Below are 144,179 nucleotides of genomic sequence, written 5' to 3' on the forward strand. Positions count from 1 at the left end.
TAGAATCCTGGCCACCAGTGAAGACCGAGGTGAAGTACTCATTCAGCACCTCAGCTTTCTCTTCATCTGTTGAAGCCATTTCTCCTTTTAAATTTACCAGAGTAGGTACGCCCATTTTGGCCTGTCTCTTCTGGCCAATGTACCTGTAGAAGGTTTTCTTATTGTTTTTCACGTCCCTCGCCAAGTTCAGTTCTGCCTGTGCCTTGGCTTTCCTGATCCCACGTCTGCAAGTTCGGACGGCATCCCTGTATTCTTCCCGGGTGACGCAGCCTTGTTTCCAGAGCTTGTACACCCCTTTCTTCACCCTCAGTTCTCTTAGCAGGTCCTTGCTGAGCCATGCCGGTTTTCTACCTCTCCTGCCCACTTTCTTAATCAGGGGAATGGAGACCTCTTGTGCTGCCAGGAGGGCATCCTTGAACAGTAGCCAACTCTCCTCAACGTCCTTATCTTTGAGGGCAGCGCGCCAGGGGATCTTGGCCAGCGTTCCATTGAGAAGCTTGAAGTCTGCTCTTCTAAAGTTCAGCATCCTGGTCCTGCTCTTTGCCAGGCCCACATCGCTTGAGATCACAAACTCAACCAGGGCATGATCGCTGGAGCCCAGGCAGCCTCCAACCTTGACGCCTTTGATGATCTCCTCAGCGTTGGTGAGCAGCAGGTCCAGCAACGCTTGACCTCTGGTCGGTCTGTCCAATACCTGAACCAGAAAGCTATCATCAATGGATTCCAAGAGCCTTCTGGAGCTCTTGCAGCTCGCCGTGTGGTTTTCCCAACAGATGTCCGGATGGTTGAAGTCCCCCACCAGGACAAGAGCCTGTGAGCTAGATGCCTCACGCATCTGGAGCAAGAAAGCCTCATCAGCAGCCACCCCTTGATCAGGTGGCCTGTAGTATATCCCTAATACCAGCTGTCCTTTATTAGTCCCATCTCTAATCCTAACCCACAGGCTCTCAACCTGTTCTTGACTGTTTCTCATGGGGAGCTCCTCACAGTTTATCCAATCTCTGACATAAAGAGCAACTCCCCCACCCTTCCTACCTCGCCTATCTCTCCTAAAGAGCCTATAGCCATCGATGGTAGTATCCCAATTGTGGGAGTCATCCCACCATGTTTCTGTGATAGCAACAATGTCATAATTTTCAGAGTGCATCACAGTTTCCAGTTCTTCCTGCTTGTTACTCAGGCTCCGTGCATTAGTATAAAGGCACTTCAGCCAGGCTGTCCGTCTCACCACCTTCATAAGTGATCTAGGATCCGCTAGAACAGCGGCATCCCCAGCATCCCCCTGCCCTACTCCCTCCTTTTGCACTCTGCAATCATTGCCCACAGAGTTTGGTACAATCCCTTGAATGCACCAACAACAATGTTTAACAAGACCAGACCCAGTACAGACCCCAGGGGGACACTGCTAGTTACACGCCTCCATCCAGACACCACACCGGCAATGACAACCCTCTGCACTCTGCCAGTCAGCCAATTCTCAACCCACTTCACTGTCCACTCATCTATCCCATACTTCCTCAGCTTTATAAGGATGTCATGGGGGACAGTATCAAAAGCCTTACTGAAATCAAGGTAGACTACATCTACCGCCCTCCCCCTGTCCACCCAGCTAGTGACATCTTCATAAAAGGCGACCAGGTTGGTCGAGCACGACCTCCCCTTGGTGAACCCATGCTGAGTACTCCTGATAGCCTCCATATCACCCAGTTGTCTGGAGATGGCATCCAGCACAAGCTGTTCCATCACCTTCCCTGGGACAGAGGTGAGGCTGACGTGCCTATAATTACCCGGGTCTTCCTTCTTGCCCTTTTTGAAGACTGGAGTGACATTGGCCATCCTCCAGTCTTCAGGCACCTCCCCAGTTCTCCAAGATCTCTGATAGATTACAGAGAGCAGCTCAGCAAAGACCTCTGCCAGCTCTCTCAGCACCCGCAGATGCACCCCATCAGGTCCCATGGATTTATCGACCTTAATGTTTCCTAGGCACTCATGGACCACCTCCTCCCTGACTAAAGGGAAATCTCCCATTCCCCGGACTCTCTCATCAACCTCCAGGGTCTGGGATTCCTGAGGGAGAGCCCTTTCACTAAAGACAGAAGCAAATGATCCTGTGGGGTTAGGAAAGGGCACAGCAGAGCAGTCAGTGAGGAGCACAAGGCAGTGAAGCGCAGCACGAGCCATTGATTGCCTGCACTGATGATGTTCTGCAGCCACCTCCATTGAGATCTGCGTCCTGAGTGCGGATGGAAAGTGAAGGGAAAGGAGGAGCGGGGGATGGAGGGGCAGGAAGCACTTGGTGCCGGCGGGAGCAGTTCCGGGCCATGGCAGCATGGTGGCGCCGGGAAGGTGATCGGAGCTGAAGGAAGGTGTGTAACATGTCCTTGCTCTGGCTGTCAGTGAGCGGGACGAGTCGGGGCTGCAGTTCTGTGCTGGTTTTTGTTGCTGGGACTGGCTGCCTGAGCAGAATGGGGGCAGCGAGAGGGAGGTTGGACAAGTGGCAGCATCAGGAGCACGGCCCGGTTCTGCTGTACTGATGGTGCTGTACGGCTGTGGGTCCCCACTGAGGGTTGGTGAGGCAGCGTGGCCCAGTGTGTGGACGTGGGATGTAATCAGAGTGAGTGGATGCAAATGGAGTCAGAGGTGTTACAAGGAGAGGCTCTGGATTGGAACATGGAGAGCAGAGCTGGTGTGTCCCAGCAGGCAGGTGTAGTCAGGTGCCCTTTGGAGCCTGCTGTTGTTGGCGCTGAGCTCAGGAGCCCCATCAGATCAACGTGGTGCTGCGTGCTGCGTATGGCAGCACCAAGAGATTCCCTTGTGGGAGGAGGGGGAGGATGAAGGAGGCCGAGGGCCCTTTGCTCAGGGCCAGCTCCTCTGTGGCCTCTTGCTGGCCGGAGAGAAGGGCTGCCCGCTGGGCACAGGCAGTGCCTTCTGGCTCCCGTGCCGTGCCCTGTCCTCCAGCCCCCTCCTCATACCATGTGGAACGCCAGTGCCAGCAGTGCCAGCAGTGCCGCCATGTTAGAACCCTGGCCATGTGACCTTGGTCACCTTGGTCACCGTTGCCCCACGCAACGCACTTGCCTCTGAGAGCTCTGGACGTTGACAGCCATGTCGGAAGCCAAGAGAGCAAGGCTGGAGGATTCCCACGATTTAGGTGGGAAGATGGAGCCGGGGACTGCAGGGTCGAAGAGGAGGAGGAGGGGGCCCACCATGACCATCAGGTGGCAGACAGGCAAGCGAGCCCGTTCCCATCGCACCTGGACCAGCTGCATGACCACCTCCGTGGAGCCCATGGAGGTGGATCCACCTCCAGATGAACCCATGGAGGTGGATCCACCTCCAGATGAACCCATGGAGGTGGATCCACCTCCAGATGAGCCCATGGAGGTGGATCCGCCCGTGGCTCAGCAGGCCTGGCACCACACCACCGTGCCAGGCCCCACATCCTTACCATCTCAGCTCCGCCATCACTGGTCCAGGCGCTGGGCTCCTTACCGTCTGCGCGGCCCCCGCCCCCGGCATTAGCCGGGTGGCTTCATTTAACATCAGCTCCTCCTTTGAGACCTCTGCGGGCCCCCGGTTCCATCTTAAACCTATTTCTATTGTGGATTTTAGTGTTAAGTTTAGTTGTAGTTTTAGGAGTAGGTTATTGTTTGCGTTTTTTAGTTAGGAGTAGGTTATTGTTCACGTTTTAGTGTTAGTAGATGTTTGTTCCTGTTTTAGAGCTAGTTGTAGGTTACTGTTCATGTTTTAGTGTTAGGTGTAGGTTTCTGTTCCTGTTTTAGAGTTAGGCATAGGTTACTGTTCGTACTTAGAGTTAGGTGGGGTCCTACCAGCAGATGGCAGCAAACAGCGCTCACTCGGTAAGCACAGGTCTGCTTTCTCACCCAATGACATGAGTGCTGCTTCATGAGTGCAGAGGTCTGTGACATCTCCGATGGATGGGATTTGCATCTTGTGACTTCTCTGTTGCAGATTGTCGAGGAGCAGAGCGTGAGTGGCTGTGAAATGCAATTGGGCTTCATGGAAACAGTCCGGAGCTGTGTCTGGAGCTTCCTGCGTGGCCATTGTAAGGTAGGTGTGCCTTACTGTAAGCGTGTGCTGAAGCAGTGTTGGTTAAGCACAGCTCACTCCTCTGTCTTCAACAGATCAGCTTTCTGCGCACTTTATTTCTGTGTCTGGCGTTGTAGAGCACAGCAGCAGCAAGACAGCAAACACGTCCACAACCAGGTACGTGAACATGGGAAACTTTAATTCTGTGAATAATACTGGTATTAATATTAATAAGGCAGTGGTCACGCATGTGTGATGGAGCTCAGGGATAGGTTTATTCTTGTTTGTTAAGCTCTTCCCTTATTTGACGTCCACCCGTCCTCTCTTGCTTCTCTTCCCCCCACCTGCAAGTGCAGCAGTACTGAAGGCTGAGGGCTCTTTTCCTAGGCAGGCGGGCAAAGGCAACTGAAATGCAAGTTTGCTGTCCCTCTTTGTTCTCGCATCAGTAGGCCCTGGATATCTTCCCAGCACCTCTCTAAGTCAGCCTGGAAGTGTTTGCTTGCAGGAAGTAACCCCATTGCAGTGCCTGAGACTAGTGATGCCTTTTTCCCCCCTTACAGCACGCAGCCTCTGTGAGAGCAGTGGAGCAGCAGCTGTCTGTGCTATGGCTGCTGAACTGCATTTCTCACCACCTGAGATCCCTGAGCCCACGATATTGGAGAACATGCTGCGCTACGGACTCTTGTTTGGAGCCCTTTTCCAGCTCCTGTGTGTGCTGGCCATCATCCTGCCAGCTTTCAAGTCCCCAAAGGCAGTAAGTAGCGCTGTGTGAGACTGATAGGAATGCTCAGGCAGTCGGCTGGGAGGGAACTGTCTGTAGCTGTTGCCTACGGCAGTGTGCCCCGGCACTGCTGAGAGTGCCGCACTTGGTTCTGTCCTTCCTTGCACACGCCAGCAGCCTTGAGCTGCCAGCTCATCCTATCCTGCAGCTGCTGCTGCACCCTATGAGCTGCCAGGCAGAGGGTCCACCCTCCCAGCATGGACCGCCTTGCTAGAGAGGACTTTAGGCTCTGGTTTGCATGGGATTTTTGGGAACTTGACAGATGTGGAGTTTCTAATGTGCCCTGAGGTCAGGAAGGCAATTTCCTGTGCTGGTCTCCCAAAGCTGCTCAGTCAGGTGACTTTTTCTCCCAAAGCAGCTGTCAGCCAGTTGTTAGAAAGTTCCCTGACTGTTTCCCAATTGCTTCTTGCAGGACTCAGAGGGTTTTGAGTCTAAGATGTGGGAGATGGTGAAGAAACCCAAGGCAAGTGCTGCTCAGCTGAGAAGCAAGAAGGAAAGCAAAAAGAAACAATAAGGGCTTGAGCAGGAAGGCACAAAGGACAGCAGAATCACCTGGAATGCTTCCTCAGAGGTGCACCAAAGGACACACACTGCATGGTCTGGTTTTCAGGCCTGGCCGTGCTTTCCCTTTCATGGACTGCGGAGAGGAACTAAGGAAGCTTTGTCTTTAGTCATTATCAGTATCCCGCCTATTTGATTTCATATTGAAATGTATTTTTGATGCATTTTGCATCTCTCTATTGCAAATAAAAGTGAAACAAACATTTGAATGGTGGTGCTGCCTCTTTCATTAGCTGCTCAAAATGTGCCTGGCTCAGGCTGGCAATCGCAGGGTCCTGATGTGGTCGGCTTCACGTCCCTCCTGGAAATGGAGCTGCTTGTCCCACGTTTCCATGTTGGTGTTCCCAACTGGTGGCCTTTCAGCCCATCTGGAACTGCTGGCGATGAACTGTGAGCATCCCTTGTTCTCTGAGGGCTGAGAGAAACAAAAGCAGCGTGGGAGGAAGAAAGGTGTCCCTGCGCCTTGAGCTTGTCTCTATTCTGTACTTCTGTAGATACTGTATATCTAGAGCTTGTTCTTTGAGAATGATGACTGCTTTGTTTGATGTGTAGTTTCTGGCCCTCATTCGTCCTATTAATGCGATAGAACTGACAAACTTGTTTGTGTTTAGGTTGTTTGTATGCTCTATTTCTTATTTTCTCCGTATATGCACTGTCCCCATGATTTCCTGTGCATGTGATTAATTCACATGACAATAAACAAAAGAGACACTCTCCATTTCTTAGGAATGATGCTTAGGTTCACGTACAGATGAGCTTCTTAGTTTTAGAGGCTTCAGGCTTTGGAGACTACCTTGGTTTGAACAGCAGAAGGCATCAGTGTTCACTTCTCAGCAGCACCAATCTACAAACCTGAGTAATAGCTGCTTGTTGCTCTGTTTCTGCAGAGCCTCGCAGCTCCCCATGCACTGATTACAGCCTTTGGAAAGGCAGCCAACTCACTTTCCTTGGGAAGCCACACAGATGTGAACCGTAATAGCCCATTGACTTTAGAGATGATTGAACAGGACTCTTTGATTAAAGGATACTGTCAGATGCGTGTCTGCCCCTCTATCATCTGGTGCTCTGTGTTGGAAGCTTGAAGCCAGCACATCTTGCTCTGCCATTTTCTGTGTGTCCTTTTCCAGTTGGCAAGCTCTGACTGCTAGAACCCAAGATGCTAAAGCAATATTTAGACTCAAATGCATTTAATGAAAGGAGGCAATCTGTGTGTGTGCGCTTTCTCCAATGAGACTGGCACTGTTCCCTCGTGTCTTTACCAGATAACTAGACTTTATTTCCCATGGCTGAAATATGATCTGTCATCTGCCCTGAAGGAAACAAGCTTTATAGCTTAGGATTCCTTGTTAGTCAGGTGAAGAAAGCTTTGCCTTCGGTGCCCTGCCTGGATTTTGGTCTTGGTGTAAAGGCTCTGACTGTGACATTCTGACTGCTGTTTTGAGGCTTACCTTTTGTCTCGCACGTGATAAGGATGAAAATTTAGCAGAAATACCTTTTCAGTGGTTCAATACATGCTGGTGATTCTGTGATATCTTTTTCTGGTGTGAGTAATTGTTGTTTAGTGTTGGTTTTTGTCCTGCTGTTAAAATGGGGGTGTTTTTTCTCTACAAAGCCTGATTTAGGCACTTAAGCTTATAACAACCTCTGTGGTAACAGGCTGTCATGGTTTTGTAATTTTGTAATTTTGCTATCAGTATTCCACATCATAACATCATGTCAAGTATGGATACTTCTGTTGAATGTGCAGTCCACAGAAGAAGACTACATATCCCAGAGAACAACAGGAGCAACAATAAGTCACGGGACCAGGACTCTATATAATCTCATTCCCAGGCTGGAGTGCCCTCCTTCTTCTCTCGAACTTCTCGGAGAGTGGGAAGCGTTCCAGCCGTGTCGCCTAGAGTTCACAGTAGGCCTCTCGGTTTTCGGAGACTCTCTCTCTCTGTTTCGTTCGATTTGTTAGCCTTAATTATATTATATTGTGTTATCTTGTATTTCGATATCATATTTAGTAAAATAAGTTTTTCCTCCTTAGATTGTCGCTGTTTTATCCCACTCCCCTTTTCCCCCTCCTTTCCGGGCCCCGGGGGGGGGGCCCGTGGGGTGGCTTCCCCTGTCACGGGCATAGGTAAATCTAAGTAACCCGTGACAGATTTTTTGGTGGAGAATGCGGGCATAGAGCTTTTTAGCTTTTAGAACGACTCTCTCTTTGCTCTTAAAAAGCTTCGTTACGGGAGTGTTGGGAGTGCTATCTTTCCGTAGCTGCTCACGGAGAATGTGACCTTGAAATACCAGACAAATTGTCAACATTAAGGGCTGCTGCACATTCTCAGCATTGCTATCTAACTTTTGTGTAGAAAACAAAGGGATTTCTTTCTCCCTTAGAGCAAAGCTAGCTAGCTCTGACTTTTACAGAGCCTGCCAGTTATGAATCCACTCTTCATCCCAGTTGCTCTGTTTAAGGGATTGAAAGCAATTATGATCTTCTTAAAGTATTGGTCAACTATTAACACCATAATTTGGTGTTGTGGAATTGTGCAGGTATATAACCTAATAAGGTGGATACTGATGGAGACACCTGCCTGGTACTTTTACGAGATGTGGTATGGTCAGAATTTTGGCATCTACACCCCAGATGGAATTGTGAATCTTAAAAACACTTGCATCCCAGATGGAACAGGCAATTTTACAAATACTTGCATCCCAGATGGAACAGGCAATTTTACAAACACCACCATGTTTAATTCATTGTACAGGCTAAATAAACCCTTTTTATTTAGGTTGTACTCTCAGATTTCCACACGCCTTTCAATAACTGAGATAGGGTTCATACTTGCATCCATGTTATCACTATCGATGCATGCATATATGTTCCTATGCATTCGTTCTATGCGGAAGTCTCCTCCAGAACCAGAGAATGATGACTGGCAGGGAATATGGAAAGGTTTAGGAAAAGTCTTAGAAGCATGGGGACCCGCAGTGTCATGGGATTTCACTCTTGAACACCTAAGGGACCCTAAGAAATTAAGTGAGTATTTGGGTCAGAGATCTAAGGAGGTAAACCTTATGTGGGGTTTGGCTTATGCATACCGTGCTTTGTATCATACTATTCTGGAGAGAGAGAGTTTCCGATCTGAGATTCAAGCCCAAGTTAATTCTGATCAGTCACAGGAGGCATCAGTAGCAATATCAGTTGCCCCTGTGGAAGGCAAGAAATGGAAACGGGTGTCCATGCGTCTAGAACAAAAAGAAGGAGAAGCACAGGGGGGGGCAGCAGAAGACCCAGGTGCCGGGCATGGAGCAGTACCGAAAAAAGCAAAGGCAAAAACCAAGAGGCATGAAGAAGAGACTGATGATGAGGAGGAAATCACCTATTGTCGACCTCTGAAGCTGACTGAAATCCAAGGCTCGAGAAAGGAGTTCACACGGCGTCAAGATGAAGGTATTCTTGCTTGGTTGCTTCGCTGCTGGGACAACGGGGCCAACAGCTTGTCTCTAGATGGTAATGAAGCTCGCCAACTAGGAAGCATTGCCCAAGATGCAGGTATCGACAGAGGGATTAGCAGATGTTCGGATGGAGCTGCCACTCTCTGGTTGCGGCTGTTAGAAGCCGTGAGAGAAAGGTACCCCTATAAGGATGCTTTGAAGCCTAAATTTGATAGTTGGAATACCGTCCAAAAAGGTATTCAGCGCCTGAGGGAATTGGCCATGGCGAAAATGTTGTACAGCCCTGATCCAAGCGAACTTGACCCTGAGAGAGTGAGGGCCGATCCTGACATGTGGCAGAAAATCACAAGCACAGCACCAGAGAGAATTGCGCAGTCATTGGTATCAGGATCTAAAGGATTTGTAGACAGATGGCCCCGAGTTGTTGAGCTGATTATAATGCTTCAAACCACCGATCAGCAGCTCCCTCAACTGCATGCCGCAGTTTCTGCCATCTCACGGCTAGAAAACTGAGTAGATGAAATGTGCAAGAAATTGTTTCCATCAACTAATTGTAATGATCCCGTAACAGTATCAGAAACAACTGATGAAGGTCAATCCTCGTACGGGCCACCAGGTCTAATGAAGGATCTGATCAAACTAGTCCAGTCCTACTCCCCACCTGCATCATCAAAAGTCTCAGCTGTTAAACGCACACGCTTCCCAGCTCGAGCAAAGAACAACAGTACGATTGCACCGCGTGTTTCCATGTGGCGCTACCTACGTGACCGTGGAGAAGACATGAGGAAGTGGCATGATCAGCCCACTTCTGCACTATGAGCACGGGTGAAAGAACTACTAGACATACCAACCACCAGTGGAGTTGCTCCAGTCATCACAGGTAACCAACAGAGGGGCCCTGCCCTCAGTCAGGGGAGGGAAAGGGATAATAGAGTTTATTGGACTGTGTGGATTCGATGGCCTGGCACATCAGAACCACAGGAATATAAGGCGCTGGTGGATACCGGTGCACAGTGCACCCTAATGCCCTCCAGTCATGAAGGGACAGAATCAATCCATATTTCTGGAGTGACTGGGGGCTCTCAAGAATTGACTGTGCTGGAGGCTGAAATAAGCCTCACTGGCAAAGACTGGCAAAAACATCCTATTGTAACTGGCCCAGGGGCTCCATGTATACTGGGTATTGATTACCTCAGAAGGGGGCATTTCAAGGATCCTAAGGGGTATCGATGGGCCTTTGGGATAGCTGCTGTAGACATGGACAACATTAAGCAGCTGTCTGTTTTGCCTGGCCTGTCAGAGGACCCGTCTGTTGTGGGGCTGCTACGAGTAAAAGAGCAGCAGGTACCGATTGCTACAAAGACAGTGCACAGACGGCAGTATCGCACCAACAGGGATTCCTTGCTCCCCATCCATGATTTGATTCGCCAGTTGGAGAATCAGGGAGTGATCCGTAAAACTCACTCACCTTTTAACAGTCCCATATGGCCAGTGCGTAAAGCCAGTGGAGAATGGAGGCTGACAGTAGACTACCGTGGCCTGAATGAGGTCACACCCCCATTGAGCGCTGCTGTGCCGGACATGTTGGAACTCCAGTACGAGCTGGAGTCAAAAGCAGCCAAATGGTATGCCACCATTGATATTGCCAATGCCTTCTTCTCTATTCCTTTGGCTGCAGAATGTAAGCCACAGTTTGCCTTCACCTGGAGGGGCATTCAGTATACTTGGAACCGTTTGCCCCAGGGGTGGAAACACAGCCCAACCATTTGCCATGGGTTAGTCCAAACTGTACTGGAACAGGGTGGTGCTCCTGAACACCTGCAGTACATTGATGACATTGTTGTGTGGGGCGATACAGCAGAAGAGGTTTTCACAAAAGGAGAGCAGATAATCCAGATTCTTCTACAAGCTGGCTTTGCTATTAAGCGAAGCAAAGTAAAAGGACCTGCCCAGGAAATTCAGTTCTTAGGTATAAAGTGGCAGGATGGACGTCGTCACATCCCAGCAGATGTGATCGACAGAATCACTGCCATGTCTCCACCAACTAGCAAGAAAGAGACACAATCTTTCCTGGGTGCAGTAGGCTTTTGGAGGATGCACATTCCAAACTACAGCCTCATTGTAAGCCCCCTTTATCAGGTAACGCGGAAGAAGAATGATTTTGCATGGGGCCCTGAGCAGCAGCAGGCTTTTGAACAGATTAAACAAGAGATAGCCCGTGCTGTAGCCCTGGGGCCAGTACGGACTGGACAGGATGTAAAGAACATCCTCTACACTGCTGCTGGAGAGAAAGGCCCCACTTGGAGTTTGTGGCAAAGAGCCTCAGGAGAGACCCGAGGCCGACCCCTGGGATTCTGGAGTCGATCATATAAGGGGTCTGAAGAGTGCTACACTCCAACTGAGAAGGAGATCTTAGCCGCATATGAGGGGGTTCGGGCTGCTTCTGAAGTAGTCGGGACTGAAACACAGCTCCTTTTGGCACCTCGACTGCCAGTGCTGAACTGGATGTTCAAAGGACAGGTTCCCTTCACCCATCATGCTATCGATGTCACCTGGAGCAAGTGGATTACGCTGATTACACAGCGAGCGCGAATGGGAAACCTCAATCGTCCAGGAATCCTAGAGGTAATCATGGACTGGCCTGAAGATAAAAAGTTTGGAACATCACCAGCAGAAGAGGTATCACGTGCTAAAGAGGCCCCACCATACAACGAATTACCAGAAAATGAAAAGAAATATGCCCTATTCACAGACGGATCATGTCGCATTGTAGGGAAGCATCGCAAATGGAAAGCTGCTGTGTGGAGCCCCACACGACAGGTTGCAGAGGCCACTGAAGGTAAGGGAGAATCAAGTCAGTTTGCAGAGGTAAAAGCTGTCCAGCTGGCCTTAGATGTTGCGGAACGGGAGAGGTGGCCAATGCTGTATCTTTATACTGACTCATGGATGGTGGCAAATGCCTTATGGGGGTGGTTACAGCGGTGGGAACAAAATAACTGGCAACGGAGGGGAAAATCTGTTTGGGCCGCTGAACTATGGAAGGACATTGCTGCCTGAACAAAGAATATGGTTGTAAAGGTGCGTCATGTGGATGCACATGTGCCCAAAAGTCGGGCTACTGAAGAACAACAAAACAACCATCAGGTAGATAAAGCTGCCAAAATTGAGGTGGCTCAAATTGACTTGGACTGGCAGAATAAGGGTGAATTATTTCTAGCTCGATGGGCTCATGAGACCTCAGGTCATCAAGGAAGAGACGCGACATATAAGTGGGCCAGAGACCGAGGGGTGGACTTAACCATGGACGCTATTGCGCAGATTATTCATGATTGTGAAACATGTGCCATAATTAAACAAGCCAAAAGGATGAAACCTCTCTGGGAGGAAGGGCGATGGCAAAAGTATAAATATGGGGAGGCGTGGCAGGTTGATTATATCACCTTGCCACGATCTCGCAGTGGTAAGTGTTATGTACTCACCATGGTAGAGGCAACCACTGGGTGGCTTGAAACATACGCAGTACCCCATGCAACTGCTCGAAACACCATATTAGGTCTTGAGAAACAAGTCCTGTGGCGACATGGCACCCCAGAAAGAATTGAATCAGATAATGGGACACATTTCAAAAATTCTCTTATAAATACTTGGGCCAAAGATCATGGCATTGAGTGGATTTATCATATTCCCTACCATGCACCAGCTTCTGGTAAAATTGAACGATATAATGGGTTGTTGAAAACTATGTTGAAAGCAATGGGTGGTGGAACATTTAAGCACTGGGAGAAGAATCTGGCAGAAGCCACTTGGTTGGTGAATACTAGAGGATCAGTCAATCGTGATGGTCCTAGTCAATCTAGCCCCCTACACACTGTAGAAGGAGATAAGGTCCCTGTTATACATGTAAAGAACATGTTGGGAAAAGCTGTTTGGGTCCTTCCAGCTTCTGGAAAGGGCAAACCTATCCGTGGAACTGTCTTTGCCCAGGGACCTGGGTGCACTTGGTGGGTAATGCAGAAGGGTGGGGATGTTCAATGTGTGCCACAAGGGAATTTGATGCTGGGGGAGTGCAGTCAATAATTTTATGTATTTATATATATATGTTTGCATGTGTAGTGTATTTTAGTTATTATAGTTGTACATTTAGTTATGTTACATGCAATTCTACTGTTTAGCTATCATAATTTTACATACGTGTATATATATGTATATATATATTTACCATGATGTAATAATGTAGAATAAGGGGTGGAATGTCATGGTTTTGTAATTTTGTAATTTTGCTATCAGTATTCCACATCATAACATCATGTAAAGTATGGATACTTCTATTGAATGTGCAGTCCACAGAAGAAGACTACATATCCCAGAGAACAACAGGGATAACGATAAGTCACGGGACCAGGACGCTGTATAATCTCGTTCCCAGGCTGGAGTGCCCTCCTCCTTCTCTCGGACTTCTCGGAGAGTGGGAAGCGTTCCAGCCGTATCGCATAGAGTTCACAGTAGGCCTCTCTGTTTTCGGGGACTCTCTCTCTGTTTGTTCGATTTGTTAGCCTCAATTATATTATATTGTGTTATCTTGTATTTCGATATCATATCCGCAGGCACCGAACCCCAAGGGGCTGCACACGCTCCGCCTCACTGCTCCGGCAGCCCAACTCTAACTTGGTCCGGTCCTGGGCTTGGCACAGCTGCTAGTCCGATGGCAATGGAAATTATAATAATTGATCACAGACCGTTACAGATTTCTTTGTTCTTTCTCCACACCCACTGCTGCATTTGACTAGTCTTTAAAAAATCTGTCATGGGTTACTTAGATTTACCTATGCCCGTGACAGGGGAAGCCACCCCGTGGGCCCCCCCCGGGGCCCAGAAAGGAGGGGGAAAAAGGGGAATGGGATAAAAACAGCGGCAATCTAAGGAGGAAAAACTTATTTTACTAAATATGATATCGAAATACAAGACTCCTCACAAATTGAGGATTTCCCCTGCAGTTTCCTTAAATGACAGCATTCCCTGTCCCTTCTCTATCACAAGGAACTATCCACTCCCTGCACTGAATCTAGTTTAAAGTGCTGGTAATCAATCCAACCAGCTTGCTCCCCAGCATGCTTTTGCCCCACCTGCTCTGTCACATTCTGTCTGATGTCCACATACCTGGTCTCTCAAAGGCCTGCCCAAGATCACAGTAACCAAAACCTTGATCTGACACCATTACCTGAGCCAGTAATTTACCTGGCCCATTCTCCCTCTTCATTTCTCAGCCCCCAGTCAGCAGTACAGAGAAGACTACTTGTGTTCCTGCTCCCTTTAACATCTTACCAAGGGATTCAAAGTCCCTTTTAATGTTCTGTAATTTCCATTTTGCAGCCTCCTGGGACCCTACTTGAATGAGACCTTGAGTGGGTAGTAGCCTTCTATTTTATCAGAGGCAGTAGAGTCTTCTTAACATCTGTGACATGTGCCCCCAGATAACAGCAAACTGCTCTGGAGAGGTTATTTTTGGTGGCAAATTCGGGGCCTCAGTGCCTCCCAGCAAGGAGTCCCAATTACCAAGGCTCGTCAGCTGTTTCTGGTGGCACTAGTTTTAATAGGACTCCTTGGTTGGCCCTGCCCTGCATGCTTTTTGTATGCAGTGGAAGCAGGGACAGGTAGCTGGGAAGGGGCCAGGGATGCCGTCTGGACATGCATGGGATCAGGAAGGCTGAGGCACAGATGGAACTGAACTTGGCGAGGGATGTAAAAATAACCAGAAGGGAGCCTACAGGTGCACTGGGCAGAAGTGACAGACCTGGGAGAGTGCACTCCCTCTGATAAATGAGGAGGGAGAACTGGCTTTAACCAACATGGAGAAGCGCAAGGTACTCTATGAGTGCTTTGCTTTCTGGATTCTGCTGGAGATATTCTTCCACCTGGCTCCTGGCTTGTACCAGCTGGAGAGAGCACAAACGGCCACCAGAAGTTATCTCATAAAGGAATGGCCAACCTGCAGAAAAGGCTCCAAAGATCCCCCTCCCAAGCATGGCCAGGTTTACAACAGAGACTTTACCCTCGGCTTCCTGTTAATGAATCACCACCGAAGACCTGAAAGTGGTTCAGCACACCCATTAAAATCACAACCCTCCACACTTGTTTCAAGCATATACCCCTTAATTTCTATGATGACAAACCTTATGACATATAGTAGCTGTTTGCCCCACTGCTTCAAGTACCCAGGAGGAAAAGAACACAAATGCATGCTGGCCACTTGTCTGATCTCAGGGCAGACTGAAGGCACCAGAAGGAGAGATGGAAGTGAGCAGAGGAGGACTGTAGCAAGTCATAGAGGCAAGGAATGAGGTGGAAAGCAAGTCAAGAAGGCCAACAGAATAAAACAAAGATGTACCAGATATGAAAGTTTATTAAATACCAAGTTGGAACATAAATATCTGGAATTAAATATAGCATATTAGTGTCATAAAATACATTCATATAAAAAGGTGCAGTAGCAATTGGACAGAAGGTTGAAACATTAATTTTCCTTCTTCCCACTATGAACCGCTTCAGGTTCATCATGTGTTCATCTACCAACTGTGAATGTCTTAAGATGAGTCAAATTCTAATGCAAAATCCAACAAGGATATCAAGTCAGAAATATCAAAAAGGTCACATTAAAGCTTTCTTGGCACTGCTACACACGCACAGTATTTTTAAACCCTAGGTGCGTGAAAGTGACAGCAATGTAAAGTGCATTCTTCTCCAGCTTAATCACTGCTAAAACTTCCACTTAACCAGCAGAAATATTCACAGCATCAGGACGGAAACAGCTGGCAGGAATCCAATCAAAATCTCCTATGCGTTAAAATAACACTGGAGACTCTACCACAAACAGTGGAAGGGTTAAATAGAACCAAAGGAATGCTTCTGGTAAAACCTTTAACAAAAAACATGGAGCAAAATAATGTGTCAAAAACATTTTGACAGTTCCGTCAAGTTCAAGAACCAACCTTACTCAGTCTGACAGTAATTAAAAATAGATATGGTTCTTATCCTGAGTGCAAAATAAACTGACTACCCCTCGGTGACCAACAGGTAAGTGCAGAGTGTCAACCTATTTAATATATTTAAAATTTATATTCAAACCGCAGTAAAGATGTTTCCACACTAAGCTGCAGGATGGGAAGTCACAGACCTCCTATGTAAACAAATGATCTCCAGTACTTTTCCCTTTACATTTTAAATAAAAATATATTTAGATCAGGTAATTTTGGTTTAAAACATCCCGGTACTCCTGTACCGCTCTGCAAAGGGGATCCTGGTCAACATTGAGATTTTTTGAAGATCCATAAGTAGATTTCATTAGAGAAGCTCTAGCAGTTTCAAGCTCAGCAGTGGCTGGAAAGAAAAGAAACAAGATTGACGATGTTACTTTTACAGTAGATTGAGTCAAATCAGTCACTGTAAAAACATTACTGATAACTGATCAGGATACGCTCTACAGAGATATTTAAAAACTTCCAAGGAAAACACAAATCAAAAAGGACAGGCATAAAGGAAGAAACATTTTTTCACATTCAATGATCAGCCAATACAATTTTTAAAGCTAGTTAAAGAAATTCCAGGTTTTAGAAACACAGAATGGTTTGGGCTGGAAGGGACCTTTTAAGATCACCCAGTTCCAATCTCCCTTCTATAGGCAGGGACAGCTCCCTCTAGACCAGGTTCCTCAGAGCCCCATCCGGACTGGCTCTGAATGCCTGCAAGATGGGGGCTATGCACAACATCTCTAAGCAACCTGTTCCAGAGTCTCACCACCCTTACATTAGGAAGTAAAGAGTTTCTTCCTAATATCTAGTCTAAATCTACCTACTTTCAAGTTTACAGCCATTTCTCCGCATCCTGTTATTACATGCCCATATATATATATGAAAGTTTTAGCCTTAACTTTAACTGCCAGGGATGTCTTAACTTTCCCTGGCTAAACCCTCTTTCGTTCATGGAAACACATCTTCGATGGAAGCAGAAAAGGATTTTCAGTACTTCCATCCATCAGCCTTTTCCAGACAAGATCCCCAGACCAAGCAAATACTACGGCTCCTACTACACATGTAATTATGTTTGAATATGCAAATGAGCACATGGCAATGGGTTTCTGTCTATTCAGGGAAATTGGAAGAGCTGTGAAGCAACAGCTGGATTCTCAAGGGCTCCCTGCTTCAAAATAACTCTAGGAACAGCAGCAGTGACTCTGGCAGAATGCTAATTGTGAAACAGTATGAATTCTTCTCTGAAGACCTGGCCTTTTATTATAGAACAGGCTTTACACTGCATATTAAAAGCAATCAGTTCATGCTGTGTTTGCCTATATATTGCTGAATGATTTTTACCTAAAGAAAGGCTATCTTTTCCACTGATTCTTCTTTATCCAAAGACAAGTATGACAACATGTCAGGTACAAAAAAAAGCAATGAAAAAGAGCGAGCAAAAATTAAGAACACCAGAAAATGTATATGGTATATTTGAAGTGCTGAATGCAATGAATGTATGCAGAAAGAGAAGTAGTGACAGAAGTCCATAAAAATCTTATTTCTGGGCTTTTTTTTTTTTTTTTTACATTTGATGTTTGTGCCTGAGGATGAAAGGTGACTTGAACTTAAGCCAAGTGTATCTGTGCGGGGGAGATGGTTTGCTCTCCATGCTTTTTCTCAAAAGTAGCTGCAGAACATTCTGAAGAGTATATTGGTTAGCAGGAAGTTTTGCATTAAAACTCTCTAAGTTAGAGTTAAAAACAGCCCCACACTGTGCTTCAAACAGCACAAATCTTGACAACTTTTGAAAATAATTACATAGAAGTTACGAACAGTCATCATCTTCCTTAAAAACACTGATATCAGAGTAGCATATTACCTTGCTGAAGTTCCTTATTGATTTTTTCCTCCAATTCCTTCTGTACCTAGAATTATAAATAACACATGCATTATAAATAACACTGCACATTTTATTAAGTAACAGAAACCAGCTTGGATCGCTAGAAAGGAGCATTTGCCCCTCGCTCTCCCAGGAGATGTTTATTTACTGTCATTTACTCTGAATGCAAAGTTTTCATAAGGAGAAATTAGACCTTTTAAAGGGCCACAGTCCAAACACCGTATGCGATCATTTACATTTGAAGATATTTGCGACTCCTGTATTATTTTCCATCAGGTCTTTAACGCATAGAAGTAATTGTCAAAACAGACAGCATATAGCTTCCAGACTCATGTCATTAGCAAATACAGTTAAGTGCTTGGAGCATGTGGCTTACGCGGAGAGGCTGAGAGCATCAGGACTGTTAAGCCTGGAGAACAGAAGGCTTGTGGTCTCACCTACAGGTGTAATTATCTGACTGTGGGATGCAGCATAAAGAAGACAGAGCAAGAAATTTCTCGGTGGTGCCAAGTAAAAGAACAAGAGGAACAGGCAGAAGTCAAAAGAGTGGAAATTTATAAGACTGCTAAAAATCAGGAGTGCAGACAGGAAATAAAATCAGAAAGGAAACAGAAACTGAGAGACGGAATGGGAAGTAGGTGTTCCCTTTCTTATGCTACCAGTAGGAAAACTGGTTTCATGAATCCATGCACTCACGCTGGTTGCAGCTAGCAGAAGTCACTATTATTTCCTGCACCCACTTTTCAGAGCTGCATTTCTTTCTCTTGTTTGTAATCAGTGCAATTTGTTTCTTCAAACAGTTGCATGGACAAAGTAATTGATACCAGCATTTTGAATAACAGCGGCGTAAAGTATTTTCAGCTTCTTATCCTTGAAGCTTTATCAAAGCTTTTGCAAAATCAAAGCCAAAATCTACACGAGCTTCCTCATCCCAGGAGATGCTCACACTCTACTTCAGATAACCTCCCTTACTTTGAAAAACACCAAATGTGCACTGAGAGCTTTAAATAAAAACAAAAGTGCAAGATGACTACACGAGGCAAACTCCAATTTAAGTTCCTTAGTTTCCAGTTATTATGAACTTTACTGTCGGGAGAACTTGTAATCTCCTCCATCCAAGAAGGCAGCACTTAGTTTGAATTTAATGGCAATACAGAGGTGTTTTTTTTTGTTGTTTTTTTTTTTTTCCCAATAGAAGGAAACAGATTACTGGAAAAATCTGAGGTATAACTGAAGCAAAGACAAGGCTCAGAGTCAGGTAAACTCTTGTCTTTTTAAGTAGCCTGGTGAACAGGCCAAGTACTAAGCAGCACAACTGGCAAAGTACTTCAAAGCTATTGCAGAAGTTGCAATCATGTATAAATTGCTGCAAAATATTATAAAGCTGTCAAGACTTGAAGAGTAGGTTGTTGTTTTCTCAGGTAATAATACATAGCAGGAAGCACAAAAAGAAATGTTTACTAGGCACAGCATGCATCCCACAGCAGACTGTATAGGAAGAAGCAAAGCAATCATACTCACATCATCCTAGTTTTAAAGGATGTCTTTGTTAGTATTAATGTACTAAAAGAAACTAAAAATGAAGATCAGTAAGGAAAAAAACAACGTGGCTTGACCAGAGATGTCTGATGGGCTGAGCAAAGATGTCAAAGTTATCCATTTCAAGTATGTCATACACTTATGCACATTCTATACAGTAAAGTTTAATAAATAGCTTAGCTGGGAACTTCCAATGCCACAGCAGCTGCTGTCACGGTTTGAACTAAAAATCCACCTGCGTCCGTGACAGGGGGCCGTAGGCCCCGGAGGGGCCCTAGGCCGAAAGGAAAAAGTTAATTAGGAAAAGAAAACAGCGGCAACGATCTAAGGAGGCACACTTATTTACTAAATACTATATCGAAATACAGGATAACACAATATAATACAATATAATTGAAATTGAGCTAACGAATCAAGCAAAATAGGAGAGAGAATGAGTCCTGTAACCGAGAGGCCTACTGTGAATCTAGGCGAACGGCTGAAGGCTCCCACACACTCCCCTGAACGCCAGAACTCGAAAGACCTCAGTCTGTTCTGCGACAGAGTTAATATAGAGTCCAGGTCCCGTGACCTATCGTGTTGTTCCCTGGGAGATGTAGTCTTCTTCTGTAAGTTGCAGATTCAGTAAAATTATTCATGCTTTATATGATGTTATGATGTGGAATACTGATAGCAAAAAATACAAAATTATTAAACCATGACATTCCACCCCTTATTCTACATCATTACATTATGTTTATACATACATACACACTCATATGTATAATTGTGAATAATCAGCAACCTTATTTTTCTCAACAATTTATATTTATTCCATACAAATCCCTAAGTTGAGAACAAAACTCTATAACCTAACCTACTATTTATTAATTTTGAGAAAATGGCAAAACTGCCAGAAAAAGGAAAACATGTCAGCGGTAGAGGGGAAAGGCAGCGCTAGTAGGGCGTCCCCCACATCAAGGTGCACTCATCCTTTCCCAGCCACCACAGCAGATTTCCTTTTGACTTATACTTCTTTCCATGTGTGCTCTACACATGCATGGCCAGTGCAGGATATAGAGTCCAGATGGAAAACTTGCTTACAGAATGCCTAATTAAGGTATATAGAGAAAAAGTGTTTCCTTAACATTAATCCACTCTATCTTAAGTCCTATACCTAATTGAACTATTCTGTACCTAATTGAAATATTTTCTGAGACTCTACCTATATATTTACAGGAAAATCATTGGCTGCACTCCCCCAACATCAAATTCCCTTGTGGTACACATTGAACATTCCCATTTTTGTCCATCACCCACCATGTGCACCCAGGTCCCTGGGCAAAGACAGTACCCCGGAGAGGTTTGCCCTTTCCAGACGCTGGAAGGACCCAAACCGTCTTTCCCAACACGCTCTTTATGTGTACTACAGGAACCTTATCTCCCTCCACGGTACGTAGGGAGCTGGATTGGTTAGGACCATTGCGATTACTAGATCCTCGAGTGTTGACCAACCAGGTGGCTTCTGCTAAATGGTTCTCCCAATTTTTATACGTTCCGCCACCCATTGCTTTCAACATAGTTTTCAACAACCCATTGAATCGTTCAATCTTACCAGAAGCTGGTGCATGATAGGGAATATGGTAAATCCACTCAATGCCATGATTTTTGGCCCAAGTGGTTACAAGGGAATTTTTAAAATGGGTCCCATTATCTGATTCAATTCTTTCCGGAGTGCCATGCCGCCACAGGATTTGCTTTTCCAACCCTAATATGGTGTTTCGGGCGGTAGCATGGGGTACTGCGTATGTTTCGAGCCACCCAGTGGTTGCCTCCACCATGGTGAGTACATAACGCTTACCATTGCGAGATCGTGGCAAGGTGATATAATCAACCTGCCATGCCTCTCCATATTTATACTTTTGCCATCGCCCTTCCCCCCAAATAGGTTTCATCCTCTTGGCTTGTTTAATTATGGCGCATGTTTCACAATCATGAATAACTTGAGCAATAGCGTCCATAGTTAAGTCCACCCCTCGGTCTCTGGCCCACTTATATGTTGCATCCCTTCCTTGATGACCTGAAGTCTCATGGGCCCACCGAGCTAGGAATAATTCACCCTTGTTCTGCCAGTCCAAGTCTATTTGAGCCACCTCAATTTTGGCAGCTCGATCAACCTGATGGTTATTTTTATGTTCTTCAGTAGCCTTGCTTTTAGGCACATGAGCATCTACATGGCGCACCTTTACAACAATGTTCCTTATTCGGGCAGCAATGTCTTTCCATAGTTCAGCAGCCCAAACAGGTTTACCCTTTCGTTGCCAATTATCATTTTCCCACTGTTGCAACCACCCCCATAAGGCATTTGCCACCATCCATGAATCAGTATAAAGATGAAGCATTGGCCACCTCTCCCGTTCAGCCACATCTAAAGCCAGCTGAACAGCCTTTACCTCTGCAAATTGACTTGATTCTCCTTTACCTTCAGTGGCCTCTGCAACTTGTCGTGTGGGGCTCCATACAGCAGCTTTCCATCTGCGATGCTTCCCTACAATACGACATGATCCGTCTGTGAATAGGGCAAATTTCTTTTCGTTTTCTGGTAGCTCATTGTATGGTGGTGCCTCTTTAGCACGTGATACCTCTTCTGTAGGTGGTGTTTCAATTTTTTTACTCTCAGGCCAGTCCATGATCACTTCTAGAATTCCAGGACGGCTGAGTTTTCCCATTCGAGCTCGTTGAGTAATTAATGAAATCCACTTACTCCAAGTGGCATCAGTAGCATGATGGGTGGAGGGAACCTGTCCTTTAAACATCCAGTTTATTACTGGCAAGCGAGGTGCTAGAAGAAGCTGAACCTCTGTCCCAACTACTTCAGAAGCAGCCCGAACCCCCTCATACACGGCTAAGATCTCCTTCTCAGTTGGAGTGTAGCGCTCCTCAGACCCTTTATATGCTCGACTCCAAAATCCTAGGGGTCGGCCTCGGGTCTCTCCTGAGGCTCTTTGCCACAAACTCCAGGTGGGACCTTTCTCTCCAGCAGCAGTGTAGAGGATGTTCTTCACATCCTGTCCCGTCCGTACTGGCCCCAAGGCCACGGCACGGGCTATTTCTTGTTTTATCTGCTCAAAAGCCTGCTGCTGCTCAGGACCCCATGAGAAATTATTCTTCTTCCGTGTTACCTGATAGAGAGGGCTCACTATGTGGCTGTAGTTTGGGACATGCATTCTCCAAAAGCCCACTACTCCCAGAAAAGATTGGGTCTCTGTTTTATTTGTGGGCGGAGACATAGCAGTGATTTTGTCAATCACATCTGCTGGGATGTGACGACGTCCATCTTGCCATTTTATGCCTAAGAACTGGATTTCCTGGGCAGGCCCCTTCACCTTGCTGCGCTTAATGGCAAAACCAGCTTTCAAAAGAATTTGGATTATCTGTTTCCCTTTCTTGGAAACCTCTGCTGCTGTATGGCCCCACACTACAATGTCATCAATATACTGCAAGTGCTCAGGAGCATTACCCTGTTCCAAAACAGCTTGGATCAATCCATGGCAAATTGTTGGGCTGTGCTTCCACCCCTGGGGTAAACGGTTCCAGGTATACTGAATACCTCTCCAGGTAAAAGCAAACTGTGGCCTACATTTTGCAGCCAATGGGATGGAAAAGAAGGCATTAGCAATATCAATGGTGGCATACCACCTAGCTTCTTTTGACTCCAATTCATACTGGAGTTCTAGCATGTCTGGTACAGCAGCACTTAATGGAGGTGTGACTTCATTCAGGCCACGGTAATCTACCGTCAGCCTCCATTCCCCACTGGTTTTACGCACTGGCCATATGGGGCTGTTAAAAGGCGAGTGTGTTTTGCTAATCACTCCCTGATTTTCTAATTGGCGAATTAGCTTTTGAATGGGGAGCAATGAGTCCCTATTGGTGCGGTACTGCCGTCTGTGAACCACTTTGGTGGCAATTGGTACCTCTTGGTCTTTTACCTGGAGCAACCCCACAGCAGCAGGATCATCTGACAGACCAGGTAAAGTTGACAGCTGCTTAACACCATTTGTGTTTACAGCAGCTATCCCAAAGGCCCATCGATACCCCTTGGGATCCTTGAAATATCCCATCCTAAGGTAATCGATTCCCAGTATACATGGAGCCTCTGGACCAGTCACAATAGGGTGTCTCTGCCAGTTTTTACCAGTGAGGCTTATTTCGGCCTCCAACATAGTCAATTCTTGGGAACCCCCAGTCACTCCATGGATATATATTGGTTGTGTCCCTTGGTGACTTGAGGGCATTAGGGTGCATTGTGCACCAGTGTCCACCAAGGCTTTATATTTCTGTGGTCGAGATGTGCCAGGCCACTTAATCCACACAGTCCAGTATACTCTATTGTCCCTTTCCCCCCCCTGGCTGGGGGCAGGGCCCCTCTATTGTTTACCTCGGCGGCTTGCAGCAACTGGAACTTTCCCCCGTTTGGAAGAGTTCACCTTGGTGGTTGTTTTGGATTGTAATTCTTTCACTCGTGCCTGAAGTGCAGAAGTGGATGAGTTATACCACTTCTTTATATCCTCCCCATGATTACTCAAGAAATACAACAAAGCAAAACGTATGGTCTTATCATTGTCGTTTGCTTGAATACGAGGTGTCTTATCGTTGTCATTTGCTTGAATACGAGGACGTCTCTTTTTTATGGTTGAGATTTTCGATGATACAGGTCGAGAGGAACTCATGTTGTTTAGCTCTCTCAATAGGCGATCGTGGAAATCCTGGTTTCCATCATCTGGTACCACCGTGGATTCATCTACATCAGGCACATTAGCCAATTTGTCAATAATATCACTTTGTGTTTCCTCCACTTTGTCTAACCTTTCCACTATTTTTTTTCCCATTTGGACAATGGCTGAAGTATAAAGCTTAACTTCTGTAGCGCTTATAAATAATTCAAGCTCCTGAAGTCTGCTAATTAGCTCATTTACAGGGGGCTTTCTTTCCCCTTTGCCATATACCAATGCAAGTGCACTGGCATGCTTTTCTGGAGCTGCCTTTGTAAAGTCACGCCACATTTGTCGTGGAACGTGGACTGCTTCAGGATCATGTAATTGGTTTGGATTGTTACGATTGAACTGGGGGCTGTAGAGCATTTCCACCAGAGCCCTTTCTCTCAAAAATTGGATACCTTTCTCCATATCAGTCCATTTCTTTTTCTCAGGCTCCAAGTCCCGTTTAAAGGGGAATCTATCTCTTACCGCTATCAACATCCGCTTCCAGAGGGTGTAGGACCGATTTTGGCATGTGCCTATACCTCTGTCCACACGTGAGTCCCTGGAAATGCTACCCAGTTGGCGAGCTTCACTGCCATCGAGCCACGCACTGTTGGCACCATTGTCCCAGCAGCGAAGTAACCAAGTGACCATATTTTCTTTTGGCTGACGTGTGAAATCCTTTCTCAGATCTCGAATTTCACTCAGTTTAAAAGATCGATCAATAATGGTCGTAATACTTTGCTCACCTTTTGCTCTATCAAGAGTCCCAGGTGTTGATGTTGGCAGCTGTGTTGATGAGGCTGCCCCATCTATAAGTTTGGACTCGAGAAATTCTCGTAAAGAAAATTTAGCTTTTGGCTCCTCGTCTGACTCTGACCCTGACTCTGACGCTTGTGTTATTTCCTCCAGGCGACCTTCCTCCTTCTTCCTCTCTCCTAACTTTCTCTCTCCTAACTTTCTCTGCTCCTCTGACTTCTTCTCCTCCTCTAACATCTTCTTATACTGCTCTAACAACCTCTGCTCCGCCGACTTCCTCTGGTCTTCTGACTCCTCCTGCTCTCCTGAGTCCCCCTGACCTCCTGAGTCCCCCTGCTCTCCTGAGTCCCCCTGCTCTCCTGAGTCCTGCTCTCCTAACTCCCTCCGCTCTTCTAACTCCTTCTGCATTTTCTCTATCTGAGTTGAAACTCGTTTTGTTTTTCGCCCTCTTACAGGGGCAACCAACATTGTATCTGGTGCCCCCGGTGGTTGGTTAAGTTGGAGTACATACGGTTCAGACTTGAGGGTGTCGCATTCTGCCCTGAGGACGTTATAACTAGACTGGAGGGCGTCGTGCTCAGACTGGAGAGCGTTGTGCTTACACAGGAGGGCGCTGCGCGCTGCCCGGAGATTGTCGTACCTGGACTGGAGGTCTTTGTGTTTGGACTGGAGAGTGTCATACTCGGACCGGAGGGCGCTGTGCTCGGACTGGAGAGTGTCGTGCTCGGACCGGAGGGCATCGCGCTCAGTCTGGAGAGTGTCATGCTCGGACCGGAGGGCGCTGTACTCGGACTGGAGAGTGTCGTGCTCGGACCGGAGGGCATCGCGCTCAGTCTGGAGAGTGTCATGCTCGGACCGGAGGGCATCGCGCTCAGTCTGGAGAGTGTCATGCTCGGACCGGAGGGCGCCGTGCTCGGACTGGAGAGCGTCGTGCTCGGACCGGAGGGCGCCGTGCTCGGACTGGAGAGCGTCGTGCTCGGACCGGAGGGCATCGCGCTCAGTCTGGAGAGTGTCATGCTCGGACCGGAGGGCGCTGTACTCGGACTGGAGAGTGTCGTGCTCGGACCGGAGGGCGCCGTGCTCGGACTGGAGAGCGTCGTGCTCGGACCGGAGGGCGCCGTGCTCGGACTGGAGAGTGTCGTGCTCGGACCGGAGGGCGCTGTGCTCAGACTGGAGAGTGTTGAGTTGGGATTGCAGGGAGCTTTTCTCATCCCAAAGTTTTCCTGCGTCAGCTCTAAGACTCTCTTTCTCGTACCAGATTGAGTCTCGTTGGTACAGGAGATCTTTTCTCTCAGCTTCAAAAGCTTTTTCTCTCTCTACCTTCTCATCCCAAAGTTTTGCTGCGTCAGCTCTAAGACTCTCTTTCTCGTACCAGATTGAGTCTCGTTGGTACAGGAGATCTTTTCTCTCAGCTTCAAAAGCTTTTTCTCTCTCTACCTTCTCATCCCAAAGTTTTGCTGCGTCAGCTCTAAGACTCTCTTTCTCGTACCAGATTGAGTCTCGTTGGTACAGGAGATCTTTTCTCTCAGCTTCAAAAGCTTTTTCTCTCTCTACCTTCTCAGTCCAAAGTTTTTCTGCCTCAGCTCTAAGACTCTCCTTCTCGGCCCTGAGACTCTCTCTCTCAGCTTCTAAAACTTCCCTCTCAGGAATGGTATTGACTAAGGCCCGATAAGCATTAGCTAGGCCCAAAATCATTTGTGCCTCCTGAGATCTGCCTGAGCCACAACATTCCTGCCTCAAATATGCAATCAAACTCTCAGGATTCTTCAAGTGTTCAGGAGTGAAGCTCCATAACACTGAAGATGTCTGTCCTTTGAGAATCTCTTCAAAGCCTCTCCACACTCCCTGCCACTCAGTATTCTCTGGTTCTAGGGAAGACTTCCTCCGGATGTTATAAATCCAGATACTGAGTGAGATTATTACAATAATCAACAGTAAGATCAGGGAGATTAAGAGTGTGACCCACTGATCATTCAAAAACTGCATAAAGGATTCATAGAAAGAAAGAGGAGCACGCTTAAAAATCACCATTTCTGTATAATTAGTTGCATTAGTTGCTCCCTCTGGAGCTGTATACAGATACGAAGTGAGCATTGCTAACCATGCTTTCAATCCATTATACAATTGTATAGCTCCATAAGAAAAAGTGGCTAGCTTAAACATGGCCCAATATGTTCGGAGCGTCTCAAAAAAGGAACCAATGGCACACAGTCCCTGGTAAAACAAATTTAGTAGAGAAAACATTTTTTTTTTTCCTCCAATAGAGAGAGAAAAGTAAAAGAAAACAAAGCTCAGCAGTGTTTATAAAATATACCGGAGTATTGGCAGTCCGCCTGGACTTTCAAGGTCAAGCTCGCAGGTGCAGAATCGCAAACACGAGATAGCTCCTTAACAGGGAAAAAAACTCGTAGCTCTGTTAAAAGCTAAAAGAGCAACAGAAGAAAACACAGAAAAACAGCAACTCAATTTGCCCGCATTCTCCACCAAAATCTGTCACGGTTTGAACTAAAAATCCACCTGCGTCCGTGACAGGGGGCCGTAGGCCCCGGAGGGGCCCTAGGCCGAAAGGAAAAAGTTAATTAGGAAAAGAAAACAGCGGCAACGATCTAAGGAGGCACACTTATTTACTAAATACTATATCGAAATACAGGATAACACAATATAATACAATATAATTGAAATTGAGCTAACGAATCAAGCAAAATAGGAGAGAGAATGAGTCCTGTAACCGAGAGGCCTACTGTGAATCTAGGCGAACGGCTGAAGGCTCCCACACACTCCCCTGAACGCCAGAACTCGAAAGACCTCAGTCTGTTCTGCGACAGAGTTAATATAGAGTCCAGGTCCCGTGACCTATCGTGTTGTTCCCTGGGAGATGTAGTCTTCTTCTGTAAGTTGCAGATTCAGTAAAATTATTCATGCTTTATATGATGTTATGATGTGGAATACTGATAGCAAAAAATACAAAATTATTAAACCATGACAGCTGCTTATTAAATTTTCTCTAGTTGAAAAAAAAGAAAAAAAAAACAATACAAAAACCTTACATAAGTACATAGTTATGTGTATATACAGTTAGATAGTTCATCATTTAGATGTCAGTATTTTTGGTGTCTGAGCACTCTAGGAATTCTGTACAATCTTAATGACCTAAAGTCTTCATCACTGAAGAGTATTTCACAATGCTTACCTTATCCATGTACACTTCAACTTTTTTTCTTGCCAATAATGCAGTCCCAGCAGCATCTAGGAAGCATTCCCCTTGGCTGGAGCTTCTGTTCAGTGCGGAATTGTTTCTGAGATTTCCCAGTTCAGCTGAATATTTTCCTGGACTTGCAGTAGGACCTCCACTGACAGTGCTGCTCGCAATTAAAGATTTATTTCTTTGGCGTTCCTCAAAGAGCTTACAATTGGCTTCTGCAAGTCTCTTGGTTGTTCTGAAATATTTAAAAACACACAAAGAATTATCTTTGATAATATTTTTGCAGAGTCACTTCTTCCAGGTCTTTGACTACTATTCAGCTTTTGAAAAGAGAAGGCATTAGAAGTCCAAAATGAGAGGGGCCCAAAGGCCATGTGTTAAAATGCTATCAACTTCAAACATGGGCCAGTGATGCCATAACTAGTGGTGTGACTGCTAGAACACTGAAGTGAAATGATGGTGGTTCCAAAAATAAAGGAGAAAGGTTTTAGAGGGTTACGCTTACATCCATAGTGCTGACAAGACACAGAAAAAGGATTTTAGGAGGAAACAGTACAAGGTTTTTCATGCAAGCTACTGCTACTTCACGTCTTGTTACCACTCCAAAAAAGCACGCACTTACCTTTCCAGCTTATTTGCTAGCCTTATTCTCATTTTCATTTCTTCACGATGCAGCTCTTTGTATTTTCCCAGTTCCGCAAGCATAGATTCGTTTTGAAAAATATTGTCTTTGGTATTTTTTATTTTGTCCAACTCACATTCAACCTCTTTTATTCTGCACTTCAGCTGGTCTCTCAGCGAGGCATGATGATTTTCTCTGATTTGTTCTATCTTGTCTTGTGAGGCTGCCTGGACCTGAAGCAGATAATACAATTTCAACCATTGCAAAGAAAAAGTGAACTGCATCTCCCTATACGGTTGCCCATAACCAATTTAAAGGGCCCAGTTTTACTCAACTGAGTCAACTGGACCTTTTCACTACTATCAGCAATCAAGGCAAAACCCTGGAACCAACACGTTAAATAACTGTTTTCATCCAGACAGATCTGCTCTTAGCAATATTACTTATGGGAGCAGCTACTAAAAGAATGCTATGGCTGAAGGACAGGGCACACAAAAAGGATTCTACAAAGAAATTATGAGAATCCCATCCCCACTCTTTCTGCCCCACGGTAACTTCAGTGACTTCTTCCCTGAGCATTTTATCCTGTACAATGATAAAACATAACCTGTACGTATGGCCAAGCCATCTCTAAGTTATAGCATTCATGTGATGAACAGCAATAACAAGATGACCAAATGGCCATAGCTTCTTCTAAGAACTGCAAAACAGAAGTCTGTCAAGGGACGGCTATTAGCTTGGGGACCTGCAGGCAAATTACACACACAAAAGCACTTTCGCCAAACAATTTTCCATTCTTCCACTTCCCTTCAGGAAATATAGAAGTATGGCACTAACACAAAAAACCAAAGTACGAACAAGAAATGGCAAAAAGAAGTTACATAATAAAAACTATAGACATACACAACAAATTCACTTACCTGCAAAAACAAATTGACTTCTTGAAGTTTTTGATTTATTTCTTGTGCAGCTCGCTCTTCCACTTCTTTCTTGTATCGTTTGATTTGGTTGTAAGTCATCATGTGCACATTGTGGACAGCCTCCAGATGTTGTCTCAGGTTTGCCACCTCTTCTTTCAGCTGGCATCTGGTCTTCTCTAGTTTTTCATGTTTTTTCATGTTTAGAGCCAGCAGTTCTTGCAAATAATGGTTTTGTCCTTGTAGTTGGACGCATTTTTTACACTCTAAATCCAGCTGATGAGAAAGTTCAGTAACCTACAGACAGTAATAAAATGAACTTAGAGGGGTGTAAAATCATTCTCTGAAAATTTATGAAGGGGAAGACCATCAAGTCTGTAACTGTCATCTGCTGACTCAGTACCCGAGTCAAAGGAAAGACAAGATCATCTTTTAAGGGAAGAACAACTTTTAAGTTCTTGCCAATAGGGTTCCTTGACTTACAACCTTCCTCAGTTCTGCAGCAAGTAAAAGATCAACAAGTAGCAAACTAGCAGAATTTCACTTACGGGAGTGTGCTGAAAGGCACTAGGGCCATTCTTTTGTGCACTGCTCTACTGCTCGATGGAAATCAAACCACTCTACCCAGACAGCAGAAAGAATGCCTATCATGCTTCAGGGGGAATGTTCCAGTACAGAGTTAACTAGGCACAGGAAACAAGTACTCCTCCTGCCATTGCTCTTGAAAGCTTTGTAAACAGTGCTTCAAAAAGCAGCTTCCATAGCAGTGGTAAAGGAAGGTATTTTCTCTCTAGGTCAAATCCAGTGTCTGGTTGCAAGAATATGTACAAAATATGAGATGTTTCAGTAGTTTCCAAGGTCAACTGTGAAGCCAATTTTCTCTCCCAGAAATATAACTTTTCCATACCTACTGAAAAGAATATTACAAGTCTCTAGAAATTAACATGACCCAAACAAAACAACAACAACAACAACAAACAAACAAACAAACAACAACAACAAACAAACAAACAAAAACAAAACACCAAAAAACCCAAAAAGAAACAACAAGAACTTGCCTTTGTTCTTGATTTTTCAACTTCATTCACCATTTCAGAATACCTGTTCTTCATTTCTCCCTGGAAATTGAACTGGGAGTCTCTTTCTTTGGCTTCATGCATCTTTAGTTTTTTCACAGCTTTCTTCAAAAGGCTCTTGAACCTGCACAACAAATCAGTCAAGAAAATAAGCAAAGGAACTAGGTATCTATTTGTCACGCTTGTACAAGAAAAGCATAGCTATGGCTTGCTTCATTTTTAACATGCTCAACAGGCCAAAAGTTAATAAGAAAAACCAGCATTTCAATGCAATAGATCACCTGGAGGGTCCAAATTTCACCTCAACAGAGGAAAAAAAGACTTCCCTCCCAGAAGTGCAAGGCAGCCTACATTTGCTCTTCTTATGGCAGCTACAGAAAATCATAGGCTCATGTACCAGAACTGTCTTGCAAGAACTGATGTGAGATCTGAATTTGTTCAGAGTTAAACACACCTACTTTTACATTCAAGTTCCTTAAAGCCTGACTTCTAACCTACATGAGCTCTCTTTCAAGTACTAGTGAACCATACCTGTCACATTCCTTCTGCAGTTCAGTATTTCTTTCCCTTTCCTGGTCAAGACATGCTTCAAGTGGTCGTTTCAGTTCTATCGGCTTCTTCACATTCTTTCTTTCATTCTCACACTTTCAAAAAACAAACAAACAAAAATACATGATACACTCAGCACAGGACAGTACACATAGCAACTGCAGTAGCACATATCCATCCCTTTGCCACATTCAGCAGAACACTGAGGCACAGGATTCTTGTAAACATTTAAATCACTTCAGGCTTCACACAAGCGGGCCAAGACCTAGGGATACCAATTAACGCCCCTGCTGAAGCAAATGCTCCTCTGCCCCCTTACTGGGCTTCGTCCCAAAAAGCTGGAAAAAAGATGCTAGAGAACAGCTTCCGCAGTTCCTCTGCTAATAGGTCAGCTTGCACAGGTAGCCACAGCCCTGGAGAACACTGCACACTCTACAGCATTCATTCCAATGACCAGCAGGCTCTTGTGGAAGAGTCTGCTTTTCTGGAATTCACCAGTGTCTTCTCAGTCATTACTTCCATATCTTATTTGTGGGTGTTTACTAATTTAGTTGCTGTTCCTCATGGTGTTTTTTCAGACAAACTACAGGAGAACTGGCAACTAGTTCTGTAGTTTGCATTTGCACCTTATTTATTCTGCAAGGGTTTTAAGCTCCTGTTATTCTGAAAACACGCAGCAGTTCCTCCGTACACTGCACTGAAAATAAGGGGTGTTTTAATCCTGCTTGGAAATCAAGAGGTCAGACAATAACCAGAAGGAAATCAAATAAAGAACACAGGAACTGCTGCCTTGCTCCATGTGCTCAACTGGTATCAAACCACACCGTCTTTCTGACAGCACAACTCCGAGATATTCTCTTGGCTTTTATTCAATTCCTTCATGACACCCAAATCACAATAGTACTCAGGGCCTGAGAAGCAGGGAAATAAAATCAGAGTATGTAAGAGCTCAAGAAAATGTCAGCATTGCTCTGGGTATTGGCTAGGTGTTAGGGACTGTTTTCTGGGCTCACTTCTTCTAAAAGCTCAGCATTTTCCCTACTCAGTTTAGCAATATGGTCTTCAAGGTGGGCTCTCGACTTTCGATCTTCCTCGCACATCATGCATGAGCCTCTGGATGTCATAGCCAACATATTCTGATTTTGTATCTATGGAAACAACAATGACAAAGGGAATGCCAAGATAACCAGAGAGACAACACTGCACATGAACTGCATTATAAACTAGTAACTCAAATGGAGGCAGGGCTAAGCTCTCACCACTAAGGATCTATAGTGAATGTTACACTGAGTTTATAAAAGATGGCTTGAGAAGCACCGTCAAGAATAGCACTTAATGCTAGTGGAAAAAGTGAATGCTCTCTATGCGATAAAATGAGGTTACATCATTTGGAGATAAGAAGACACACATACAACATTAACTCACAGTTTTCTTCATAAAATTCTCCAGATTTCATAATGATACAAAAATGACTGCATTTATAATTGTGCCCACCACTTAAAATTCCCTACACTTACTGACTGTGAAATAACTGCAGATCTCCTCAGAGCAAGAAAATGTTTTCAGAACAGCAATGTTACTTATCCTTTTACACAAAGGAGCAAAGATTTGCATCACAGATGCATTTGTGTGTAAACAAGTTTGCTTATTCAGTTCCCTTTGTAAAGAATGAAAGTTGCCTACATGCTTTGAATAGCACATTTTAAGAAAAAGAGAGACATCCCTGACGTACAGAAGGACATAAAAACCTGATCTTAAAGGCTTATATGACAAACTCATAAAACTTCCTCATGTGTCTTTACAGGATATGTTAAATGTCGGTTCTCCCTATGTGACAATGTATGGGTAAAATACAGAAGTGTTAAAAAAGCTAAAAACCTTCTAATTGGTATATCACCAAAAGAAGATGACAGGAAAGGAACCTGGAAAAGAACTCAGACTTTTCTGGTGCAGATAATCAACAGCTTTTCCCTTCCACTAGATGCTTCTTATTCTCCCTATAGCAGCTTAATTTTCCAACAGCAAACTAATTAAAGAATATTCCAAGGTTACACAAGATGCTAAGCCATGCATGCGCACCAGCTACTTCCCAGCTGCCTGCCACTGACTGCACAGCATTACTTCACCTAGTTGTTCTTTCCTTACCTCAGCCCCCTGCGGGGCAGTAAAGTACCAACACATATTCACAAATGGAAAAAGAACCTAATGAGCTCAGGTGGAAACTATGACAAAGCTCTGAAGATAAAATAGATTTCTCACATCCAGGTTTCCCCTCCCAGATCTCAACCACACATCTCCCTCCTGCTGACACTGTCCGTCCTATCCATCAAAAGAATCATGCTGATTAACACAAACATTTTCATACTACTGCAAAGACAGAAATGGCAGCAGTGAAAGGTGGAGATTCACAACCTTTACCTTATGGGAAAACTCTCAAAACTGGACAATAGACCATCAGGATTTTCAGAGTACCCTACAGTCACACCACAGCTCAGATGACTCAGCTCCCCTATGATCCCCAGGAAAACCACATAACTTCCCCACGAAAAACATCTAAATAGGCTCAGAAGCTCACATAAAAAAATAAAAAATAAATAAATAAAAGGGAAGTTTATGACTGGCTTACTGAGGCTTCAGTTCTCTTGTCCTGGTGTTGCGCAGCAGCTTCCACTCTGGCATTTTCCATTTCAAGCCTTAAAGAGAAGCACAGATCTTATTAGACAAATCCATAATAGCGCACACTGCAAAAGAATGGTGTGAAAGAATGCTATTTAAAGCAAGAGCTTCTTTTAAAATCATGTTTTACCCTGATGATGCAACAAGGCAATTCTGACGTTTTCAGAGAATCCCAGAAAGCAAAACCTTGCTTCACTCTGTTATTTTCTTACCGTTGGACATGTTCTTCCAGCTGCTTTATTGTAGAACTGCTTCTGGAAGCTGCTAACAGAAGGTCTTTCATTTTTTGGTTAGAAGCTGATATTTGTCTTTCCTTATTATCTAGGTCAGTCTTCAAATCTTGAATGCAACGCTCATATTGAATACGCTGTTGTTCAGAGTCATGTAACTGTAAAGTAGCAATGAGAATCCTCAGCAGCCAGGTTAGGTTCAGTATAGAGAGCTCATTGAGCACTGAAGAATTTGGATATTGCATGTATCTACATACACCCCCTACCCAAAGTACTGGAATCGTTTCCAATTCATTCAAGCCTTCATTTCTCTTAGCAAATGAACAATAACAGATGATATTTCATCATCTGTGACACTGGCCTCTCCCATCTGTACAAAGGATTTTCTATAACACCATTATGAGCATTGACACTGCCAATCCTACCTTCTCAGTGACTTGTGACATCCTGAAATTACTTGTTTGCTATTCTATCGAAAATATTAACCAAAAAACCTCATCCTTTTCCTAAAGTGATTTCACAGCTCATTAGTACGTTATGATGGTAGATGTTTCAGAAAAAACCCACAACTCTCACAGAGAGCAAAAAAGAAAAACTCAAATTCAGCTGTCCAGTATTTCTACTTTTTCTCAGAAATCAGACACCAAACTTGGCCAAACCAAAAGCGATAACCTGCTGAGACACCAGGTCATTTTGCAAAGCAGCTTATCAAATACAGATCTTCTCCAGTTAAAGACATAATGACTTCGTGTCGAAGACCACCCAGTCATGGACACCAAGTGAAACTATGAAACTATGAAGTGCACAGAACAATGCAGTTCATATACTTGTCTTTAAATCTATACCCCTGAATTTATTTCTAGGATAGGAGGACATTCGCTTATACTTTGAACTCTCTGCTCTGATTTGGCACAGGCATGACTGTGATCACAGATGACAAGGGGCAAGTTGAGAAGACTAAGGGGATAAAGACCACCTTATAGTGTTTACAACCAACCTTATAAGACACAGAAAAACAATTTGTAAATTCAGAGCACCTGTGTAATGTTGCTTCAGATAGTTGGTAGTTTGTACACATCCCATCCACAAATAAATTCTTAATTGTGTTTGACACCAGGAGAGGGAAGTAAGTTGGGAAAAGAAAGAACACTGCTACAACACCCTGGAGCCACAAGAAGAACTTTAGCTGTGGGGCTGAAGAACGGCTCCTACTTGCAAAAGAAACTAGTTGGCTTTTTGATGATTCTAGTAACACTTATCTTTCACTACAGAGGAGGAGGCCAGCTGGCAAAGATTTCACCAGCTTCGTGAATTATGACAGGGTATCACTGCTAACCTCCTTAGCTCTCTCTGGTACTTGCTCTCAGAACATTATTTTTCTCTTCTTCACCAGAAACAGGGAAAAATCACCCTCAGATTTTATGTGTAAGTTACAGCCTCTCTGTACCTTAGCTTTAATCCTGTCCAGTTCCTTCTGCAAGTGCAATTTGTCTTCCTCAAGGTCACTGCGGTAGCATGTAGTAACTACAAGGGAAGCTTCTGACATAGACCGCTTTTTAAGAGCATCAGCAAGCTCCTGCTGCAGCTGTCTGACCAAACCCTAAGGAAACAGATAAACATGAGGAAAAACATGAAACTTGACTTTACTCCTTTAAACTGACTATATTATACAGTTCAGTCATTTACCGGTCCTCCTTAATTCTAAGAGAAAAAACAATGAACCACAACAAAACAACACAATTTGGTCCTATGTGTAAAACTTACACCTGATGCATTTTAGAAATACAAAATCATTTTATGAATTGAAACATTTTAATTTATTCTAATTGTATAGCTTACCTCTCTTTCTACTTTGTCAGTCTCATATTTAAAGACTTGTTCCTTTAAATCAGTACACTTGGTATTTAATTCCTTGTTTCTCTCTTCCATGAGGTAAACCTGCTTTTCACTGTCAGCTCTGAGTTTGTTGAACATATCATGAAATCTGTCCTGGACATCATTCACAACCTTTTCTTTGATGATCTCCTTGTTCTGCAAATCTTCCAGCTGCTGACGGAGTAAAAGGTTTTCACTTTGGAGCTGGGCCAATCGTTCCTGCATAGATTCATGTTTTATCATAAATTTACTGACTTGATCTTTCTCAAGTTGCCACGCATGCTCATTTTCTTTTGCTTGACACTGGGCTTGATTTAAGTCTTTTTGTGTCATTTCTAAAAGCAGTGTTTTTTCTCGAAGTGTTTGTTCCAACTGGTGAAGCTCGTTTTCTAGACTATTAACTTTGCTTTCCATTTTACTCAGCTGCTGAGACAAGCTCTTGTTGCTCTCTTGCACCTCAGAGAGCTCATGATGGAGCTTGTCTTGTAAACGAAGCCATTCATCACGTTCTCTCTGAAATGTTCGTTCGGCATCACTTTTCAATGACTGATGATGTTTGAGATCTTGAACCACTGCATTCAAGCGGGAACAGAATGATTCAATCTCTGTTTCCAGTCTGTCTTTGCTTTCTTTTTTCTGTTCAAGCTTGGAAGTTAGCATTGCAGATTCCGTCTTGAGTAAATTCAGCTGTCCATTGTACTGAAATACTGTCTGTGTTAAGGTTTCCTCACTCAGTTTAAGTTCCTTCTGAAGAGAATCATTCTTTTCTTTCAAAGACTCATTTTCCTCTAAGTATTTTCCTTCATCCTCCTGGTGCTTAAGTTTAACTTGATTGAGTTCTAGTCTTAGCATAGCAATCTCTTCTTGCAGTAACTGATTTCTGTGTAGCAAATCCTTTTCTCTGTCATTAGTGTCAGATTTCTGTGTGATAAAGGACAATAATGAATAGTTAGTTGGGAAATAAATTCAGGTTTAACCCATCAGGCAGCTAGGCACCACACTCTCATCACTAAGTGGGATGAGGGAGAGAACAGGAAACAAAACAGAACTCATGGGCTGTGATAAAAATAATTTATTAAGCAAAAAGATGAAGGACATGGAAACAAGAAAGTGATGACAGTATAATAACGAATTCAAAAGCCAAGTAATAGGATCACAAACAGCCTCAGCCAGCTTCTTTCCTAGTTAATCTCCAGATATCTGGACATTTCATGGGTAGAAACCTTAGAAATGATTGTAACAACTATACAGTGAAGAACAGCAGGCAGTTTAAGAGACTGGGAACACAATGTCTTATTTTCCAGTGGCTTCCTACTTCCACATGCAATTCAGGTCTATGTGGGATTGATGATGCTCTTCAGAGTTTTTAGACAACAGTAACAAAATTTGGTTATATTGATAAACTGTAGATAATCCACGAAAAGGCACAAAAGGTTATTTTTCTTAAGGTTTTAGAATGAGCACAGTGAAGTATAACCAAATTAATCAGGAATGGAACTGCTTACCTCTGAATTTTTCCCAATAGTTTTTCTTGTCTCTTCTTCCAGCTCCTTCTGTCTCCACAGGTGGTTACTCAAAATTCCTTCTTGCAGAGCTCTAGCACTCCTTTCATTAGAGAGCTGTCTCTGTGTTTCATCACGCTCTTCTTCAACCTACAGTAATATAGCTGAACTTGTGAATCTTGAACAAAATCAGAATTAGCAATACCTTCCTATTTCATTCTTTTTATTCTTACATTCTATTAATTCTATTAAGAGTCATTTATCATAAAATCATAGAATGACCTGCATATCAATTTTCCATGTTTGCAAACAAACATCTTTAGATTTATCTGAATTGAAAGTTATAAGGATAGTGTGAGTCCTTTGCACAAATCAGCATCATAGAAGTTTTATACTTAATGAATCTCCCTCTATAACACAAGAAAAAAACAAACAAACTAGAACTACTATTCTTGGAAACATACAGAGTTTAAGTAGAAACCCAAGTTATCTTTCTAACAAACTATATATACATACTAAAACCAGAGATGGACACTCATATGCTTACAGTCAAAGATTTAAAAACATCTATTCATCAATATGAGCACTAACACTAAGAACTGCACAAAACAAATGACTAAGATTTCCAAAAGCACAATAACTACACTTACTTTACCCCACTGCAAGGTCTTAAGTCTACATCTCTTCTACTAATATTTAGAAATGCTTCAGAAAATGTGCCAATCCATTTTCAGTTTACCAAAATCTAGCAATACTGCTGGATAAATTGAGTTGTATGAGATTTCCAAAGGCTATTAATGAAGTGAGACACAGAAGAGGACTGACCAGCTGAACAGCAAACCAGGAGGTGAACTAATGCCAATGATGTCCCTGTTAAATCCAGGCAGACTGAAAGAGGTGATGCTAACTACTTACTGCTTCTGCCAGAGCAACGTGGCCACTGAGGATCCTTAATGACCACTTTCACATGTTCTTAATATGTTTGCAAATACAAGTTCTGAAAATTTGAGGCTTACTATTTATGGGGAAAAATACAACACAACAGACCGAATTTCCGAGGTATATTTCAAACTGCGTAGAACCATGACAGGAATGCTGAAAAGTAGGTAAAGGCCAGTGAAAAGACCCTCAAAACTGTATGTAAGAACTGAAGAATTCATGCAGGTTGTGTACAGTGAGAACATCATCATCTCAATTGCATTAAATAAGCCACTAAACTTGTAATAAAAATAAAGGTGAGAGTTTTTCTGGATTCAGTCTTGATTGTAAGCAACTGAGGCAATTTACAGATTATCACGTAAACAGTAACATTTAGGCCTAAATTTAAATTCATCTAAGTATAATTGAAAGAATACTACAAACAGTAACTGTAATTTCCTTCTGAAGAAAAAAAACAATAATAATAAAAACATTATATATATATATATATATATATATATACACATATAAAATATATATAGATATATAGATATAGACATACATATACACACACGCGCACAGAGTTCTGTAGTAATTAGGAAAAATAACTCAAAGAGAAGCTTTGCCTGAAGCACAAACCAAACTATAATTCTGAAAAATGTGAAAAGGTATCATGAACTTGTTTGTTCACGCTGGTTTCATGACAATGGTCCTCAAAATGCACCAAGATAATTACCTAATGTCTCTTTCACCAACAAGTTGAACATACTAGCATAAAATATCAGTTTGAAAGAAACAGAAAAACAGAAGATATATATTTAATATACCTGTTTCTTGAGCTGTTTCAGCGTTATTAACTCTGTTTCTAAATTCCTTACACGAAACTCAAGTTGTTGTTTTTCCTCTCTCTCTCTAGAATATTGATCCTTTTCCCTCTTTAGTTGCTTTCTTGTTTTTTCATATCGCATTTCAGCTCTATGTCTCTTTTCCTCTCCTTGTTTCACAGAAAATCTGGGATTTAAAAGAGAGTATTTGAGGAATTAAAGCACTGACAAAAAAGTAAATATGCCACATCATGAACCAGGAGAAACAACTTAAAACTGTAGAAATGTCACACCTTTTCAAATATAGAAGTTTTTCTGCAATTTTAAACTTTTAACATCACTCTAATTTCATTCCATTAGTGGTGGAAGACACCTTATACATGAGCTGCACAAGACTGACAAATAAGCCCTTAAGTGATGTACAAAATTCATCATGTATTTCCATGTCGACATAGGTAAACATGAACAGTAAACCATGAACTTTTACTAACAAAAATACACTGTTTTTAATAAGTTGATCATCACCTATATAGTACAGAATCATGATGACTGCAAGTAATACCGATAAAACATCACATCACTTATCTAAGACAATTCAAAAACTTTTAAGAAGCCTTCCCTAAGACTATAACAACTGCTTACCATGTGCGGATGAACCTTTTCATTTCTTTTAATAAATTAAAGGATAAGGATAGTGTTCAAAAAAAGATTTGAATATCAGCAACCACTAACAAGTAGTTCAAAACATTGGCTGTAACATCAGTATTGAAGCAGCTTATTCTAAAGGAGAAAGATTTACATGTAGTCTTTAGCTTCCCAAAAAGTACAGCTTTTACTCATGTATAGCTAATACTGTTTTGAGATTTTACATAGAAGAAAAAATTAATTCCTTCTATTTACAGATGTTTGGGAATTCTGAAAAATGTTTAGAATCAAATCCAGGCCAAATCAGGAACGGCTTTGTCTTACTTACACTCCCCTTCCACGTACTGGGAGACTGTTGGCACATCCTGAAGTTTATTTCCCTCAGCTTATTCTCACAGTTTCATGCTCTGTGATCAGCCTGGAAAGCCTCTACTGAACTCACACATGTTGACTACGATCTCTTGAAGGCCATAAAAAGAAATGCACACAAGTACTTGGAGGCCAAAAGTTGGACCCAGTGCTCCAGACACAGACCAACTAGATGCTAAGTAGGGATGGACTCCTCCCTTCAGCTTCTTGACTCTGCAACCCAGGATGCTGCTGGCCTTCTCAGCTGCAAGATCATTCTGACTCATGTTGCACTTAATCTCTGCCAAAGCCCCCAGAGGCTTCTCAGCGAATCAGCTCACCAGCCAGAGCATTTCACTGTGTACACAAGGGGTTCCTCCATCCCACGTGCAAGGGCTTTGAATTCGGTCTTGATTAATTTATTAGGCATAGGAGGTAAGATTCTAAAGACACGATTAGAGTCAGTGTTAAGGAAGAAATTCTCTGGGAAGCCTGGTCTGGTGGTTGGTGACCCTGCACATAGCAGGGGGGTTGAAACTAGATGATCATTGTGGTCCTTTTGAACCTGGGCCATTCTATGATTCTGTGATTAAGACCTCTATCACCTCCAGCAAAATTAATCTGAACCTCCACTGTGCATTTAGTTCTTTGAAAAATATACTTTTAAAACAGTTTGGGGAGCAGGGGACTACTCAGCATAGCTTTCAATACCGAGGAAAGTGCTTCAATTACAAGATTTAAAACAATCTAATTCTACAGATTATTTTATTAGCTTACCCTTTTACTGGCATTTCAAGTAATTTTGGTCTCTCCTCAGATGAAGAATTCTTTGTGTGTTTTTCTTCTATCATTTTTTCATTCTTCCTTAGAGCAAGCTTTTCTTTTACTGGTTGATGGATAATATTGCCCACTGGTGTATTTGATTTATCAAGACTTTCCTGTTTCTCCACTGCTTGCATTTTGAAATGTTTCTGCTTCCTTTTTTCCTTCTCAACCTATGAAGAGAAAATTAAGCTTCATATATTTTTCTGATTCTAAAGGAGATCCAAGACCAAATAATCTAAGCTTGACTTTTAAAATAATGTAAAATAAAAAAGATTTTCCCCCAAAATTACTCTACAAAATGTACCAAGTCAACAAATATACTCTGAATTCACTCTTGATTTGAAGTATAACAATCAAACAAAAACAAAAAAGCAAAGCAGCCCTAAGGAAACAAACAATAGAAGCATTACTGATGGATAAGAAATCAGATGGACTACACAACAGTAGTTGTAGAAACACAAAGTATGAGTGGATGTATGATGTCGTACTTCCTTAATGATGAGGAAAAAAGCAAACTGAACTCAAAAGCAGAAACAGCTTCACAGCAATCAGGAATTTTAGTGAGAGGCAATGAAGGCACACCATGCACAAACCACAGCAAATGAAGAGATAAATCAAGACCCTGTTCAGAAGCTATTTTCATTCCTTGATCGACAATCAAAACTGGTGTACTTGTATGAATTTCTTTTTATGGTAATGAGGTGATAACTACTTACACTGGAAATGACTGCCACCTACTGTCAAACTGAAACAATACATTTTGCTTTCTCAAAACCTTCTGATTACATTATGGGGAAAAGCACAGTTCTCCACTGCTTTCCTTATTTATGAGTAACGTTCTTCTCTTAAGACAAAAAAACCAATTTGCACAAAGCACCTTCTTTTAATGATCAATAGCTAACATGAACAGGACCACCGATACTGAGAAAGACTAAAGAATAAGGAAAAGCAGGTGAACTTCTACCTCTTTTTGTAGCTCTACCTTCTCTTTTTCCAAAGCCAGGAATACCATTTGCAGCATTCCTACCTTACTCTTAAATCTTTCCACATCTTCTTTTAGTTCTTCATCCAGATTCCTTTTCAGCATGCCACAAGGTTGCTGAGCATGCGGGAAAAGATTTTCGATTTCTGTTTCTCCTATTTCCTTGTTTTTGATAAGGCAGTCTCTGGGAACACTGTCACTAAGACAGATGTCCTTGCCAATTTTCTTCTCACTTATAAAGCCAAGTGTACTTTCACCATTTGTGGAAACAGGTCTTATATTAGGAAGATTATTAGAAATGTCATCCCAAATATTTGTTTTTAAACAATGTCTCAGGGAATACTCAGGACTTCCCTCTACATCTCTACTAATCCCATTCTCATTCTCTTCCATTTCCTCTGCTTTTGATAGATGTACTTTTGTATTATCTGTGTAATTAGTGCAGCCTTCTTCATCTGGTATTCTCCAGGTATTTTCCATGCTCGCATTTAAGTTATTGTGATCAGGAAGGACACAGAGACTCAGAATAACTATTTCAGGTTTGGGTTCTTTTAGGTCTACATTAAGCTTCACATCTCCAAATTCACCTTTACTTTCTAACTTATCACTTGATTCTGTCACACAAGACGAAACACAAAGACTCTTCAATTCTTCAATGAGGTCATCTTCTGACACTTCTGCCACAAGGGATGGAGCTTTCTCAGATTCATTAATTTCACCAAACAGCTGCTTCAGCTCTGCTGTAATGTTTGTAAAATTTCTTTTCAACTCCCTTTTCTCTTTTTCAATCCACATTTTTTGTATCTTTCTTCCCACAGCTTTAGACTTAACTGCTTGTCAGCACTGTGGGATTCCTCATTTTCTGCTAGGGCTTCCTGATGAGAAATTTCTGCTTTGTCAGTCTGCTTTTCATGTGCTGTATTTTCTATCAAGTTGGTAGTTTCTAAAACATATTTATCCTTAAGTAAGCAGGTAAAGACAGAAAAATTACCAAGAAAAATGAAATTACCGTTAAGCCATATAATTTACATTGCAAACTCATCCCATCATACAACAACAACAAAACAAAGTTACCTTATTTATTTTTTCCTCAAAACAGAAGGATCTAGTTTAGAAACATAAACCAATCAAACAGATCAAAACCAATCAGTAACAACAGAAAACACAACTGCCCAAATTTTCCCATACTCCATTACTTTCTACTGACTGTCCCTTTAAACCCCCTGCTGGTGAGCGTTCATAACAAGCGTGAGTGATCATAACAAGCTTTTTTACTAACCACCACAAGGGACTGGCTACATTACAATCACTTATGCTCCTCAGAGTCAGAATTATTAAATTCTATTCCAAGCTCCCAAGACAAATATTTACAAGGAATACCTGTTCATTCCTGCCCTCAGCCCAAAATCAAGAACTGAGACATCTATCCAAACGGTACCATGCCTCAAGCTCACTGACCAGCTCCTCTCTCCAGCCTTCTCACTATCTCTGACTTCACAGTCCCTGCAAAGTTGCCCTTGGTTTGTGTTCCCTTCTGAACAAGGTCTGCAGCCTTGGCATCCCAAGGAACCACAACTATTGTCCTTCTTACTCTGGTTATAGAGGCCCTTTTCTCCTTCCACATCGTAACTCCACAAAAATCTTTCACAATGGAGAGCATCTCAGTCACCACCTGTCTCAGCCACTTCATTTCCAAGCTCCATTCACTTTGCACATCCGCTACCACCTTCCAATACTTAAGTTCCGCTCTCTACCTGCTGAAATGAATCACATCCCTCTTCCACAGTGCCTTGGATGTATGATGATATTACTTCCTCCACTTCCCTTGAGGTATTACAGAAGACTCCAGACACTCAATGAAGATCCCTACCCAGTCCTGTATGCTCAATACAAACAGGACGCCTAGCCTATATTCCTCCATAATGACCTTCAAAAAATATTTTCGAACACTTACTAACTTGATCAGATAAGGAGATATTTTGCAGAGGCAGAGAAAGCACTGACAGATCATATTTCAGGTTTTTACTTAATCTTTCTAATACACAGAGGAAAATCTGGCGTGTTTTGTCAAAGAAATAATCACATGATATAAAATTTTGCTCCCAAATGAGTATGTATTTTGCATAGGAAAAAACAAAAAACCCACCACATGACTGCACTGTTTCTCAGAATTGCACGCAAGGAAAAACACAATATTTGGTTTCACATACCTGCCTCCCAAAGTTTTCAGTGGCATCCTTGACCATCTCTTTTTTAGCTGATGACGACACATGAACGGTAGATTCTGAGCGCTCACCTACAGTGAAAAAATTACATCTTTATAACGAACATGACTTATTACAAATTAATTATACCTAGAGTACATCCTGAATCATTGCATTTGTGAGAAAATAGCACAAACTAACACAGCCTCTCAAGCGTATGATTATTTACGATTTGAACATAATATTACAAAACAGTTTGAAGATGCCTCTGTGCGAACTAATCCCTCTCAGGGCATTTTCCCTTTCATTCCTAAGGGAAATTTGATGAAAATCAGTCAGAAATACACCTTTAAGAATCTCAAATGGTTTACATGTAGAACTATATTTATACATACATGACACACTGTATGGTAGACAGCAATCGGCTAGATTCCTCTAGCTACTTTCATTTCTCCTTGTTTTGTGCCACAAAGGGTCTCGTTTAACCCTTTTAGAGTTAGAAATACTTGTACCATAGGAATTATAACACTCTGCAGAAGAAATACAGCTTGCTGAAACCCAAACATAGGAGTTTGAGACAAACTTTCACATATATTTCTTAATACCTGATCTTTGAGCAAATACATGGATTATAGAAAAAAAACAGACACGAGGAAGGATGAACAGAAAATACATGAAATGATGACATAAAATGAGCTATGAAAAGACTGTTTTTCCTATCTAACTTTGCCACGTCCCACACCATCACTGGACTACATTTCACATGACTACATAAAACAGACAAAACAAGAACTCACAGAATCACAGAAACACAAAGGATGGAAAAGACCTCCAAGATCATGGGTAAATTAGGTTGCTAAGTCACTATCCACCATATTTAAAGAGTTGTGGCAGTCAGGTAAAACCCTTAGTGACAGGAGAAAGGGAAACATCACACTTGTTTTTAAAGAGTTTAAGAAAGGAGGTACTTTCCAAGGCCCAGACAACCTTCTATTATGGAGTGACTAGAGTGGAGGATAAAGAAATAGCAACTGATGTTAGCTACCTAGAGAGCTCATCTCTCTAAATTGGAGAAATATCATGGATGGATTCTTTGGTAGACAGGGAAGTGCTGCCAAGTGGTGTATCTGATATGTTAGTGAAAAGAGATCGCATTCAGACAGATACTGACAGCCTACAGAAGAAGGTCTTATGATGTTTAGCAAGGCCAAGCGCAAGATCCTGCACCTGGGTTGGGAAGTCATCAGCTTCAGCACAGGCTGGACAATGAACAGACTGAGAGCAGTCCTGTGGAAAAGGACTTGGGGATAATGCTGGATGAAGAATTACATATAAGCTGAGAATGCATGCTTGCAGTCCAAAAAGCCAATTGCACCCTGGGCCACAGAAAAAGAAGCACTGCATGGCCAGCAGGCCAAGAGAGGTGGTGTCCCCTTCTACTCCACTCTTTCAAAACCCTACCAGGAGCACCGAGTTCATCTCCGGGGCCCCCAGCACAAAAAATCTCTGGCTTGAGCAGGTCCAGGGAAGGGTCTCAAAAAACAATTTGAGGACTGGAACACTTTTCCTATGAGGAAAGCTGACAGAGTTGGGGAATATAAGAGTTTGCAGAGACCGTATGATGGCCTTTCAATAATTAATGGGGGCTTACACGAAAGACTTTTAACTATGGCCTGTAGTGACAGAGCAAAGGGTAACAGTTTTAAACTAAAAGATCGTTCGGATTAGATATAAGGAATAAATTCTTGATGAGGGTGATGAGGCACTGCAACAGGTTACCCACAGCTGGGAAGTTTCAATTAGGTGATTTTTAAAGGTCCTTTCCAGCCCAATTCTATAATTCAATGATTCTAACCACCTTTTGTGCATCTTACAGAAACAATATCACTGCAGTAGAGAATCTCCTTTTCTTTATGCAAACACACGTACATTTTTTTTCTAGAAAGAAGTTTAACCTCTATTGTCATCAAAAGAAACAGTACCTTTTTTCCCAAGACATGGATGTCAAACAGCTTGGAGCAATTTCCATTCCATACTTAGAAGTTGCAATAGTTTTCTGAACTCTTATCTAATCATCTACTTCATATGCTTGCTTATATAGGTTTTCACCTGATTTGTAATTTTCAGGGCTCGTTGTAGAAATTCTAAGACCTTAATAGGGAACTGTTTTGTATCTCGCTAACAAATACTTAAATTCACATATATCAGAATTAAGAAACTAAGAACCCATTGAGGTTAGATATACTCTCTCCCATGTATAACAAATGATCTAGCTGCTTCACTTTTATTTATCTTTCCCAACCAAAAGGAATACCTGCCAACATACTTCCACTCACTACCTCCCACCTACACTCTCCTTCCCATGTCCTTCGACTAGCTCTAAACTCAGTGGCCAGTTTAAACAAAACATGAGAGGATGGCTTTGGAAGAGCATATGTAATACATGTTTTCATACAACTGCCAGAGAGGCAAAGAAAAAGCCAGGTAAATAATCAATCATGCTAATGAAGCATAAGCCTGTGAATCACCCATTCTGTCCCACCTGCAGCTCCTGGACAGCTCCATCTGCAGACCCTAGCCAGGAATCAGACACAGGACATGACCCCTATTGCTCCTCTGCAGATTGGTATATTTGGCAATGAGAAGGAAATGAGTAAATGTGGACTGCCTAAAAAGGGGTGATGATAGCAGGTATGCTGGAGGAACCTTACACTGTAGAAGGATGTTTAGAAATGTTGAATGGAGCTGTAGTGGAGAAAACACCCAAAGATAGTGCCAAATTTCATTAAATCTGCTGCTGAAATAACATCTTGCTAGCAAAACATTAATTTAATATGAAGAATTTACAACTACAATGTATCTGCCCACAAAGGGACATGACAAAAAAAAAACAACAACTATTTATAAATACCTTCAATATCATCTACACTCAATTTCTCCTGTGGATCTGCAAAACAAATGAATCAAATGCTTAATTAAATATGCTTATCAGAAAGATTTTGAAGCTAAAATCAGAATATAAAAGACAACATTACCTGATTTTTGCTTTTCTGTTTTTGAAGATGTTTCATTCATCTCTAAAACTGCAGAAACCTTTAACTATGAAACACAAACCACTGAAAAATAAACACCCATACATTCAAAGTAACTACATATTCATTAATGAGCAGGACAAGTAGATTTCAGTGAAAAGCATTTACCTGCAAATTACTGGGTTTCTCTGAAAAGCCTGGAGATGAAAAATGAAAGCGTTATTTTATTTAATTGAAGATATCTTTTATTCTTTACAACATTAGTAGGCTCTGTAATTGTTTCTTGCACAAATTACTTCATTGAGAGTGAAATAGCTAATATCCAATTATCTTATCACACAGAACTTGTAGTAGTATATAAGAAATACAGAGTAATTCCCATCATCCAACTTTTATTAAAAAAAAAAAAAAGAATCAAATCACAGAATGACAACAATTCATGTGAAGCATTAAGTCATGTCTATTAAGAGAACAAGATTAAAATATTTTGTTCCTTTTGGAAGCTGAATTCTGCTTTCTGGAAAAATTAATTAGAGCAGATAGCTTTGGCTTCTTAATGACCAATCAAGGAAGAACCCAGCAGAACTATGACTACTTCTATTCTAGCAGTGCATAATGTTGAGGCTACTTTCTCATTAACAGCTTATGGAGAGCAAGGGTACAGACACAGCAACCTCATACAAACATCATTCAATGAGGTAAAAACAATCTGGTTCTCAGCTGACCTCTCTGGATCAGTTTGCAAGGAAATAAATGATACAAACATTGCTTGGTTGTAATGCACAACATGTGCGTTATTCCAAATCTTTTTCAAGTTTAGTGTCAAATCTTATTTCCTAAATCACACAACCTACTGCCCTGTGCTGCAGTCATCTTATACTTTACGACTCCATTCATGAAACAAGCATACAAAATGCTTCTACGAATTGTTCCACAAAATAATTTTTACATTTAAATAAATACTAAAAAGAAATCATCAAAACTTGATGTTCGAGCACTAGGTGGTCAAGTAACATGGAAATACATTAGAAAGACTACCACAGTCACCTCTTCCCCCCTCCCACACTGTTTTCAAGCTTAGCAGAATCATATGAAGCAGACATTAAAGACAATTGGTAAGTTGATCTATGGATTCCAGAAGCTTGCTAAGATTTGGTGTCTGCTTACAAAAATAAAATTGGACTTGCCTATTAGGCTATGTCATTGAATCCATATTATAAGCCATATTGCCAAAGCACTCTCAAAAAGATAAAAGATTTATTCCAATAGCAAAATTTTCCAGCACACTTATGATCAGTCAGGATGGCATTAAGGAACTGCCATGAGCTGCAGGTGGAAACCCGCAGAAACATAACAAGAATTTGCCCACATATTTTAGTTCTTAAAGAAAAACAGGAAACTAAAAAAAATTAAATAAACAAACAAAAAGATTAACCAAATGATATTTTTCTTCTGCTGATTATCCAGAAATATCCAAATCCTCAGACAGATAAATCTTAAACCAGATACCACTCCCACCACTTTAAGCAACCACTTAAAGCAAAGAAAAACACCCGAACAAATACATATCCAAAAAGTATACATAATGAACGCAAGAACCGCCTGGACTAATCAAGCAGGCCAGCAAGTTCAGTGTTCACTGCTGTTAATTAACATCAGCCAAGCACTTCATTGCTACAGCACATACTCACTGAACAACAGGACTAACAAGGAAAACAAAAGAAAAAGTTCACTTGTCTATAAACACAGACAAATCCAATCTATGAGATAGTTACCCTTGTTGTGCTCCCCTGAAACACTCTGCAAGCGTACTCCATGTTCAACTGCAGGTGGGAGAAACACAGGAGGAGATGCTTTCCTCGAACCTTCAGAACACGGCTGTACAATACAGTACATACGCGTAAGAATTTGTACAAAACAATTTTTTTAAAATAAAATCTAACAAAGGCTTTTGCATTTTAAATAAAAGGGCAAAAAAATCCTCACAATTCATCTAAACTATTCCATAATGTTGATTAAGGCTGGCAAATCACAGAGCCACACAAGAAATTAACACAGGAAATCAAGATGTTGATTGTGAACAAGAAGCTGCAGCTCTGTGTTGATTGAACATTGGCATCAAATTTGCACCTGGCATTCAAATATCAGCCCACATTGCTGGGGCACATGTCCCACAATGTTGAGTGAGTGCATCACTACGTTGCAAAAGCAAGATCTGATTTGCTTAAAGGCCAAAAAGGCAAAGCTGATAGCGATTAAGCTATCTAGAAAGTCTTGTATTTTTAAGAAAGGAGTGGGGAATTAGTTTTTTTCCCAACAACAAAGGCTAGAGGGGAAGTAGCTACAGACCCTGCTCACTCTCATCTTGAGAATTATCAGACAGAAAGGATAAACACAGCCAGCACACTTGGTGTCTGCTGAACATGATTTTCAAAATCGGATTAAGTCTATCTAGAGAAGACAGAGGTTCTATACAGAAAAATCTAAATGTCTGGGTTGCTCAATGTATTGGCATCCCTTAAACTCTGACTGGATCAGCAGAATAGATCTGAATAGTAGGAAAAAAAAAAATCCTCACAAAAATATGCCTGAGAAGTTCATAAGTTTAAAAGCAGCAATAAACTGCTGTATTAAAACTGTGCTAGAAAATCAACTCCAAAGCCTGCAGCCAGGAGGCCAACGTAAGTAGTCTGACATAACTTTGTCCCAGTACTATCTCAACAGAGAACCTACGCTACAGGTATTTCAATGACCCTCAGATACAGGACATCGAGCAGCAGCAACATGGGGTAAATAAGCCTCACCAGGGGCGGGGCTCAACTCAAAGGCAAGCTCTCACGTAGTTCTCATCTGGCTCTCCCACAGACCGGGAAGATGCACATATCACAGAAAGTACCTCAGAATCCCAGGGAGAATCAGACTCTTCCTTTTTCTCTGTTCCTACTGCTGGCAGAGCACCTACAAAAAAATGGACAAAGAGAGACACTGAGAATTTACTGCACTCCACTTTTATACCCCATCAGTCAAACAAAGGATCTGAAAGATGAGTAACAGTACTACAGCAAAGGACAAACCGAGAAATGAGTTACACTCAACGGTAGCTTTACACCCAGTCACATCACAGTATTCTGTTTTCTCCTCTTCATTTCTTTTCCAGCAAAAGATGCCTAAGAATGGTGGCTGACATGACAATGTCCCTCGTGTTGGGACAACGTTAAGGAAGAAACTCCAGCATGCTTCAGTCTCAGCATATGGACACCCTGAGTCATCTTCCCTCTTGCCTACACCTCCATCATCTGGCACTTACTATCACATTCCACTCTACAGGACATACCACAAAAGCATGATACAAAACAACCTCACACTAAGAGGAAGCTGCCAACACACACGGCTTCTTGCTTAGTGCTATCAAGGGATACCTCACCTGACCATGATTCATAATCCTGCAACTTCTGACCAGGTACATACATAAGAAACTGACATTTAGGAATGAAACAGAAGCTCACAGCTCCAATACAGTCCAGAACACTGCAAGCATTTTAAATCTTATCACTTCAAAGTCTAGTATCTTCTGACCACCAAACTCCCATCTAGAGCAGACCACAGTCAGTTCTCTCTTCTAAGCTACTCCATTATGTAAAACAAACTCAGGATTGACTCACACAGAAACGCAAGGAAAATTTACAGGAATGAGCCAGACAGGAGCAATGGCGTCCACTCTGGAAAACCATAACTGCTGATTCCAGCCTGAGTGCTGACTATTCACGCTTTTCCAAAATAAACTCTTTGCACATAAAATGCACTAAGAGAAAAGTGAATGCACCGTGAGTGCTGCTTCCACACCTTCTGAGCAGCAACTGACCAATAGCTACACGAGCTCTGAAAACATCTACAGCAACAAGATATCCTCTGGAGACGGACATACTATCTTCTGCTCTGAGACCCTGGGGTGAGTACCTAAGCACCCACCTCTCTCTGAGGTCATGCTCTCAAGCATACAAACGAGTAGCACAGGAGAGATCTCCTACATTTTACAACTGAACAAGGTGAGGCACTGGAAGAGTCTTCTCTGACTTTGAATCAGGTCAGCTCTTGGCTGAAGCCCTGAAAAACCACAGCTTTTCAATCTGATAGTACCCATTAGAAAGGGAATCAATAGTGTCACACACAAGGCACACTAGACTACCTACTTGTTTTGTGCAGATCAAGGAGAACACAGCAACAAAATTAATAAAGAAACTTGCATCATACATAAGCATTAGGAACGCAGCACCACCATTTGTGACCTTTAGGAAAGAATGAAAAGCAACAAAAGCTGCAGACCTTCTCCACCACAGCAGGCTAGGGTTCACAGCTAAATCTTAAACCAGATACACCTCCCACCACTTTAAGCAACCACTTAAAGCAAAGAAAAACACCCGAACAAATACATATCCAAAAAGTATACATAATGAACGCAAGAACCTCCTGGACTAATCAAGCAGGCCAGCAAGTTCAGTGTTCACTGCTGTTAATTAACATCAGCCAAGCACTTCATTGCTACAGCACATACTCACTGAACAACAGGACTAACAAGGAAAACAAAAGAAAAAGTTCACTTATCTATAAAAACAGACAAATCCAATCTATGAGATAGTTACCCTTGTTGTGCTCCCCTGAAACACTCTGCAAGCGTACTCCATGTTCAACTGCAGGTGGGAGAAACACAGGAGGAGATGCTTTCCTCGGACCTTCAGAACACGGCTGTACAATACAGTACATACACGTAAGAATTTGTACAAAACAATTTTTTTAAAATAAAATCTAACAAAGGCTTTTGCATTTTAAATAAAAGGGCAAAAAAATCCTCACAATTCATCTAAACTATTCCATAATGTTGATTAAGGCTGGCAAATCACAGAGCCACACAAGAAATTAACACAGGAAATCAAGATGTTGATTGTGAACAAGAAGCTGCAGCTCTGTGTTGATTGAACATTGGCATCAAATTTGCACCTGGCATTCAAATATCAGCCTACATTGCTGGGGCACATGTCCCACAATGTTGAGTGAGTGCATCACTACGTTGCAAAAGCAAGATCTGATTTGCTTAAAGGCCAAAAAGGCAAAGCTGATAGCGATTAAGCTATCTAGAAAGTCTCGTATTTTTAAGAAAGGAGTGGGGAATTAGTTTTTTTCCCAACAACAAAGGCTAGAGGGGAAGTAGTTATTCTGTTTCACTACTGTGCTAGAAAATCAACTCAAAAGCCTGCAACCAAAGGGCCGATAGAAGAAGCTTAACCTAACTTTGTCCCAGTACTATCTCCACACAGAACCTACACTACAAGTATTTCGTTGACCCTCAGATACAGGACATCGAGCAGCAGCAATATGGGGTAAATAAGCCTCACCAGGGGCAGGGCTCAACGCAAAGGCAAGCTCTCACGTAGTTCTCATCTGGCTCTCCCACAGACTGGGGAGATGCACATTTCACAGAAAGTACCTCAGAATCCCAGGGAGAATCAGACTCTTCCTTTTTCTCTGCTCCTACTGTGGGTTGGGCTTCTACAAAAAAAAAGGAGAAATACAGACACTGAGAAATATACTGCACTACACTTTTATACCCCTGTCATGGTTTTGTAATTTTGTAATTTTGCTATCAGTATTCCACATCATAACATCATGTCAAGTATGGATACTTCTGTTGAATGTGCAGTCCACAGAAGAAGACTACATATCCCAGAGAACAACAGGAGTAACAATAAGTCACGGGACCAGGACTCTATATAATCTCGTTCCCAGGCTGGAGTGCCCTCCTTCTTCTCTCGAACTTCTCGGAGGGTGGGAAGCGTTCCAGCCGTGTCGCCTAGAGTTCACAGTAGGCCTCTCGGTTTTCGGAGACTCTCTCTCTCTCTGTTTCGTTCGATTTTGTTAGCCTTAATTATATTATATTGTGTTATCTTGTATTTCGATATCATATTTAGTAAAATAAGTTTTTCCTCCTTAGATTGTCGCTGTTTTATCCCACTTCCCTTTTCCCCCTCCGTTCCAGGCCCCGGGGGGGGGCGTGGGGTGGCTTCCCCTGTCACGGGCATAGGTAAATCTAAGTAACCCGTGACAGATTTTTTGGTGGAGAATGCGGGCATAGAGCTTTTTAGCTTTTAGAACAACTCTCTCTTTGCTCTTAAAGAGCTTCGTTACGGGAGTGTTGGGAGTGTTATCTTTCCATAGCTGCTCACGGAGAACGTGACCTTGAAATACCAGACAAATTGTCAACATTAAGGGCTGCTGCACATTCTCAGCATTGCTATCTAACTTTTGTGTAGAAAACAAAGGGATTTCTTTCTCCCTTAGAGCAAAGCTAGCTAGCTCTGACTTTTACAGAGCCTGCCAGCTATGAATCCACTCTTCATCCCAGTTGCTCTGTTTAAGGGATTGAAAGCAATTATGATCTTCTTAAAGTATTGGTCAACTATTAACACCATAATTTGGTGTTGTGGAATTGTGCAGATATATAGCCTAATAAGGTGGATACTGATGGAGACACCTGCCTGGTACTTTTACGAGATGTGGTATGGTCAGAATTTTGGCATCTACACCTCAGATGGAATTGTGAATCTTACAAACACTTGCATCCCAGATGGAACAGGCAATTTTACAAATACTTGCATCCCAGATGGAACAGGCAATTTTACAAACACCACCATGTTTAATTCATTGTACAGGCTAAAAAAACCCTTTTTATTTAGGTTGTACTCTCAGATTTCCACACGCTTTTCAATAACTGAGATAGGGTTCATACTTGCATTCATGTTATCACTATCAATGCATGCATATATGTTCCTATGCATTCGTTCTATGTGGAAGTCTCCTCCAGAACCAGAGAATGATGACTGGCAGGGAATATGGAAAGGTTTAGGAAAAGTCTTAGAAGCATGGGGACCCGCAGTGTCATGGGATTTCACTCTTGAACACCTAAGGGACCCTAAGAAATTAAGTGAGTATTTGGGTCAGAGATCTAAGGAGGTAAACCTTATGTGGGGTTTGGCTTATGCATACCGTGCTTTGTATCACACTATTCTGGAGAGAGAGAGTTTCCGATCTGAGATTCAAGCCCAAGTTAATTCTGATCAGTCACAGGAGGCATCAGTAGCAATATCAGTTGCCCCTGTGGAAGGCAAGAAATGGAAACGGGTGTCCATGCGTCTAGAACGAAAAGAAGGAGAAGCACAGGGGGGGGCTGCAGAAGACCCAGGTGCCGGGCATGGAGCAGTACCGAAAAAAGCAAAGGCAAAAACCAAGAGGCATGAAGAAGAGACTGATGATGAGGAGGAAATCACCTATTGTCGACCTCTGAAGCTGACTGAAATCCAAGGCTCAAGAAAGGAGTTCACACGGCGTCAAGATGAAGGTATCCTTGCTTGGTTGCTTCGCTGCTGGGACAACGGGGCCAACAGCTTGTCTCTAGATGGTAATGAAGCTCGCCAACTAGGAAGCATTGCCCAAGATGCAGGTATCGACAGAGGGATTAGCAGATGTTCGGATGGAGCTGCCACTCTCTGGTTGCGGCTGTTAGAAGCCGTGAGAGAAAGGTACCCCTATAAGGATGCTTTGAAGCCTAAATTTGATAGTTGGAATACCGTCCAAAAAGGTATTCAGCGCCTGAGGGAATTGGCCATGGCGAAAATGTTGTACAGCCCTGATCCAAGTGAACTTGACCCTGAGAGAGTGAGGGCCGATCCTGACATGTGGCAGAAAATCACAAGTACAGCACCAGAGAGAATTGCACAGTCATTGGTATCAGGATCTAAAGGATTCGTGGACAGATGGCCCCGAGTTGTTGAGCTGATTATAATGCTTCAAACCATCGATCAGCAGCTCCCCCAACTGCATGCCGCAGTTTCTGCCATCTCACGGCTAGAAAACCGAGTAGATGAAATGTGCAAGAAATTGTTTCCATCAACTAATTGTAATGATCCCGTAATAGTATCAGAAACAACTGATGAAGGTCAATCCTCGTACGGGCCACCAGGTCTAATGAAGGATCTGATCAAACTAGTCCAGTCCTACTCCCCACCTGCATCATCAAAAGTCTCAGCTGTTAAACGCACACGCTTCCCAGCTCGAGCAAAGAACAACAGTACGATTGCACCGCGTGTTTCCATGTGGCACTACCTACGTGACCGTGGAGAAGACATGAGGAAGTGGCATGATCAGCCTACTTCTGCACTACGAGCACGGGTGAAAGAACTGCTAGACATACCAACCACCAGTGGAGTTGCTCCAGTCATCACAGGTAACCAATAGAGGGGCCCTGCCCTCAGTCAGGGGAGGGAAAGGGATAATAGAGTTTATTGGACTGTGTGGATTCGATGGCCTGGCACATCAGAACCACAGGAATATAAGGCGCTGGTGGATACCGGTGCACAGTGCACCCTAATGCCCTCCAGTCATGAAGGGACAGAATCAATCCATATTTCTGGAGTGACTGGGGGCTCTCAAGAATTGACTGTGCTGGAGGCTGAAATAAGCCTCACTGGCAAAGACTGGCAAAAACATCCTATTGTGACTGGCCCAGGGGCTCCATGTATACTGGGTATTGATTACCTCAGAAGGGGGCATTTCAAGGATCCTAAGGGGTATTGATGGGCCTTTGGGATAGCTGCTGTAGACATGGACAACATTAAGCAGCTGTCTGTTTTGCCTGGCCTGTCAGAGGACCCGTCTGTTGTGGGGCTGCTACGAGTAAAAGAGCAGCAGGTACCGATTGCTACAAAGACAGTGCACAGACGGCAGTATCGCACCAACAGGGATTCCTTGCTCCCCATTCGTGATTTGATTCGCCAGTTGGAGAATCAGGGAGTGATCAGTAAAACTCACTCACCTTTTAACAGTCCCATATGGCCAGTGCGTAAAGCCAGTGGAGAATGGAGGCTGACAGTAGACTACCGTGGCCTGAATGAGGTCACACCCCCATTGAGCGCTGCTGTGCCGGACATGTTGGAACTCCAGTACGAGCTGGAGTCAAAAGCAGCCAAATGGTATGCCACCATTGACATTGCCAATGCCTTCTTTTCTATTCCTTTGGCCGCAGAATGCAAGCCACAGTTTGCCTTCACCTGGAGGGGCATTCAGTATACTTGGAACCGTTTGCCCCAGGGGTGGAAACACAGCCCAACCATTTGCCATGGGTTGGTCCAAACTGTACTGGAACAGCGTGGTGCTCCTGAACACCTGCAGTACATTGATGACATTGTTGTGTGGGGCGATACAGCAGAAGAAGTTTTCTCAAAAGGAGAGCAGATAATCCGGATTCTTCTACAAGCTGGCTTTGCTATTAAGCGAAGCAAAGTAAAAGGACCTGCCCAGGAAATTCAGTTCTTAGGTATAAAGTGGCAGGATGGACGTCGTCACATCCCAGCAGATGTGATCGACAGAATCACTGCCATGTCTCCACCAACTAGCAAGAAAGAGACACAATCTTTCCTGGGTGCAGTAGGCTTTTGGAGGATGCACATTCCAAACTACAGCCTCATTGTAAGCCCCCTTTATCAGGTAACGCGGAAGAAGAATGATTTTGCATGGGGCCCTGAGCAGCAGCAGGCTTTTGAACAGATTAAACAAGAGATAGCCCGTGCTGTAGCCCTGGGGCCAGTACGGACTGGACAGGATGTAAAGAACATCCTCTACACTGCTGCTGGAGAGAAAGGCCCCACTTGGAGTTTGTGGCAAAGAGCCTCAGGAGAGACCCGAGGCCGACCCCTGGGATTCTGGAGTCGATCATAAAAGGGGTCTGAAGAGTGCTACACTCCAACTGAGAAGGAGATCTTAGCCGCGTATGAGGGGGTTCGGGCTGCTTCCGAAGTAGTCGGGACTGAAACACAGCTCCTTTTGGCACCTCGACTGCCAGTACTGAACTGGATGTTCAAAGGACAGGTTCCCTCCACCCATCATGCTACCGATGTCACCTGGAGCAAGTGGATTACGCTGATTACACAGCGAGCGCGAATGGGAAACCTCAATCGTCCAGGAATCCTAGAGGTAATCATGGACTGGCCTGAAGATAAAAAGTTTGGAACATCACCAGCAGAAGAGGTATCACGTGCTAAAGAGGCCCCACCATACAACGAATTACCAGAAAATGAAAAGAAATATGCCCTATTCACTGACGGATCATGTCGCATTGTAGGGAAGCATCGCAAATGGAAAGATGCTGTGTGGAGCCCCACACGACAGGTTGCAGAGGCCACTGAAGGTAAGGGAGAATCAAGTCAGTTTGCAGAGGTAAAAGCTGTCCAGCTGGCCTTAGATGTTGCTGAACGGGAGAGGTGGCCAATGCTGTATCTTTATACTGACTCATGGATGGTGGCAAATGCCTTATGGGGGTGGTTACAGCGGTGGGAACAAAATAACTGGCAACGGAGGGGAAAATCTGTTTGGGCCGCTGAACTATGGAAGGACATTGCTTCCCGAACAAAGAATATGGTTGTAAAGGTGCGTCATGTGGATGCACACGTGCCCAAAAGTCGGGCTACTGAAGAACAACAAAACAACCATCAGGTAGATAAAGCTGCTAGAATTGAGGTGGCTCAAATCGACTTGGATTGGCAGAATAAGGGTGAACTATTTCTAGCTCGATGGGCTCATGAGACCTCAGGCCATCAAGGAAGAGACGCAACATATAAGTGGGCCAGAGACCGAGGGGTGGACTTAACCATGGACGCTATTGCGCAGGTTATTCATGATTGTGAAACATGTGCCATAATTAAACAAGCCAGAAGGATGAAACCTCTCTGGGAGGAAGGGCGATGGCAAAAGTATAAATATGGGGAGGCGTGGCAGGTTGATTATATCACCTTGCCACGATCTCGCAGTGGTAAGTGTTATGTACTCACTATGGTAGAGGCAACCACTGGGTGGCTTGAAACATATGCAGTACCCCATGCAACTGCTCGAAACACCATATTAGGTCTTGAGAAACAAGTCCTGTGGCGACATGGCACCCCAGAAAGAATTGAATCTGATAATGGGACACATTTCAAAAATTCTCTTATAAATACTTGGGCCAAAGATCATGGCATTGAGTGGATTTATCATATTCCCTACCATGCACCAGCTTCTGGTAAAATTGAACGATATAATGGGTTGTTGAAAACTATGTTGAAAGCAATGGGTGGTGGAACATTTAAGCACTGGGAGAAGAATCTGGCAGAAGCCACTTGGCTGGTCAATACTAGAGGATCTGTCAATCGTGATGGTCCTAGTCAATCTAGCCCCCTACACACTGTAGAAGGAGATAAGGTCCCTGTTATACATGTAAAGAACATGTTGGGAAAAGCTGTTTGGGTCCTTCCAGCTTCTGGAAAGGGCAGACCTATCCGTGGAACTGTCTTTGCCCAGGGACCTGGGTGCACTTGGTGGGTAATGCAGAAGGATGGGGATGTTCAATGTGTGCCAGAAGGGAATTTGATGCTGGGGGAGTGCAGTCAATAATTTTATGTATTTATATATATATGTTTGCATGTGTAGTGTATTTTAGTTATTATAGTTGTACATTTAGTTATGTTACATGCAATTCTACTGTTTAGCTATCATAATTTTACATACGTGTATATATATGTATATATATATTACCATGATGTAATAATGTAGAATAAGGGGTGGAATGTCATGGTTTTGTAATTTTGTAATTTTGCTATCAGTATTCCACATCATAACATCATGTAAAGTATGGATACTTCTGTTGAATGTGCAGTCCACAGAAGAAGACTACATATCCCAGAGAACAACAGGAGTAACAATAAGTCACGGGACCAGGACTCTATATAATCTCGTTCCCAGGCTGGAGTGCCCTCCTTCTTCTCTCGAACTTCTCGGAGGGTGGGAAGCGTTCCAGCCGTGTCGCCTAGAGTTCACAGTAGGCCTCTCGGTTTTTGGAGACTCTCTCTCTCTCTGTTTTGTTCGATTTTGTTAGCCTTAATTATATTATATTGTGTTATCTTGTATTTCGATATCATATTTAGTAAAATAAGTTTTTCCTCCTTAGATTGTCGCTGTTTTATCCCACTCCCCTTTTCCCCCTCCGTTCCAGGCCCCGGGGGGGGGCGTGGGGTGGCTTCCCCTGTCACGGGCATAGGTAAATCTAAGTAACCCGTGACAACCCCATCAGTCAAATAAAGGATCTGAAAGACGAGCAGTAATTCTACAGCAAAGAACAAACCAAACAGTGAGTCCCACTCAAGGGTAACTTTACATCCAGTCACATCACAGTATTCTCTTCACTCCTCTTCATCTGTTTTCCAGCAGAAGATGCCCAAGCAGGACAGCTGACATGGCTACGTTCACCATGTTTGGACAATGTTCTGTGCAGCATCTGACCAATAGCTACACATGCTCTGAAGAAGTCTACTGCAACAAGCAGTGCTCTGGGGTCAGACAATGGAAATAGTATCTTCTGCTTTCACACCCTGGGGTCTATGCCAAATTACCCAACTCTCTCTGAGCTGGTCATGCTCTCAAGCCCACAAAGGTTTAGCAAAGGAGAGATCTCCTACATTCTACAACTGAACAAGTCGAGGTACTGGAAGAGTCTTCTCTGAGTTTGAATCAGGTCAGCTCTTGGCTGAAGCCCTGAAAAACCACAGCTTTTCAATCTGACAGTACCCATTCTAAAGGGAATCAGCAGTGCCACACACAAGACACACTAGACTACCTACTTGTTTTGTTCAGATATAGGAGAATACAGCAACAAAATTAATAAAGAAACTTGCATCATACGTAATCATTAGGAATCCAGCACCACCATTTGTGACCGTTAGGTAAGAACGAAAAAAAACAAAAGCTGCAGACCTTCTCTACCACAGCAGGCTAGGGTTCACAGGTAACAGGAAAGTTTATCATCTTTGAGGATAATCATCATTTTACTTTATTTACTGAACATTAATACTTATAGAGGAGCAATCAGGTTCATATTTAAACTCACTTCTCGCATAAGCTGTGTCTTCTGAAACTTTACGGACTTGATGTTTATTACTAGAAACAGAATGTTTCACATCCCCCAAAACTGTCGTTTGCAGCTTCCTTCTAGTATCTTCCTTCTCCTGTTCTTCTTTCCATTTAGGTGACTCCTTCTAAAACAGATTGACCAAAACAGCTGAAAAGCACAGAAATCAATATCTACTTCACCACCCATTAACAACTTGGAAAACGGTTTTCTTGGGTAAGACTTAAATGAAGCAAAGTGCAACATGGTTTCTAAAGGCCTACAATTTTTAGTGGGAATCTGCACAATTAAACTGCAGTGCCTCATGTTGTAAACTTCATCTCTGGCTATGCAAAACCTCTGAGAAGCACTTCCTTGTGTCAATCTAAATGCAGTTTCATTGATATTATTCAGAAAGTCTTCTTTCTGCCTACATATCTCACAATTTCACTAGTTTCCTGCCCTCAATTTCATTCAAAACTTCCTTTTGTTTCTTCATTTCCAGTCATTACCTCATGAATTCTACTAAATGGCTACAACTTCTAATGGATATTATCCATTCCCTCAGTTTTACATAACAGAAAGTGCACAGATTCCAGAAAGAATGAAGTTTCCTGTCTTTCTCCTTCCAAAACTCTCCAATCTCATAATAAAAATATTGAAAATAATGTCTGAGTTTGGCTATGAACAAGATGTTTTCAGTATCAAAATACAATGATTGAATACAAATACGTGATTGAGTATTAACAGGAAAATAGTTTACTGTCGCTTACCTGTATTACCCTTAACAAACTCTTCCAATTGAATCATCCCTGTACACTTACTTTTGTGCTTGAGGGAAATGCTGCCCATAGATTTTCCTCATATCTATTTAGGCCCAGGTTTTCACTTTCTTGTTTTAGTGTTTCATGGAATTTATTATGTACCTCTTTGCACTGCCCTTCTTCCTCTTCCACCAATTCATCTTCCTCAAGGTTGCCTGAATCTGAGACATCTTGTTTCAACAACTCTCCACATTCTCCTCTGCTCAGATTTGCACCTGTTGGTTTTTTTTGTTTGAGGCTTTTCTTCTGTGACTTAGGAATTTCAATTCTAGAACTATCACCACCACCTTAAAGCATGAGAAAGGGAAAGAGGAATATGAATCAAATGGGTTATATAAATAGCAGCAGGCATTTTACCCATTAAAAACACAGGAAAGTAGTCATCTGGGACTGTATGGAAAAGAAGCCAGGTAAGGGCAGGATGGGAGAAGGACACATCAGACACAAAGGCTTAGGAGGGGACTCAGTATGGTCATTTCCATTATCTTACTTATTTTATTCTGACATGACCATCTGTTCTGTTCTTATAACACTACTTTCCTCAATTACTACAGCCAAGTGAAAACAACAACAACAAAAACCGAAATGAAATTACTTAGTAAGTTTACTTTTGTATGTCATTGTATTATGAAGTACTTTCCAAATAACTTACCAGTATTTCTGAACTTTTGGGGAACATTCATTAACGATGTCAAGTTTGGCTTCTGTGGCTTCTGCAAATAAAAACACATTTTAAAAGAATTATTTGATCTGTTTTTGTTTGCTTTTTTGTTTTAAAGCAAATCCTTTACTTACATCAAATCTTGAACAGTAAATACAACCAGGCTGTCCCCTTTTGAAAGGACTCAGATACTTGCTAGATCCTTCAACTTTAATTACACAAACATTCCTCTCCTCTTGTGTACAAGTCAGTGACTATTCAAAACTATCTGTAAATGCGTAACAATTCTAAAAAGGTATTTTAATCCATTGGTAAAATACAACTACACTCGCGATTACTTACTTGTAAGTATGCACAACTCAAGTATCAATTAAAGTTCCTGAAGCTTGAAGAATAAATTAGTTAATATAACTCCACTTAGTGAAATATCTGTAAATTTCAAAATAATGCTAGAAATTTGAATCACTTCCCCTAAAATCAATGTAAGAAAATAGAAAAAATTTTAAAGTACACATGCTTACATCTCCAGCATTACAGAGTGTGCTGAACTAACAAACTAAAGTTCCTAATCACTGCAGAATCCCAGTGCAACAGACTAAATACTCCAGACGCCATTGAAAAAACTGGTAATCCTTTGGAACATTCATAAAAACAGCAGGATAAGCACATGGAGCTTATAAAGAGAAAAATCCAAATATTCAAAAAATGAAGATAGTCATGCAGTGTGAGATTATATACAAGCACGGAATGTCATCCCACAGAAGGAAAAAAGAAAGAATAATTATTTGAGCAACTCAAGTATCGAACACTTGAGGAACCTAGTGAGGAAGGAAAGAGAACCAGGTGATGAACAATTTCACTAGATTTTGATAAATAAATGTTCTTTTTCATTATCGTGTTCTTTTTCATTAATCATCCTATCATGTAAATTAGGGGAAACAATTGTGAAGTTTGAAAGAGAACAGAACAGGTTATTTATTAACTTATCAATTCCTAGGGTTGGCAAATCTCACTCAATGAACAACTAATACAATGTGGTAGTTTATCTTAATATCTACTCTTTTGCCTCAAACCACAAATCTACTGCATGTTCTGCCAAAGTAACAATTTTTAGGAAAAACTTACAGCAGAAGAAAGGTTGGCAGATGAGAGACTCTTCTTAAGGAGGAAAAAAAAAAAAAAAAAAAAGAATTGGCTGGAAAAAGAGTTTCCTTCTATCTCATAGGAAATTGCCTTCAAATCACTTATTTTACACAACTATTTTCCCATAAAGGCACCATACCTTGGCTGTAAAATCCAGTTCTTCTTCCTCAGAATTATTCCAGGTGCCATTACTGCCCTCTTTTTCAGAACTTCAAAAACAACGAAAAGTAAGTACTGGTCCTCTCAAATAATTCCTCAAATAAGCATTTGGTATTTTTATAAGACTCACCTTGTTGAGTATCCTTCGAAAAAGTCATCCATTGCTGTTCAAATATAAATCGACATGTTGAGATTAGATTTTGCATACTAAAAATTAACCAATACAGACATTTAACATGAAAACAGCTCATAAGAGTACAGAAGCTGAAGTGGCCAATTCAATAAGAACAGCATGAAGGAAAGTATTTACAAAACAAATGCTTTTTCAAATTATACTGAAAAACAAATCAGACATATCTACAATATCTACCATTTTTTGCTGCCGTACCTTGCTATGGATTATAAATAAATATAAAGTATATTTATAAATACTAAGAAAATCAAAAAGCATACTCAGGAGCTATAGGTTATCCCTAGCTAGAAGAATCACCAGCATTTCTCTACAGTGAATCAAAAAATGATATACTTGAGACAAAAGGAGCATTAGCAGGGCATGCTATACTACACCCCCAAGTTTTTATCAGTTCAGTGAAGGTAGTAACTCACACCTAAGACTATAGGATAGGTCAGGTCAAAAGGGATCTCTGGAAGTCTCTCAGCCAACTACTTAAAGCCAGCTCAGCTTTGAGGTCAGGAAAAGTTGGTCAGGGTTTTATTCAGTCTAGTCTTGAACACCTCCAAGAGAAGGTTCACAACTTCTCTATTTTGCCATCCTTATCATGGCAACACTTTTCATCTCCAGCTAGAAACCATCTTGCTTCCATTTATACCTCTTGCCATCTTCGCTTCCTGTCAAGTATCACAGGGAAGCATCTGGCTTTGTCTTCTCATCTGCATTGGACGCTGCAGTTAGGGCCCTTCAAAGCTGCCTCTTCTTCAGGCTGAGTAAGTCCACTTTCTCAGCCCTCTCTCACAGGGCAAATACTCCTTCACAAATATGATGGCTCCCTAGAGAATTAGCTTGCTATTGATCCATCGACCTCTCACGTAGAAGGAACTCAAAATTACAGCCAAGGCACAGTCAAGTGAGTGCTAAACAGGGGCTGACAATCGCTTCTCTCAGTCTCCTGGCTTTGCTACTCTTAGCACAGTGCAAGCTGCAGCCCTTAGCTGCCAGAGCACCCTGCTGCCTCATGCTCAGCTTGCCTTCTGACAGGTCTGTGTCCTTTCTCAGCAGAGCTGCTCCCCTGCCGTGCAGTCCCATCATGTTTTGTAGGAAGGGGCTTTTTCACCCCAAATGGGTCTTGGTATTTGCCCCCGATGGATTTCTTAAGATGCCTGCCAGTCTATTGCCCTGGCTCATTGAAGTCCCTCTGAATGCCAGCTCTGTGCTGAAGCATATCCAACAATCGCTCTTACTTCAGATCATTAGCAACCCTGATGAGAGCGCCCTGCAGTAAATCCTTCAGGTCACCGTTCTAATGAAAACTGCAGTCTAGGAACACAATTTTTGAAGCGCTAACACCTCTTAACAACTAAAACATAATAGAAGGACTTTCTGATTCCCAGCACAGAAGGGAAAACAGACATATCTGATCTCCACATAGAAATCATAATTCCTGAAGTTTCTGAACTGTTAAATATTATAACAAAAAGAAGGGTTACTACTAACAACCTACAAATGAGTGTACAAATTTTGCCTTTCCTAAACACAGTATGCGAGAATATTCCCTGATCTGAACACAGCTTTCTGAGATGCAGTACAGTATAAATGTTCAAAGAAATCTCATGGAGAAAAAAGCTAGAGGCTGAAACTTCCCATCTGAGGGCATCTTAAATGGTTCAAATGCTAACAATCTGATTTTTGATGTTTTCCACTACAGAAAACACAGAATATTCTTAAATGCTAATGGAATCCTGCTGTATGTAAAGCTAAATAACTAACTCAGTACTATGACTCTATCTGCTAACTTTCCACGCAGAACAGAAAATTGCTGGTGTGTGGAACAGTTAAACTCTGGACGAACGACTTCAGTTACATCTTCAATGAGTACCACTAGAAGTAAGGAAAACAGCTCATTAAATTACCTACACTTTTGCTTTCAACATATAAACACTGCCAATGATCCTGCTATCCTTTAAAAGGCGAGACAGGAATTTGATGAGATAGCTTTCAGCTAGACCAAAACCACAGCCATGATGCACTGACACAGAAATGAGATCTAGTCTCCAGGGACCCGTTTCCACTTTAACTGAAGCCTATATCACCATTTCTGAGCAAGAGGAGAACAGATTACAAAACAAACAACCCCAAAACCAACACTATCACAAGTGATAAAAGCAAATGCTGAATTCAGTAATAAGGGACTCATGCAAAACATGCAAAGAAACAAAAGCTGCCCCAAATCCACTCTAACTCATAGATCTTAAATCATCAAGATACAGATCTGCAAGATAATAAGCACCTATGATGAATAAGTATTTGTGTATCACAAGACATGTGTGGTATTTAAAATACTGCTGTGCAGAATGAATACCTTCACTCGATTCTCCTGTTCTCAGAGTCTGCTCAGGGGACCGTTGCATTTCTATATCCATTAAGGGAAAGGCATGGAAAGGACAGACAACAATGACATCAGAATAAATGCGGAATCTCACAAGTTTGGAAAATACAAAAAGCACACACACAAAGCTACAGCACTGGGAGAATGCGCTGTGACTATGACATGCATTTGTGTGCATGTGTACATCTGTGTGTCAAAAGAGAAACTGTGGAACACTACCTTGACATCAAATTCTTTCACAATAAATCTGTTACTTTTCTCTGGAGCAGAAGGTTGTCCTACTTACATGGATTTTATCACATACACATGCAGTGCTGTGGAAAAACAGCTACTATCAGAAACATACACTTAAGAGAAAGTTTAAAAGAATCATAGGATGGCTTGGGTTGAAAAGAACCTCAAGATGATTTCTCATCCCTTCTGGCTTTTCTCTGTTTCCTTAAGAGGGAATACAGGAAAAGTTTTATCTGACCTCAGGAGATAAAAATCACACAGAAGTGATAATTTACTTTTGTAAAGAGTTTTACAATGCTGAGACAATTCCTCTAATCATAGAAACACTAAGGTTGGAAAAGATTATCAAGTCCAATTGCAAATGACTCAGGGAAACACTGAACAATACACTAGTATGTGCTGCAGTGGCCAAACATACTGTCACTGCAAACATACTAGAAACAGAAATAGCACAACTACCGTTTTCCTCAAAAAGAAATTGTTACTTAAAATCTAAGAGATCGGTCATTCAATACGTTCTGGAAGCCAATCTGTACGTGATTAATAAAAGGGTTCATGTTCTGACATCCAAATAATCATGAGCAAACTTGTTGAAAAATGCTGACCTGTTCAACATTCTTCAGAATCTCCTCTTCTAATTAGAAAGTACAAAAGTAGCAGAAAGGATAAGGTCAAAATTTTAGATAGCAGAAAAATAAAACAGAAGAGCAAAAGACAATAAAAGAATTCCAAAGTGGGTATTTCTCTGGTCTCTCTCTCAACATCCCGGCTTCTCCTCTAAAGGACACTTTTAAGACTGTTACTGTGGCATATTAAAAGGACTCTCATGATTCAGGGTGTGGATGCAATCAGAGACTGCAGAATTAATTCCAATATTGTTTCTACTACGCTACTGAAATTTCTCTCTGCTCCCTCCTACTCCTCATGCTGGTGTCATCTTTAAGAGACTGAGCACAGGGAGAATCACAGAATGGTTTGAGTTGGAACAGACCTTTAATATCATCTAAATCCAACTCCCTGCTATAGGCAGGGACACCTCCCTCTAGACCAGGTTGCTCAAAGCCCCATCCACCTTTGGCTTTGAATGCTTGCAGGGAGGGAGCATTTACAACCTCTCTGGGCAACCTGTTCCAGTGTCTCATCCCCCTCACAGTAAAGAATTTCTTCCTGATATCTAGTCTAAATGTACCCTCTACTTGGAAGAAGAAACCCTCAAATCACATATTTTAAATTAACCCAGGCCTGTTAGTCCTTACAATGGGGTACCAGAGCAACTATCTACGTGCATGGAAGGTAGCAACTGAGTGGATTTGGATAAAAAAAAGTATTTCAATGATTAAACCAACTGTATCGAGCCCCACTGAAAAACAAGCAAACAAAACTTCAAAACCAAGCTACGAAGAAACTTTTTCAACCACTCTCTAGTTCAAAGTAACTGCTCCTAAGTCAAAGGCAACATCACTTGGGTCTGAAATCTATACTTCCATCTGGGATAAGTCCAGGAAGAAAAAATATGCCATGTATTCTTTGATCATATTTCTCAGTCTTTATAATAAAAAAGTAATGACTTGTGTTTGAACAGTCTGCTGCCCATCTGACACATGATTCTCACAAAACCCTTAAAAATAAGGAACAAATAAAACCTCGTACGTTGGGGCTTGAAACGTAAACTGCAAGGCAATCTCATTCATACTAAAATAGCAACTTTCTAAGATTCATTTAGGGCAATTTGAGCTTATAAACGCTGCCTGGATTTTACAAATTCATTGAAGGAATGTATTTCTTTTATTTACAAGGCAATGAGAAAATGTAACAGTTTTTCTGGATCACAAAGTCTTTCTCAATTGTTTTTTTTTTTTCTTTTTTAAATAAAAGTAATTGAAAAAAACATTATTTGATTATAAATCAAACCATGTCCAAAAAGATACGGTATATACAAACAATGTACTGTTGTTGCTTATGAAGTTATTTTTCCAAGACAATTTTTGTTACGTCTCCACAACACAAACAAAAGCAATTGTAATTGAAGGTGAGAAATTATGTCTCCCAAAAAAGGAGCTTTATGCAGGTGAAACTATTAAAATTAAAACAAAGTGACAGAAATCCAGTGGTATTCAACAAAAGATGCATCTTCTTGCAATTCATCTGCTGCTTCGCCGCTACAGAAGATAAAACTACTATTTGGGATGAAACTACAGCTTTTGCAATTGGATTTTCTGAACAACAATCTAAATGAGCATCTCTAAGAAAAATTGCACACCCATAAAACAAGGCTACTTTAACCTATTTTGTTTCTTCTCTTCCCTCCTCCCCCTTGCTAAAGGGACAATTTAAATAAATGGGCAACTTGATGTGCTGAAAGTGACAACTGTATGAGCAGATGGATGTAGTGCACACAAATCACAACTGTCCCCACAGCCTGTGGAGATGCAGTGTAAACTAGCAGCAAGCAAACACATTCATAACACTTCTTATTACAGTCCACCTGATGCTTCCACTGAAGTCCACACTGAGCACGGTGAATTTAAAAGATGCAAACCAACCTAAGGAAGGGGCCACCACGATTCTGCCCATTAGCTCTACCACAGTTAAGTATCCTACCTCCTCTGCTCGAAGCAGCTGCACCCAACGTAAAGCCAGCAGCTCTTGCCTGGTGAGGAGTCACTGGCACAGGGATGCCTCCTTTAGCACCTGCAGAAGCTTCCCCTGCGTTCTCATGGTCTGCATATTCTGCCAGTGTTTTACTAAGACTATGGAGAGCAAAAAAGGAAATGCATTTGGGAAAAATAATCCCATAGCTACATAAACACTTAATGGGATAATAAGAGCCTTATACTATCCATCCTAAACATAACCATAGCCAAAACAATTTTCATATTCAGTAAGTGTAACATACTCTACTTTTTGCAAACCGTAACATACTCAAATATAATGGACACATCTATTTTATAGATGCACATCCAGATCTATGAAGTTATTTACTTCTGCTCGGTACCCTTTGCAGTCCAGTTTTTACAAATACAACCACTCTTATGAATGAACACCCATGGGTTAAATACTTACGTGTAGGAGGAGTTAAACTGCTTAGTAATTTAACAAAAGAAATAACAGCTAGATCTCCTCTGAAACAAAACAGGTGGTTCCTGGTCAGTGGAACTGAAGACAGTAATAACAAGGGTTCTGTTTTGAGAAGAATTTACAAACATTTCAGTTTTTCAAGTTGAACTTCTGCGTCTGTGGGCTACAGACACATTTTAATAGTGTATAGCAGGCAGACATCAGCTTAGAAACAAACACTTGAAATCTTACAGAGAATTTTGAGCAGAAGCCCTTTTCTCAATTTTCAAATTAACACCAGACACATGAACAGTATACATGAGAAGATGTCAATGAACACATCTTCAAAATAGCACCGTTAAACTTGGTGCTGTTACCAAAAAGGTTCAAACTCAACACTGATAACTAAAAACCTAGCAATAAATTTTAAAGTTTACCTAGCATTTCCATGAATAATAGCATAGTCCTCAGCTGTCCATCCATTAACGTCTTTATGGAAAATTTCAGCACCATAGCGAAGAAGCATTTCTACCAACTTAAGCTCCCCACCGGCCGCTGCAGTCATAAGTGGGGTTCTACAGCATCCAAAATACAAGACAAACCATACAATTTAGTCAGACATTGTAATTATTTTAATCCCCATTTGCTCAATCTCAAAGAAAATCACTTTATGAACAGAAAAAAAAGCTTCTATATTAACAACACTTGCATACAAACTTGGCATCAATTTGAAAAACTCTCTCTGGCATAACAGCAATGTTGCTGGCACAATAGCAATTTTCCTGCCACAGCGGCTACCAGAAACAATGTTTTCTTGCAGTTCTCAATGCAGAAAACATGCAATAATGCATGTCACCTGCCAAGCTGAGACCTGCTTTCTCCAGTCACTCAACGAGCTCTTTCTCTGTGTCTTTCTACTTCAATGCTCATTCCCATCCCTCCCATCAGTCCAACCTGAAGACAACTAAGGTGACCTGCAGAGTTTAGACCATCTCCTCACCTTTCACACGGATCTCGAGTGTGAACATCAGCTCCTTTTTTAAGAAGGAGCTCTACCATTTCTTTGTGATTTTCAGAGATAGCAAGAGTAAGAGGAGTACATCCGTCCTGAAAGAACAGAAATAATTCAAGTTAAAAATCAAAAGAAACAAACAAAAAATCTACAATAAAAATATCAATGCAACTTTTTGAACTTCTCTATTGAATCTCGAAATGTACCTTATTCTGAGCATTGATACGGGCACTGTGCTCAATTAACATCCCTGCTAGAAATGTGTTAGGAGTTACAGCAGCCAAGTGAAGGGCAGTGTTGCCACCAGCATCTGCCAGGTTCGGATCAGCACCATGCTCTAGCAGGATCACTGCACATCTTTCTTTCTGGCATTGTACTGCCTGGAAACAACACACACACACACACAAAAAAAAAAAAAAGGTAAAATTTCCAGCAGTCATATTTCACTGTGTCACTACACTACTACAACTTCCCATTCCTGGAAAATAAAAGCATCTGCCAAGATTATCTAGCACATGCCAAAGCCACACTGATTACAGCATGCATGCTTCTACACAGACTTACTTAAAGAATCTGGAAAGACATCATTTAATACATAATCAATAATTCCTACTTGCAGCAACATAGTATGTTCTACTTACCTTCATCAGTGGAGATCTGTTATCACTGTCAAAAAGATTTAGCTTACACTTGTTTTCTACTAGAAACGTAACGACATCTTCACGTCCATTTGCACAAGCAAGATGCAGTGGTGTCCTAAAAGTGAAACGTGTAAATTGAAACAGACAGCTAAATAAATATTTTCACTCTGTGGTACATGAACAGGGCAAATTGCATTTCTTTATCCCAATTACCTCCCAAAATAAACAAAATAAAATAAAAACAAGCTTATTCCATTACCAGCGTGCACCAAACCATGTCCCTTAGTACAACATCTACATGTTTCTTGAACACCTCCAGGGACGGTGACTTTACCACCAACCTGGGCAGCCCATTCCAGTGCACAACCACTCTCTGGAGAGGCTTATCCTAGCATCCAACGTGAACCTCCCCTGGTGCAAGCTGAGGCTGTTCCCTCTTGTCCTAACAGCTCCCATCACGGGCAGGCTGATGAGTACCCTCCATAAGACCAGCGTCCTCCAAGGCAAAGAAGATGAGGACGAAATAACAGGCAGAACGTCAAATAACTCATCATGCCTTGTCACAGACATGGAACAACTCGAGGGTGACTGTCCCCACTGAGAAATTCCCAAATAAGTATACAAGATCCTTCACCTCCGAATAGAAGCCTGACAATATTGATCTGAGCACTGTATTTATTATTTATTTAGCACAGTGTACCGCAAAGAGCTCGAATGAGTAATTTAACTGTAACAAACACAACTTTGTGCAGGAGCCCCTCCTCACCCAAAAGCAGCCGTTACCAAGCACTGGGGAATATGACAACCTAAAGGAACCACCATCAGCTTCGCAAGCAAGAAAGCCTTCATGAAGCCAGCAGCCTTATCGCTGCCTTTTCTCACCAGCCCCCAACAGAGCTCCCAGCTCGGAGGAATGCCGAGCAGCCCTACGAGGGATCCAGGCCAGGAGGGCACATCGGAGCGGCCTCTACCGGCCGTCCCAGCCACGTGCGGCCCCCGTTAACAGCAGCCCTCTGTGCCCAGGTCATGCAGCGGGGATCCCGGCCCGGCCCGCCGCCCTTACCGCTGCGCCTTGTCGCGCTCGTCGATGTCGTGCTTCTTCAGTCCTTGCTGCACCAGGGCCAGGTCTCCGGCGGCGGCCCCTCGGTGCAGCTTGGTCAGCTCCTTCCGGCGGATCTCGTACGCACCGGCGGAGCACGCCGAGGCGGCGCTGCCGGGCGGCGGATCCCGTTTTTTCTTCTTTACGAAGCTGAGCATCTTCTTCATATTGTCTCAAAACTCTGCCGGGCCGAGCCCCGAGCAGGACGCGGAAACACGGCGCACGCTCAGGAAGTCGCGGCCCAACCCACAGGCTGCAGGGCAGCCTCAGGCTCCCAGCCGGAGCCGGGAGCCCCACGTATGCGTTATACGTGCGATATTAAGCGATACTAAGCGATATGAAGCGATATCAAGAGGATACACACCCGCGGAGAGCAGGAGTGTGCGCGTCTGTAGGCTCGGCTGCCTCAGAAAGCGGTTGGCAACGGTGTGTCCTGGGGCCGTTGCCTTTGGAATAGTCACGGGGATAACCGTCTGCAGGGTTATTTCTTGCCCTACTTGTGGGTATTATTTAATAGGGATCTCAAAGCACGCGTTTTTAACCTGTTACTAAACCAGTTGTCAGCTTTCTGTCTTCAGTTTTCCCATCTTCCCCTCCCCCCCTCCACCTTTGTTCATACTGTTTATTAAATCTTTAATATGGGTGATTTTGAATAATATTTTTAATTCATTCCTGTTAAAAACAAATAGTTCCATTTAATTTTTATTTTTCTTCAGAAATTGGTATTTCCTGTCACAGTTCCTCATATTCTCAGTGTGTTCTCTTTGGTAATCTGGAGCTTTCTCTAAGAACCATTGAGCAATTGCTATTCCTATTGCTGTCTGCGTGAGGTGATTCCTCTTCTTTTATCCAGTACTAGATCCACGTAGCACAGTAAGATTTTCAAGTAAGGGCTTAAGTGTGGCTTAAGTGTTGCGTAAGCATTGGCATTTGGGTTAGTCTGCTAAAGACTCACCTTTCCTTTGACATAACAATACGGCTGGATAATTTAGCTCACAATCCTTGCAGCTCTGAGGTACAAAATGGCAGTCTGAAGCTCTCTTTTTGCAGTCTTTATTTTTCCCCTATTAAATCACTGTGTGTATTTTGCTTATTGAAGAGTAACAATGGCAGTAAAGGCTTGTGTGCTGCGTGTTGTTTGGTCATAGAATCTTTTAATCATAGAATGGAATGGCCTGGATTGAAAAGGCCCACAATGACCATCTAGTTTCAACCCCCCTGGATATAGCCACATCCAGCCTGGCCTTGAATGTCTCCAGGGATGGGGCATCCTCAACCCCCTTGGGCAACCTGTTTCAGTGAGTTACCACCCTCTGTGTGAAAAACTTCCTCCTAATATCTAACCTAAACCTCCCCTGCCTTAGTTTCAAACCATTCCCCTTGTCCTATCAGTATCCACAGGTGATTTACTACGCCTGATTTGCAGCTGATGTGTTTACAAGCTGGGAAATCTGGCTGGGCAGATAGCATGTTTCTGCATTGCTTGCTCCAGGGCTTTGAAGAGAACTGGGCAGTTGCAGGTAGAGACTATAGCAGCTCCAGCTCTGTCTAGGTTGGAGAGCTGGAGCTGAGGTGGTGCTTTTGATGTTACACTCTTGCTTCCCTATGCAGCCAATGTGTATGCTTAAATACAGTTTTGCTTGTTCCTGGTCCAGTCTGAAGCTCTCACACTGTATCTCATGCACATGGTCTGTTAATCCTCAGCTGGATTAACAGCTAGTTTCTATTGATAATGCTGAAAGAATTCCTTTTGGCTTACTCTAAATGAAAAAGATGCAGCTATGCTTCCCATTTTAACAATGAAAATTAAGAATAGGTTTCAAGATTGAAAAAAAATATATATATCATTTATTTGCTTTCTTTATGACTCCATTTTCAGTTGACATAAATACATGACTTGCAGATTTTCAAATGGAATATATGGAGTTGCAACTAAAAGTTTGATCATGTCTCTCTACCAGACCTCTACAAGTCTCATTTTACCAGAGAGAAATATCCTCCTTCTTACTTGTGTCACCGCTTCTGGCAGTAAATACATTTGTGAGTGACTGTTATTCAAGGCTGAAGCACAGGAAGAGTAAAATTTCATCAAAACTGTGATCAAAACCTGGAGTTCTCACTGAGAATGGCAATCACTGCCATTAAAGCAGCCTCATGTGGTTGTTTCACAGAAACAAGATCACATATCCCACTAGTTTTGTGGGTTTTTTGGTCTCTTTTTTACATGCTTTAATAATAAAGACTAAAAATTAAGTTTTGTTATTTTGTATATGCAGTGTTTCTTCCTGAAGTTCACACCTTATTGCCACTCTTGCCAGTATCAGTACAGCACAGGGCCTGCAGTCACCTCCCTACCTCCCCAGACCAAATCCATGAATCATTTGCTTCTCATAGGCCTCAGATGAAAATACTATTTTATAACAACTCTAACCACGTTAAGGACAGTGAGACACTTCAAGTCAGTGCTGTGCAGTTCTACAAACTTGGCAAATACCTCTAATGCAGGAGGAATGTCTAACGTGCAGCCTGAGGTCTTCGATACCACAACTAAAGCAGATCTAAACCTGAAAATACTTACACCAGCATGTTAGTGTAAACCCTTACCTTCTCTAGTGTTAACTACGGCTTGCCATAGCATCGTGGCAAGTCTCAAAACCACAAACGTGGGGAAATAATGAATGGCAGGATTTTCAGAGTAGCCTATGGTCAGCACAGCTTGGGAATTCAGCTCTCCTAGGCCCTCCAGGAAAATGTCATCATGCATTTTCCTCACAGAATTACTTAACTAGTCTCAGGAGCTTGCAAAACCCACAGAGGTTTTTAACTAGCTTACTGAAGCAAAGGCTTGAAGGTTGTCCTGAGGGGCTTCATTCGTTTTGCTTTGTTGCTGAGCTGTGGTTTCCAGTCTGTCACTTCCAGCCTTGAGCCTGAAAGAGAGACAGGCCTTGCTGTGGACATTCACAAGAGCACAACTTCTGAAAGAGCAGTCTTTATGGAGGGAAACTGACAACTTCTACTTTCAAAAACTCACGTTACTTAATTGCATTCCCTTCTATTAGAATTCAAAAAATAGCTTTTGAAAGGAACATGCACACAATTTTCCCAGCATGGAAAAAGCAACTTCTTGATTGGCAGCCCTCCTAATTACAGGTTAGTAAAACAAGGCAACCAACTTTCATATCACTGAATCTACCCTGCTGAAACGATGCTCAGTGTGCTACAGCAACCTGAGCTCATGCCCCCACTGTAACCTTAAGCTGCTCATAGGAGCAGACACGGAATGCAGCAGCCCCATTCCTTCCCAGTCACTGTCATAGCTGAGTGCACGCTGAAGCATCCTGAGCTACAGAAATGTCCCAGAGAAGGAATCAGCTCTCCACTCTGGGTTGTTACAGCAAAGACCTGAGCACCACTCTCTGGGAACTACGTGGAAACTTAGGACGGACATGGAGAAACCTCAGAGTCCAGAGCTTTGATGTGAGTATATGGCTTGTGTTGTCGTGTAATTTGGTGCCTGTTTACATTAAACATCCCCAATATGGCTGCAGTCTTTCATGTGGCACAAGCTTAGCAAAAGGGCCAATTCACAGTTGGGCATTGAAGGCAGGAGCTTGGTCTCCTCCTAGAATCAGGGATGGGGAGAATTCAGAAATACCCATTGCTCATCCACTGTTAGGTTCATGTCAGCTTCAGTGCAGAAACCTGCAGGGGGAGCAAAGTGTTTCTGTGTATCCACTAGAAGGCTGTTTCTAACACACTGCTTTGCCCCTCCAGCTTGTGAAAAGCACTCAGGCCTGCTAGCAGCATTATGTACCTTGAACAGCTGGCCTAGAGCTTAAGTATTTCAAGGTGTCATTGTTCAGAAGCATAAGGCAGAGGCAGCAGCAGAGGGAGGTGGGTCCAGAGGTGACAAGCCTAGAAGTAAGCAAGCCAAGAAGTAAGCAAGCCAACAGGGGTCCCTGCCCATCCTTCAGAGAAAGTACCTCAGAGTACTGGGGAGATTCAGTCTTCCTCTTGCTCTGCTCCTGCTGCAGGCAGGGCACCTATGAAGAATGGACAAAGTGAGACACATTCAGTCTCTTGCAGTGAGTTTTCCTAAGTCTGTTAAGCCCTGTCATCAAAGCTTTGCCATGCTCTCTGTGGGGAAGTGCAGCTGCAAGCTTTGTTAAAAATTGTTGGTATCTAGCTTTACAACGTGAGTTTTCCATTTATCATGTTCTGTGTTTTTTTTCAAGATTGTAATAGGGCCCTCTGTCAAAAGAAGCCCAACTCTATGCAGAGAGATGTGCATAATCAGGCAGAGCTTTCTAAAGAACAGCACCTGTTGCAGAACGGCGGGAGAAAAGCAAACTATCACACCTGTCATTGACATATGATCAGCTAATCTCGTTTATTCCTTGACTGCGTGTACATTTATAATACGGATAATTAGCTCATACATATTGCAAAAGTGGAGCTCATCATTGGTTCCCAATTACATACCATCCCCAAGTATCTTTGCAGCTTCTTGTTATCATCCTGAAAGCTACTCCCTTGCTGAGTTCACAAAACCATGGCTAGTTTCTCACCATCCCAGGGCATCCTGTTGTTCTCACTGTCCTTGCAGGTGTTATGGCTGCTTGATTAACTGCACCGTGTTTACGACCCTTCTCAGCTAACTAGCTGTAAAAAACACTCTCTACATTTCCCCCGTTTTCTTTTAGGCTGAAAAGGCTCAGTTTACCGACCGACTAACCATATTTAACAAACAATTCAGTTCATTTGTTCAATTAGTTCTCATGTAGTTTTATCCTGCTCCGTAGCTGCTGCTCTGTGAACTCCTTATCTTGATCCATGGCTGCTGCTCCATAAAATTCTTCTTGTATTACAACAATTTCAAGATACTGCCTATAGAATAACAACACTACTTATATTAATAACATAACTATGATAACTCAATCAAGGCCTTGATTGACAATACTCTAAAAGTGAAAAAAGAGACAAGTCAAATACAACATAACAACATTACTGTTAAACCCACTAAAAAGAACAAATATGTTTGTACTGCAACCTAAGTTTCTGCAACCTGAAAATAAATCTGTGAGGGTCCCATTGTGTTAATCTGTAACTGATTTGGAAAAGTCTTCAATTTTCATATACTCTGATACATTGATTTTTTAATGACCACTAAAATTTGTGCAATAAATGCTTTTAAGATGCTCATAACCATGCTCTACTGACTGAGTTATCCGGGCTAATAATTGATTAATGATCGCGCAATTTAATGGAATAGCATGTCAAATAGAACCAATTTTAGAGGAAAAATGTACTAGAGTATCACTAGGGGCATTATTACTTACTGACCCTTGAGAAACAGCAAGCCATGTTGGTGTTGGATGTAACAGGTAGTGCCAGCAGGGCGTCCCCTGCTTCAGGGTGCCTTTCCTCTCTCACCCATCACAGATTCTCTCCTGCATTCAGGGTCTGAAGGATTTCTTCCAGTTGTACACCACATCCGCATGGCCAGTGTGTGATATAGAGCCCAAGTGGAACACCTGCTTGGAAAACAGAATAAACTATCAAATTTAGTTCTATTAGCGTGCACTTTCCTCTAAAATGATGCATGGTTATATTTTCAGATCCCAATTAGTTGGATGTAAGAGAGGTATCTATTCTATGATACAGGGTCATCTCTTTGTCTGGGATTCCTATCCAGGTTTTGTCTTTGCAAATTAAGAAAAGCTAATTAATAAGATAATAACATCGTAACCAAACAGTACTAAAACAATGAGAGAGCTGTTCCTGTACATTCTAGCATGGATTACATCAAATCCTGTTTAATACACATCTGATCTATTACTAAAATAGAAGAAGCACACAACATCCTAGCTAATGCCTAAAACTCTAAATCTTGAGACTGCATTGGTAAAACAGAAAATCACACACTATGTCAAACTATTACTAATATTATCTATAACAAAGAGTTACATATAACTCTTTGTTATATATATATATAACTCTTTGTTATATATATACTATAACTCTATACAAAGAGGCTGTTAAGATGTGTAGAGGGAAAATCAGAGAGGCAAAAGCCCAGTTTGAATCTAAGCTGGCCACTGGGGTAAAAACAAACAAGAAACCCTTTTACAAGTACATCAGCTGTAAGAGGAGGACAAAGGGGAATCTCCATTCTTTACTGGACGAGGCTGGGAATGTGATTACAGAGGGTAAGGAAAAGGCAGAGGTTCTGAATGCCTTCTTTACGTCTGTCTTTAAAAGTCGTCTCGGTCCTTCCCAGGGCTCCCCACGCTCTGACCTGGTAGTCTCGTCTGGGGAGCAGACTGAACCCCCTGTGATTCTTGAAGAAGCGGTCAGGGAATTACTACTCCAACTGGACTGCCACAAGTCCATGGGTCTGGATGAGATTCACCCAAGAGTGCTGAAGGAACTGGCGGAGGTGATCGCTGAGCCGCTTTCTGTTATCTTTCAGCACTCCCTATTAACGGGTGAGGTGCCGGAAGACTGGAGGCTTGCCAACGTGACTCCCATTTACAAGAAAGGTTGTAAGTGTTAGCCTGACCTCGGTGCCAGGGAAGGGAATGGAACGAATTGTCTTGAGGGAGATCACAAGGCAGGTGTGGGATGACCAGGAGATCAAACCTAGCCAGCATGGGTTCATGACAGGCAGGTCCTGCTTGACCAATCTGATCTCCTTCTATGATCCTGTGACCCGTCTAATAGATGAAGGAAAGGCTGTTGATGTGGTCTACTTAGACCTCAGCAAAGCCTTTGACACTGTCTCCCATGCTGTTCTCCTACAAAAGCTGGCAGCCTGTGGCTTGGATGAGTACACTCTTGGCTGGGTAAGGAGCTGGCTGGAGGGCTGGGCCCAGAGAGTGGTGGTAAATGGAGTTAAATCCAGTTGGAGACCAGTCATGAGTGGTGTTCCCCAGGGGTCAGTGCTGGGACCTGTCCTCTTCAACATCTTTATTGATGACTTGGATGAGGGCATTGAGTGCACCCTCAGTAAGATCGTGAATGACACCAAATTGGCAGGGAGTGTCAATCTGCCTGAAGGTAGCGAGGCCCTGCAGAGGGATCTGGATAGTCTGGAGAGCTGGGCGAAAGCCAACAGGATGAGGTTCAACAAGACCGAATGCCGAGTTCTGCACTTTGGCCTCAACAACCCTGGGCAGCGCTATAGGCTTGGGGCAGAATGGCTAGAGGATTGTGTTGAGGAAACGGACCTGGGGGTACTGATTGATGCTCGGCTGAACATGAGCCGACAGTGTGCCCGGGTGGCCAAGAAGGCCAACGGCACCCTGGCTTGCATCAAAAACAGTGTTACTAGCAGGAACAGAGAGGTAATTGTCCCCCTGTACTCAGCATTGGTGCGGCCGCACCTTGAGTACTGTGTTCAGTTTTGGGCCCCACACTGCAAGAAAGACATTGCGGCCCTGGAACGCGTTCAGAGGAGGGCTACAAAGCTGGTGAGGGGTCTGGAGCACAGGCCGTATGAGGAGCAGCTGAGGGAGCTGGGATTGTTCATCCTGGAGAAGAGGAGGCTCAGGGGAGACCTTATAGCTCTCTATAACTTCCTGAAGGGGGGTTGTAGTGAGCTGGGGGTTGGCCTCTTCTCTTGTGTAATCAGTGATAGAACTAGAGGGAATGGTTTTAAGCTGCGTCAGGGGAGATTCAGGCTGGACATTAGGAAGTATTGCTTTTCGGAAAGAGTAGTCAGGCATTGGAATGCACTGCCCAGGGACGTGGTGGAGTCACCAACCATGGGAGTGTTCAAGAAACGCTTGGATGTGGTGCTGAGGAATATGATTTAGCCAGGAAGTATTGGTAATGGTTGGACTAGATGATCTTCTAGGTCTTTTCCAACCTTGATAATTCTGTGATTCTGTGATTCTATAACACAGCAAGTTTCAAAGCAATACCACTAAGTAAGAAACACACAATTACAATTACTATGAAGGCTGGATGCTATTTTCTGCCTTCAGATGAGACCGAACATATCATGCTGGAACCCACGTAGGGCCAGTCCCTGTGGAAATACGAGCATATTCATGACCCCAAGTTGTCAGTGGTAGGGGACTGTCCCAAAGTCCCTTAGGCAAACGTCCCCAGTCTTGTTGAACTAAGTGTACCTTATGGGACAGGAAACGTGTTCTGCTGCAGGAAAGGGCTGTACCTGCTATGGTGGTTCTGTTAGAGTTTTAGGCATTCAGAAGTTACGTTGATGAAAAGCAAGATGAAAAGGGGTAGTGAAAGATGCAGCATTTTCCAAATTGCATTATGTTTCCCCAAAATATTTTGCAGAGATCAGTGCTGAGAGCTTGAGCAGCAATGGTGCAGCCTGTTAATTCTTTCTATATGATGGATCACTTCTTTTTGCTACTGTTACCCCTATACAAGGATTGTCAGGTGTTAGAAAGAAAGGGAAAGAGAAAGTCTTGTAGCATAATTTGGTTATAATTGTTCCTGGCCATTTGTTTTTCCTGTACTTCTGGGCTTTCAGAGTTCATCTCTGTTATGGCTGCATTTGAGCAGTTGAAGGTCTTCGGGGAAACAAATACAACCCTGCCACCCTACACAAAGGATGTTCATCTGAGACATGAATTGTCTGCATCCCAAGGAGATGAATGGATTTTTATTGAGTATCACTGCTGAGGAATGCAAGGCTTGATCTATTCTCTTGGAAGGTTTCTGCAGTAGTTTGGCTGCAGTCCATTTGTTGGAAGGAGATGATATGGCTCTCTGGGATGGAAAGGCTTTTCCAGGTTATAAATAGCAGTACTGTAACAGAGAGCAACTGATGCTCTTTGGAGAGTGATGTTTCTAAAACCCTGAAGACCTCATTCAGCCACACAGCTTCTCTGCTTGGTTTGACTGAGTACTGCTGGGGGGCTGCTGCTGTTAGTAATATGGTCTCTCTGGGGCAAGGTAGAAATATTCTGGAGCTCCAGTCCTGGAAAGAAGCAACATAGGTTTTCAGGTACGTGTCTCTTGGCTGCAGGAGGACTTCTTTTTCATGTAGACTATGGAAAGGCACTTTAAAAGAGTAAGTGGAGGACCAGCATGGCATTTTTCACAGGAAAACATACTCAGAGCTGGCACATCTCCTTGTTGTAGTCCCAGGCCCATGAGCAGCTCTGCAGCTCCATGCCTTCTGTGTGCACAATTCAGGCACCACGGTGTAAACGTGTGTGTTGTGCTGAGGGCTGGTGCAGTCTGAGGTGTAAGAATCAAAATTCCTTTTAGGTGAAGTATTTGAACTATGTGAAGAATTTGGGGATTGTTTTCTTCAGTAGTTATTTAAACATTGTCTGCAGGGGGGGGTGTGGGTGTAGGAAGCAAGTCTTTGGGTAGCAAGTGGAGTAATCAGGCACTTTGTAGCTGCTACTCAAAAAACGCCTTCACTTTTCTCTCTGTGGCTTCTTGTTCTAATGGTCTAATCTCCCTGCGATTGCTTCTTGTGTTCAGGAGTGTTTGAAGGCTCAGGACTCAGTGTCATGGTATGTCATGCACATCCTTATGTACACGGTGAGGCTTGAGGTCTGTGATGCGGTGTGGGTAAGGGGCTGGTCTTTCAACACTCTGTGCCTTAAATGTAACACCTGCAATCCTAATCTCATTTCTTGCAATGAACTCTGAAATCCCTGCTGGTAGATAAAGCTTCACCTTTGTTTTAGCCCTGCTTTGTTTGTGGTGGGAGTCCAAGACAAGGAAGTCAGTGGCTTTTTTTGCTACTGCTGCACTGTGTAGGCCCTGGAAGCTGCTGATTTGTTTACAGTACTCAGAGGTCATTCATGGTGTTAATGAAAATAGGGCTAAAACTCATCTTGGTGCTGGGCATTGAAAGTTTAGCCAACAACTCTTCCTTACGTCCTGTGTGTTATCTCTAACTCCAGCCACAGGGTTTCTTTCACTACATATGAATCATGCAAACCCATGTTGGCTGGTGGCCATTTAGTTTCTAGTTGAATGTCCACAGGGAATTAGGCATTGTGATTATGTGGCTGCTGTGGTTCTATCCATTCCTGCAGGAACTTACCTGCTCGTTAGCTCATTTCAGGTAAGCTGGAGAGAACAGCAGTGGCATTGGATCTACTTGATTTCCATCAGTATCATGTTAGTGCAGAAGGATTCCTTTACTGCTGCTTCATTGTAGAGAAGTCTGTACTGTGAGCTTAACCATTTGCAGACCTCAGAGAAGCCACCATAGGAAGCCATGCCAAAGACTTAGGTTTCTAGGCATAAAAATAGCTTTGATTGTGTTTTTATCGATACACAGTAAAAGCAATTTGTTCAACAAATCCATTCATCAAATTATCACCAAAATCTACATGTTAGCAGCTTTTTGAAGGACCTTAGTTGGACTCAGATATTGGTTTTGGAGTGCTATTGGGTCCATGGTTCCAAGGAGGATGCTGTGTGTTAAAAGGCATGGGCTGTAAAAGGGGGATTTTCAAGAGGAAGGTAGATAGAATTTCTTTTCAGTGTAGTTGTAACACAGCCATAAGGTTTGTGCTGTTGACTGTAAGGGCAAATAGGTGTGTTTCACTTTGAGACAAACCCAGAGCACCTCTGGATGTCTGAGAGGTGCAGGACTGAGTGCTGTGGTTGGACAGGCCTCAGCCCAGATGACTGCTCTCTTCCTCATCTGGATGGAGAAAGGTCCCTTTCAACACACACCATTCTGTGATGATTTCAGGCCTTGGTATGCTGTGTTCAAGAGCCCTTGTGATGCTCTTCTGGCTCACATCATGTGGAAATCCACTGTTCTAACACTGAAGCTGTCAGCAGGGGCTGAGTACCTAAGAATCCCAAAGTGCATTGGTGACTGGCAATGTCAAAATACTAAATGTAGAATCTATGTAGCAACAATGTAGAAGGTGATCCAGTAATGGAAATTTTTATCAGTACCAGAAACACTTTCATATTAACAACGTGCAATGACATACAAATTAATGACTTTTCCTCTCTTCTAGAAAAACATCTTTGCAGCATTCCTCTTGTCTCTGTGTTATTGGGGACAAAAGCCCTGCAAAATTAAAGCAAATGATTGTCTTCTGGTAAAATGAGTTTGCTAACCCAAGACTCTCTCTGCGAGTGAGTTTCGTAAAAGATAAATGGTTTGTTCAAGTAAAAAAAAAAAAAAAAAGTGGGAATTTTAATATATCCTTTCTGAACTGGGTGCAGTGCTAAAATAATTTATGCTGTGGGGGTACAGAATGAACTTGGGGTTTGTTTTTTGGGGTGGTGAGTGGGCTGAATAACCCTACAGTTTTGTACTTAGTATATTGGCTGATCCTTTTGATGATGCTAATTTAAGTGTGACTTGATCTCTCAAAGAGCCTGGTTAAGAACTGGAAGTTGGCCTGTGCTACACTTATGTGGATGCACAGTGATCTCGATAGCCAACACCAGGACTGCTTGTATTTTGCTTGAGATTGGCTGTATAGTTTTTTCTTTGTGTCCTTGTCATTTTATTTTATTTACATACCTAAGGCCTTTGTTAATTTAGTCATTTTCTGTCCCTTGGCAGGTATGTGGCTGCTTTTGGAAACATGCCTAATCGTGCTGCTCTAAGTAGTTTAGATGATTTTTGGTCAGGTTGATTTAGAGTTATAGAATCATACAGATAGGAAAAGACCTCTAAATCACAAAGTCCATCCCAGCCCCACCACGCTCACTGAACCATGTCCCTCAGTGTCACATTTTCACAGTTTTTGAACACCTCTGGGGATGGTGACTCCACATCCCTCGACTACTTGTTCTGGTGCCTTACCAATGCATCATTTGGTAGGATAGTGTGAGATTTCTTGTGTCCTTGAGAGTTTGCATCTCACTGATGGCCCAGACAGGCAAGAGTCCGGTCCTGCCCATCTGTAAGGCAGTTTTGCTTACCTTCCAAGGGTTATCTAGGGTGTGTGGAAATCGATCTCCACTGATCTTGCTGATTAAATCTGCTAGTGAAGAAATTCCCATATACAAGAAGGGTCATAAGGAGAACCTGGGGGACTACAGATCTGAGGGAGCTGGGTCTCTTTAGGTTGGAGAATCATAGAATCATAGAATCACCCAGGCTGAAAAAGACGTTGAAGATCATCAAGTCCAACCACAGCCTAACCAGCACCCTAACTCTAACAACCCTCTGCTAACTCATATCCCTGAGCACCACATCCAAATGGCTCTTAAACACATCCAGGGACTGCAACTCAACCGTCTCCCTGGGGAGCCTATTCCAGTACTTAACTACCTTTTCTGTAAACAAGTGTTTCCTAACATCCAACCTAAACTTACCTTGGTGCAACTTGAGGCCGTTTCCCCTTGTCCTGTCACTTCTCACCAGTGAGAAGAGACCAGCCCCACTCTCACTGTAAGCACCCTTCAGATACTGGAAGAGAGCGATAAGGTCTCCCCTCAGCCTCCTTTTCTTCAGACTAAACAGCCCCAGCTCCCTCAGTCTCTCCTCATAGGGTTGATTTTCTAAGCCCTTCATGAGCCTCATTGCCCTTCTCTGGATCTGCACCAGCACCTCCATGTCTTTCCTGTGCTGAGGTGCCCATAACTGAACATGGTACTTGGGATGAGGCCTCACCAATGCCGAGTACAGGGGCAGGATGACTTCCCTAGTCCTGCTCACCACGTCATTCCTGATACAAGCCAGGATGCCATTGGCCTTCTTTGCCACCTGTGCACAGGGAAGGAGAGACTGAGGGGTGACCTCATTAGTATTTATAAATATGTTAAGGGTGAGTGTCAGGAGGATGAGCCAGGCTCTTCTCGGTGACGTCCAATGATAGCACAAGGGGCAGTGGGTACAAGCTGGAACACAGGAGAAAAACTTCATCACAGTAAGGGTAACAGAACACTGGAACAGGCTGCCCAGAGAGGTTGTGGGATCTCCTTCTCTGGAGACATTCAAACCCTGCCCAGACACTCCTGTGTGACCTGGTCCAGGTGTTCCTGCTCCTGCAGGGGGATTAGACTAAATGATCTTTTGAGGTCCCTTCCAATCCCTGACATTCTGTGATTCTGTGTTTGTATTGGTTCCGTTACCCCTATGATGGGTGAGGTCCCTCTTCAATAAGCAGCAGAATCAGGTACCATTCAGACCTCCTGCTCAGAGACCCCCTGTGTGATTGTTTTATTTTCATTTGCTTACAGATAGTTTCTGTTTGTGGTTGTGCTGTTATGATAGTATCAACATGTGTTATATTACCTCAAGGGTTTAAAATGGGCTTTTACTCCAACAAGTAAATATAAAAACGAACATGACACTGGAGACTTTTACTGCTGTATCATTCTGTGGGTTGGGGTGGCCTACATTCTGTGGCTACAATGTGTGGGCTCAGCTGTGATCCTGTATTGTTTTCTCCAATGTGCTGATATTAAGGTTGCTCTGTGGCAGATGCTACTTCTGGCACTGACTTTGCATATTTGCTGTTTTTTTGCAAAGGCTTTAGACTTGCATGTAGTACAGCTGGGCTGATAGGTGGTAACTTGAGCTGCTGTAGCTGGAGGATGGGGGGGGAGAGAAAGGAGGGTGGAATGAGGGACATAGAAATTTCATTCAATGAATTGAAATATCATAGAGCAAATGAGAGCCACAACCCTTAGATCTGCTGAGGTCAGCTACCTCATTAGTGAGTAGTGCTGCCTTTGAAAACTTTCTGGCATGAAATATTTCCCCATACTTCTCTCACAGTGCAGAAATAATTGGTAGGAGGATAAAAAATAAGTGGAGGTACTGGTTGACAGGCATGGACCTGCTTGTTTATCTTGCAGAAGGGAATTAATGCAGCATGAAATAACACCAGCTTTTGTCTGTGAATGGAGGTGACAGGGGATAGGTGCATCTGACTATGCAGTGGTTCTTCAGTTACTTAGGTTAAGGGTAAACCCAAAAGGAGTATACAGTTGGTTTGTCCGCGTTCATGAGGTTTGCCAGCAGATAAGTGTAGCAGGAGCATTTGCTGTTAGTACCTTGGGAAGTGTGTGGTCCAAGTATTGGTGCCTGCTGAATGCCTTTTAAAGCCCTTCTCGGCTCTGTCAGTGTTGTGGATTAGTACAGAGGGGCAGCTCTGTGTCTGTTGGCCAAAGGGGCCTGAGCTACAAAATGATTGATAAAGAGGGAGGCTGACTAAATCCATGAGCCCCTGGGACTTGTTAGCCCATTTTCTTGTGTTTTCTGGAGGAGAAAAGAGCTGCCTCCATCCCAGCCCTACATCATTGGCTTGATGGTGGCACTGACAAATGTGGAGAGAGCCTGATGCTTTTTGCGCAGACATTTGGCATGGTGTTGTTGAGGTGAGAGTTTGGTTTAGACCCTTCTCTGCTCTTGAAGGGGTGGCTGTCAAGGGACAGGAACTTTCCATTTAGGGCTTTTTTTTTTTTTTTGCATAGGTAACAATGGGCCTGGTTTGCACTGTAGAAAAGCTGTCATGTAAATAGTGCCTGGCTCCATTGTCAACCATGTCTGGCTGTGTTCCAGCAGCTATGGTTTGCACAGTTCAGGTGTGCAGTGTGTGGAAGGCACACTTGTCCCAAGAGAATGTGGTGGGGAGAGGCAGGGAAATGTCCGATGCTGTATTTAAATAGAAATTGAGTACATGGGAAATGGGCACACGGAGAGAGAGAGACATGCCCTCCCATGTTGCTCCCCACGTGAATCATACTTGGCCATCTTTGGGGAGCATCCAGACCCTTGAAGCTCAGGCATGCAGAAAGCTCTCTGCAGTCTGAGTGCTCTGGTGGAGACTGTTTTGTTCTCTCTCTGGCTTGTTCATGCTACTGCTTCGGTGATAAATCATTATTGATATTTCTAATGAGGCTTTTAGAACTGCTCTGGAAACTTTAAAACCCTCAGCAGAAAGGTAGAGATAGGTAAAACTCCTTGGAGGCTTGATTTTCCTTCAAGGCAGGAAGGGTCAGGTACTTTTTTTTGTTTGTAACTTGTTTTCTGACTTTACTTGAAAGCCATAATGTTTCCTCTCTCTTTTTTCCTCTTGTTCTGAGTTTACTGCAGGTTTCAAAGTATCACATTCAAGCACACTGAATAAGTTTATCAAGAGTAATTCATAGTTGTACAACATAGCTGTACAGGTCTTACCGTAGAGCATAAATATCAATAGCATTTTGCAGATGGAGAAACCGAGTCTCAGACTGTGGGATTTGATTTCATTTAACTGTATGAAAGGCACCTTCATCTCACCCAAGCTGTTCCTTTGGACTTGTAGGAATGCAATCTGACTTTCATTTCATCTACGTCTGGAGGTGAGCGGCATCCCGGGATTGCTAGTTTGTCTCCATTCACCAAAAGAGGGTCCAGGCAGCTTAAACTAAACAGATCCTGCTCAGAATTACAGAACTGGAGAGTAGCAGAGCTGGCATCCTGACTTTCAGGACCTTCTCCTGTGCCATGTTTTATTAACAGCACTGATATGCAACGGACTTCTTTCTGTAACTCCTTCTCTGTGCCTTTTTATGACACTTTTTGGAGGAAGCTTCTTCCAGAGAACACCACCCTCTGCCAGTGTCCTTTCAGGTAACATGCAGTGAATTGCTAGCCTTGCTCTCCTCTCATGAGGAATGCTAGATAATACTTCATGCACTGCTCTGATAGTGTTAAACAAGCCCCAGGAATGAGAATACAGACATCAGTGGTTTGAGACTAGTGCGTTTGTTTTTGTATTTTCTGTTTTTATTTTTCAGCCTGAGAGTGTTCATTAATTGTTTTGATGCACCTGTCTTCTATTATAAATGCTGTGCTTTGTTTTAAGAGCAGAATGACGTTCATTCATTCTGAAACAACCCAGAAATTTGTTTTCTTGGGTGCTGTAAAGCAGACTAGGTATAAATGCTGCAGTTAGGAGGTGATAGGCTAATCTCATTAGTCAATGGGAGGAGGCACTCAAGTCAAGGGGTTGGATAATGAAATCTAAAGATAAAATTTGATGTGCCAGATGGCTTATCATAGTGACTCTACTAATGTGGAAGGAAGGAGAGCCACAGTAGCTTTGAAGAATAAAAGCTGCAGCAAGAGGCAATGCAGGTGATTTCTCTGAGCTAAAATCTTGATTACGCGATGACACAGTTGGTTGCAGGCCTGTGGGATTCATCTGGGCCTGCTCTTCTGTTTTTATTTTTAGCATTTTGGACAGTGAGAAAGAATCCTCAAGTTAATGACTAAGGTAATAACACTAACGCTAATTTGCTGTATTTGCATGACTGATGCAAGAATTCTTTCAGAAGAGGAGGATAAAGTCTTTGTTCTGTAGGACACACTGTCTTCACAGTTTCCTCTTTTCTTCAAACTGATCAGGAAAAGTCTTCAATTTTCATATACTCTAATATATTGATTTTAATGACCACTAAAATTTGTGCAATAAATGCTTTTAGGATGCTCATAACCATGCTCTACCAACTGAGTTATCCGGGCTAATAATTGATTAATGATCGCACAATTTAATGGAATAGCATGTCAAATAGAACCAGTTTTAGAGGACAGATGTACTAAAGTATCACTAGGGGCATTATTACTTATTGACCCTTAAGAAACAGCAAACCATGTTGGTGTTGGATGTAACAGGTAGTGCCAGCAGGGAGTCCCCTGCTTCAAGGTGCACATTTCCTCTCTCACGCATCACAGATTCTCTCCTGCATTCAGGGTCTGAAGGATTTCTTCCAGTTGTACACCATATCTGCGTGGCCAGTACGTGATACAGAGCCCAAGTGGAACACCTGCTTGGAAAACAGAATAAACTATCAAATTTAGTTCTATTAGCGTGCACTTTTGTCTAAAATGATCACAGAGGCTGCCTGCAGTGAGTGGGGAAAAAGGCATCATTAGTCTAAGGCAATGTGATGGGGTTACTTCCTGCTAGCAAACATTTCCAGGCTGATTAAGAGAGGTGCTGGGAAGATATCCAGGGCCTACTGACGCGAGAACAAAGAGGGACAGCAAACTTGCATTTCAGTTGCCTTTGCCCGCCTGCCTACGAAAAGAGCCCTCAGCCTTCAGTACTGCTGCACTTGCAGGTGGGGGGGAGTGAGGGTGACGGAGCACTGGAACAGGCTGCCCAGGGAGGTGGTGGAGTCTCCTTCTCTGGAGATATTCAAGACCCGCCTGGACGCCGAGCTGTGTGATGTGGTATATGGAGCCTGCTTTGGCAGGGGGGTTGGACTCGACGATCTCTAGAGGTCCCTTCTAGCCCCTACAATTCTGTGATTCTGTGATTCTGGGAGGGACGTGAAGCCGACCACTTCATGGCCCTGCAATTGCCAGCCCGAGCCAGGCACTGTATTGAGCAGCTACTGAAAGAGGCAGCAACACTTATCAAATGTTTGTTTCGCTTTTATTTACAACAAAGAGAAGCTAAATGCATCCAAAATACATTTCAATATGAAATCAAAAAGGCGGAATACTGGTAATGATTAAAGACACAGCTTCCTTAGTTCCCCTCTGGAGTCCATGAAAGGGAAAGCACAGCCAGGCCTGAAAACCAGACCACGCAGTGTGTGTCCTTTGGTGCACCTGTGAGGACGCAATCCAGGTGATTCTGCTATCCTTTGTGCCTTTCTGCTCAAGCCCTTATCGTTTCTTTTTGCTTTCCTTCTTGGCTTTCTTGCTCAGCTGAGCAGCACTTGCCTTGGGTTTCTTCACTGTCTCCCAAGTCTGATACTCAAAACCCTCCGAGTCCTGCAAGAATCAATTGGGAAACAGTCAGGGAGCTTTAACCATAGCCAAAACAATTTTCATATTCAGTAAGTGTAACATACTCTACTTTTTGCAAACCGTAACATACTCAAATATAATGGACACATCTATTTTATAGATGCACATCCAGATCTATGAAGTTATTTACTTCTGCTCGGTACCCTTTGCAGTCCAGTTTTTACAAATACAACCACTCTTATGAATGAACACCCATGGGTAAAATACTTATGTGTAGGAGGAGTTAAACTGCTTAGTAATTTAACAAAAGAAATAACAGCTAGATCTCCTCTGAAACAAAACAGGTGGTTCCTTGTCAGTGGAACTGAAGACAGTAATAACCAGGGTTCTGTTTTGGGAAGAATTTACAAACATTTCAGTTTTTCAAGTTGAACTTCTGCGTCTGTGGGCTACAGACACATTTTAATAGTGTATAGCAGGCAGACATCAGCTTAGAAACAAACACTTGAAATCTTACAGAGAATTTTGAGCAGAAGCCCTTTTCTCAATTTTCAAATTAACACCAGACACATGAACAGTATACGTGAGAAGATGTCAATGAACACATCTTCAAAATAGCACCGTTAAACTTGGTGCTGTTACCAAAAAGGTTCAAACTCAACACTGATAACTAAAAACCTAGCAATAAATTTTAAAGTTTACCTAGCATTTCCATGAATAATAGCATAGTCCTCAGCTGTCCATCCATTAACGTCTTTATGGAAAATTTCAGCACCATAGCGAAGAAGCATTTCTACCAACTTAAGCTCCCCACCGGCCGCTGCAGTCATAAGTGGGGTTCTACAGCATCCAAAATACAAGACAAACCATACAATTTAGTCAGACATTGTAATTATTTTAATTCCCATTTGCTCAATCTCAAAGAAAATCACTTTATGAACAGAAAAAAAAGCTTCTATATTAACAACACTTGCATACAAACTTGGCATCAATTTGAAAAACTCTCTCTGGCATAACAGCAATGTTGCTGGCACAATAGCAATTTTCCTGCCACAGCGGCTACCAGAAACAATGTTTTCTTGCAGTTCTCAATGCAGAAAACATGCAATAATGCATGTCACCTGCCAAGCTGAGACCTGCTTTCTCCAGTCACTCAACGAGCTCTTTCTCTGTGTCTTTCTACTTCAATGCTCATTCCCATCCCTCCCATCAGTCCAACCTGAAGACAACTAAGGTGACCTGCAGAGTTTAGACCATCTCCTCACCTTTCACACGGATCTCGAGTGTGAACATCATCTCCTTTTTTAAGAAGGAGCTCTACCATTTCTTTGTGATTTTCAGAGATAGCAAGAGTAAGAGGAGTACATCCGTCCTGAAAGAACAGAAATAATTCAAGTTAAAAATCAAAAGAAACAAACAAAAAATCTACAATAAAAATATCAATGCAACTTTTTGAACTTCTCTATTGAATCTCGAAATGTACCTTATTCTGAGCATTGATACGGGCACTGTGCTCAATTAACATCCCTGCTAGAAATGTGTTAGGAGTTACAGCAGCCAAGTGAAGGGCAGTGTTGCCACCAGCATCTGCCAGGTTCGGATCAGCACCATGCTCTAGCAGGATCACTGCACATCTTTCTTTCTGGCATTGTACTGCCTGGAAACAACACACACACACACACAAAAAAAAAAAAAAGGTAAAATTTCCAGCAGTCATATTTCACTGTGTCACTACACTACTACAACTTCCCATTCCTGGAAAATAAAAGCATCTGCCAAGATTATCTAGCACATGCCAAAGCCACACTGATTACAGCATGCATGCTTCTACACAGACTTACTTAAAGAATCTGGAAAGACATCATTTAATACATAATCAATAATTCCTACTTGCAGCAACATAGTATGTTCTACTTACCTTCATCAGTGGAGATCTGTTATCACTGTCAAAAAGATTTAGCTTACACTTGTTTTCTACTAGAAACGTAACGACATCTTCACGTCCATTTGCACAAGCAAGATGCAGTGGTGTCCTAAAAGTGAAACGTGTAAATTGAAACAGACAGCTAAATAAATATTTTCACTCTGTGGTACATGAACAGGGCAAATTGCATTTCTTTATCCCAATTACCTCCCAAAATAAACAAAATAAAATAAAAACAAGCTTATTCCATTACCAGCGTGCACCAAACCATGTCCCTTAGTACAACATCTACATGTTTCTTGAACACCTCCAGGGACGGTGACTTTACCACCAACCTGGGCAGCCCATTCCAGTGCACAACCACTCTCTGGAGAGGCTTATCCTAGCATCCAACGTGAACCTCCCCTGGTGCAAGCTGAGGCTGTTCCCTCTTGTCCTAACAGCTCCCATCACGGGCAGGCTGATGAGTACCCTCCATAAGACCAGCGTCCTCCAAGGCAAAGAAGATGAGGACGAAATAACAGGCAGAACGTCAAATAACTCATCATGCCTTGTCACAGACATGGAACAACTCGAGGGTGACTGTCCCCACTGAGAAATTCCCAAATAAGTATACAAGATCCTTCACCTCCGAATAGAAGCCTGACAATATTGATCTGAGCACTGTATTTATTATTTATTTAGCACAATGTACCGCAAAGAGCTCGAATGAGTAATTTAACTGTAACAAACACAACTTTGTGCAGGAGCCCCTCCTCACCCAAAAGCAGCCGTTACCAAGCACTGGGGAATATGACAACCTAAAGGAACCACCATCAGCTTCGCAAGCAAGAAAGCCTTCATGAAGCCAGCAGCCTTATCGCTGCCTTTTCTCACCAGCCCCCAACAGAGCTCCCAGCTCGGAGGAATGCCGAGCAGCCCTACGAGGGATCCAGGCCGGGAGGGCACATCGGAGCGGCCTCTACCGGCCGTCCCAGCCACGTGCGGCCCCCGTTAACAGCAGCCCTCTGTGCCCAGGTCATGCAGCGGGGATCCCGGCCCGGCCCGCCGCCCTTACCGCTGCGCCTTGTCGCGCTCGTCGATGTCGTGCTTCTTCAGTCCTTGCTGCACCAGGGCCAGGTCTCCGGCGGCGGCCCCTCGGTGCAGCTTGGTCAGCTCCTTCCGGCGGATCTCGTACGCACCGGCGGAGCACGCCGAGGCGGCGCTGCCGGGCGGCGGATCCTGTTTTTTCTTCTTTACGAAGCTGAGCATCTTCTTCATATTGTCTCAAAACTCTGCCGGGCCGAGCCCCGAGCAGGACGCGGAAACACGGCGCACGCTCAGGAAGCCGCGGCCCAACCCACAGGCTGCAGGGCAGCCTCAGGCTCCCAGCCGGAGCCGGGAGCCCCACGTATGCGTTATACGTGCGATATTAAGCGATACTAAGCGATATGAAGCGATATCAAGAGGATACACACCCGCGGAGAGCAGGAGTGTGCGCGTCTGTAGGCTCGGCTGCCTCAGAAAGCGGTTGGCAACGGTGTGTCCTGGGGCCGTTGCCTTTGGAATAGTCACGGGGATAACCGTCTGCAGGGTTATTTCTTGCCCTACTTGTGGGTATTATTTAATAGGGATCTCAAAGCACGCGTTTTTAACCTGTTACTAAACCAGTTGTCAGCTTTCTGTCTTCAGTTTTCCCATCTTCCCCTCCCCCCCTCCACCTTTGTTCATACTGTTTATTAAATCTTTAATATGGGTGATTTTGAATAATATTTTTAATTCATTCCTGTTAAAAACAAATAGTTCCATTTAATTTTTATTTTTCTTCAGAAATTGGTATTTCCTGTCACAGTTCCTCATATTCTCAGTGTGTTCTCTTTGGTAATCTGGAGCTTTCTCTAAGAACCATTGAGCAATTGCTATTCCTATTGCTGTCTGTGTGAGGTGATTCCTCTTCTCTTACCCAGTACTAGATCCACGTAGCACAGTAAGATTTTCAAGTAAGGGCTTAAGTGTGGCTTAAGTGTTGCGTAAGCATTGGCATTTGGGTTAGTCTGCTAAAGACTCACCTTTCCTTTGACATAACAATACGGCTGGATAATTTAGCTCACAATCCTTGCAGCTCTGAGGTACAAAATGGCAGTCTGAAGCTCTCTTTTTGCAGTCTTTATTTTTCCCCTACTAAATCACTGTGTGTATTTTGCTTATTGAAGAGTAACAGTGGCAGTAAAGGCTTGTGTGCTGCGTGTTGTCTGGTCATAGAATCTTTTAATCATAGAATGGAATGGCCTGGATTGAAAAGGCCCACAATGACCATCTAGTTTCAACCCCCCTGGATATAGCCACATCCAGCCTGGCCTTGAATGTCTCCAGGGATGGGGCATCCTCAACCCCCTTGGGCAACCTGTTTCAGTGAGTTACCACCCTCTGTGTGAAAAACTTCCTCCTAATATCTAACCTAAACCTCCCCTGCCTTAGTTTCAAACCATTCCCCTTGTCCTATCAGTATCCACAGGTGATTTACTACGCCTGATTTGCAGCTGATGTGTTTACAAGCTGGGAAATCTGGCTGGGCAGATAGCATGTTTCTGCATTGCTTGCTCCAGGGCTTTGAAGAGAACTGGGCAGTTGCAGGTAGAGACTATAGCAGCTCCAGCTCTGTCTAGGTTGGAGAGCTGGAGCTGAGGTGGTGCTTTTGATGTTACACTCTTGCTTCCCTATGCAGCCAATGTGTATGCTTAAATACAGTTTTGCTTGTTCCTGGTCCAGTCTGAAGCTCTCACACTGTATCTCATGCACATGGTCTGTTAATCCTCAGCTGGATTAACAGCTAGTTTCTATTGATAATGCTGAAAGAATTCCTTTTGGCTTACTCTAAATGAAAAAGATGCAGCTATGCTTCCCATTTTAACAATGAAAATTAAGAATAGGTTTCAAGATTGAAAAAAAATATATATATCATTTATTTGCTTTCTTTATGACTCCATTTTCAGTTGACATAAATACATGACTTGCAGATTTTCAAATGGAATATATGGAGTTGCAACTAAAAGTTTGATCATGTCTCTCTACCAGACCTCTACAAGTCTCATTTTACCAGAGAGAAATATCCTCCTTCTTACTTGTGTCACCGCTTCTGGCAGTAAATACATTTGTGAGTGACTGTTATTCAAGGCTGAAGCACAGGAAGAGTAAAATTTCATCAAAACTGTGATCAAAACCTGGAGTTCTCACTGAGAATGGCAATCACTGCCATTAAAGCAGCCTCATGTGGTTGTTTCACAGAAACAAGATCACATATCCCACTAGTTTTGTGGGTTTTTTGGTCTCTTTTTTACATGCTTTAATAATAAAGACTAAAAATTAAGTTTTGTTATTTTGTATATGCAGTGTTTCTTCCTGAAGTTCACACCTTATTGCCACTCTTGCCAGTATCAGTACAGCACAGGGCCTGCAGTCACCTCCCTACCTCCCCAGACCAAATCCATGAATCATTTGCTTCTCATAGGCCTCAGATGAAAATACTATTTTATAACAACTCTAACCACGTTAAGGACAGTGAGACACTTCAAGTCAGTGCTGTGCAGTTCTACAAACTTGGCAAATACCTCTAATGCAGGAGGAATGTCTAACGTGCAGCCTGAGGTCTTCGATACCACAACTAAAGCAGATCTAAACCTGAAAATACTTACACCAGCATGTTAGTGTAAACCCTTACCTTCTCTAGTGTTAACTACGGCTTGCCATAGCATCGTGGCAAGTCTCAAAACCACAAACGTGGGGAAATAATGAATGGCAGGATTTTCAGAGTAGCCTATGGTCAGCACAGCTTGGGAATTCAGCTCTCCTAGGCCCTCCAGGAAAATGTCATCATGCATTTTCCTCACAGAATTACTTAACTAGTCTCAGGAGCTTGCAAAACCCACAGAGGTTTTTAACTAGCTTACTGAAGCAAAGGCTTGAAGGTTGTCCTGAGGGGCTTCATTCGTTTTGCTTTGTTGCTGAGCTGTGGTTTCCAGTCTGTCACTTCCAGCCTTGAGCCTGAAAGAGAGACAGGCCTTGCTGTGGACATTCACAAGAGCACAACTTCTGAAAGAGCAGTCTTTATGGAGGGAAACTGACAACTTCTACTTTCAAAAACTCACGTTACTTAATTGCATTCCCTTCTATTAGAATTCAAAAAATAGCTTTTGAAAGGAACATGCACACAATTTTCCCAGCATGGAAAAAGCAACTTCTTGATTGGCAGCCCTCCTAATTACAGGTTAGTAAAACAAGGCAACCAACTTTCATATCACTGAATCTACCCTGCTGAAACGATGCTCAGTGTGCTACAGCAACCTGAGCTCATGCCCCCACTGTAACCTTAAGCTGCTCATAGGAGCAGACACGGAATGCAGCAGCCCCATTCCTTCCCAGTCACTGTCATAGCTGAGTGCACGCTGAAGCATCCTGAGCTACAGAAATGTCCCAGAGAAGGAATCAGCTCTCCACTCTGGGTTGTTACAGCAAAGACCTGAGCACCACTCTCTGGGAACTACGTGGAAACTTAGGACGGACATGGAGAAACCTCAGAGTCCAGAGCTTTGATGTGAGTATATGGCTTGTGTTGTCGTGTAATTTGGTGCCTGTTTACATTAAACATCCCCAATATGGCTGCAGTCTTTCATGTGGCACAAGCTTAGCAAAAGGGCCAATTCACAGTTGGGCATTGAAGGCAGGAGCTTGGTCTCCTCCTAGAATCAGGGATGGGGAGAATTCAGAAATACCCATTGCTCATCCACTGTTAGGTTCATGTCAGCTTCAGTGCAGAAACCTGCAGGGGGAGCAAAGTGTTTCTGTGTATCCACTAGAAGGCTGTTTCTAACACACTGCTTTGCCCCTCCAGCTTGTGAAAAGCACTCAGGCCTGCTAGCAGCATTATGTACCTTGAACAGCTGGCCTAGAGCTTAAGTATTTCAAGGTGTCATTGTTCAGAAGCATAAGGCAGAGGCAGCAGCAGAGGGAGGTGGGTCCAGAGGTGACAAGCCTAGAAGTAAGCAAGCCAAGAAGTAAGCAAGCCAACAGGGGTCCCTGCCCATCCTTCAGAGAAAGTACCTCAGAGTACTGGGGAGATTCAGTCTTCCTCTTGCTCTGCTCCTGCTGCAGGCAGGGCACCTATGAAGAATGGACAAAGTGAGACACATTCAGTCTCTTGCAGTGAGTTTTCCTAAGTCTGTTAAGCCCTGTCATCAAAGCTTTGCCATGCTCTCTGTGGGGAAGTGCAGCTGCAAGCTTTGTTAAAAATTGTTGGTATCTAGCTTTACAACGTGAGTTTTCCATTTATCATGTTCTGTGTTTTTTTTCAAGATTGTAATAGGGCCCTCTGTCAAAAGAAGCCCAACTCTATGCAGAGAGATGTGCATAATCAGGCAGAGCTTTCTAAAGAACAGCACCTGTTGCAGAACGGCGGGAGAAAAGCAAACGATCACACCTGTCATTGACATATGATCAGCTAATCTCGTTTATTCCTTGACTGCGTGTACATTTATAATACGGATAATTAGCTCATACATATTGCAAAAGTGGAGCTCATCATTGGTTCCCAATTACATACCATCCCCAAGTATCTTTGCAGCTTCTTGTTATCATCCTGAAAGCTACTCCCTTGCTGAGTTCACAAAACCATGGCTAGTTTCTCACCATCCCAGGGCATCCTGTTGTTCTCACTGTCCTTGCAGGTGTTATGGCTGCTTGATTAACTGCACCGTGTTTACGACCCTTCTCAGCTAACTAGCTGTAAAAAACACTCTCTACATTTCCCCCGTTTTCTTTTAGGCTGAAAAGGCTCAGTTTACCGACCGACTAACCATATTTAACAAACAATTCAGTTCATTTGTTCAATTAGTTCTCATGTAGTTTTATCCTGCTCCGTAGCTGCTGCTCTGTGAACTCCTTATCTTGATCCATGGCTGCTGCTCCATAAAATTCTTCTTGTATTACAACAATTTCAAGATACTGCCTATAGAATAACAACACTACTTATATTAATAACATAACTATGATAACTCAATCAAGGCCTTGATTGACAATACTCTAAAAGTGAAAAAAGAGACAAGTCAAATACAACATAACAACATTACTGTTAAACCCACTAAAAAGAACAAATATGTTTGTACTGCAACCTAAGTTTCTGCAACCTGAAAATAAATCTGTGAGGGTCCCATTGTGTTAATCTGTAACTGATTTGGAAAAGTCTTCAATTTTCATATACTCTGATACATTGATTTTTTAATGACCACTAAAATTTGTGCAATAAATGCTTTTAAGATGCTCATAACCATGCTCTACTGACTGAGTTATCCGGGCTAATAATTGATTAATGATCGCGCAATTTAATGGAATAGCATGTCAAATAGAACCAATTTTAGAGGAAAAATGTACTAGAGTATCACTAGGGGCATTATTACTTACTGACCCTTGAGAAACAGCAAGCCATGTTGGTGTTGGATGTAACAGGTAGTGCCAGCAGGGCGTCCCCTGCTTCAGGGTGCCTTTCCTCTCTCACCCATCACAGATTCTCTCCTGCATTCAGGGTCTGAAGGATTTCTTCCAGTTGTACACCACATCCGCATGGCCAGTGTGTGATATAGAGCCCAAGTGGAACACCTGCTTGGAAAACAGAATAAACTATCAAATTTAGTTCTATTAGCGTGCACTTTCCTCTAAAATGATGCATGGTTATATTTTCAGATCCCAATTAGTTGGATGTAAGAGAGGTATCTATTCTATGATACAGGGTCATCTCTTTGTCTGGGATTCCTATCCAGGTTTTGTCTTTGCAAATTAAGAAAAGCTAATTAATAAGATAATAACATCGTAACCAAACAGTACTAAAACAATGAGAGAGCTGTTCCTGTACATTCTAGCATGGATTACATCAAATCCTGTTTAATACACATCTGATCTATTACTAAAATAGAAGAAGCACACAACATCCTAGCTAATGCCTAAAACTCTAAATCTTGAGACTGCATTGGTAAAACAGAAAATCACACACTATGTCAAACTATTACTAATATTATCTATAACAAAGAGTTACATATAACTCTTTGTTATATATATATATAACTCTTTGTTATATATATACTATAACTCTATACAAAGAGGCTGTTAAGATGTGTAGAGGGAAAATCAGAGAGGCAAAAGCCCAGTTTGAATCTAAGCTGGCCACTGGGGTAAAAACAAACAAGAAACCCTTTTACAAGTACATCAGCTGTAAGAGGAGGACAAAGGGGAATCTCCATTCTTTACTGGACGAGGCTGGGAATGTGATTACAGAGGGTAAGGAAAAGGCAGAGGTTCTGAATGCCTTCTTTACGTCTGTCTTTAAAAGTCGTCTCGGTCCTTCCCAGGGCTCCCCACGCTCTGACCTGGTAGTCTCGTCTGGGGAGCAGACTGAACCCCCTGTGATTCTTGAAGAAGCGGTCAGGGAATTACTACTCCAACTGGACTGCCACAAGTCCATGGGTCTGGATGAGATTCACCCAAGAGTGCTGAAGGAACTGGCGGAGGTGATCGCTGAGCCGCTTTCTGTTATCTTTCAGCACTCCCTATTAACGGGTGAGGTGCCGGAAGACTGGAGGCTTGCCAACGTGACTCCCATTTACAAGAAAGGTTGTAAGGAGGATCCGGGGAACTACAGGCCTGTTAGCCTGACCTCGGTGCCAGGGAAGGGAATGGAACGAATTGTCTTGAGGGAGATCACAAGGCAGGTGTGGGATGACCAGGAGATCAAACCTAGCCAGCATGGGTTCATGACGGGCAGGTCCTGCTTGACCAATCTGATCTCCTTCTATGATCCTGTGACCCGTCTAATAGATGAAGGAAAGGCTGTTAATGTGGTCTACTTAGACCTCAGCAAAGCCTTTGACACTGTCTCCCATGCTGTTCTCCTACAAAAGCTGGCAGCCCGTGGCTTGGATGAGTACACTCTTGGCTGGGTAAGGAGCTGGCTGGAGGGCTGGGCCCAGAGAGTGGTGGTAAATGGAGTTAAATCCAGTTGGAGACCAGTCATGAGTGGTGTTCCCCAGGGGTCAGTGCTGGGACCTGTCCTCTTCAACATCTTTATTGATGACTTGGATGAGGGCATTGAGTGCACCCTCAGTAAGATCGTGAATGACACCAAATTGGCAGGGAGTGTCAATCTGCCTGAAGGTAGCGAGGCCCTGCAGAGGGATCTGGATAGTCTGGAGAGCTGGGCGAAAGCCAACAGGATGAGGTTCAACAAGACCGAATGCCGAGTTCTGCACTTTGGCCTCAACAACCCTGGGCAGCGCTATAGGCTTGGGGCAGAATGGCTAGAGGATTGTGTTGAGGAAACGGACCTGGGGGTACTGATTGATGCTCGGCTGAACATGAGCCGACAGTGTGCCCGGGTGGCCAAGAAGGCCAACGGCACCCTGGCTTGCATCAAAAACAGTGTTACTAGCAGGAACAGAGAGGTAATTGTCCCCCTGTACTCAGCATTGGTGCGGCTGCACCTTGAGTACTGTGTTCAGTTTTGGGCCCCACACTGCAAGAAAGACATTGCAGCCCTGGAACGCGTTCAGAGGAGGGCTACAAAGCTGGTGAGGGGTCTGGAGCACAGGCCGTATGAGGAGCAGCTGAGGGAGCTGGGATTGTTCATCCTGGAGAAGAGGAGGCTCAGGGGAGACCTTATAGCTCTCTATAACTTCCTGAAGGGGGGTTGTAGTGAGCTGGGGGTTGGCCTCTTCTCTTGTGTAATCAGTGATAGAACTAGAGGGAATGGTTTTAAGCTGCGTCAGGGGAGATTCAGGCTGGACATTAGGAAGTATTACTTTTCGGAAAGAGTAGTCAGGCATTGGAATGCACTGCCCAGGGACGTGGTGGAGTCACCAACCATGGGAGTGTTCAAGAAACGCTTGGATGTGGTGCTGAGGAATATGATTTAGCCAGGAAGTATTGGTAATGGTTGGACTAGATGATCTTCTAGGTCTTTTCCAACCTTGATAATTCTGTGATTCTGTGATTCTATAACACAGCAAGTTTCAAAGCAATACCACTAAGTAAGAAACACACAATTACAATTACTATGAAGGCTGGATGCTATTTTCTGCCTTCAGATGAGACCGAACATATCATGCTGGAACCCACGTAGGGCCAGTCCCTGTGGAAATACGAGCATATTCATGACCCCAAGTTGTCAGTGGTAGGGGACTGTCCCAAAGTCCCTTAGGCAAACGTCCCCAGTCTTGTTGAACTAAGTGTACCTTATGGGACAGGAAACGTGTTCTGCTGCAGGAAAGGGCTGTACCTGCTATGGTGGTTCTGTTAGAGTTTTAGGCATTCAGAAGTTACGTTGATGAAAAGCAAGATGAAAAGGGGTAGTGAAAGATGCAGCATTTTCCAAATTGCATTATGTTTCCCCAAAATATTTTGCAGAGATCAGTGCTGAGAGCTTGAGCAGCAATGGTGCAGCCTGTTAATTCTTTCTATATGATGGATCACTTCTTTTTGCTACTGTTACCCCTATACAAGGATTGTCAGGTGTTAGAAAGAAAGGGAAAGTCTTGTAGCATAATTTGGTTATAATTGTTCCTGGCCATTTGTTTTTCCTGTACTTCTGGGCTTTCAGAGTTCATCTCTGTTATGGCTGCATTTGAGCAGTTGAAGGTCTTCGGGGAAACAAATACAACCCTGCCACCCTACACAAAGGATGTTCATCTGAGACATGAATTGTCTGCATCCCAAGGAGATGAATGGATTTTTATTGAGTATCACTGCTGAGGAATGCAAGGCTTGATCTATTCTCTTGGAAGGATTCTGCAGTAGTTTGGCTGCAGTCCATTTGTTGGAAGGAGATGATATGGCTCTCTGGGATGGAAAGGCTTTTCCAGGTTATAAATAGCAGTACTGTAACAGAGAGCAACTGATGCTCTTTGGAGAGTGATGTTTCTAAAACCCTGAAGACCTCATTCAGCCACACAGCTTCTCTGCTTGGTTTGACTGAGTACTGCTGGGGGGCTGCTGCTGTTAGTAATATGGTCTCTCTGGGGCAAGGTAGAAATATTCTGGAGCTCCAGTCCTGGAAAGAAGCAACATAGGTTTTCAGGTACGTGTCTCTTGGCTGCAGGAGGACTTCTTTTTCATGTAGACTATGGAAAGGCACTTTAAAAGAGTAAGTGGAGGACCAGCATGGCATTTTTCACAGGAAAACATACTCAGAGCTGGCACATCTCCTTGTTGTAGTCCCAGGCCCATGAGCAGCTCTGCAGCTCCATGCCTTCTGTGTGCACAATTCAGGCACCACGGTGTAAACGTGTGTGTTGTGCTGAGGGCTGGTGCAGTCTGAGGTGTAAGAATAAAAATTCCTTTTAGGTGAAGTATTTGAACTATGTGAAGAGTTTGGGGATTGTTTTCTTCAGTAGTTATTTAAACATTGTCTGCAGGGGGGGTGTGGGTGTAGGAAGCAAGTCTTTGGGGAGCAAGTGGAGTAATCAGGCACTTTGTAGCTGCTACTCAAAAAACGCCTTCACTTTTCTCTCTGTGGCTTCTTGTTCTAATGGTCTAATCTCCCTGCGATTGCTTCTTGTGTTCAGGAGTGTTTGAAGGCTCAGGACTCAGTGTCATGGTATGTCATGCACATCCTTATGTACACGGTGAGGCTTGAGGTCTGTGATGCGGTGTGGGTAAGGGGCTGGTCTTTCAACACTCTGTGCCTTAAATGTAACACCTGCAATCCTAATCTCATTTCTTGCAATGAACTCTGAAATCCCTGCTGGTAGATAAAGCTTCACCTTTGTTTTAGCCCTGTTTTGTTTGTAGTGGGAGTCCAAGACAAGGAAGTCAGTGGCTTTTTTTGCTACTGCTGCACTGTGTAGGCCCTGGAAGCTGCTGATTTGTTTACAGTACTCAGAGGTCATTCATGGTGTTAATGAAAATAGGGCTAAAACTCATCTTGGTGCTGGGCATTGAAAGTTTAGCCAACAACTCTTCCTTACGTCCTGTGTGTTATCTCTAACTCCAGCCACAGGGTTTCTTTCACTACATATGAATCATGCAAACCCATGTTGGCTGGTGGCCATTTAGTTTCTAGTTGAATGTCCACAGGGAATTAGGCATTGTGATTATGTGGCTGCTGTGGTTCTATCCATTCCTGCAGGAACTTACCTGCTCGTTAGCTCATTTCAGGTAAGCTGGAGAGAACAGCAGTGGCATTGGATCTACTTGATTTCCATCAGTATCATGTTAGTGCAGAAGGATTCCTTTACTGCTGCTTCATTGTAGAGAAGTCTGTACTGTGAGCTTAACGATTTGCAGACCTCGGAGAAGCCACCATAGGAAGCCATGCCAAAGACTTAGGTTTCTAGGCATAAAAATAGCTTTGATTGTGTTTTTATCGATACACAGTAAAAGCAATTTGTTCAACAAATCCATTCATCAAATTATCACCAAAATCTACATGTTAGCAGCTTTTTGAAGGACCTTAGTTGGACTCAGATATTGGTTTTGGAGTGCTATTGGGTCCATGGTTCCAAGGAGGATGCTGTGTGTTGAAAGGCGTGGGCTGTAAAAGGGGGATTTTCAAGAGGAAGGTAGATAGAATTTCTTTTCAGTGTAGTTGTAACACAGCAATAAGGTTTGTGCTGTTGACTGTAAGGGCAAATAGGTGTGTTTCACTTTGAGACAAACCCAGAGCACCTCTGGATGTCTGAGAGGTGCAGGACTGAGTGCTGTGGTTGGACAGGCCTCAGCCCAGATGACTGCTCTCTTCCTCATCTGGATGGAGAAAGGTCCCTTTCAACACACACCATTCTGTGATGATTTCAGGCCTTGGTATGCTGTGTTCAAGAGCTCTTGTGATGCTCTTCTGGCTCACATCATGTAGAAATCCACTGTTCTAACACTGAAGCTGTCAGCAGGGGCTGAGTACCTAAGAATCCCAAAGTGCATTGGTGACTGGCAATGTCAAAATACTAAATGTAGAATCTATGTAGCAACAATGCAGAAGGTGATCCAGTAATGGAAATTTTTATCAGTACCAGAAACACTTTCATATTAACAACGTGCAATGACATACAAATTAATGACTTTTCCTCTCTTCTAGAAAAACATCTTTGCAGCATTCCTCTTGTCTCTGTGTTATTGGGGACAAAAGCCCTGCAAAATTAAAGCAAATGATTGTCTTCTGGTAAAATGAGTTTGCTAACTCAAGACTCTGCGAGCGAGTTTCGTAAAAGATAAATGGTTTGTTCAAGTAAAAAAAAAAAAAAAAAAAGTGGGAATTTTAATATATCCTTTCTGAACTGGGTGCAGTGCTAAAATAATTTATGCTGTGGGGGTACAGAATGAACTTGGGGTTTGTTTTTTGGGGTGGTGAGTGGGCTGAATAACCCTACAGTTTTGTACTTAGTATATTGGCTGATCCTTTTGATGATGCTAATTTAAGTGTGGCTTGATCTCTCAAAGAGCCTGGTTAAGAACTGGAAGTTGGCCTGTGCTACACTTATGTGGATGCACAGTGATCTCGATAGCCAACACCAGGACTGCTTGTATTTTGCTTGAGATTGGCTGTATAGTTTTTTCTTTGTGTCCTTGTCATTTTATTTTATTTACATACCTAAGGCCTTTGTTAATTTAGTCATTTTCTGTCCCTTGGCAGGTATGTGGCTGCTTTTGGAAACATGCCTAATCGTGCTGCTCTAAGTAGTTTAGATGATTTTTGGTCAGGTTGATTTAGAGTTATAGAATCATACAGATAGGAAAAGACCTCTAAGATCACAAAGTTCATCCCAGCCCCACCACGCTCACTGAACTATGTCCCTCAGTGTCACATTTTCACAGTTTTTGAACACCTCTGGGGATGGTGACTCCACATCCCTCGACTACTTGTTCTGGTGCCTTACCAATGCATCATTTGGTAGGATAGTGTGAGATTTCTTGTGTCCTTGAGAGTTTGCATCTCACTGATGGCCCAGACAGGCAAGAGTCCAGTCCTGCCCATCTGTAAGGCAGTTTTGCTTACCTTCCAAGGATTATCTAGGGTGTGTGGAAATCGATCTCCACTGATCTTGCTGATTAAATCTGCTAGTGAAGAAATTCCCATATACAAGAAGGGTCATAAGGAGAACCTGGGGGACTACAGATCTGAGGGAGCTGGGTCTCTTTAGGTTGGAGAATCATAGAATCATAGAATCACCCAGGTTGAAAAAGACCTTGAAGATCATCAAGTCCAACCACAGCCTAACCAGCACCCTAACTCTAACAACCCTCTGCTAACTCATATCCCTGAGCACCACATCCAAATGGCTCTTAAACACATCCAGGGACTGCAACTCAACCGTCTCCCTGGGGAGCCTATTCCAGTACTTAACTACCTTTTCTGTAAACAAGTGTTTCCTAACATCCAACCTAAACTTACCTTGGTGCAACTTGAGGCCGTTTCCCCTTGTCCTGTCACTTCTCACCAGTGAGAAGAGACCAGCCCCACTCTCACTGTAAGCACCCTTCAGATACTGGAAGAGAGCGATAAGGTCTCCCCTCAGCCTCCTTTTCTTCAGACTAAACAGCCCCAGCTCCCTCAGTCTCTCCTCATAGGGTTGATTTTCTAAGCCCTTCATGAGCCTCATTGCCCTTCTCTGGATCTGCACCAGCACCTCCATGTCTTTCCTGTGCTGAGGTGCCCATAACTGAACATGGTACTTGGGATGAGGCCTCACCAATGCCGAGTACAGGGGCAGGATGACTTCCCTAGTCCTGCTCACCACGTCATTCCTGATACAAGCCAGGATGCCATTGGCCTTCTTTGCCACCTGTGCACAGGGAAGGAGAGACTGAGGGGTGACCTCATTAGTATTTATAAATATGTTAAGGGTGAGTGTCAGGAGGATGAGCCAGGCTCTTCTCGGTGACGTCCAATGATAGCACAAGGGGCAGTGGGTACAAGCTGGAACACAGGAGAAAAACTTCATCACAGTAAGGGTAACAGAACACTGGAACAGGCTGCCCAGAGAGGTTGTGGGATCTCCTTCTCTGGAGACATTCAAACCCTGCCCAGACACTCCTGTGTGACCTGGTCCAGGTGTTCCTGCTCCTGCAGGGGGATTAGACTAAATGATCTTTTGAGGTCCCTTCCAATCCCTGACATTCTGTGATTCTGTGTTTGTATTGGTTCCGTTACCCCTATGATGGGTGAGGTCCCTCTTCAATAAGCAGCAGAATCAGGTACCATTCAGACCTCCTGCTCAGAGACCCCCTGTGTGATTGTTTTATTTTCATTTGCTTACAGATAGTTTCTGTTTGTGGTTGTGCTGTTATGATAGTATCAACATGTGCTATATTACCTCAAGGGTTTAAAATGGGCTTTTACTCCAACAAGTAAATATAAAAACGAACATGACACTGGAGACTTTTACTGCTGTATCATTCTGTGGGTTGGGGTGGCCTACATTCTGTGGCTACAATGTGTGGGCTCAGCTGTGATCCTGTATTGTTTTCTCCAATGTGCTGATATTAAGGTTGCTCTGTGGCAGATGCTACTTCTGGCACTGACTTTGCATATTTGCTGTTTTTTTGCAAAGGCTTTAGACTTGCATGTAGTACAGCTGGGCTGATAGGTGGTAACTTGAGCTGCTGTAGCTGGAGGATGGGGGGGGAGAGAAAGGAGGGTGGAATGAGGGACATAGAAATTTCATTCAATGAATTGAAATATCATAGAGCAAATGAGAGCCACAACCCTTAGATCTGCTGAGGTCAGCTACCTCATTAGTGAGTAGTGCTGCCTTTGAAAACTTTCTGGCATGAAATATTTCCCCATACTTCTCTCACAGTGCAGAAATAATTGGTAGGAGGATAAAAAATAAGTGGAGGTACTGGTTGACAGGCATGGACCTGCTTGTTTATCTTGCAGAAGGGAATTAATGCAGCATGAAATAACACCAGCTTTTGTCTGTGAATGGAGGTGACAGGGGATAGGTGCATCTGACTATGCAGTGGTTCTTCAGTTACTTAGGTTAAGGGTAAACCCAAAAGGAGTATACAGTTGGTTTGTCCGTGTTCATGAGGTTTGCCAGCAGATAAGTGTAGCAGGAGCATTTGCTGTTAGTACCTTGGGAAGTGTGTGGTCCAAGTATTGGTGCCTGCTGAATGCCTTTTAAAGCCCTTCTCGGCTCTGTCAGTGTTGTGGATTAGTACAGAGGGGCAGCTCTGTGTCTGTTGGCCAAAGGGGCCTGAGCTACAAAATGATTGATAAAGAGGGAGGCTGACTAAATCCGTGAGCCCCTGGGACTTGTTAGCCCATTTTCTTGTGTTTTCTGGAGGAGAAAAGAGCTGCCTCCATCCCAGCCCTACATCATTGGCTTGATGGTGGCACTGACAAATGTGGAGAGAGCCTGATGCTTTTTGCGCAGACATTTGGCATGGTGTTGTTGAGGTGAGAGTTTGGTTTAGACCCTTCTCTGCTCTTGAAGGGGTGGCTGTCAAGGGACAGGAACTTTCCATTTAGGGCTTTTTTTTTTTTTTTGCATAGGTAACAATGGGCCTGGTTTGCACTGTAGAAAAGCTGTCATGTAAATAGTGCCTGGCTCCATTGTCAACCATGTCTGGCTGTGTTCCAGCAGCTATGGTTTGCACAGTTCAGGTGTGCAGTGTGTGGAAGGCACACTTGTCCCAAGAGAATGTGGTGGGGAGAGGCAGGGAAATGTCCGATGCTGTATTTAAATAGAAATTGAGTACATGGGAAATGGGCACACGGAGAGAGAGAGACATGCCCTCCCATGTTGCTCCCCACGTGAATCATACTTGGCCATCTTTGGGGAGCATCCAGACCCTTGAAGCTCAGGCATGCAGAAAGCTCTCTGCAGTCTGAGTGCTCTGGTGGAGACTGTTTTGTTCTCTCTCTGGCTTGTTCATGCTACTGCTTCGGTGATAAATCATTATTGATATTTCTAATGAGGCTTTTAGAACTGCTCTGGAAACTTTAAAACCCTCAGCAGAAAGGTAGAGATAGGTAAAACTCCTTGGAGGCTTGATTTTCCTTCAAGGCAGGAAGGGTCAGGTACTTTTTTTTGTTTGTAACTTGTTTTCTGACTTTACTTGAAAGCCATAATGTTTCCTCTCTCTTTTTTCCTCTTGTTCTGAGTTTACTGCAGGTTTCAAAGAATCACATTCAAGCACACTGAATAAGTTTATCAAGAGTAATTCATAGTTGTACAACATAGCTGTACAGGTCTTACCGTAGAGCATAAATATCAATAGCATTTTGCAGATGGAGAAACCGAGTCTCAGACTGTGGGATTTGATTTCATTTAACTGTATGAAAGGCACCTTCATCTCACCCAAGCTGTTCCTTTGGACTTGTAGGAATGCAATCTGACCGGCGACGGCAGGTGACGGTGTTGTGGTTGTCCGAGCGGCAGTTCTGGCACCACACACTGACAGCTTGGCAATTCTGTCGCAAATGTCCCTTAACGCCGCACCGGAAACATTTAACAGAGGTGCTTGGGCCTGCACTGGTTACCGCAGATGCTTGTAAGGGTACAAGAGCTGCTGACACTTGATTCTGAGAAGCCTCAGCCTGTGCCTTTAATCCTGCCCCTAGCTCTTTAATAGCCTCAACTATGAAAGCCTGAGCCCCTGTGGGAACGCTCGATAATCTGTGTAACGCCTCCTCTATTGTCCAGTTACTCCTCAAAGTACTTAGAATGCCACGAGCTGTAGCATTACAATTCTGAAGTGCACAATGTTTTAGCATTATTTCCCTCATGTACTCTGGTACTCCAGCCTTCTCTATGGCTCCGGCTACCTTATCTAGAAACGCTCCAAAATCCTCATTTCTTCCCTGCTGGATTCCCATATAAGACGTCAGCCCACCTGGTGCCTTGATCTTATCCATAGCCTGCCTGGCCAGATACATTGACTCCCTACATTTAACTGGTCCTAATAAAGCCTGGGCCTCCATCCGGATGAAAGGACCCACCCCTAAAAGTTCTTCAACGGTGACATTATACAACGGATCTCCGGGCTGCCTAACTATCACAACGCTCTGTTGGCACATCTCTTCCCAATAAGCATTAAATAGCAGTTGTTGGTGCTGCGAAAAAATCAACCTAGCTATAGCCCGACAATCAGATGGCAACAAAACCTGAGTACTCCAGATATAATCCAGTATCTGTCTCGCTGGCTCACTTTTTACTCCAAACTGACTGACCGTAGACCGCAATAGTGACAACAACTTCCAGTCTAAAGCACTGATAGCAGCCTGTGTCCTGCCTGCAGGATCAGGCGAATACCGCCCCGGCAGCACCATCTGTGACACCGCTTCCAACCCCTCACCGTCTCCCTCCTCTAAACAAGCCCACGCCAGCGCAGCCCAAGCCCCCCCCCCCGCTCCCGCGCGACGGCCTCCGCCAGGTCACTCTGTGCCCCAGGGAGCGGCTCATTGCAAAGGGGGGTCGAGGGGGCCGGCTGTAGCGCCATGGTCGATGCAGGCGGCTCGTCTGATACGGACGTGCAGGGAGACGGAGACGGGGCACTCGGCTCCGCAGCCACCGGCAACGCAGGCTCGGCGGCCGGCGGCAACTTTACGGTGGACACAGCAGGGGGCACCGGGCAATCTGACCATTCATTATAATTCTTATTCCTCCCCTGCACAGCACTAGCTTGCTCTGCCGCTTCCTTTTCTGCCAGATATTGCAGCAAATCATTATAAACCACACGCCACCATTTCCCGCAATTTTTAGTCATTTTCTCCCCATCTATCATTCCCTGAAAAATTGCATCTCCAAATTTACGCCATTCAGCAAGATCATGCACTAAATGCAGATTCTGAAATAACCCTTTAGCATACCCATACGCTAATAACTTGGGGAGTTCCTTTTGCAAGTCTGTCCCCTTAACCTGACTCTTTTTTTCAAAAAGCAAGAAAATACCTGACGCTTTTTTAAAAAAAAGCAAGAAAATGTTTAATAAACCGCTTGCCTTCCCATACCTATTTGTCAGCGCGCTGTTGCAGTCTTAAGGACGTTGGCGGCCCGTATCGACTAGGTCCTTCTATAAGGTCACCTAGAGCACCTGCACCTTCTTTTCCTGGCTCATGCTATCCCCGCTGCTTAAGGATCCGAACACCTTCGCCGCTGCGATCCTTCCTGGTAGGCCACATCAAGGGTCACCATTTGTTGTAGAACGGCGGGAGAAAAGCAAACGACCACACCTGTCATTGACATATGATCAGCTATTCTCGTTTATTCTTTGTGTCACAGTTTGAACGAAAAATCCACCTGCGTCCGTGACAGGGGGCCGTGGGCCCCGGAGGGGCCCTAGGCCGAAAGGAAAAAGTTAATTAGGAAAAGAAAACAGCGGCAACGATCTAAGGAGGCACACTTATTTACTAAATACTATATCGAAATACCGGATAACACAATATAATACAAAATAATTGAAAATTGAAAATTGAGCTAACGAATCAAGCAAAATAGGAGAGAGAATGAGTCCCGTAACCGAGAGGCCTACTGTGAATCTAGGCAAACGGCTGAAGGCTCCCACACACTCCCCTGAACTCCAGAACTCGAAAGACCTCAGTCTAGTCTGCGACAGAGTTAATATAGAGTCCAGGTCCCGTAACCTATCGTGTTGCTCTCTGGGAGATGTAGTCTTCTTCTGTAAGTTGCAGATTCAGTAAAATTATTCATGCTTTATATGATGTTATGATGTGGAATACTGATAGCAAAATTACAAAATTATTAAACCATGACACCTTGGCTGCGTGTACATTCATAATACGGATAATTAGCTCATACATATTGCAAAAGCGGAGCTCATCATTGGTTCCCAATTACATACCATCCCCAAGTATCTTAACAACTTGTTATCATCCTGAAAGTAACTCCCTTGCTGAGTTCACAAAATCATGGCCAGTTTCTCACCATCACAGGTCATCCTGTTGCTCTTGCTGTCCTTGCAGGTGGTATGGCTGTTTGTTTAACTGCACCATGTTTACGACCCTTCTCAGCTAACCAGCTGTAAATAAAACTCTCTACAGGAAATAAAGTCTAGTTATCTGGTAAAGACACGAGGGAACAGTGCCAGTCTCATTGGAGAAAGCGCACACACACAGATTGCCTCCTTTCATTAAATGCATTTGAGTCTAAATATTGCTTTAGCATCTTGGGTTCTAGCAGTCAGAGCTTGCCAACTGGAAAAGGACACACAGAAAATGGCAGAGCAAGATGTGCTAGCTTCAAGCTTCCAACACAGAGCACCAGATAATAGAGGGGCAGACACGCATCTGACAGTATCCTTTAATCAAAGAGTCCTGTTCAATCATCTCTAAAGTCAATGGGCTATTACGGTTCACATCTGTGTGGCTTTCCAAGGAAAGTGAGTTGGCTGCCTTTCCAAAGGCTGTAATCAGTGCACGGGGAGCTGCGAGGCTCTGCAGAAACAGAGCAACAAGCAGCTATTACTCAGGTTTGTAGATTGGTGCTGCTGAGAAGTGAACACTGCTTCCTTCTGCTGTTCGAACCAAGGTAGTCTCCAAAGCCTGAAGCCTCTAAAACGAAGCTCATCTGTACCTGAACCTAAGCATCATTCCTAAGAAATGGAGATTGTCTCTTTTGTTTATTGTCATGTGAATTCATCACATGCACAGGGAATCATGGGGACAGTGCATATACAGAGAAAATAAGAAATAGAGCATACAAACAACCTGAACACAAACAAGTTTGTCAGTTCCATCGCATTAATTGGAGGAATGAGGGCCAGAAACCCCACATCAAACAAAGCGGTCATCATTCCCAAAGAACAAGCACAAGATATACAGTATCTCAACTAAATTCATTGAGGGAAATGATGGGTAGTGATGGCTGCAAAGAGAACAGAGGAGTAACGGAGAATCAGCACCAGCAATTGCAGGCTCTGCCTCACTGTAGACCACATCACTGAGGTCCAATTTTAACTAAAGGGAAGGTGGCATCATAGTCTCCTGTCTCACATGAAAACTTCACCTAAAGCTTCAGCTGTACAACCTCAAAGAGCAGGTGTGGAAGCCAGTACTGGAAACAGCCAGTAAACACAAAACCCTCCGAGTCCAACATGCAGCTGGGCTTCCCAGTACAAACAGCAACAGACAGTGCATCAGAACCCAGAAAAAGCCAAAGGGCTTGAGACAAACTCAAGGCGCAGGGACACCTTTCTTCCTTCCACGCTGCTTTTGTTTCTCTCAGCCCTCACAGAGCAGGGGATGCTCACAGTCCGTCACCAGCAGTTCCAGATGGGCTGAAAGGCCACCAGTTGGGAACACCAAAACGGAAACATGGGACAAGCAGCTCCATTTCCAGGAGGGATGTGAAGCCAACCAGTTCATGACCCTGCGATTACCAGCCCGAGCCAGGCATGTTTTGAGCAGCTATTGAAAGAGGCAGCACCACTATTCAAATGTTTGTTTCGCTTTTATTTGCAACAAAGAGAAGCTAAATGCATCCAAAATACATTTCAATATGAAATCAAATAGGAGGGATACTGGTAATGACTAAAACTTCCTTAGTTCCTCTCCGCAGTCCACGAAAGGGAAAGCATGGCCAGGCCTGAAAACCAGACCACGCAGTGTGTGTCCTTTGGTGCACCTCTGAGGATGCAATCCAGGCGATTCTGCTGTCCTTTGTGCCTTCCTGCTCAAGCCCTTATCGTTTCTTTTTGCTTTCCTTCTTGGCTTTCCTGCTCAGCTGAGCAGCACTTGCCTTGGGTTTCTTCACTGTCTCCCAAGTCTGAGACTCAAAACCCTCCGAGTCCTGCAAGAAGCAATTGGGAAACAGTCAGGGAGCTTTCTTACAACTGGCTGACAGCTGCTTTGGGAGAAAAAGTCACCTGACCGAGCAGCTTTGGGGGCCAGCACTGGAAACCGCCTTCCTGACCTCAAGGCACATTAGAAACTCCACCTCTGTCTAGTTCCCAAAAATCCCATGCAAACCAGAGCCTAAAGTCCTCTCTAGCAAGGCGGTCCGTGCTTGGAGGGTGGACCCTCTGCCTGGCAGCTCATAGGGCGCAGCAGCAGCTGCAGGATAGGATGAGCTGGCAGCTCAAGGCTGCTGGCGTGCGGAAGGAAGGACAGAACCAAGTGCGGCACTCTCAGCAGTGCCAGGGCACACTGCCGTAGGCAACAGCTACAGACGGTTCCCTCCCAGCCGACTGCCTGAGCATTCCTATCAATCTCACACAGCGCTACTTACTGCCTTTGGGGACTTGAAAGCTGGCAGGATGATGGCCAGCACACACAGGAGCTGGAAAAGGTCTCCAAACAAGAGTCCGTAGCGCAGCATGTTCTCCAATATCGTGGGCTCAGGGATCTCAGGTGGTGAGAAATGCAGTTCAACAGCCATAGCACAGACAGCTGCTGCTCCACTGCTCTCACAGAGGCTGCCTGCAGTGAGTGGGGAAAAAGGCATCATTAGTCTAAGGCAATGTGATGGGGTTACTTCCTGCTAGCAAACATTTCCAGGCTGATTAAGAGAGGTGCTGGGAAGATATCAAGGGCCTACTGATGCGAGAACAAAGAGGGACAGCAAACTTGCATTTCAGTTGCCTTTGCCCGCCTGCCTACGAAAAGAGCCCTCAGCCTTCAGTACTGCTGCACTTGCAGGTGGGGGGGAGTGAGGGTGACGGAGCACTGGAACAGGCTGCCCAGGGAGGTGGTGGAGTCTCCTTCTCTGGAGATATTCAAGACCCGCCTGGACGCCGAGCTGTGTGATGTGGTATATGGAGCCTGCTTTGGCAGAGGGGTTGGACTCGATGATCTCTAGAGGTCCCTTCTAGCCCCTACAATTCTGTGATTCTGTGATTCTGGGAGGGACGTGAAGCCGACCACTTCATGGCCCTGCAATTGCCAGCCCGAGCCAGGCACTGTATTGAGCAGCTACTGAAAGAGGCAGCAACACTTATCAAATGTTTGTTTCGCTTTTATTTACAACAAAGAGAAGCCAAATGCATCCAAAATACATTTCAATATGAAACCAAAAAGGCGGGATACTGGTAATGATTAAAGACACAGCTTCCTTAGTTCCCCTCTGGAGTCCATGAAAGGGAAAGCATGGCCAGGCCTGAAAACCGCACCACACAGTGTGTGTCCTTTGGTGCACCTCTGAGGACGCAATCCAGGCGATTCTGCTGTCCTTTGTGCCTTCCTGCTCAAGCCCTTATCGTTTCTTTTTGCTTTCCTTCTTGGCTTTCTTGCTCAGCTGAGCAGCACTTGCCTTGGGTTTCTTCACTGTCTGCCAAGTCTGAGACTCAAAACCCTCCGAGTCCTGCAAGAATCAATTGGGAAACAGTCAGGGAGCTTTCAAACAACTGAAAGGGAAGAGAAACAAGAGAGGATGGGTGGGTGTCAATAAGGGAAAAGCTTAACAGGCAAGAATAAACCTATCCATGAGCTCCAGCACACACGCGTGACCACTGCCTTGATACTAACAGGAACGTTATTCTAGCCATTAAAGTTACCCATGTTCACGTACCTGGTTGTAGACGTGTTCGTGGCCTTGCTGCTGCTGTGCTCTACAACGCCAGCCACAGAAATAAAGAGTGCAGAAAGCTGATCTGTTGAAGACAGAGGAGTGAGCTGTGCTTAACCAACACTGCTTCAGCACACGCTTACAGTAAGGCACACCTACCTTACAACGGCCACGCAGGAAGCTCCAGACACAGCTCCGGACTGTTTCCATGAAGCCCAATTGCATTTCACAGCCACTCACGCTCTGCTCCTCGACAATCTGCAACAGAGAAGTCACAAGATGCAAATCCCATCCCTCTGAGATGTCACAGACCTCTGCACTCATGAAGCAGCAGTCATGTCATTGGGTGAGAAAGCAGACGTGTGCTTACCGAGTGAGCGCTGTTTGCTGCCATCTGCTGGTAGGACCCCACCTAACTCTAAGTACGAACAGTAACCTATGCCTAACTCTAAAACAGGAACAGAAACCTACACCTAACACTAAAACATGAACAGTAACCTACAACTAGCTCTAAAACAGGAACAATCATCTACTAACACTAAAACGTGAACAATAACCTACTCCTAACTAAAAAACGCAAACAATAACCTACTCCTAAAACTACAACTAAACTTAACACTAAAATCCACAATAGAAATAGGGTTAGGACGGAACCGGGGGCCCGCAGAGGTCTCAAAGGAGGAGCTGATGTTAAATGAAGCCACCCGGCTAATGCCGGGGGCGGGGGCCGCGCAGGCGGTAAGGAGCCCAGCGCCTGGACCAGTGATGGCGGAGCTGAGATGGTAAGGATGTGGGGCCTGGCACGGTGGTGTGGTGCCAGGCCAGCTGTGCCACGGGCGGATCCACCTCCATGGGTTCATCTGGAGGTGGATCCACCTCCATGGGTTCATCTGGAGGTGGATCCACCTCCATGGGCTCATCTGGAGGTGGATCCACCTCCATGGGCTCATCTGGAGGTGGATCCACCTCCATGGGCTCCACGGAGGTGGTCATGCAGCTGGTCCAGGCGCGATGGGAATGGGCTCGCTTGCCTGTCTGCCACCTGATGGTCATGGCGGGCCCCCTCCTCCTCCTCTTTGACCCTGCGGTCCCCGGCTCCATCTTCCCACCTAAATCATGGGAATCCTCCAGCCTTGCTCTCTTGGCTTCCGGCATGGCTGTCAACGTCCAGAGCTCTCAGAGGCGAGTGCGTTGCGTGGGGCAACGGTGACCAAGGTGACCAAGGTGACATGGCCAAGGTTCTAACATGGCGGCCGCACTGCTGGCACTGCTGGCACTGGCGTGGGACACACCAGCTCTGCTCTCCATGCTCCAATCCTGAGCCTCTCCTTGTAACACCTCTGACTCCATTTGCATCCACTCACTCTCATTACATCCCACATCCGCACACCGTGCTGGAACACACACGGGGCCACGCTGCCTCACCGACCCTCAGTGGGGACCCACAGCCGTACAGCACCATCAGCACAGCAGAACCGGGCCGTGCTCCTGATGCTGCCGCTTGTCCAACCTCCCTCTCGCTGCCCCCATTCTGCTCAGGCAGCCGGTCCCAGCAACAAACACCAGCACAGAACTGCAGCCCCGACTCGTCCCGCTCACTGACAGCCAGAGCAAGGACATGTTACACACCTTCCTTCAGCTCCGATCACCTTCCCGGCGCCACCATGCCGCCATGGCCTGGAACTGCTCCCGCCGGCACCAAGCACTTCCTGCCCCTCCATCCCCCGCTCCTCCTTTCCCTTCACTTTCCATCCGCACTCAGGACACAGATCTCAATGGAGGTGGCTGCAGAACATCATCAGTGCAGGCAATCAATGGCTCGTGCTGCGCTTCACTGCCTTGTGCTCCTCACTGACTGCTCTGTTGTGCCCTTTCCTAACCCTGCAGGATCAGGATGGCCCGGCTGGCTTTACTGCAGAGCCTCATCATCTGAGTCTGAAGCCTTGGGGGAAAAGCTCAGCAGCTGCCGAGGGAAGATTTCATGCCGTGTCCTGCACACAGCCCAGCCCTCCCTGCTCTGCGCTCCTGGCATCCCCTGCAGCCCCTGTGCTGTGACCAACACGATTTGTGCTCGGACCCAACGCCCTCCCTGCTGCCGGCCCTCCCCCATGCCCATGTGCTGCACCCACAGCGGCTGCCCCAGCCCCACAGCCCCGCAGCCTCCTGCAGGCAGCACAGCCCCGGGCACCGGGCTCGGCCCCAGCCCCGAGGTGCTGCTGCACGGGCTGAGCTCAGACCCACAGCTGAGATGCAATGACCACTCATCAATCTTTGGTTTCCCTCCTTCACATCCAGATCCTTTGCTGCACACAGCCCAACAATCCTCTCTTTCACCTCCGGCAGCGCTGCTTGCTGCCATGCAGGCAGCAGGAGGCAGTGCCTTGTAGCTCATTGTACCGAGTCCACTGTGCAGGCTGGTGGAAGAAGGAAGACGCCAAGGCGCCAATTGAAAATGGCCACCAGACACTCCTGGCATCCAGCCTCTCCTCTTTGGGCTCTGGCTCAGCAACGTGCCCTCGCAGCACCCTGGCACTAAACACGCAGCGCTGCCCATCGCGCGCTTGAAGCCATTGGAGCTGAAGCAGCGCCGTGCGGCTCAGGGCCCTCCCGGCTCACGGCTCAGCTCTGTGCCTGAGGCGCGTTCACCTGCAGCCCCCCAGCTGCCCTGTCCTCCTCCATGCATGCAGCTGGGCTTCCTGGGGCAAACAGCAACACACGGTGCATCAGAAGGCTGAAAGAGCCAGCCAGGAAGACAGACAAGCTCAAGGGGCTGAGTGCAGGGACACCCTTCTTCCTCCCGCCCTGCTTCCTCTCCCTTGCTTTCCTCTCAGCCCTCGCAGAGCAAGGGGATGCTCACAGTCTGTTGCTAGCAGTTCCAGTTGGGCTGAAAGGCCACAGGTGCAGAACACCAACAGGGAAACGGGGGAAAAGCAGCTGCATTTCCATGGAGGGACCTGAAGCCGACCGCTTCATCGCCCTACAATGGCCAGCCCAAGCCAGGCACATTTTGCGCAGCTACTGAAAGAGACAGCACCAGTTTTAAAAAGTTTGGTTGGCTTTTATTTGAAATGAAGAGATGCAAAATGCAACTAAAATACATTTCAACACAAAATTAAGTAGGTAAGATACTAACAATGACTAAAGACATGCTATAAGGTCAGCTAATAATCAATACGTTGAAACAGGGATCGAGCTGAAGCACCCTGAAGGAATGCAGCGTCTCCAGCTCTTGCCATACATCAAGTCCCGCACAGGTGAAGCCCTCTTCTAATGCAGCACAAGCCCTTCCCTTCCAGCTTCCTTCCTTCCTCTCCATTGTCCACAAAAGGGAAACACGGCCGTGCCTGCAATCCGGACCATACTGACCGTTGACTTTGGTGCCACCTCCGAGGAAGCGTTGCAGGTGGTTCTGCTGTCATTTGTGGCTTCTTGCTCAAGCCCTCATCGTTGCTTTCTGCTTTCCATCTCGGCCTTCTTCCCCAGCTGAGCAGCGCTTCCCTTGCCTCAGGTTTCTTCACTCTCTCCTAAGTCTCAGTCCCCAAACTCTCTGAGTCCTGTGCCCTGTGGCCTTTCCTGTGCCCTGGCTTGTGTCTCTGAACACTGGGAGAGGGCTCCTAAGCTCTGTCCCTACGCTGGATCAACTCCAGCTCTTCCTCCAGCCAGCCCATAACCCTTCCACGCCTCATTTTTCTTTCACTTGCAGGGAGTCTGGATTCCCACCATGGGAATGAATGGAAGAAAGTACGCTTGAGGAGCAGAAGTTTGTGTTTGGCTGTGCTCAGATCTTCCTCCCAAGAGATGCTCTTCACGTCTTTCTTGTTTCCTTTCTGCTAGAAGCTGAAGCAAACAGGCTTGCAGTGAAGCATGGCCTTGCAGGAAGGCAGGACACTGGTGTGGAGTGTGGCCCAGCTGTGAAGAGAGCTACAGACACACAGCAGGCATCTGGGTTCTGGGTCCTGTCTTTCTAGTCAGGCTTGCTGTCTGTCCTTTCTTGCGACTGTTGTCATTGCATGTTGCTTGAGGTCTTGCAGTTGGAGGGGTTGACAGTGACCTTTCCTGTCCAGGATTGGAAAATCAAGCCCACAGTTCACCCAAGAGCCTAAGATCCATTGCAGTCAACACTGGAGATGAGATTTCTCCGTATTGTGGCCCAGTTGGGCCTTTGGTCTTGATGAGGGGGGTTGGTCTCGATGATCTCTGGATGTCCCTTCCAACACCTCTAATTCTGTGATTCTGTGCCAGTTTGCAGACTGAAGGTAGTGCTGGACTCATTAAATCTTGCAGCTTCCCCTTTCTTGGTTCTAACAGGGAGAGGTGCTGAGCCAAATGGCAAGATCTATGTGAAAGCTGCTCTCCAGGCTGGAGGGCTTCCTGGAACAGCAGGTCCCAGGACAGGGGGACGACCTTCCCCTGCAGTTGACAACCACTCCTTCTGCAGGACGGTGGCTGCAAGAAAGCGCAAGGGAGTGGAGGAAGAGGAGCAAAAAGCAGAGCTGTGGCCTGCCAAAAAACACGCGAAGGTGGAGCGCAGTGTGGCAAAGGCCCAGAGCCCACATCAGAGCAGAGGCAGTGTGCCAGCTCCAGAAGCACATCCTGGGCTAGAAGTAAGAAGATGCTGTTGTAGCTGCCTTGGTGAAGCACTTCCCTTATCAAGTGCATGGAGTTTGCTTGGGCTTTGCTTTGCTTTTTCCTTCTCTGGACAGAGAAGGGAAAAGAGTTGAAGGCTACCCAGTCCATGTCCTTGACCATGACCATGCCACAGTGCGTGACCCCCTCTTTTCCCTTTAACTCCACGTCCCACTAGAAACCTCCTTCCCTGAGAGGCTTCCTGGCCTGTTTTCATGGTACCCATGTTTCCGCAGTTTTGCTGTTGACAAAATGAATTTCTCTTTTCTTGCACTACACCCAGGGTTCATTCCTTCTGATATCTTTTCCTATAGAGCCCGTTTCTCAAATAAAGGCTCTTTCATTTGCCCATCGGGGGGGAACAGACCCTTTTGTCTGAAGTGGAACTACTTAATCTATCCCATGCTCTCTGTTACTTTTGGTACTGCATGTGTTTCCCAGGCAGCATTTCACCACGTACAGACTGGTGTACGTTTATGTGCCTGAGTGATTCATCCACAGCGTAACTGGGGAGGTGAAAGTCAGTGTGAGAAAGTGAATGTGATTCACACTCTCTCAAGTATTGCTTTAAGATGTTTTAAGATGATCTTTACTTGTGAGGTACAAAGTGCTCTCTGAGGCCTCTTCTAAAATGGTCCAACTAGCAGTTACAGGTTATTGTCTTGTGTTTTTAATTCAGTGCTGCTTTTCTTAGATGCCTGTTTCTGCCCTGGTATCCTTTGCAGAAGCTCTGGAGGTTGGATACAGCAAATACAAGAGTCCTTATCACCAGCAAATGCGAGCAACAGGTGTGACACAGGCAGTCCGTTGCCTCCTTTTCAGTACAGGCGCAGTGGTAGGTCCAGGGGTTGGCATCCTTAATACACAGTGGGATTACAGCCATCTTTGTTCAGTAAGGAGGTTATCATTACCTACAATAGAGCCCATCTGTACTACAGGAATGTTTATGTGGAATGACTGTGCTGATGAAGGTAAGATTTTCGCTTTTGTATTCTCAGTCCAGCCCACAAAGCAAAATGAAATGGAGGAGGGAGAAAATGTGCTCATAATTCTTGCTTAGTTCTAATTGCAAAGCAAATGACTGCCTGCTGGTCAGAGCAGGATGGTGCCTGCTGTCTGGGAAACCTCCTGCAGAAGCACTGGAGCTTTTGCATCATGTGCAAAACCTGCCTGAGACGGGCCATAGGGCACCCACAGCCTCTGGGCAGCCTGGGCCAGGGCCTCACTGCCTCTGGGGGAGGAATTTCCTCCACCCATCTACCTCCATTTCCATTCTTGGAGTTTAAAGCCATTCCCACTCGTATGATCGCTTGTCACGGAGTTCTCTCTAGAGCTCACTCCGGGACAGTGGGCACAAACCCGGGGCAGCAGGAACAAAAGCTCCCCCCCCTTTTTCTCTCACGGCATGGTAGTGGCCCGGCCCGGCCACGTGCGTTTTGGAAGAGGGGAAGGGAGACTGCGATTAGGTCTAACAAAAAATGAGAGAGAAAAAAGGTGATCTGAGAACGAACGGCAGTTTAATAACCCAATAATGCTAAACAACAACAAGAGAGTTTCAACAAAGAGAATACCAAGTCCCCAATCTCACCGATGGAGCTGTGGAAGGCAGGAAGCTCTGACCACGTTGTCTCCTTGCAGTGAGCCAGGCCAGCAACCCCTTGTCCCCTTTACTCCCATTATGAGGCATGTTGTTCTGATGTGGAATACCAACACCAACCAAATTGCAAAACCATAACATTCCACCCCTTATTACACATCATCACATCATGCCTAACTTTTATCAACATATAAACAGAACAGTAGTTAACATGCTTTACATATGTACATACATATATATATATATATATACACACACATGGAATCACTGGCTGCACTCCCCCAGCATCAAATTTCCCCATGGCACACACTGAACATCCCCATCCTTCTGCATCACCCACCAGGTGCACCCAGGTCCCTGTGCAAAGACAGTTCCACGGAGGGGCCTCCCCTTTCCAGAGGCTGGGAGGACCCAAACCGCTTTTCCCAGCATATTCTTTACATGCACCACAGGAACCTTGTCTCCCTCCACGGTACGCAGGGAGTTGGACTGTGTAGCGCCGTCTCGGTTGGCTGATCCTCGGGTGTTTACCAGCCAGGTGGCTTCTGCTAGATGTTTCTCCCAGTTCTTAAATGTTCCACCACCCATCGCTTTCAGCGTGGTTTTCAGCAAACCATTGTGGCGCTCGATCTTACCAGCGGCTCGTGCGTGATAGGGGATGTGATAGATCCACTCGATGCCATGTTCTTTGGCCCAAGTGCTCACCAGTGAATTTTTCAAATGAGTCCCATTGTCTGATTCGATCCTCTCTGGGGTGCCAAGTAGCCACAGGATTTGTGTCTCTAGGCCTAATATGGTGTTTCTGGCAGTGGCATGGGGTACCACATATGTCTCCAGTGCTGGGTCCTGTGTGAGCAGAGCTCTCTGCCCCAGAAGCCAAGTCACTGCTGTGCAGAGCTCAGCCTCGGGCTGAATGTGCTCCTGAGATTGTCCCAGTGCAAGGACAACCTTCTCATTGCCCTTTAGGAGCACCTCTGGTGCTGATGGGTGCTCTGCTCTCAGCAACCACTGGATACATGGCTCCAGGCGCGTGTGTGCTTTGTCACCTTGAGCTGTTTGCTCTGATCGCATCTCACCCTGGGGAGCCGGGATTTCCCTTTGGTCTCGGTGCCACTTCGAGACCAGTAGCAACACTAGGGGTCAGAGGAGAGCTGCTGAATGTGTGAGCACAGCTGCTAATTGAGAAGGAGGTCGTACTCGTGTGACTTCGAAACCCGAATTAATGAGCTTACCTTCACCCTCCTGACTAATGCAGACCTCATGCAGCCCTGGGCCTGCCCTTCTCCAGCCTCCTGCCTTGTTTTGCCTACTCATAGGAAAAGATTTAGCACAGCTCAGAGCCCCAGGCGGCGCTTGGAATGCCAGCAGGAAAGAGCTGCTGGTGTCCACAAAGCTCAGGACTGCAGCAGTGGGGCTGCTGGACCTCAGTGTTCTGAACACTCTGATGTGGAAGTGATTGGCAGATGCTGTGGCCAGAGGGATGAGGTGCCTGCAGGGCGTCCTTTGGAAGAAGGTTTGGTGAGGATGGATCCTCTGAGCCAGCATCGGGCACAGGGTGCTGGGTGCAAATGCCAGTGCTGCCCTCTGTCATCCTGTTGGTTTTAAAAGGAGTACAGCTCCGTTTCCAAACGTTGCCAACCACAGGCTGGCTGGCAGTTTGAAGGAACTGCCATGAAATAGGTCTAATGAAACGTTCCTGGCAGAGCTTCAGGATGGAGAAAGTGCAGTTTGTCCTCAACTGAGCTGGGGTCCAATGAGCTGAGTTTCCTGGCTCAGAGCAGAGGCCATGAGCATCACGTCTCACAGTCTGTGTCACCTGGGCAGAGCCGTTAGGCAGGGGCTGCTAGTGGGGAGATGCCAAGGTTTTCCATGAAGATGATTGCTCAGATATGCCTGAGTTCAGATGGAGGGGCCCATTGCCCTACCAGGAAGTGGAAGATGCTTGGGGGTGAGGCAGCTCGTGCTTTCCCATGCCTGTAGGACCTTACAGTGCTGTGCCTTTCCACATACCTACCCCACCTTCTTTCTTTCCCATGCAAGGGGCATCATTAATCCAGTGGGTGGCACCAAGAATGCCCGGACAGCCCCACTGCAGTGCGTCTCTGTGGCAGAAGGACACACCAAGCCTGTGCTCTGCCTGGATGCCACCGATGAACTGCTTTTCACTGCCTAAAAAGGCATATGTTGGACAGAACAGGTGTGGGGGCTGCTGGCTTTTTATGCGCTATTCTCATAGATCTCCCCAGGCTGGTGTGGGGAATTGGGGTGCATGGCAGGGATGGCTCCTTCTGGGCTGCTCCCCTGTCCCTGCCTTCTGATGTCCAGGTGCTGGAGCAGGCTGGCTCCATTGCCCTGGAGAGGAGCTGTGGGTGGTGAAAGGCAGCGCTTGGGAAGGAGTCGGTGCCTCCACGCCACGGAGGAACTCCCCAGCCCAACTCTCTCAGTCACGTTCTTCTTCCTACAGACCGGAGCTGTAGGATGTGGAACTTGGTGACGGGTCAGGAAATTGCTTCCCTCAAGGGTCACCCAAATAATGTCGTTTCCATCAAGTACTGCAGCCACACGGGGTTGGTGTTCACCGTGTCCACGTCGTACATCAAAGTGTGGGACATCCGGGACTCAGCGCACTGCATCCGCACCCTGACGTATGTAGTGGGAAGAGTGGCTGTGGGGGACTGTGGGCAGCTCTGGCTTTGCAGAAGATGGTGTGAGGAACTCCTGGGGTCCCACAGGCTGGAAACAGAGCCCAGCTGTTTTAGGATCAGTGCCTACAGCTGTAGGAAACAGGGAGGCTTAGGGAGATCTTGGAATGGAATCTGTGGGGACCCTCTGCAGCAAAGGCTCAAAGGAAAGGACCTGGAAGAGCTTTTCAGCCCTTCCTGGGGGTGGCCAAGAGCACCAGCAAGAAGGGATGGGGATTTTCTTTTTTGCTTCAACTAATATGCCACAGGAAGACAACCACATTAACCCAGCTGTATTTGTTGTTGTTGTTTATCTACAGCATGAAGCATTTCGCTTGGAAAGTCTCTGCTGCCACTCATCGTACAACAGACTTAAAGCACAGCACTTGGCACCTAGCAATGCTGTGAAGGGTTGGAAAGGCAGCGCACCATTGTGCTGAGGGCCAAGAGACGGTTCAGACAACAGAAGCATTTGTCCACATTTCTGACATGAAGGCTGTCGCCTCCCGATCCGGCGACAAATCAAGGCTGCTGTGTGAAAGTACCATGCCTCCGCACACGGGAACAGACGGGACTCACACACAGCGTGTAACACCGAATGTACCAGCTTAATGCCACGCCACAAACCTACCCAATGCCCAACAGGGGGGACCAGTCAATGCTGCTCATCAGCCATCAACCCCGGATGCTGGAGAAGGCAGACCATGTTGTGGTGCTGGAGAATGACACCATGGCTGAGATGGGGACACCCACCGAACTGAGGACCCGCGGTGGACCCTACAGCCGGCTGCTGCAGCACTGAGGACCACAGGGCAGCTGGAGTGGGATGCGATGGGACATGGGGAGCTGTGGCTGTCTCCGCTCCCCGCTGCAGGATGGGAAGAGTGGGATGCTCTGGGATTTGTATGGAATAAAGTGGAGATGTTTTGTAGAGGAGCAGGTTGGGATGGGGGGTGTGGGCAGCTCAGCCTCAGTGCATGGTTGGATATGGAAGCTGGGTGTCTGCCCTCAGAATGTGGCTGTGGCAGCACTGTGGGTTATGGGGGGGAAGCACAGCTCAGCCCAATACTGGATGAACTTTCCAGTCATGTCTTCATGCCAAAGCGGTGCAGATAGCACAGGGAGTGCAAAGACTGTAACTGAACTGCCAGCCTCACCTGGCTGTGGTGCTGAGAATGCTGGGCTGCCTGGCCCTGCTCTCAGCAGCACTGTGTCCTCCCTCCCAGCCCCCATAATTCCACCTATACAGTTATGTCTGTTAGAGAGATTCACACTGCGTGGAATGTGCCACGGCCAATAGCAACTGAAGGCTTCAGAGCCAAATAAGTGAGAGGAGGCCGTGCTGGAGCTCATCTCTTCCATGGAGCTCATAACAGCAGCACAGCAGTAACCCTGGTGGCAGCAGCACCAGGATGTTGTTGGAGCAGCACTCCTGGCTCCCCTCCTGCTCCCTCCAAGAGCTGCAGGCAGACGTACAGCACTGCTGTCCTGTGCCAGGTTTATTTCAAAACACAGCTGAGAGCCGCTGGCACAAACAGAGGAGCCTGACTACGTTCACACAATATCTTAAATAGAAGGCAAATACAAAAGGAAAGGATAAAATATTTACAGTAACAATGGCAGACACGACATGGGCACAGTCCCACCCAGAGTCAGCAGAAAACCACTCAATACCCTGCTGAAGCTCAGAGTCACCACGACGTCCTCCAGCAGGGCCAGGGCTGCACTGTGCCCACAGCAGGGCTGGGATGGCTGCACACTGAACTGAGACAAGTGAAGCGCACACGTGTTGGCTTCCAGAAATCATCAGCACAGCATCGCGCTCTGCCAGCAAACAGCACTGGAAGTCCAGAAAAAGGGAAAGGGGGGAATAACGCAGCTGCGGCGTGCAGCTCCCGCTTCTCACACTGCTGCTGCATCACTGCTGATAACTGGAAGGCAGGGAGCACCCCCCCGCCTTGGTGGCACATTTGGTCCAAAACACCAGAATAATTCTGCTCCCTCCCACCCCCACATCGTCATTAAGTTGCCTTAAAGGATTCAAGTCAAAAACAAAAGCATACACCAACAAAACTCAAGAGCTGGCAGAACTCCAAGCTAGACATAGGGACTACCCAAGAACTGGGAGCACTGAAGAAGCTTCCAGCTGCACCCAACGCTGTGCATGGCCAAGGGAGGAGGAAGGAAGGAGCTTGAGGTTGAAGCCTTCGGAGCGTCACTGAATCAGGAAATCAATTGCCAGGCACTGCCGCACACAGATGGACGTCCTTCTGGGCTGTCACAGAACTGCTTTGTCCTCTTGCTGCTGAAAGGAGCCAACCAGGAGCAGGGAATGGATGCACAGGACCTCAACTCTGACCAGCAGGAAAACTCAGGACAGTGGAATGCAGTCTGCCAATCTTTTACCAGTTCAGCTGTGATATAAGACTCATTGTGAAGCCTTTTAAAATATTTATTTATATATATATATATGCTATAAGACTACTCAGATATACTGTCAATCATCTCAGAAAGTTCACGATGGAGTTCATCCACATCCTTCTCCAGCTCCAAGTCAATTTCTCCTTCCATTTCCTCTAAGAGTTCCGAGATGAACTTTTCAGTGTCATCTTCTACAGGCTCGGTGAGCAGGCTGACCTCCGGCAGTGCTGGAGCAGCAGTCTGGAAAGAAGGAAGACAAAGTCAATGATTGCTCAGGAGATCCATCCTCTGCAGCGCTTCTCCTTCAGCACTGCTGAGCCTTAACCCAACACGGGGGCTAAGGGGCTCCTGAAGGATGTTAACAACCACGTGAAGGCTGCAGAGCACCTCAGGTCTTTTTAACAATGCAGCAATAATGGACAAATTCCTTCACACCACAAAGGAATCACAGGGCAGTAGAGCATTGTGCGCACACTGCCATTCATCCAGCATCCAGCACACAGCGATTGCTTTGAAAGGAAACCTGCAGAACATTTCAGTTCTCCACACTTTCTGCAGCAGTTGTATCTCAGTATCAGCCTGACGAGGACAGCACTGACGCTTCCTCCCTTCCTTACCAAAGCTGCTATTTTAGCCTTTTTAGCTGGAGGCTCCTCTTCTACAGTGCTTCTCCGAGGATTCACAGCTGCCACAGCAGAAGGAGAGATCTCAGCAGCCTTCCGCTTCCTTGCTCGCTTCGTGGGGGTGCTGGCTTTCCCATCCGAGGGCTTCACACACACCTTGCCCTTGGCTACAGGAAGAAGAGAGAGCTGGTACAATTGTGCCTTGAGAGGAGTCCAGGTTGTCCTGTCATTCCCACAGCTCTTCTCCACAGTTAAATACATCTGGCCAGCAAAATTACATTGCTCTTTCCACAAATCTCAGCAGTATCTTCCACAGTAAGTGCTGCATACCAACAGTCCCACCAAAGGAACAAAGAAACTGCACAGCTACACCATATTATAACCCAGACAAGGGAAACAGCCATACAGCAGGAGAAAGCAATACATGGTCCCTCTAGAGAAAGGAAAAAGCAGGAGCTACAGACAAGAGTGTGCAACCAGACGCTGTGCAAGCCACAACAGACCCACAAAATACATCCAGGGGTTTATCACACAGGTAAGTCTGCAGCTCAGTGCCACTGTCTGTCCCTCGTTCTCAAGCTGAAGTCTGGCTGGAAGGAACACAAGTGAACTAAGAAAATAAGCATTTCCCTTTCTAGCACTAAGCAAAGGCATGCACCCACCATGAGCACTCAGGTCCCTTTACTTCCGAGGACCACCTCACACTCAACACTCATTCATAGTTCTCTGCTCCTGAGGTTGGGCTGATGGTTTCCCTGGCAATGCTGTTGCCCACCGTGCTGAGATTTCACTTAGGCCTTTGCAAGCTGATAAGCTGAACATGAAGGGTGGATTCAGGACTGCTAAGCTCTGCACTTTTACCTTTGACTGTTTCTTCAGCAGCAGCCGGCACAGCAGCCACTTCCTTCTTCAGCTTCTTTGGTTGTCTCAGCTGTAGCTTCTCCTTTATTGTCCCCTCAAGGCTCTTTGCTTGAGCTCTAGAATTTGGTGTACTCTGATCCGAGGGCTAAAAAGAAATAAAGTAAGTGCAAAATAAGAACAAACACCAGGGGGAGCATATGAAGGAAATCAGATTAGAGATGTTTCAAAAACTGGTTACTGCCTCTCTGCCAGATATAATCAGATCAATTCTGAGTTTGAGGAGTGCAAAGCTGTCTGGGAAAGCCATTGAAAGTATCAGGATTGTGAAACATGGCTGCAGCTCTTCACCAAAGGCAGGAAGGTAGGAATGCACTCATGATGGTGGCACATGGTGAGCAGTGAGACACAAGAACATGTGAAGAAATTGTGTCAATGTGTCCATCTTCAGAAGGGACTCACCTCTGCGGGTGCAGAGACAGCTTTGGGAGCAGCCCTGTTCCATTCCACAGTCTTTTCCTCTTCTCTTCCAGGTGCTTTGAAACAAAGAAAAAGAAAATCACTTGGTCAACAGCAAGCATAGAAAGAAACCTGAGTGCCAGTGTTTCCTCCATGTGCTTATTTCCTCACATTCAATAACAAATCACAGACAGAGGCGGCATCACCGCAGTCCATACAGTATCCAAGCTCTTCCCTCCTTCACATGCTGTCTCTTCACAAAGCCTCTCTCACCTCCCCAATGAATAACTCACCCCCCTGACCTTTCTGACAGAGGTTGGCCCCCATGCTGAGGAATCAATCCATGCTTTTCAAATACATTTACATATCAAACTAAGCAATACAAGCTAAAGATGAAGGCAACCTTGGCATCAACACACAGAACATGCCACACCAAAAACATGGCAGAAAGAAAGTACAGGAGAAACTGAACTACAAAACCTCACAGCAAATGAATTTTCCAGAATGAAGCAGGCAGACACCATGGATTCGATGGAAAAACACATGGATGGACATCCTGGCACTTCCTGCCTTTGCATGTTGTAAGAAACAGCCCAGGCAATTCTAAGCAAACTCCATTTGCTTGACAGGGGAAGCACTTCAGCAGAGCAGACAGTGAAGCACCTCGTTACCTGCTGGCTTTGCCATCTGCTGCATCCGCAGGGCTTTCTCCTGCTTGATTTCTTCCAAGCTTTTAATATGCACTTCTTCCAATGGCTTGATTTTACGCGGTGGCTCTTCCAGTTTCACTTTATCAGGCTCAGGTGGAGGGAAAATTCTCTTCTTCTTGCATTTACCCTTAGCTCTCTTCTCAGTAAGAAGCTCTTCTACTTTTTGCTTCTCTTCCTCCAGGTGTTTGTGTTTCCTTTCAGCCAGGGATTCCAAGGTTTTGGTGCGAACTGCAGGAGAAGGCCTCACCCCGGATCTGGGATCCTCCACCTTACAGCACCCTTCTGCCTGGGGGGCAGCTGGGGTTTCTCCTCGCTGATTCGCTCTCTCAAGACTGATCTCTTCCAGAGTTTTGACATGGATCTCCCCTGCTGGCTTGGCACCCTTCTCTGCCATCATCAAGAAAGGAGAAGCAAAATGATTAAAAGAGAGTCCAGCGAGAGCTTAGGTTTCCAGATTTGACATAATATTACAGAATATGCGTGTTCCCAACAACAACGCACCCAGGATAAGCAGAAAGCCTAGAGAATCTGTGCAGCAAACACAGACAACCATTTACCTCTCCTTGGTGCTCTGTCAATCTTGATCTTCTTCTCCAGCCTTTCTGCGAGGCTGCGTTTCAGCGGAAGGCCACTGACAACAGCTACAGAGAGAAAACAACAACATTCCTAAGATAATTCCTTTGGAGAAAGATTTTAGAACAGTTAACCACAAAAAAGTCTATCTCTCATGGAGCACCCAGCCACCAGCAACTGCTACTCCAAAACCAGCAGTGCAAGATAAAGGTTCACTTCTGTGAACGGCTCTATTCCCCAACACAGTGCCAGCTATCTGAGTATTATCAGAAGGATAACAAAGGAGGGCATATGAACTCACCACTTTGTTGTTTGGTTTTATCCTTTTGTTTCTTCAGTTTGATCTCTTCAAGTGTTTTTATTCCAAAATTCAGACTGTCATCTGGGAACACAGAGCAGTGAATGAGACTGAAGGACAGAGGCACACGCTGAGGACCACAGCTCTGCAAACTGCCTCCTGCTCAGAAGCATGCAGAACAAACCCTGTCAGCTCTCCCCACAGCTAAGAGCACCATGGACCTGACGTCTGTCTGATACCCTCCTTTCATCCTTCTGGATATTAAAAGTAGGCTTTATCCCTTACTTTAACCCATCCACATGATTCCTCTATCAACAATGTGGCTTTAACCAGTGGTTGAAAAGATGCACATACAGGCACTTAAACTCCATGCTGTGGCCTCATCTTGCTCTAATGAAGTAAACAAAGGAGTTTACCTTCCTAATCTGAAAGGCACATGAAGATACGAGGTAGGAACAAGATCATGGAAATAGCTGAGTCTATTCAGCAACCCTATGTTCTGTTGTGTTTTTACAACAAATTGCTTTGGAGTTAATTGGCAGCCCACAGTTAATATTCTTAAGTACAAATGGAAGTGATTACAGACAGGTTCCTTATTTTAACAGCTATACTTACCTGGTAAACCCATAGAAGCAGCCTAAGTGAATAGAGTAACTAGTAAAGAACCGGGAAAAGCAACCACACTCACCATCATCACCTTTGTCATCATCTGCAGCTTTGATTAAAACGGGAGGATGTGTAGAGCTTGGGACACTCTCTTTGTTTTCCATTTGCATCACTTCCATCAACTGTGGAGAGGGATCGGACTGCACGGAAAGCTTGCTCTGCTGCACTGTTATCTGAGCTGCATTCGGATCGTCACCTGCAGACTCTGGTGGACTTGGCAGCGTAGCTACAGGAAGAAAAGGATCAATTTAAAACTTTGATCCTAACCTTACAACCACTGCACAAAGATGGCAGGCAAGGCTGAAAACCCACACAGATAAATGCTGAGTCTCCACTTGCCCATCCAAATGGCTTCTCTGTGAACAAAGAAATCCCCCCCTACACAACATTCATCTCCCTGACACCCAGAAAAAGCTTAATTGCAGGAACACAACCAGCAAGGCAAAGGCCACAGGAGCAGAGAGAAGCTGAGCATGCAAGAAAAAACTGAGTATCAGAAGCGCACAAAGTTCAGCTGTGCACCTATCTATCAGCTCACAAGTGAACGTTATCTGGCATTCTTTATGACACTATACCCACCTGTGAGTAATAGAGTTAATCTTTCATTCCTAAAAAAGACAAACTCACTTTGGCTTGGTGGAAAGAAAACCCCATTGAGATAACGTCCCTTGGTGTGATGGAAGGCACAGTTGGATTTCTGGCAGCCTCCTGGCTGGTTCTCCCAGTAGCAGGAAATCATGCTGCGAAATTTCTGCAGACGGAAAGGAAGAAAAGCTGATGGTAATGTGGACCTAAGATCTGCAAAGGGAGACTGAGCTCCAGATGGTACCAGTGAGCAGACTGCCACAAAGCAGCACTCAAACACCACTGTGAAGCATGCGTAGGCTGGGAGCACCAGGCTCAATGAGCTTTTCTAGCATTCTGTGGGTGAGGACACCAGTTTAGAAGGGGTTAAACTAACACACCTTGCAGAATGCTTGTCTGAATGATGTGGTTCTTTAGCAACTGTTGAGAGAACACTGTTGGTATCTACTACAAGAATATTCTGCTATGATATACCATTGCCATTGAGCTCTCTTCCCTCTGCTTCCTCCCAGCCCCCTCTTAACAATAGGAACCATCATCATTTCAAAGCAAATGAACCTAATCTGCAAAAGCACATCAGCCCACCTAAAGAAATGAGAAGTGGGTTTGGTGATAAACTCTGAGGAGGCAACACTCACACTGATCTCCATGTGCCTGAACCTGCAGTCATTCCTGAAGCAGCGGCCCTCCTTCCACAGCCTGCAGGTGGTTTCATTGCCCAAAGCAGCTTCACAGTGCCTGAAGGGACAGTTGTCTCCCTGTAACCCAATGGAAACCAAGAGAGGAAAATGAAATAGTACAGCCTGAGAACTGGCCATGCTTTCAGCTCATTTTTAGCGAGTTGCTCTATTGTACAATGCAATTAGTTATGAAGTTTGCTGAAGATCAGTAATACTTCTAACTATTCCACCCCGTCCTCTTGACTTCAGAACTGAAAGAAGGAGAAATGAAGGAAAAAACCCAAGCAGACCTTTTTACAAGTGGAATAAAAGTAGAAATAGCAATCGTCTCCTTTCTTCGACATGCTCGACGAGTGCACAGAAGCAGTTCTGGTCTCTGGGATCTCTGTGCAGCTCTTCCTGTGCTTCTCAAAGAGCTGGCTCGTGCTTCCTTGGACTGAAAGTCTTCTACAGTCTTGATCAGTGAAATCTTCTTTTGAAAAGGAACCCTAAGCAAAACACCGACAAGCAGAAAAGAATGAGGAATGCCCACCCATCTTCCCAGCTTTCTTCTGTTCATTCAATCAGTCTTTCTGGAGCAGTTGTTTCAAAACATTGCCCTCCTCAACACTGGTCAAACTCTAGTAACATCACCCTGACTCAGCACAGAGCCCCTGGGCTGCACGGCTGCAAGCCCTCCAATGGAGCCCCTCCTTCAACACCACGAGTGACAGCAGTGAGTAACCCCAACACATTTGTCTGACCGCTGCAGGTCTTCAAGCTCACCCACCTGGACAACCTCAGCAAAGACAGCGATCTTCCAAGCCTTGCAGTTCACTTCTCCTGTAGGCCGAACCAACACTGAATCCGTCAATTAAGAATAACTGGGTAGGAAGAATTTTCCTCCTCACTTTGCCAATGTCAAATTCTGTAAGTTGGAATTTCTGGTCTTCAAGGTTTCTTCACCTACGAAGAAAACACTAAAACCTTCCCCTGTCTTTGTTACCTGTACAGCAAAAGCGTGCCAGGGCGTATCAATACACAAATCCACACACATGTGCCTGAATACTGTAACTCAGCACTGCATGGAGCTGCAGCACGTTCTGCTCAGCCACAACAAGGGTTTGGGTTGGTTTTTTTTTTCTTTTCTGATGTAAAAATCAAATATTTTGGTATTTTAGGTTTGTTTTGTTGGTTTTTTTTTTTTAAGGTATCAAATGCAGTAAAACCTACAACCAGGACAGACAGAAGATCAAATTCAAGTGATTTGGAACTCTTTCGTTAAAGTGCTGCACATTTCTGTGCTAAGCATTTCTGACAGTCAATAAGGAAAGGTTGGAACCTTTTACTCATACAAACACTAGTGAATTTTCCAGGAAATATTTTTTGGGTGGCAGGGAATTTCCCCAAATCTAAACTAAAGAGAGGAGAAGTCGGGTTCTCAAGTTAGTTGCTGGATTGACTGCATGAAAATGGGAACAAAAACAGCAGTTAAGGACAAAGTTTCCTTCCCTCCTCCAATACTGATAGAAATGCTGCCTTTTTACCTTTAGTACCTTCACAACAGATTGGCAGATTCCTACGTTCCTAAAGACCTCAATGCTGCTCAGCACAGACGCCGGGCACCAACTGTCACTGGACTCTGCACCGTGGAACACGCACACAGCTCAGCACTTCTGTTTCCTCACAATTGGAAGGGTTCTGGAATCGGGAGCATGAAGCGGACTAGAAATACCTCACATCCCTCTGCTCCTTACGAGCCCTTCCATTTTAAAACAAGATAAGCCCAGACACATCTGTTAGCACAGCAGCCCAAATGCTAACCAGAACACACAGTGTGTAACGCTGAAAGTACCAGTTTAATGCCATGCCACAAACCCTATATAGTGGTACAGGTGACCGCCCCTATCAGATACCCATGACCTCCCTTACTCCAGCCCTGGTGCAAGCAGGCACCACCTGCCCAATACCCAACATTTCCCCCCTCTTTATCATCTGCAGCCCCTGTAAAGGTTCTCCCAGGTACTCCCTGTTACCCCAAAGGTGATTTCGCTCATTAAAGGATATTCTGGAAACGAATCAAACATTAAACATATGCGGAAATCCATGAAGCTGTCATAATAACATACCAAAGAGATGCAGCTGTAGTGCCTACAAACCTGAAAAGACATAACAGCTATCTGCCTAAAAATTGTGAAATGCTGTATGGCAACACTTAGTCAACTTGTAGAGAACGGTGCATTCAAGTTCAAGATAACAGCACAGTACACAATGGAGTTACAACTTCTCCAAGTTCAATGTAACACTATTGTACAAAATCTTCATGGCATTCCAGTTCTGTCCAGTGTGCATTATAATGTCACACTCCATAACCAAATAAGAAGACAAAAACATATTGGCTGTGCAGAATCGTTCTGAATGTCCACCACTGGGGGACTATCCAGGAACAAGGTCTCCCCCGCTCACGAACTATCAGTCCGGCATGAAGGCTGGATTCCCAGTTCGGACCTTCAGGCACATTTGGATCAACGCAGTCTCATGTGCCGCTACCAGCAGCCGCTGCCCAGTGCTGACGTCAAATCACTGGCTGCACTGGAGACATTAACCAAGGAGACATTGACCAAAACCGGTGCTGAGATGTTCGGATCCTCACGGTGCGCAGGATGGCTCGTCGTTTGGTGCCGGCTTAACCCAACGTGCCGGCAGCCAGCAGGGCCCACTTGGGGTCCCGACACAGACGTGTTTCCTGCCCTTGACGAGGAGTGGCATAGGGTCTGGGAGCCATGGCCCTCCATCAGGTCTGATCAGGACCTGACCTATTGGTGTCCATTCGGTCAGCTGATGGTCTCCCATCCGATTCTCTTACGTAGGAGGAGAGCGTGTGGGCACAGCTCAGGCCCCTCCAGCCCTCCCCCCTCTTTAAGTGCACGAAGACGCCCCTTCAAGGTCTGATGTGCACACTCCATAATAGCCTGGCAGGTGCTGCTGCCGGGAATGTCTGAAGATATGCTTAATGCCCCAAGCTGTGCACCAGCGTCCAAAACATGCATTTCTATATCCGGGGTCATTGTCAGTCTTTAGCTCATGAGGTGTACCCATGACAGCGATGGCCATGCACAATGCTTTTATGTAATGCATGGCGGTCTGTCCAGATTGTGCCACAGCCCAGAGAAAACCACTGCATGTGTCAGTTGTGACATGCAAGTGACGGAAACACCCAAACTCTGGGAAGTCTGTGACATCCATCTGCCAAACCTCATTTGGTCTCAAACCTCTGGGGTTCACCCCTGCAGGAAACAGGTTAGCCATAACTCCCGCTCCTCCTTGGCCGATTCAGTAAACTTTCTAAGAGCACCAATGGTGGGTAGCAGCTTCTGTGCCTCTTCGTCCCCTGCAAAAGCTCACAGAACTCCATGCTGGCTTTCTCTAATGCTGACCAACTCACACAGTGAGAAGCTCCGTCAGCCAGACCTCTCCGCATCATCCACATAATAAGCAGATTGAGGTCCTCATCACACACTCTGTGTCATTTCTTGTCAGCATGTCCTGTCCCATCCCTGGCTCTCCAGCAGGACTGTAATGCTGGGGTGAGCAACACTGGGCACTGTCAGTGTGTTTTTCTTGCAAGCATCTTCCAGGGAAATACGTGCAGGCGTTCCCCACTCCTGGCCGTATCTCTGCAGTGCTGGGTCCTGTGTGAGCAGAGCTCTCTGCCCCAGAAGCCAAGTCACTGCTGTGCAGAGCTCAGCCTCGGGCTGAATGTGCTCCTGAGATTGTCCCAGTGCAAGGACAACCTTCTCATTGCCCTTTAGGAGCACCTCTGGTGCTGATGGGTGCTCTGCTCTCAGCAACCACTGGATACACGGCGCCAGACGCGTGTGTGCTTTGTCACCTTGAGCTGTTTGCTCTGATCGCATCTCACCCTGGGGAGCTGGGATTTCCCTTTGGTCTCGGTGTCACTTCGAGACCAGTAGCAACACTAGGGGTCAGAGGAGAGCTGCTGAATGAGTGAGCAAAGCTGCTAATTGAGAAGGAGGTCGCACTCGTGTGACTTCTAAACCCGAATTAATGAGCTTACCTTCACCCTCCTGACTAATGCAGACCTCATGCAGCCCTGGGCCTGCCCTTCTCCAGCCTCCTGCCTTGTTTTGCCTACTCATAGGAAAAGATTTAGCACAGCTCAGAGCCCCAGGCAGCGCTTGGAATGCCAGCAGGAAAGAGCTGCTGGTGTCCACATAGCTCAGGACTGCAGCAGTGGGGCTGCTGGACCTCAGTGTTCTGAACACTCTGATGTGGAAGTGATTGGCAGATGCTGTGGCCGGAGGGATGAGGTGCCTGCAGGGCGTCCCTTGGAAAAAGGTTTGGTGAGGATGGATCCTCTGAGCCAGCATCGGGGACAGGGTGCTGGGTGCAAATGCCAGTGCTGCCCCCTGTCATCCTTTTGGTTTTAAAAGGAGTACAGCTCCGTTTCCAAACTTTGCCAACCACAGGCTGGCTGGCAGCTTGAAGGAACTGCCATGAAATTGGTCTAGTGAAACGTTCCTGGCAGAGCTTCAGGATGGAGAAAGTGCAGTTTGTCCTCAACTGAGCTGAGGTCCAATGAGCTGAGTTTCCTGGCTCAGAGCAGAGGCCGTGAGCATCACGTCTCACAGTCTGTGTCACCTGGGCAGAGCCGTTAGGCAGGGGCTGCTAGTGGGGAGATGCCAAGGTTTTCCATGAAGATGATTGCTCAGATATGCCTGAGTTCAGATGGAGGGGCCCATTGCCCTACCAGGAAGTGGAAGATGCTTGGGGGTGAGGCAGCTCGTGCTTTCCCATGCCTGTAGGACCTTACAGTGCTGTGCCTTTCCCTCAAGGGTCACCCAAATAATGTCATTTCCATCAAGTACTGCAGCCACACGGGGTTGGTGTTCACCGTGTCCACATCGTACATCAAAGTGTGGGACATCCAGGACTAAGCGCGCTGCATCCGCACCCTGATGTATGTAGTGGGAAGAGTGGCTGTGGGGGACTGTGGGCAGCTCTGGCTTTGCAGAGGATGGTGTGCAAAACTTCTGGGGTCCCACAGGCTGGAAACAGAGCCCAGCTGTTTTAGGATCAGTGCCTACAGCTGTAGGAAGAAGGGAGGCTTAGGGAGATCTTGGAATGGAATCTGTGGGGACCCTCTGCAGCAAATGCTCAAAGGAAAGCACTGCTCTGGAAGGTGGAGGTTTTGCTGGTCCCATGGCGGCCAGACAGCTGCAGGACCATTCCCAGTGTGGGACCAGCTGAGAGCCAACAGCTTCTTTGGGTTCCTCGGTGGGGCCTCACATGCTCTGAGCTGGTCTCTGATCATCCTTTCTCCTCCCATCCTCCCTCCTCTAGGTCTTCTGGCCAGGTGATCTCTGGGGATGCATGTGCTGGGACAACCACCCGCCCTGTGACCAGTGTGCAGGGGGAGCACCAGATCAACCAGATTGCTCTCAACCCCACTGGCACCACCCTCTATGCTGCCACTGGGAACTCCGTCCGCATCTGGGAGCTGAGCAGGTGAGGGGCAGCACAGAGGCAGGCAGGACAACTGACTGATTCTGTGTGGACGGTGTCCATCTGAAAAGACTCCCCTTAGGAAAGGGAAAACCTTTGTAGCTGTGGAAGCTGCCTCAAATGAGGGCTTACAGAACCCTTTCATATGCCTTTTCAAGCCCCTGTTTTGGACCTGATGGGTGATGAGCAGCAATGGGACTACTTGAGGCGTGGCTTCCATCTGTGAGAAGAGGGAAGAAATGGGAGATGAGCAGCAGCTTCCCCAGGCTGTGCCACTGACCCTGAGCCCTCACTGCAGCCTGGGCTCTGCAGATGGCTGTCGGTGTACCCCAGAGCTGCCTTCATCCCTCAGCATCACTGTGAAGCAGGGTACCCCTGGTGGCGATGCCCCTTTTTGGGGACCTTTCTATGTCAGGAGTGCTTGAGGGCAGTGGGCTTTGTGCTGGGGGAGGGCCCTGGAGGAGCTGTGCTGTTGGGAAGGGGCTGACTGACCCTTGTCACTGGTTGTAGGCTGCAGCCCGTTGGGAAGCTGAGTGGCCACACTGGGCCCGTGATGTGTCTCACAGTAAGCCAGACAGCAAGCAACCATGACCTGGTGGTGACGGGCTCCAAAGATCACTATGTCAAGGTAGTCTCCTGTGGCTGCTGGGCAGAGCACCCCTCTGAGACTTCTTCTCTCCCCCTTGCTCACATTTCTGGTTTTCCCTGTTCTGCATGTGGCTTTTTCTGCATCTTCTCACCCCAAATCTTGCCCACATCTCTGACAGCTGTGTTCTGCCCTCACACTTGCACGGATGGTGGGGGGGGAGTCAGCAGCCCACCATGGGCTGGGGGTGGGCGCTGCTTTTGCTGGCGGTGCCATTCTGAGGCATGCAAAGCTCTTGGCTCATGCCATCACTCTCTTTTGTTTCTGCAGCAGCCAGAGCTGCACATCTGACCTGGCTCACCCTGAGCTTCCCTGCAGAGATCTCTGAATCCCAACTGCAAAGTCTGCTGACTCTCTGCTCTTCTCTGGGTACCCACTTTGCTCTGCAGTGGGGTGGGGAAGGGCTGCAGATGGGTGAGGATGGAGATGGTTGTGCCAGGAGCGGAGTGCGGACGGGTTGGACCATGATCCTGCACGACTCCCCCCACGGCTGCACGCCTGAAGGACAATCCTACAGAGAACGATGGTGCATGGCTGGAGCCCTTCAGAAGGCTGAAGGCTCAGCCCAGGAGTGTCAACGAGGACGCAGCCTCTCCAGCTGCCCTGCTCACGTTTCTCTGCTCAGGGGGCCGACGAGGCCCTGGTCTCACACTGGAGCTTTCTTCTACCTCTCCTGTGGTCCCTTGGAGCATCCCCTGCTCCATCTTGCCCTGCCCCCCTCTGGGCTCGTAGGGGAACGTGGGAATACAAGAAAAGCTGTTCAGAGCAGCAGCTGTGGAGCCAGATCAACAGCATGAGAACCAAGGACACATCTGGAAGGAGAAGAAGGGACTCACAGCTCTGTTTGGATATGTGCCTGCATGGACAGTTGAAGAGTGTTTGTAGAATGCTCTGTTGACATGTAAAGGTGGTTGGGAAAGTTGTAAGGGCGGATGGGAAAGCACAGACCAATTTCCTTCTGCTTTCTGCAACCTCGTTTGTTTTGTGTCACCAGCCCTCGTTCAAACCACTGCAGGGTGGGAATTTCTGCACACCTTGAAACAGGAGCATCTCTATTTACTTGATGGAGTCTGTCTTTTATCATTCTGGGAATGGGGGGGAGGGGAAGAAGAAAATGCAGTTTCCATGGCCTGGTGGAGGGCACGATGGCATGCGCAGGGTCACCCTGCCATGGACAGGATGGTGGCTGCTCCTGGGTCACAGCTGAGCCCTGTGCTGTGGGGCTGGGCAGGATGGATCACAGGCCCCATGGTTGCCCTGTGACGCACAGCACTGGGAGGTGGAGGCAGCGCTGCCCTCTCAGCCTGTTCTTTTCCATTGGGATGTGTATGTCTGCGTTCGTGTGGCTGTAGCTGGGTGTACCATAGGTACTGGTGTCTCAGTACCTGTGTGGGTCGGTATCTCCCATGTGGAAGAGTGGGGGGGTGTTGATCTGGGGAGATGGAGGGTGTGTGTTGATTTGGTGTAGCTACCTCACGGTTCAAGCTGGTTGCTGTTGTCATTGATTTCATTTTGGGGGTGGGCTGGGGAGCTCAAGGGTTTCTGGTGCTGTAACCGCCTCTGCCTGAGGTTGAGGCAATCTGAGATAAACTGAATCTCTTAATGCTGTTAAGAGTTGTTGTCCCCAAAATGCAGTTCAATCTAGATCCTGTCCCAGGCACTGAACATGACGAGGACAGCCCCAGGAAGCTGGCACAGAGCTCTGCCCTGCTCCCCATCACAGGGGGCTGTGGGGGGGCAGCTCTGAGCCATGCTGTCAGGTTGGGGGGGCAGGTCCCCCAAAAGCTAAAGCACAAAGTCCCAACTCAGCTGCAGTCCAGTGAGCGTGGCTTCTTGGCCTCTGCTTCTTCAGATCCTTCCCTTGCTGCCCTGCCTCTGCCTGTGGGCAGGCAGCAGGAGGCCCTGGGGCTGCACTTGCCTGCTTTGCCATCGGTACCATGCCCCAGAGCACGGGGCCTGCAGGCCCCGTGTTGGGGCTGAGAGCTTTGGCCACAGAGGGTGAAGGTTCAGGGCTGGGCTGCAGATGGGCTCCGTCCTTTCGCACTGTGCTGGGTGCTCCTTTAGGGCTCAGGACTTGCACTGCTTTCTTGTGGTCTCTGAGCCTCTGTGCACCTAATTTTGCTTCTCCCTCGGTGCCTTTGGTGGTGTCAAGCATGGAGATAATAACTGCTGTCCAGGGAGGGAGCTCCTTTTTTTGCTGAGAGCTGGTGGACTTCTTCCTGGCTTCTGCCTCTTGCTCCTGGATCTCCTCCTCCCAGCACACAGGAGCCAGCTTCATGCTCTGCTAAGGGCACTGCACTGCCTGGAGCTGAGCTTTGCACACAAGGGCTGGAGTTGACCCAGAAGTCCAAATGTTTGGGCCCCCAAACCAACCACTGTGAGCCCCCCCAGGGAGCTGCAGCTCTTCCGGCACAAAAGACAAGGCTGTAGGGCTGTCCCCAGCCTGGCCAGCTGCGAGAAGCACAAGGATGCGTTGTTCCTCCCCAGCGCCTCCAAAAGCACAGCTGCTTTGGGCTCCCTGCCTGGGCAGTCTGCTCCCAGGGGTGCCCTCCCATCCCACACTGGATGGGCTCCAGGTACGATCCCACAGAGCACCTGTCACTTGTCCCCTTGCCTTGCAGCGTGCTCACCCCTGCTTTGCTCCATCCTGCAGGCAGCATCACCCTCCCCAGGGCTCCCACCAGCTGCCCCTCTCTCCCCGTGCTGCTCCCACCCCAACTGTGAGGGATCCCAGCACAGTCCCACTCCCCCCCCAGGCCTTTCCAGCAAAGCGTTGCCCTTCACCTTCCTGCCACCCCGGGCCTTTGTCCCCATTCCCAGTGGAGCAGCTCTGCCCCTTTAGCTGCTCACTGCTCCGCATCCCACCACCACCCTGCACTCTGCTCCCTGCTCTGCAGTGCTGCACTGCCTGCTCCATCAGCCCATCCCACACAGCAGCAGGTGCCTTTTCTTGCTCAGAGCTGTTGTACAGAGCCCAACTCCTGTTGGTGAAGGCTTTTTTTCTCTGCTGGGTGGTGCAGCCCAGCACTGCGCTCTGGGTTTGTCAAGGTGTGTACAAATATTTGATCCCTCGATGTGTTCCTGTAAATAGTGTAACTTATTTTGCTCCCATGATGTACGTTGGTTTGGATTGTTTCCCGATGGATGTGTTTGTTCCTCGCCTCTTTGTCTTCACAAATAAAGCGTTACTGAAAGGAAGAGACAAAGCAGTGCTGACTGTTATGGGGAAGAACAGAGCTGGGAGCCGCCCGTCCTGATGTGCATCCTATCCTTCTGTGCCGTGGGTGCTGTGAGGAAGTGAGCACATGGGAACAGGGTCCTCAGGGACTGCAGGGATGTCCCCGTGGCTCTGGGATGTACCTGAGCAGCTGCCTGGGCTCAGTGAGCCAGCTCAGGGAGCAAAGTGCATTTTGGGGCACTCCACCCTACAAAAAGGTCCTTGAAAGCATCGCAAGGAGGCGACAAAGCTGGTAAGGGCTACGAGGTTCATCCTGTAGGAGAGGCTGAGGACCCCCGGCTCGTCCGAGCTGCAGGAGATGGGGCTGAGAATCCGTCCCGTTGCTCGTAGTGGCTTCCTAAGCAGGGGAATGGCACAGAGCTGCCCGTAACTGATGAAGGAAGCGGGGGAGGGCTGAGAAACGCGTCTTTGCCGTGGGGGTGGTCCAACGCAGGCACGGGCCCTTCTGGGGGGTGGTGGATGCCCCGAGCCCGTCACTGACCGAGTGGCGTTTGGACAATGCCCCGAATGTGGTGCTTAACTTCAGGGCAGCCCTGAAGCGCTCAGGACCCGCTCGGTCCCTTCCGGCTCCTCCATCCAATTTAATTGCCCCCGCATTTGTCCCATCCTGGGGGCGGCCCGGCTGCTGGAACCCCCGGCAGCGCTGCGGGGACAGCCGCCAGGTGGCAGCGCGGGCTGCGGTGCGGGGACGGCGGGCGGTGGGCGGTGTTGGCACCGGGGCCGTTTGCGGGATGTTGTGAGGTTCCTCCCTCCCTCCCAACTCCTTTCTGCCCCCCCCCCGCCCCCGAGCCGCGCTGACTGCGCTGCAGTGCCCGCAGAGATGATGATGCTGGCACCGCGTTGTGCCCCACTCCGGGGTGATGGCGTCAGTGGGTCATACCTCGCACACTGGTTTGAAGGGAGCAGCAGGGAGAACCCGCTGGGCTCCCCCCTCATCCCAGCACCACACGTGCCAGGGGCAGCACCAGGCAGGTGGGTGCCAGGCTGGAGGCTTGGGCACATCCCAGGGCACAGATCCCCACTGCTTTCTTCTCTTGCTGCTGAAAGGAGCCAACCAGGATCAGGGAATGGATGCACAGGACCTCAACTCTGACCAGCAGGAAAACTCAGGACAATGGAATGCAGTCTGCCAATCTTTTACCAGTTCAGCTGTGCTTTATGACTCATTATTGCAAAGACTCTTTTAGTAAAGTACCACCCTGGGGTATCTAACCAAAAAGAAAAGGTTTTTATTAAATTAAAGGTTTGGTTTTTTGTTTTTTTTTTGTTTGTTTTTTTAAACATACTATAATAACTACTATGCAGTTCAACTGTCAATCATCTCAGAAAGTTCACGAAGGAGATCATCCTCATCCTTCTCCAGGTCCAAGTCAATTTCTGCTTCCATTTCCCCTCCTGAGATTTTCGAGATGAACTTTTCAGTGTCACCTTCTACAGCCTTGGTGAGCAGGCTGACCTCCGGCAGGGCTGGAGCAGCAGTCTGGGAAGAAGGAAGACAAAGTCAATGATTGCTCAGGAGATCCTTCCTCTGCAGTGCTTCTCCTTCAGCACTGCTGATCCTGAACCCAACACGGGGGCTAAGGGGCTCCTGAAGGATGTTAACAACCACGTGAAGGCTGCAGAGCACCTCAGGTCTTTTTAACAATGCAGCAATAATGGACAAATTCCTTCACACTACAGAGGAATCACAGGGCTGCAGAGCATTGTGCACACACTGCCATTCATCCAGCATCCTGCACACAGTGACTACTTTGAAAGGAAACCTGCAGAACATTTCAGTTCTCCACACTTTCTGCAGCAGTTGTATCTCAGTATCAGCCTGACGAGGACAGCACTGACACTTCTTCCCCTCCTTACCAAAGCTGCTTTTTTAGCTGGAGGCTTCTTCAGTGCTCGTTTAAATCAGCACAGTGCTAGAGCTGTTACATACCACATTCTATTTGAGCAACAGAAAGTCATTCCTGTTCCCCTACACAACCTCCACCCACAGTCTGATTTCATTGAACACGAGGCCATCGTGACCTTTTTGTATCCAGTGCTCCCACGTTAACCTCACAAGTTGTACCTGGTGCCAGCAGGGTTACTGCCTCACTGCCAGATACAATCAGATCAATTCTGAGTTTGAGGAGTGCAAAGCTGTCTGGGAAAGCCATTGAAAGTATCAGGATTGTGAAACATGGCTGCAGCTCTTCACCAAAGGCAGGAAGGTAGGAATGCACTCATGATGGTGGCACATGGTGAGAAGTGAGACATGAGAACATGTGAAGAAATTGTGTCACTGTGTCCATCTACAGAAGGGACTCACCTCTGCGGGTGCAGAGACAGCTTTGGGAGCAGCCCTGCTCCATTCCACAGTCTTTTCCTCTTCTCTTCCAGGTGCTTTAAAACAAGGAAAAAGAAAATCACTTGGTCAACAGCAAGCATAGAAAGAAACCTGAGTGCCAGTGTTTCCTCCATGTGCTTATTTCCTCACATTCAATAACAAAGAACACGAGAGAGGCGACATCTCGCAGTCCATACAGTATCCAAGCTCTTCCCTCCTTCACATGCTGTCTCTTCACGAAGCCTCTCTCACCTCCCCAATGAATAACTCACCCCCCTGACCTTTCTGACAGAGGTTGGCCCCCATGTTAAAAACTCAATCCATGCTTTACAAACACATTTACATATTAAAACAAGCAACACGCCAAAGATGAAGATAACCTTGGCGTCAACACACAGAACATGCCACACCAAAAACATGGCAGAAAGAAAGTACAGGAGAAACTGAATTACAAAACCTCACAGCGAATGAATTTTCCAGAATGAAGCAGGCAGACACCACGGATTCAATGGAAAAACACATGGATGGACATCCTGGCACTTGTTGCCTTTGCATTTGGTAAGAAACAGCCCAGGCAATTCTAAGCAAACTCCATTTGCTTGACAGGGGAAGCACTTCAGCAGAGCAGACAGTGAAACACCTTGTTACCTGCTGGCTTTGCGATCTGCTGCATCCGCAGGGCTTTCTCCTGCTTGATTTCTTCCAAGCTTTTAATATGCATTTCTTCCAATCGCTTGATTTTACGCGGTGGCTCTTCCAGTTTCACGTTACCAGGCTCAGGTGGAGGGAAAATTCTCTTCTTCTTGCACTTATCCTTAGATCTCTTCTCAGTAAGAACCTCTTCTACTTTTTGCTTCTCTTCTTCCAGTCGTCTCTTCTTCCAGATCTCCCCTGCTGGCTTGGCACCCTTCTCTGTCATCATCAAGAAAGGAGAAGCATAAGGATTACAAGAAATTCCAACGAGAGCTCAAGTTTCCAGATTTGTCATAATATTACAGAATATACATGTTCCCAACAACAACGCTCCTGAGAAAGAATAAGCAGAAAGCCTAGAGAATCTGTGCAGCAAACACCGATGACCATTTACCTCTCCTTGGTGCTCTGTCAACCTCGATCTTCTTCCCCAGCCTTTCTACGAGGCTGCGCTTCAGCGGAAGGCCACTGACATCAGCTACAGAGAGAAAACAACAACATTCCTAAGATAATTCCTTTGGAGAAAGATTTTTACAAGTCAACCACAAACTTTGGTTTCTCCAAGTGTATGTTCTCAAATTCACCTTTCAGCTGCTACACTTGTGTGCCACTTGGAGTCATCACAGACCCACGACACACTTTCCTCCCTCCTGCTTCAGCAGTGCCCTCCCATTTACGTGGAGGCAGCCAAACAGCAGCTCACAAGCAGCCCTTACCTACAGAGGATTTCCGTTTTCCAGGTTTATCAGCAGTATTCAGTTGACTGACAGGCACCTCCCCTAAAACAAAGAAAAACAAAGTGCTTATTTGACAGAAACTAACAGAATTACTGTCTTGTGAGCCCATTTCCCACCCAAAACAAATACAACCAAAAGACTCCACTTTGACAGCCCTGACACAAAATAATATTGCAACTGTAATGCACTCAGGGTAAGTCCCAATTGTAATTTATCCATTCCACTTAGGAGCCACCAAATGGAAGCAAAGGTACTCATCATTACCCTGCTTTGCAGTCAGCATCACAGTGCTGACCAGTGTCCGCACATTCTCCTTCTTAGGCACACGAACAATCTGAGATTTGAGCCGATGAGCAGGAGCTCCTGAAGGTCCTTCTGATCCAAGTGTTTTTATTCCAGCATTCAAACTGTCATCTGGGAACACAGAGCAGTAAATGAGACTGAGGGACAGAGGCACACGCTGAGGACCACAGCTCTGCAAACTGCCTCCTGCTCAGAAGCATGCAGAACAAACCCTGTCAGCTCTCCCCACAGCTAAGAGCACCATGGACCTGATGTCTGTCTGCTGCCCTCCTTTCATCCTTCTGGATATTAAAAGTAGGCTTTATCCCTTACTTTA

The 144,179-nt window shown here is 45.1% G+C and overlaps 3 protein-coding genes and 1 pseudogene across 9 annotated transcripts; 1 reads left to right on the forward strand and 3 right to left on the reverse strand.

Moving 5' to 3' along the window:
- The first annotated feature begins 2,325 nt into the window (after positions 1 to 2,325).
- On the forward strand, positions 2,326 to 5,601 carry LOC146756954 (protein MANBAL-like). Of its 5 annotated transcripts, none has more exons than XM_085523391.1 (5): positions 2,326 to 2,366; positions 3,973 to 4,071; positions 4,146 to 4,227; positions 4,611 to 4,804; positions 5,244 to 5,601. In XM_085523391.1, the coding sequence occupies exons 4-5, from the start codon at positions 4,655 to 4,657 to the stop codon at positions 5,343 to 5,345; spliced, it is 252 nt and encodes an 83-aa protein (XP_085379517.1). In that variant the 5' UTR covers positions 2,326 to 2,366; positions 3,973 to 4,071; positions 4,146 to 4,227; positions 4,611 to 4,654; the 3' UTR covers positions 5,346 to 5,601. The 5 variants fall into 5 exon arrangements, 4 of the variants coding, with proteins under 4 accessions (XP_085379517.1, XP_085379516.1, XP_085379515.1 ...); XM_085523390.1 differs by having other exon boundaries at positions 4,188 to 4,227; XM_085523389.1 differs by lacking the exon at positions 2,326 to 2,366 and adding an exon at positions 3,345 to 3,860 and having other exon boundaries at positions 4,188 to 4,227.
- Positions 5,602 to 15,221: 9,620 nt separating this feature from the next.
- Positions 15,222 to 71,778, reverse strand: LOC146756955 (uncharacterized; annotated as a pseudogene). Its single transcript, XR_014936936.1, has 32 exons — positions 71,533 to 71,778; positions 70,470 to 70,584; positions 70,035 to 70,208; positions 69,817 to 69,923; positions 68,361 to 68,509; positions 65,499 to 65,549; positions 63,092 to 63,125; positions 62,912 to 63,011; positions 61,651 to 61,711; positions 61,101 to 61,285; positions 60,175 to 60,322; positions 47,382 to 47,410; positions 47,217 to 47,280; positions 47,093 to 47,128; positions 44,188 to 44,273; positions 41,928 to 42,936; positions 41,734 to 41,740; positions 40,948 to 41,165; positions 39,181 to 39,364; positions 37,439 to 37,585; positions 35,898 to 36,854; positions 35,506 to 35,658; positions 34,041 to 34,216; positions 33,779 to 33,845; positions 32,166 to 32,300; positions 31,135 to 31,247; positions 30,586 to 30,727; positions 29,531 to 29,824; positions 28,611 to 28,843; positions 27,977 to 28,223; positions 17,726 to 17,771; positions 15,222 to 16,213 (listed from the first exon to the last, which is right to left on the reverse strand). The product of XR_014936936.1 is annotated as an uncharacterized LOC146756955 (transcript).
- On the reverse strand, positions 24,048 to 27,739 carry LOC146756956 (uncharacterized). Its single transcript, XM_085523337.1, has 2 exons — positions 25,427 to 27,739; positions 24,048 to 24,068 (listed from the first exon to the last, which is right to left on the reverse strand). Exons 1-2 carry the CDS (start codon positions 27,028 to 27,030, stop codon positions 24,065 to 24,067), a joined length of 1,608 nt encoding a protein of 535 aa, XP_085379463.1. The 5' UTR covers positions 27,031 to 27,739; the 3' UTR covers positions 24,048 to 24,064.
- Positions 71,779 to 113,533: 41,755 nt separating the features above from the next.
- On the reverse strand, positions 113,534 to 115,816 carry LOC146756957 (uncharacterized). Of its 2 annotated transcripts, none has more exons than XR_014936962.1 (3): positions 115,271 to 115,816; positions 113,801 to 113,899; positions 113,534 to 113,726 (listed from the first exon to the last, which is right to left on the reverse strand). XR_014936962.1 is itself a non-coding variant. In XM_085523393.1 (3 exons), exon 1 carries the CDS (start codon positions 114,794 to 114,796, stop codon positions 114,350 to 114,352), a length of 447 nt encoding a protein of 148 aa, XP_085379519.1. In that variant the 5' UTR covers positions 114,797 to 114,881; the 3' UTR covers positions 113,626 to 113,726; positions 113,801 to 113,899; positions 114,012 to 114,349. The 2 variants fall into 2 exon arrangements, 1 of the variants encoding a protein (XP_085379519.1); XM_085523393.1 differs by lacking the exon at positions 115,271 to 115,816 and adding an exon at positions 114,012 to 114,881 and having other exon boundaries at positions 113,626 to 113,726.
- Between the last annotated feature and the right edge of the window lie 28,363 nt (positions 115,817 to 144,179).

The sequence above is a fragment of the Coturnix japonica genome, chromosome 24 (genome assembly GCF_054131305.1).
Source record: "Coturnix japonica strain WE chromosome 24, WE-NBRP24, whole genome shotgun sequence".
Classification (NCBI taxonomy): domain Eukaryota; kingdom Metazoa; phylum Chordata; class Aves; order Galliformes; family Phasianidae; genus Coturnix; species Coturnix japonica.

Excerpts from the sequence above, each read along its gene's own strand:
- LOC146756954 (XM_085523388.1), top strand. The coding sequence starts at position 3,907 with ATGAGTGCAGAGGTCTGTGACATCTCCGATGGATGGGATTTGCATCTT. Across the intron at positions 4,228-4,610 it reads GCAAACACGTCCACAACCAG|CACGCAGCCTCTGTGAGAGC; the intron begins GTACGTGAACAT and ends CCCCCCTTACAG. Across the intron at positions 4,805-5,243 it reads CTTTCAAGTCCCCAAAGGCA|GACTCAGAGGGTTTTGAGTC; the intron begins GTAAGTAGCGCT and ends TGCTTCTTGCAG.
- LOC146756956 (XM_085523337.1), bottom strand. The coding sequence starts at position 27,030 with ATGTTTTCTCTACTAAATTTGTTTTACCAGGGACTGTGTGCCATTGGT.
- LOC146756957 (XM_085523393.1), bottom strand. The coding sequence starts at position 114,796 with ATGCCGGAAGCCAAGAGAGCAAGGCTGGAGGATTCCCATGATTTAGGT.